The following is a 136,080-nucleotide window of genomic DNA, read 5'->3' as shown; positions in this document are numbered from 1 at the left end:
GGCCGGGCAGGGCGCTGTCCCCGCGGCTCTGGGGCCGCCTGCCCGCCAGCCCCGTGTGTTCTGTCTCATCCCCAGGTCCGCCGTGGCGAAAGGAAGAGCCAAGCCCGGGGCAGGAGCGGGCGGGAAACGCACCCCTGCTCCGCTCCGCTCCCTGCGGACCCTCAGCCTCCTTGGTGCAGTGGTTCTTAACAGTTCAACAGTTCTCTATCATAATTGTGAAATGTTTAGGACCACTTGACCAGCGAGGCCCGGGCATCGGGCCGGCAGCGCCGGACCAGCGCGCCCCGGGCGCCGCCGGAGAACCTGCAGCGCCGGCGGCGGAGAGACCCGGAGCGGGCAGCGCCGGGCCGGCCCCGGGGAGGAGGAGCCTGAGCCAGAGCCAAAGGCATAGGCAAAGGCAAAGGCAGAAGCTCGGGGAGCTGCCCGGCCCGGCCCCGGAGCACCTGGACCGGGCGGCGAGACGAGGGAGGCGGAGGGACGGGCCGAGGGACCCGCTCCGGGCATGGCGGGACGAGGAAAGTCAGTGCAAGTGCTTAAAAAAAGAAAAAAAAAAAAAAAGGAAAAAAAAAGTTACTGCATGTCCCGTGGGAACCGAGGATTTTTAAACACTTAAAAGGAACAGGTAGGATAAATCCTGCTGCAGCTGCTGTCAGCTGGCTGTGCTAGAGGCAGGCTGATACTGCATACATAACCATCTGTTCTCTCCTTTATCTCCGCCATACACTGAGATGCACAGATTAAAAAAAAAACAAAAAAAACCACAAAAAAAACCAGATTGGCTCTCCATGCTGCATTCTTCAGAAGTTTCCCACCTTTTCACTGGTAATAATATGCAAGATGTATCCAGTGATAGCACTTTTTTAATTTGAGTGCCTTTTTACTTAGGGCACCGTAGTCTTTGTGTTTTGTTGGTTTATACTGTATTTTCCATGTGTACACTTACTGTAGGCAGCTAAAGGATTGTATGTACTTTCTGTCCTACCTTCACTGAATTACTTCTGAGGATGTCTGCTTTTAGGACTGTTGCATCAATGGCTTGGCTTGAAGGTCCATGGACTTATTTGGAGGGATATTATCTAAAATTCTGGATCTTTTAAAATACAGCTGAAGAATTTTGAGTTTTTTAAAAAGGAGGGCGGGGGGAAAAGTCTGGACAGTGCAATCATGCCAACAATTTATTTTTCTTATAAAAGTGTAGCTTTGTAAATGAGAAGTTCCTCTTACTTTGTGCTCATTCTTTTCACCCTTATCCCAAGTTATCAAATTGAACTAGAAATGTAATAGGTTTCTTTTTTCCTTTTTAACTTGCATCTAAATAAAATAGGCAGCAAACTAATTCATAAAATCAAATTTTACTGTTTTAAATTTGACCAAGAAAACTTAGTGAGCTACGTGTATGCTTTAAACCTTTAAATTCAACAGGTTGTATATATGTATTCTCACCATCGCTCTGTGGAATTCTGTCTGCTCCAAAAACGTGCCATCTGGTATGAATAGGAGGTGCACAAGTATATTTGCAGGGGATTCTACCCTCACTGAAGTCAAGAAGAGTTCTGGTGTTGTCTGCGGTCGAGCTATGATCTTCAGAAGAGCTTGCTGGAGAAGCTGGAAATATTTGAAGAGTAGACAAGCCTGATACGTAAAAATTCTTCTCAAGGACAGCCTAGGAAAAGCATGATTTTTACCTACTGCTGTAACTCAGAACAAGTTAGGCAAGGTTAATTACAGCATAATAGGGTTTAATTTAGCTGGGAATGAGGGTATGGTGGCTGCTTAGCAGTGTTTCTCAAACTGCGAGGCTGGCCTCCTTAGGCAAGCTTACACAAGCCCAAGGCAAATGGAAAAACACACTTTGTCTGGGACTTGGCAAAGGTAGAACCCCCACATCTATTAATGATGATTCCTCATTTGCCAAGGCAAAAATTGAAATACTCTCCCAAGGAAAAGATTAACGACCTGTCCCACTTAAGGGTCTGATGATTCAATAGCGTTCCGTCTGGGCTCTAATGTATGGCGCTCATTATCACAGTCTCTGAGCACCTCCCAGATATTTAAAAAGAAGTAACACTAGCATTTTTCACACACAGTTCTCATTAATTTCAGTGGGTGTTGTGGATGTTTAAACAGAGCAGAGCCCTGAAGAGTTGAAAATAGACTTGCAAAACACACCAAGAGTTAGATCCACAGCTGGCTCGAATTGGCAGAGCCCTGTTAACTTCAGTGGAATTACACTGATTTACGCTAGCTGGGATTTGACCCAGTGCTTTTTCCTCTCCTGCCCTATCTCCAGTTGATAAATCTGATCCTCTTAGATGACTGTATCCAAGCTGTCCACTGGCTTCAGCAGGAATACTAACTGTATGAAACCCTGTTTTGAGGGAATCTTTGCACTTCTTTGTACAGCTCAAGATGATTTTTTTCTCCATGTTTGAGTGCAGTGTGCCCTGAAAAAGTTTGAAAGAAACCTGTTTGATAGGGGTAAGAGAAGAATCTTGTTTTTTTTAAGGATAGTGTTAATCGTTCTGGAAGAGCAAACCTCTGGGGGAGGTTCTGCTTACACAAAGACAAGACCTTGATGTTTTTGTACTGGGTTGTCCATGTCAAGACAGACTTCTGCTGATTACTTACAAAAGCTGATGTTTCACTGTAGTCCATGGCTGAAACTGGGGAGCGCCACAACAGTACCGAAATGTCTTTTTTCCGTGTGTTTTATTCTGTGACATTTTAAAGGTATGGAATCAGGTTGACTTCTAACCATTGCTTTTCCTCTCTCAGACTGTGTGAACTCCTGGTGACAGGCTTGTAGTTTCCATAAGCTGGCAGTAAGCCATGTGGATGAACAAACAAACAAACAAAAATCCCCAACAAATACGCAATGAAAACCTCTGGGCAAACAGCCCTTCCTTGTGATATTGTCTAAGCTAAGCAAAAGCCTGAGGGGATGAAGGAGGAGACTCGTCAGCCAAACTTAGTAAAATGTTGCCCCACAGTTGCAGAGCATGTCTTTAGCTCTTACTATTAACATCCCAGACAATATTTCAGCTGCTTATCACTGGAATCTTGGCCTTTGAATAATAACATTTAATTTTTTTTTACTCCCTTTTGAAATGAATACCAAAATGGTATTATGACCAGACTGAAAGGATAGGTGGATTAAACCTTCTGGTTCTGGACTAACCCCTGGACTAAGGAGGTTAGTCTCATTGTCTGCTCTGCCCAAGAACAGGAAGTAGAAGCACATTCCTCCCTCCCCACCCTTTTCTGTGGGCTGCTTAATGCTTTGGCAGCATCTCAGAGTTTCAGTACACACACGAATATGTTGGGTGGGATGCTGATTGGTCAGAGATTCAGGTAGGAACACCGAGTACAGTGTGCATTCAAATCAAATCCACCTTTGAATTAAGAAAGGTGTGTTTTGAGTTGTTCTGTCAGTTTAATCTACTGAACAAGGCCCTCTGCATAGGAGCAATCTAGATACTGTTGCTTCAAAGCTCTTGAGTAATACTATAATCAGGGCATCCTAGGCCCCATACTTAGGCATGATGCTTAGATTCTTGAACAAGAATAGCTGCATCTCCGAACAAGACAGCTGCCTCTCTAAAATGCCTTAAAAATAACAGCAGAAGTTGTTTTATGACAAATTAATACAAAATAAAAAGTATAGATGCCAGTAGCCAATATTCACAGGGGGTTTGTTCTTAGCTTCTGGGATTGTACTTTAAATGTTCTTCACACAATAATTTCTATGCTGAGAGGACACACATCCACCACTTCGAGTATCAGAAATTTTGGGGCCTGATCAGCCGTTTGATTTGTTGACCTGGGAGACACAGAAGGCTCACAGGTGGAAGTTTCCAATCCTACAGACATGAATTAAGGGCAGTTCTTTCAGACCAAGTAAATTGGCATTTGGTCTTCCATTTCTGTGTAGCTACACCAGCTTACCCCAACTCAGGTGCAGGTTTTGAAATTATTTCTCCCTGCAAGTGATTTTCTGCTCAAAACAGATGATGGAGAATGCAGGTAATTTTTGAAAAATGCATTTTCGAAATACAGTTAATTGCCCATAGCAGCAGTAACAGCATCCCCATAAGATAAATGGGGTGACAGAGTCTGTGCTTGGTAACAGTGAAGGCATGATTTCTTTGCTAAATGGTTTGGTTTTGGTTCCTTTCTTTGAAAAAAAAAACCCCAACATTATCTGACAACCTGTGATCTAGAATTTGCATGATGCTCATTTTAGAGGTGTTCATGGTATCCAGCAATTTCTGAGAATAAAATTACTCAGTTGCTACAGTGTTTTTGGGAGTCCAGGGTGAGAGAGGTGGTGTTGGGTTAATGGTTGGACTTGACGACCCCAAAGTCTTTTCCAAGCTAAACATCTCCCTTTAGCTTACATGGCTTCATGACATCTTTTTTTATGTTCTTAGACAGATCTAGCTCACAGATTTTTTCGGTTTTTTTAATGGTATTTGGGAATAGCAGTAAAGGAAATGGCATTTGAAAACACTAATTTCTGCAAGCCTATTGTCAAGGTGTAATGTCTACTGTTTTTGTTTCTTTCCCTCCTTTTTTTTTGTCACATATTTGAGTCCCACAGGGTGGAGGTGTAGCAGTATTTGTAGCTGGAGTAGCGTTGTGCCAATTTACCTTTTATTGGACACTTGGATAATATTCACTTGAAAAAAAAGATAAAATTTCCAGTTGCCTGAGCTAACTTTATGGTTAGTGCAGACAAATGGCCATTCTCAGTTGTTATTCAATGCATCATCTTCAACTGGGTGGCTGAAACGAATCTCATTCTACCTTAAAAGTACCTGTTTTTCTTAGTTTGGTAGAAGATGGGGCAGCATCACAACTTGCACATTGTGGACCATGGTGACTTGAATCCTGTTGTGAGTCCCCCCTCAGTCTCAGTCCAATACAAACCCTGTAGCCGCTCTGCTCCATCAGTTATGTCCATGTAGTTCCTCAGCTGCTAGGTTTATGTGAATCACCTTTTTTCTTGCTTCCGGGAGTGCAGCGGGAAGCAATTTTTAGAACAACGGGCACTAAAATTAGAAATAATTCAGTGACACTTTTATAGTAGCCTCATGCAGGAGTACTTGTTCTGTAGTAGTTTCACCTTCACAGTATCATAAAACAGCTGTAGAGCTGGTTTTGGTGTTAAGGTGAAATAAATTTATAGTAATGTTTAGTTATCACACTTTGTGAGTCCTACACAGAGCTTTTTTTGCTAGTAGCTTTTCTGCTGACTCCATTACAAATCAGGACTAGGGGGACGGGTCTCAAAACAAAGCCCTGGCTGCTTTTTGGGGGCGGTTTTTTGTTTGGATACTTTTTTTCCCCAGAAACATTTTGCATAGCTGATCTGGGTTAATAACCAAATTGGCCTCTTTTTCATTTCAGGCATTTTAAATCTGTTCTGGCAAATGTCATCATTTTTGGGTCTGGCAGCACAGTCAACCTTATGAACCTGTTCAGTGTTGATGGTTCATTAATTGCTTTGTTATTTTCATCCAGAGTACCTTTTTAGCTTTTTTTGTTACATCTCTTTTTCCCCAAACTTCAGGACTCATGTGATTTAAAAATAACCGAGTATCTTTATTTAAGACAGGTCCTAGCTCCCATTGTGGCAGAAGGGTTTGAAATAGTAATCTGACGACATAGAAATGCTCAGAAACTGGTAAACAAATGGAATCAAAGCCATTTTTACTCTCGTGATTTCTGTTGAAGGGTGGGGATGAATGACTCATTATGTCCTCTTTTTTTTTCCCCTTAATTTTCCTAACAGTTCGAATTGGCAATATTGCATTGTAATAAGACTCTAAAGATGTTCTCTATTAATATTATGACATCTAAACAGAAAGCCAAGTCTTTTCTCTTTCACATGGGCTTAAAACCAGGAAAACACCAGTTATTTGTGTACGCTGATGGAACAGAATAAACAAACAGAAGATGCTAAAACTGGTACAATGATCTGTGCATTTGTCATTTCAGGTAAAACCAGTGATTCCCAATCCCAAATTCCATCTGGCCCAGTCTATGTTTTGCTGATCTATTACTAGGTCAGAAGACTTGTGAAGCTTGATTGGCTCATGAAAAAGTTACTTTTGGTGGGCTCTGGAGAAGGGCAGTTTAAATTCTGGCAGCAAGAGATATGGAAAGACATTCCCTATTGCCTGGGGACAGAATCCATAACCTCTTGACTCCAGGCAAGGGAGGATCTGTAGAAGGAAGAAGTGGCTCTGTGCACTGGAGCCTTTCTCTCTCCAGTGTCTTGAGCTTCCCTTCTGAATTTTTCTTCTCACAAGATCATCTTCCTGAGGAGTATGATGACTTTTGTGGATCATATTCCTGGGCACCTTAATCTCCCTGATAGATGGATGAGGTCTAAAAGGTGACTTAGTATTAGGAGGAGGTCTGACAGAGTTTTTATTCCAGTTTGATTCTTCTGCTCTCACTACAGCCTGGATGTAAACTTGCCTCTTCAGACCATGCTCTTCCCAGCCATATTCCCACAGCTTGATGTGGACTCAGCAGAGTTGTGCAGGTTTCTTTGGGGATCACTGTTGGCTTCCTACCTCAGCAGCACATTTCCAAGTACTAAAGGTCAAAGTGGTGGCATCCCAAGCTCACTCCAACCAGATTCAGATGTACAATTGTAAAAGGCAGTTTTGTGCTCATGTCAAATTAAAGAATAGTGTTTTATTGTTTTCACAGACTCGGAGTTTATAAGGCCAGAAGAGGATATTCACATGACACTAATTTTAGATGGCATGTGTGAGAAGCTTATCTTCCCAGACTTCTCCAAAGGGACGATGGAGGACTGTAACAAGGCTCCTGGACAGAATCCCCTTTGCTGGAGAGGGAGTTTAGAAGACTCGCTTACATCAAATGTGTGTTAGGAAACAGCGTGAATACCTTCCACTGGGACAATCTAGTTCCCCCTCTTGCATAACATTGCTAATAGAATGTCCCTGGAATATTTATGGTTTGGAGTAGAACACATCTTTAACAAGGATATGTGGTCCAATTGAAAAAAAATAAGGCGATTTCCAGACTTCCTAAAATAAGCAGGAGATTCAGCACATATAATAATGTTGTTCATGTCTTCCCTCTCTATTTTTCTTTCCCTAGTAAATACAAACATATTTTTCCTGGCTTTTCTTATGCATTCCATTTGGTAATGAGGGTTTAAAAAAAACCCCAGAGTGACCACATGACTTTAAAAACAAGCACTGGATTTTTATATTTGTGCAGACAGTGTGTTAAGCATCTAATATTCCAGGAGAGGCCAGCCTCCTGCAAAGTCATGCCTTTCCAGACCCAAAGCCTAAATTTAGCTCCAAAATCCATACTTAGACTTAATTTTAAGTGGTCTAGAAAGTCAACATGTAAGATACTGCATCTTTCAGCCTGTCAGCATCCAGGAACAAGGGCGTTGCCAGTATTCATGGACTGTCCAATACTCATCACATCTGGGCTGGTGTCAATTGGAACCCATACAGCTGTGACTTCAGATACTATTTAGTGATGCTACAATGATGAGTGAACAGTGGTTCTATGGCAGGTGGTTCAGCCTGTGGAAATGGCTCCATGAAACTATGAATTATTATTGCTAATTGCTGATCAATAAAAACAAATACAGAATGCTTTTGCATAAACCTGTAATTTTTTTGACAGAAAGAGAGAGAACTAACCTGGCTTCAAGTACCTTCCTACCAAGAGCAAGTATCAATAGTCTTCCATGTACCACAAGTTCCAGAAAAAGCATGAAGATTATAGTCAGCCTATTATACAATGCCTCTTGAAAAATTTTTGGAATATAATGGTAATAATAATAAGTTGCTGTCCATCTTTCTTTAAGAGCTGACTTTTCAGCATGGCTAAGCATTCTGCAAGAGATACTCTTTACTGATGGAAGCAGCTGCTCTGTCCTGGCACAGAAGTTTCATTCAGAGACAAGAGGAGACACCTCTGGACTTGTGTGCCTGTAGCAGTTTTGCCACATTTAGCTATACCAGCATTGATATAACTGAGGCAGTCGAGGAAAAAAAAAAATAGACTAATTGTAACAGCAAACCACCCACTCCTGTGCCCCTCCTTCTCATGTGTGTGTTGTTAGTTGTTAATTAAAAAGAAAAAAAAAAAGCAAAGGGCCATTTGTTTGGTGGTAGCATGTGCCATGTCACCCTACATATCTGAGGAGAAGCTGGAGAGAGGACAGAACTGTAGAAGCTCTGGTGCCATGGGCTCTAATCCAGATGGCTTTGGTCTTTCATTCAGGTGCTTTTGGGTCACTGGTGTTGATAAAATGGAAACTGTAATCTTTGCCAAGGTAAGTCAGCAGTATAACTGAAGACTTTGCTGCTATCACTATCCCTATAGATGCGAATTTGGCTTCTGAGTGGCTGGAAATCTGCAGTGAGTACGTGCAACCTTGTATAAACTGGGGTTATTCCTGACGGTGTACTGCAAACTGAGCAAGATCTACTAAGGAGCTGAAAATAATGGGTTACTGTGGGGCCAGGGGAGTTGCTGTGTTGCCAGAGGAGCTGGAAGCTCTTGCTGTTCAGTGAAGTAGATAAATGGTGGCTTGGCATTGGTGATGGGTATCTTGCTGCAGGATTGGCATGGGGAGGCACTGGCCTGGGAAAGCAGCCAGCCAAGGTGTTTATTGTGCTGTACTAAGCTCATGCTTCTGTGTGCATTTGATAAAAGAGGTGAAAGGAAAGCAAGAAGGGGATGAGTGCTCTGGTGCAGGATGTTGGATGAATGTGTTAGGAAAGCCGTAGAAAAGAGTGTGTCTTAGGTATTCCTTTATTTTGAGATCTTTTTTGGTGAAGGTTTGATTCCTTATCTTTCTCTCACTGAGGTGTCTTCCTCTGTGCAGGAATGCTACTTTTTCTGCCCTTTGCCTTCACTTGCTCTCTTTGTTTCCCTCCTTTCTCTTGTCTCCTTTAATCTTCACACGTCTTCTTCCTGACTGCATTTCCAAAATCCTGTTTCACTCTGTCTTCTTCCTCCAGTGCCACCTGCCAGAAGGATTATCAGAGGAGAAAATAACCTTTGTTGCTCAAAGCTGTTGCTAGTTTTTCCAGGTTAGACCCAGTTATGGTTTAGTTTGCAGAGTCAGTGAACCAGGGAGATTGCCTCTCCCAGTTATTGTTTCAGTCTTCTGAAGATGAAGTGTCTGAATTCTGTTCTCCCCCACTGGAAACAAAATTTTCCTTTGTTTGAATGATCAATTTGCATCTGTTGTTATGTGATGGACTGTTTTGTCTTGATGTGTTTAGCAGAGCTGGCTGAAGGCTTCTCAGCTATGCAGGCAGAGGACTCAAAATTTGACATATTGTTCTATAAATAAAGGCATTGGTTAGGTGTCTTCTGCAATTGGAAAGAAAAATACCGGGGGAGAGATTCTGGCTTGGTGTCCCTACTGTTGTGGGGGAGACGTGCCTGTATGAGACCCAAAGGGATCTTCCCTTTTTCCACAGAAGGGTCCATAACTTCTGGCTTGGCTTTTTAGATCTTTGGCAAAGGGAATAGAGACACTGGAGCTCAAGGTCATTTGGCCATGTTGGCCATGTTTAGTGCAACAGGTTGCCTTTTGGACTAAACAACTGCTTATTTTGCCAGTAACTGGAGCTGGTCCTGCTTTTCATTTCCTCCATGTATGTTGACTACTGGTTCATGATGGCCCAGAGACACAGTGGTAAGCCCATAGGAATCTCATGTACAAGTAAAGTATTTGTGGCTTGAAAATGTTTGAGTCTGAGTGGGTACAGAGGGAGTGCTTTTTCAGTTTAGGGAACCATTTGTAGTTTGAACTGTCATATTTTGCAAGAACCTGTCATCGCTTTTTGTGTCATAGGCTCTCCAGCAATGTTTTCCATGTGCACGACTGATGCTCTCACACCCCCTTTCTGCCTTGTTTCACAGAAAACTGCATTAATTCTCCTTTTCCTTCTCAAGCTGTCAGCTTGAGACAGTGGTTCAGGTCTTTACCCTTTCTATTCTAGGACAGAGAATAAAAATTTTACAGCCAAACTTCAGTGCAAAAGTTGAATAACTAGAAAAAGAAGGTTTTTCTGAGGAAGATCACTCAATGAATTGGCTGGTCTAGCCACTTGATTTTAAAACTTCCTTTGAAAAGAATCGTCATACAGGATGGGATGGGGTGACGTGGGGAGAGAAAGAATGAACTATTGGTGGTCTGCTGTTTGATTTGTTTATTGTGACATTGTGAAGTGAGAACTGGCTGAATGGCAGGTCTCAGGAGGTTCTGATCAGTGGCACAGAGTGTGGTACTGAGTCCAGTTCTGGGCCTTTCAGTACCAGAGGGACACAGAGCTCCTAGTCCAGCGGAGAGCTACACTGATGATGAGGGGACGGGAGCATCTCTCTTATGAGGAAAGGCTTAGGGGAGCTGGGCCTGTTCAGCCTTGAGAAGGGACGACTGAGAGGGGACCTCATCAATGTGTATAAGTATCTGAAGGGAGGGTGTTAAGCCAGGCTGTTCTTGGTGGTGCCAAGCAGTAAGATGAGATGCAATAGACGAAAACTGAAACGCGGGAGGTGCCACCTGAACATGAGGAAGAACTTCTTTACTGTGCGGGTGACTGATCACTGAAACAGAAAGGCTGTGGAATCTCTTGCTGTCTGGACACAGTCCCAAAAAACCTGCACCCCAGGATCCTGCCTGAGCAGGGAGGTTGGGCCAGGTGGCCCTTCCAACCCAAATCACTCTGTGATTCTGCAAAATGTGTTTCTCTATCGGCACCTTTTCCGATGTGCAGAAGGCACGGCCACATCCCAGCAGTTGCCAGGAGGGTATTCCCTCCGGTCCCTCGTGTGCCGGTGCCGCTCAGTCCCGCTCCCGGCCCGGGACGGTTCCTGGCGGAGCAGCACCACCTGCCGGGAACGCCGAGCACCGACCGTCCCTGATGGATGATGGATGAATACTCGGTGGTGTGTGTCTTTCCCGGGGTCTGTGATTCCAGCGCCTCTGGTGCATTTGTCGGAATCACCAGTGCTTTTCAATCAAAAAGTTCTTGCCCGTTGCCGCGAGTGATACGTGCTCTGATGATCCACTCGGCTGATCAAATGTGATCCGCCTGCCCTGCTCTGTGTCTCTTGCTGGCAAACCAGCCCCTTTTCCATTGAGATACGCCATTTTCTGTTTTCAAACAAATACATTTCAAAATTGAATTTAGAAAATTGAGTCTCTCTGCTTGGTTAAAGAATTAAGAAGGTGATAAGAAGGGCTGGGACCATAACAAAAATGCACTCAAGGTCTGACGCAGTGAAGGAAATAAAAGAGCAACTTCTCCAGTTAGAAAAGGTGAGCTGAGAAGAGATATGATATGATGCCACATCAAGCTCCCTATAGCACATATCCTGACTTTGTTCTTTACAATGTAGTCTTCATTCTGTAGGAGGGGATGAGGGAGGGGAGGCTGCACTTCCAGGGCCATGCTTGATATGTTCTCAAGTCACAAAAGCTGTAAATGCTTCTGCTGTGCATGGCCAGCAAAGCTGATTCTTTCTGCGGCAGCTCCTTGGGTATTCTCATGTTTGTTATGATGCCATTTTATCTGTGATGAAAATACGGCTGTGTAAAAGTTGATGCTTGCTTTTTAAACGAGTCTTTTGTCACAAAGCAGGCTGTCCCTGAGAATGCTTCCATGTGCGCCGTGCTGGGGAGGTGGGGAACTATTTGCTGAAGGCTAGAAGCCAGTGCTGGTTTGTTCTCTTTCTCTTTGTCCTCCCCCATGCATAAAGTCTCTCCTAGGCCCTGCTTGCTGCCCAGGGCTCTTGGAGCCCCCCGAGAGGGTTTCCCGGCCATCCGGAGTCACTCCGCTGTTGAGAGGAGGAGGAAGAGGAGGGTACTTGGTTAATGCCAGTTCATGCCTCTGCAATGGAATGAAGTCTGCCGGTGGCACCCCAGGCTTGGAGCAGCGTGAGGCTGCTGCCTTGTTTAAGTAATAGGTGATTTCCCTTGCTTCTCACGCTGTTTATATGGGCTCGTTAATACCAAGCTGTCACAGGAGAGAGCAGAATAGTCCCCTGAGCTCCTGCTCCTGCAGGAGCGTCCATCACCACCCATCCCTTGCAACCCGCGGGATGCTCTCCACGAGGAGACTAAACCACAGCACCCAGCTGCTGCCAGAAGCTCCTTTTTTTTGATCTCTGCCCTTCATGTCCACTGAAGCGGAGTCGTGCGGGCGTCTTCTCCCGAGCCCAGTTCCCCCGCAGAGGGAGCGGCCGCTGGCGGAGGGAGGCGGCGGCGGCCCCGCCGGGCACAGGAACGCTCTCCAGGGTGCTGAATCGCCGCCCTGCGCCCCATCCAGCCCGGGGCGGGGCCGCGGGGTCCCCCTCCCTCCCCCGGCAGCACAGAAAGAGTCCACCTTTGTGCCCACCCCCCCGTCCCGCAAATCCTTGCCGGCGACTCTCCAGATGCGAGTTCCACACTGAGGGAAAAGGTGGTTTAACCAGACGGGCAGAGCACTGAAAAAGTAAACCTCTCTCCCCTACTCTCCTCTCTAAAAACCACCCAACCAAACATTGAAAAGGAGGCAGTTGTGAGCTTTGGTATGTCTTTGATTTGTTTGTTTGTTTGTTTGTTTTCCGCTCTTCCTACGGACTGTTGCTGCTCAAATGCATCTGGGTAGAAGTCATTAGACCGGTATTAGAAGCTCAGATCTTCAGTGGCAGCAGAGCACTAATGTGACTGGGCAGGCTGTTTCACAGAGGAGATGGTAGCTAGGACTGAGCATAAGAAGCACCTAGGCAAGCAAGTGAGGGTTAAACTGGCATGATTAGGGTGACAAGAAATTAAACGGGAGACCATGGACTGCATACTGTCTCTCTTTATGACTTGCAAATTAGAATGGAAATTAAAAAGCTTGAACACAGAGATCCCCCACACCTCCCAGACACGGACAACTGAGCAAAAGATTGTCTGTAACTGTCTTTCATTAAGTGGCGTCAGACTTTCCTTCCCCTGACCTTCACCAGTTGTGTACAGGAGGGTTTTTGATCTCCCCTTGGAGAACAGGGTTAGGAAGAGGCAAGAGACTGAGACAGAGCAGACCCGAGATCTGCTCTGAGCTGCCAAGCCCAGGCAGTGACAGGAGAACCCTTGCACCGAGCTGTCTTACCCAGCCCTCCCCTACAACGCAGGTCACGATCTGGGGCTTTCTTAAGCCCCTGCTTTGCTCTAGATTTAAGAGATCCTCATTGAAGCCTGAATTGCCCCAAATGCAGGCAGGACATGGTCGTGGCATGGCTGGGAGCCCCATTACTGTGGTGGAAACTGAAAAGGAGTCCTGCAGGCTGGGCTTGACCCCCCAGGACAACAGGTGTGGCAAGGAAGCACCGTTGAAATGAGCAGAGGGCAGAGCCTCAGGGTTGTGGGGAAGAATTACCCAAGTGCAGAGCTGGAAGGAGAACTACCAGAGTCAGCCTGGGTTGGAGCCCAGGCTCTGGGTTGGAACCCAGAGTCAGCCCAGGAGTTGGCCAGCCTGGTTCACCTGCGGAACAGAGAGGAAATCTGCCTCGGGGGCTGAATTTAACCACCCTCCTCTGTGTGTCCTCTCCATCCCTTCTGGTGCAGGCGCATCCCGCCCTCAGAGCCACTGCAGTGTCACCGCGGACCCGGCATCGTCCCTCTCGCAGCCCTCAGACTGTAATTGGCGACGGCAAGAGGGCCGGAAGCTTCTCTGAACATCCCCCCGGGCCCCAGGGATGTCCCATGCGGTCGGTCCAGCCCTACAGCTTCACCCGGGCATCCCCGGGTGTCTGGGGTGGCCGCATCCCCACCTGTGTGTGAACACGCGCGGGGGAAGGAGCGGGGGGGAGGTGGCTGTGTTTGAGTTTCACGCCGGTTTCAGCCGATACGATCGTTATTTTCTTCACAGCCTGCAAGGGCTGAAGTTTCCCTTGATGGTCTCAACTGCCCGCCTCGCAGATCAATTAAACCCAGTGTCGGCCTGATCGACATAAAGGGGAGGCCACACAGCAAACAAACAAACCAACCCAAAACAAACTGGCGCCCCCGCGGCTCCCAGAGCACCCTCCCCGCGCCCCCCGGGCGTTTCGCGGCGGAGAGCGACCGGGAACGCCTCGAAACCTGCAGCGCCCCGCGGGAAAACCAGCTCCCCCTTATCCCGCCGCAGGGAGCGGGTCCGGACACCGCCGGACGCCCCCTCCTCCGGCTCCTCCCGCCCCTCGGGCTGTCCTGGGGCTCCCCGACGGGGATGAGGCCAGGGAAAGCCGCCTCCGGGGCGGCGGGGAGGGGGCTACCCGAGGGATCCTGCTTTCCCCACTCCGAGGTCCGGGCCCCGCTTGTGTCGCCTCGGGGATGGCTTTGAATCGGGCCTTGCCCGCCTCCCCTGGCCGCCCTCCCAGCCCGCTCCGCCATCGCCCTCTTTAAAGAACCACTCATTTATCGTGTTTTTCTAATTATGTTTTATTTAGCTATTCATGAGCTATTTGGTGTTCCACTGACTAGGGTTATTTCTGCTCTGCTTTCCTTTCCCTCCCTCCCCCTCTTCCCTAGCTTTGATGTCCTTTTGCATATTATACAAACAAGATCAAAAGCTACTTTTACCACCTCCGCCCACCTCACACAATATTTGTTACGGGAGAAAGTGTGTTTCGGGTCAAAACGCTGCCTTGCTAGAGAGAGCTACTACCTAGCTGAAACCGGGGCGGGTGGAGGGGGGTTAACGGGGAGGGGGGGGGGAGGGGGGCACAACACTAAGTACATGAACTTTAAAGTGAGCCCTATTGCCACGTTATTTAAAGGTCTGATCGTGTCAGGTATAATACTGAAGAAAAATGTTATGTCAGACAAAATGCTTATATTTTCCTGCGCTATTAATGAGAAGCTTGCCCTGGGCTATTTCCCCATCTCAGAGGGCAGCAGATGCAGAAAGTCCTTGGGGAGTAGATCTTTGAAATTTCATCAGCATTCATGGGTGACCTAGCCTTTTCAAGCACAATGATAGACATGATAAATCATCTTTGCAACGAATTCTAATTATCCTTTATAGGGCCAGGTTGCCTCTCGAAAAGCAGAAATCTAACACTTTTCCATATTGCTTCCAGATTTCAATGAGGGTGTTAAAAGTCTTGTGCCGACCTTCTTCCCTGCTGCCGACTGTGTTGTGTGACATTAGTCCTAAACCCCCGAGTGTGCCAGAGTCAAACTACTCTATTAAGTTACATGCTTGCCTGTATTGAACTAAATTTAATTCCTTTCGTCTCTTACCCAATGAAATTATGTGGCACAGTGTAAGATAGGATTAGAAGTATATCATTATAGCAATTAATACTATAATGCCTCCATGATTAGTGTGCTACATTGAATTTCATGGATTTTTGCTCACTGTTGCCTAGATTTCCCTTGGGTCCTCTAGTCCAAACCATTGTATTCTTAGTAAATTAAATGTGAAATCACAGCAATATACTTAATAAATCTACTATCACCTGTATGGTGTATTAATAAAGGAATCCAGTGCAACCTGTACAGCACCACCTTGCAGCCTGGGATGTGCACACTGGGAAGGCCATTTCCCTCGAGGAGATGGCAGCTGCCTGCCGTGTCCCTGCTCTCCTGGCCAACTTTCTCTCTGCTTGCAGAGCGGGCCCAGGGGAGCAGAACTGTGGGAGCCCAGCACTGCTCACCCCAAAGCAGGGCACAAGGGGGATGGATTTATACTTGTGGTTTGCAGAGGGAATGCCTTGCTCCATGGTTACTTGTGGATGAGAATGCATTGCAGTGCAGTAACCTCATACCTTGCTTGGGGACTTGGATGAAATCCCCCACCCTGGGAGGTTCAAGCCTTCTCCCACCTCCTCTCGGGGAGGAGGGGGGTGGTCTTTAAAGAGAAGCCTGTTTGAAGTGGCCCTGATGGAAATGGGGTTATTTCAGAGGTACAGTAATGGCTGTCTGGTTATCTGCAGCCAGGGCTCTGTGGCAGGGAGATAAGATATTTATTAAGAGACCCGTTTTAATGCTCGGGGATCGCTTTCAGAGGGCCCAAGAAAAATGGACTTTATCTAGTCTATTATTATGTACAGTCACCCTGTTGATGTTTTACTTTAGTTTAGACACCGTGAATAAAAGGTAATAACTTTCCCTTCAGCTTGTTTATCGGTAAGACACCTGAGGGCAGTGGGGTGAGGAGATATTTCCTTTAATAGGGGTGATTAAAGGGAGACTTTGGAATTAGGGGTGAGGTTAGGGTTGCACAGAGACCCTCAGTGCATGATTTTCAGTGCCTCTTTTAGACCCAGACCTTCCCAGGGTCTTTGCCAAGAGTCAGGGAAGAGGGAAAAACTGGGGTGTGGAAGAGAGACCTGGTGGGCCAGAGGTGGCCTGAGGACAGTGAAGACCTGGGCTCTCCTTGAGGCCAGAACAGTATGGTGTGAGTGCTTAAACTTGGTTGGCCTGAAGATGTGGGAGATGGGGGCAGATGCCTCAGGCCTACTCCAAAGCAGGCAACAGGCCTCCCTGGCCTGGACGAGTTTGTCTCTACCCTTGGATGTTTCCAAGCCAAGGTGGGAAAGACCCCAATGCATGGGAAGTGACATTTCATGCTTCTGGTTCTGGTGATGGGCACTGTTCTACCTCATGCTGAACACCTGAGCTGAATGCCTAGGTAGGGACACTTAACCTGGACTGTTGATGTCCATACCACCATTTTGCTTGAATAGCTTTTCCTTCTGCCCTCCCGTTCACCCATTTCTTCACAATGCCTTGATAATGTGACACCTTCCAAGCCCAGGGATGTTCTGGGGCAGGGGAATGTCACACTTGTGCAGCAGAGGGTGATGGAAGACTTTGAATGCATAGTGGTTCACAGCAAGACAGGAGGCTGGGACAGGGTTGTTGGGAGTGAGAGGATGAGTCTGTGCAAGGTGTCACAGGGACTGAGTCCCTGCAGACACCATTCCTGGGTGGGTTCAGGAACCAGGTAACACAATGGCATATCTCTGGTCTGATGTCTACATCGGGAAGGGATGCAATGAGAAGCCAAACAAATCCTTGCACCTTTGCTATAAGCCATCTCACCATTCTCAACCCTCTCTGCTCCCCTCCACCACTGCTTCTGTGCCTGCCTGTGACATCTGTGTACCTCCATCCTACAGAGACACTCATTAACCCACTTCCTTCATCTAACACAGGATCATCATTAGCTGGAATCCCAGAACAGGCAACCCAGTAAATTCAGAGTAAAGATAAGCTACGATATCCTTTCATGGCCATAGAGACTTAAAACCTCTCTCTTCCCTCTCTTCTTTCTTCTCTCTTCCTCTACTTACTTTTCCATTGTCCCTCCCTCTCTTCTCTTCCCTTCCTCCATTCCCATTCCCTTTCCTCATCCCTATCCTTCCTTTTCTCCTTCCCTCCCCCCCTCCCCTAAGCACTCACCGTCTCGCAGTTCACTCCCGGATCTCAGCCCTGCCCAGGACGCAGTTGCGGATGGGAGGAGCGGGACCTCCGCCCCGCAGCACCCGGTGTGCGGGCGGGGCTGCCCCGCGAAGCCGGGCTAAACAGATTATTCAAGTCCCTTTCACTGCAGGCGATATGAAGCTGGATAATGCTTTTGTCAGAGAGGGATTATTTGTCTAGCGGGAAAGAACTCGGGAAGGGATTAGCGCTTTGCCCGGAGCCTCCTCCCCGCTTCTTCGGGGAGCCCCATCCATCCCGCCAGCCCCGACGGGACGGGCCACGCCTTGCGGAGACTCCCGATCCAAGGGCTCTGCCCCGGCCCCCAGGCTGGGACACGCGGCCGAGGGGGCGGCCAGAGAGGCAGCTTGCAGTGAGGGCTGCCCGCTCCGGGGGTAGCCATCGGCTACCCTTGTACCGACCTATCGGTGAGGAGGACCTCGCTTCGTCCTGCCGTCCGCACCCACTACACATAAAATTAAGCACAAGGGAGAAAAGAGGGGGAAGTTTCTTAGAGGAGTGAAAGAGTGAAAGGCCGGATCCCTCCCGGAAAGTGCTTTACCTCTGCTGCTCCCTCAGGCTTTCCTTTTTTTACCTTCTCGCCCCCCACACCTTTTTTTTTTTTTTCGTGTCGTTCTTCCCTCCTAAACTGACTTCACTGATAGCTTTTTCCTCCTTGCGCTCACCCCGGAGGAGGAGGAGGAGGAAGAGAAGGAGGAGGGAAAAAACAACCCACCAACCCAGGCACTAAACCCACCCAGCAGTGGATGGGGGGAGGCAGGAGGCTCGCAGTGCGGGCTCCTGGCCAGCGGGCGGTGGGAGCCCCCTCGCTCGGCGAGCTGATGGCCGGCGGCGGGGGATCAGGGCGCTGCCGGCCCCGCGCACCCAGCGCAGCGGCGGCCGCGGCCCCGGCGCCGGTGGGGCGCTGAGGGGTCCGCGCCCGCGCTCGCTCGTCAGGCAAGGTGCGCTGAGGGGGGATAAAACGGGAGGAGAGCGGTGGAGAGCGGCAGAGAGAGGCAGGGAGGCTGGCGGATCTGCCCAGCTGCTGGCTACCTCACCCCGGCGGCGCATCCTGGCAGATGACGGAGTAACTCATCCGCGCTTGGTTTTTTTTTCCTTTTTTTCCCCTTCTTTTTTTTTTTTTTTAAGGGGTGGGAGGTGTTTACTATTTTATCCTTTTTTTTTTTTTTTTCCTCTCCCTCCCTCTGTGTGCTTGTGTGTATACAAATACATCGCCTCCGCTCAGGGAGCCGGATATTTCCAATCCCAAACTATGGCTTTTCAAAAATCGCCCGATGCCTCCAATGCCACGAGGAAAAACCCCAGTCTCTTGGAAATAGGAGCCTTGTGCTTGGATTCGGAGATCATCTTCGGCTTCACCAGCCACCTCCTGCGGAGGAAAGCCAAGGTAAGGGGACCTTGGCGCGGTCCCGGGGAGCTGGGGGCCGGGAGAGGGTCGTGGGGTCCGGTTGCCTGCCCTGTCCTGGGCCAGCTCACGGGAAGGGGGTGGCAAACTTGGCGGTGCGAAGTTGCGGGCGGAGGTGCCGGGCAGGTTTCAGCACCACGAACAGTCCTGGCGGCTCCGCGGAGCGGCGCGGGGGGACAGCGCTGCCGGCCCGCTCCCGGGGCTCCCCGAGGGCATTGCGGCGCCTTATGTGACCCCGGTTTCAAATGGGAAGTGGGGGCACTGCGTCCCGCTATTTCCAGGAGTGTTTTTTTACTAAGAAAAGGAGGTGGCTCAGCCCCGCAGCGCGGCTCAGCCCAGGGCCGGTCGTGGAGCCCACCCCTTTACCCCCCGCCCCGTCCAACCCGAGACTCGGAGCCGCGGGAAGGTTTTGCAGCCCTTGTTCGGGCGCAGGAAATTTCGGAGCAAGTTCCCGTAGACCAGCACTGCCCCGAGCAGGCGGTAGAAGGGGGTCGGGGCGCACCTCCCGGGTGCGAGTGTCTGTGCCAGTCCCACTCCCCCGCCCGCCCCAAGAGCAGCTCACGGCACCCCCCGGGTAACAGCCCGCGCCCCCCGTCTTCAGCTCCCCATCCAAACTTTTTTAGGGCGGTCCAGGCGGGTGGGGGTCAGCAGCCGTAGTGGATGGGGGGCTCTACCCGCCGTGCCAGGGCACGCACCCTTGGGCATAGCGGGGAGGGGAGTGGGGGGGGCGCTTCACACACGTGCTCGGGAGAGCCAGAAAAGTTTAAGTGGCGGTGGAGGGCGCCTCTTAGGGAGGATTATTCCCCCCCTCCCCCATACATATATATATTCATTTCCCCACTCTTTGTGCTTGGCGCTGCTCACTCCGCCGTAGACCCTACCCCGCGGTTCAGTGCCACCAGCACCCACCCGCGGGTGGGGAAAGGGCCGAGGAGCTGCGTTGGCATCGCCGGAGGAAGCCGCCGCCGTCACCCGGCGCGGCTTCGCGGGGCCCCATCTCCGTCTCTGTTCCTGTCCCGGGCGGGACCGGCGGCTCCGCTGTGCGGCCTCGCCGTGCCGGCAGGTGGCACTCTGGTCACAGGGACGGCGCTGAGCCCCGCGGGTCCGGGCACGGCCCGGCCCGGCCATTGGGACTGGCACCGGGCGGGGGTCGTGACAGACAGCGGCTGTCCCCCCTCTCTGGGGAAAAAAAAAAAAAAAACCAAACTAAAAAAAAGGAAAAAATTGCTAAATATATGAGCCGGAGCGGCAGCCAAGTAGTCAACTAGCTGGGCGAACGTTAGTTTCTCCATCTGTCAGGTCAATTTTCGCGTGTAGGAGCATCCCGTAGCGCCCGCCGAGCGGCTGGGGAGCCGGCTCCGCAGGGGCTGTGCCCCGCGGTACCGCGCATCAGCCCGCGGAGGGAGAGTACCGCACCCCAACCCACGCAGGAGAGCACCAGCCGCGGGGCGGAGCGGAACGGGGGGAGCGCGCCCCGGCCAGACCCTCGGGCCCCGCTGGCAGCTGGTCCGCACCCACAGCGCCGCTTTCGTGTCCCCGCGCTCCGCAGCGGGACCCGCACACCCTGCCCGGCCCTTTTTTGAACACTCCCGAGCAACTTGGGTGTTGGAGTGTGAAGGGGGCAACGACTTATGCCACACCGGTTTTGGGACTATTCCGTGGGGTCACTATGAAATGGTATCTTTCTCCCCTCCCGCCGCTATCCCAAACCTAAACCCAAACCCCAGCCCGCCTCGCTTACCCCACCCCACCCGCCCCCGCCCAGCCCAGCCCCTCCTCCCCTGCCCTCCGAGCACTTTTCCAGCTTTTTTTGCCGACGTGCTCCCGTGCTCTGGGTCCTTCCCCGTGCCGCCGTGGGGAGCTCACTCCGCCTCCCTCTCCCATCCCAAACTTCACTCCCGTCTCAACATGGGAGGCAACATCACCTAGAGCGGCAGCGCGGGCGGCGGGGAACCGGCGCGATCACTGTTGGTACCCCGGACCTCCGCCCGGCCATGGGCGCCCTGGGCCGGCCGCGCCGCCGGGCACCGCGCCCGCACTAGCGCTGCGGGGCAGGGGCGCATCCCCCGCCACCATGATCGCGGCCGCCGGCAGGAAGGGTCTGGGACCTGAGCCCCGGGCGCCGGGGGTAAGTTGTGACAACACTGCTCCCCGCAGCTGAGCGCTTTTTTTTTTTTTAATTTATTTTTCCTTGTTTTTCCTTTACCTCCCCCCCCTCCCCCTTCCTCCCGCGAGGTGGGTGGGGGGAGCCGCACTGCCTCCGCGTCCCGCGTTGCTGAGCTGTGTTGTCTCCGCAGGTGGCGGAGGGGAGCGCGGCGCGGGAGCTCTCCCCGAGGAAGAGGCCGGGGGCCGAGGAGGAGCGCTGCGCCAGCCGCCCGCCGCCCGAGGGCGCGGGGGCCGCCGCGGGGGCCGAGCCGCGGCCGCTGGAGCGGGCGGCGGCCGGGGGCTGGTGTCGGAGCTGCCAGGCGCAGCTGGCCGAGCTGAGGAGACAGGCGGCCCGGCTCGCCGCCGGGGGCTGCCCGCCCAACGCCCCGCCGGTAAGTCCGCCGGGGGTCGCGGGGGGTGCGGAACCCGCGGGAGCCTGGCCCGGGCCGGGGTCAGAGGTACATCCCTATGGATTTGGGAGGGTAGTGTGACTGCAGAGCGAGTGATTTCCAACCCAGGACGGTTCTTCAGAAGTTCAAGGATTTCCCGTCCCGGACTTTGTGAAAAAGCGAAACTGTGCGGCTGGACTCTCACTGGCTGCCAGAAGCAGTTAAAAATAAAATAGGGAGTTTGGGAAGTGGAGGGAGAGAGCCGAGGAGCGGCTGTGCGGGAACCGTCCCGGACGCGCCCTCGGAGCCGCTTCAGAGCCCGTGGGAGCTCTGTGGGACCCTGTGCCGCCCAGCCCTGCTGACACCGCCCCGGGGATGCCGGCTCGGTGCTGCGACTGGGCTTTGCCTTCATCCTTCCTAAGAGGAGCTGTCGATGGCAGCGGTTCAGCTCCTCCTTCCGAGGAGCCCATAAAGTGCTGCTGAGAATCACGCAATCGTGGTTGTGGCTCTGGAGGAAACTTTGAGTGGAATGATTTTGCTGTGCTTTCTCCCTCTGGGTGCTTGAATATGCCTGCCTGGCTGATGGGCTCACTCCTGTCCTAATGTCACTCGGGCAAGCACTGGCTGTGTCATTTCCCTCCAGTTTGTGCTTCACGATGTTATTTCATATCTGGTAGGGAACGGAGAAAGTACATGAAGGTGCCAGAGGTTCCCTCTAACACAGGTGCAGCTTCATTTGCATGTATTGTAATTGTCTGCACAGTTTTTCCTTTCCGTGTTTGTTTTCTGTATATCGAAGGCCTTTATTATCCTTGTCCCTTTTCCTTCAGTCAGAGCAGGTGAAGCAAAGCTTTTGAAAGGTGGTACAGGTGATAAAATACAGAGTCTTGTCTAGATGTCTGAAGAGATCCCATGGATTAGCTCATGGGGCAAAATGCAACAGAAGACCCTGAGATTCTGTTTCGGGACACACAAAACGTGTGTTGGGGTTTTGATAACATTTGGAAGTAACGTATTGTTTTCTAAACAATGCTTATCTGGATGTTTGCAAGAATGGGGGGGAGGGTCTGAAGAGGAAGCCAAACCCTACTGACCTTCGTTTTCATTCAAAGAGTTCCTGTATGATCTACAGAATTCCCATTGAATCTAAATATAGTTTTGTTTGGAAGTGCATTGTGGAGCAGTGTCCGAATGCACAGTGAGGTTTGCATTTTCTGGCAGGATCCAAAGCCCTTTGAAATCACCAGGAGTCTACCTATTGACTTGCTGGGTTTGGAGTGGGCTCTTATTTCTGTGGTGTAAAAGGTTATGTATCTTATCTCATTGGATTTAGGATTGCTCGACCTTTTGTTTTCTGGATTGCTGCAAGTGGTGGAAAGAAGTTTAATTTCCCTTGTGAAGTGCCTGCATTAGACTGCTTCAGTTTGCACAGAAACCCCTGTTCCCATTGTTGGGGTGGGACTCTGCCATGAAGAATTGTGTCCTATCTAGGAGTGCATCTCTGCCATGGGAAAAAAAAAAAAAAGTTGCCAGTGCAGGAGAGTCTGGAGCTCTCGGCCAGGTGTTCAGGTGAGGGGACCTGTGAGCAAAGGCCTGTTTGTGTGGTCTCCTTCCTGCGAGTCTCAGGGGACTTCCCTGATAAGCACTTGATGATGGGTAAATTGATCCCCCCTTTTCTGCAGGGTTTCAAAGCATGCCTAGGAACGTAATAAAATAGTAGTCATCACAGTGTCAGAACCTCGACAGACCTGAGCACAGAGTAACAGATACCTGGAGTTTACTCGTTCTGTAGAGTACAGTAGTGTTTGATCTTTGAATTTTTTTAAAAACTACATTCTCTGACGCTTTTGTGACCTGCAGCCTAATTGCAAGCTCAGACCCCCCCCTAATCCTGGTCTAGTGAGCAGCTCCTCAGGAAGGAAGATGCAATAAACAGTCGTACTTACTGCCTTCTGAGCGTGAAGTAGGTTAGCGGGAGATAACAGTCAGGGGTTTGGCTACTCAGCTGCTGTGAATTGGCCTTGCAGTGGGAATCTGATGCAATATGCTGGCAGGGCGAGCACTGTGTAATGTTTGTGCCAGAAAGGCAGCTTGCTCGATTTCCACCCCCCTCCCTTTCTTGTTTAATTATATAACAAGACATCTGAAAAAGCAGCTTCTCTTTTACAGAGTTTCATGCCCATACAATGCAAGTCCAAAGTTTCTTATAAGCCCTTCTGATGCACTGTCAAACTAAGCAACTACTGGATGAGTAAACACCAGAAGGCTACTGCTTGGAGCATGCTGCTCTCAAAGGATTTACCTCCTTTGCCATAATAATTAAGAGATCTTTCAGCACAGATTCAGAAAGATTTCCACACCTGGTTGAAAACCCTTTGGAAAGGTGGGTGGGTGCCTCAGAGATGAAAGAAGGGCTAGTTTCCTGCTGTTGATATCTTTCCTGATGAAAGAGAGGAGGTGTATTCTCATGCGTGGGGCAGCTGACAAGGGATTGAATTCACATTAGAATAAAAAGCCAACGTACTGTTTGCAGTCTGCAGGGATAACAAATCTAATTGCTTGAGAGGGCTATGATTCATACAGTTTATGTGTTGCTGTCCTTTCAATTAGACGTATTTAAAATATATAAATAATTTAAAGTTTCGGTGCTCAGATGATGTGCATTGATTACAGAATACTGTTAGTTGTTTGTGTCTCTTCAAAGTCCTCCAAACCTCTGTGGACAGCTGATAAAAAGATACACCTCTTTGCTTATATTAAAACTCTGTTAACAGTCTCCCAAGCACAAGATTTACTGCACCCTACACTCTCAATTCCCTTCATTTTACTGCTGCTGCCTTTACAGTTTGCTACCACAGTGAGGCCTGTGTGTGAGTCAAAATATGATTTTCATCAAGCGTGAATGGAAATGAGCAAAGTTTAATTTGAAATTATTCCAGATTAGCATTTTGGTATTGCAGTATCGGCATCAGTTGTCAGGTCATGTACTGAACTAATGGAGGGAAAAACACGATGCCTTGGTTGATCCCTAATTAAAAGTTTTGCAGGCTGTGTCCCTGGGGAGTTGGTAATGGGATACAGGATCTGCTAGTGCCAGAGTTCTGGCTGGAGTGGAGAGCAGGTTGCTGTGCCTGGAAGTTGTTGCTGTTGGCAGCTGTGGGACAATCCACGGGAAATGAGTTGGTGGTCTGTGTCTCACTCCCAGTTGGCAAATAGCCTTGTCACAAAACCACCACAACAATTACCGCTAATTGGCATCACTGTTGGCAGTTTCACAGGAGAGGCTAAGGACTGAATGGGATGTAGATTAAATTAGTAATAATAATACTTAGCACCTAAAATCTTCACAGTGCTTCACAAATGCTAATTAGTCAATTTGTGTGATGCCCCTGTTAGGTAAAACCCAAACATGCTGTTTCTAAAGAGGTGTATGTCAGAGCGAGGTGGGTGTCTCCAAAAGGAAAGGGACAGGCAGGGACTGTTCAGCATGAGGGATGTACTCCTGTAGCTGCACTGCTGGAAGTGAATTCTGTGCTGCCTCTGGTGAAGGCAATAGCCTTGAGGATATACAGCTGCTGTAAAGTGATTTAATCTAAACCCTTTTGAGCAGAGGAAGAAAGCTCTCGTGGTGTGAGGAACGCACACACGGATGCAACTACACCCACAGAAGGGTTTAATACTGGTGTAAAAATGCTGGTTCTAGAAAAGTAATAATTGTACCCAGGTATAGGGAATAAGAAAATTTTTTTGTCAGTATTGAAAGGAGGCCCAGACGAATGGAAATTCACTTTGGAAGTGATTAGCTTTGACTGTGTTTCTCCCAACCCAGGGATTCAGACACCCTTGTCCCCATCCACCCTGCCAATCTGAGCAGTTTATATTGTACCTACTGCCAGTGCAGGTGGGTGTCAGAGGCAATATAAAGTGGGGCAGAAACATTTATATTGTATTGTTGCTTGAGTGCAGGAAGTTTTTGCTGTCTTAGTTTTTAAGAGCTTCTCTTCTTCCCAGTTTTGTTGTTTTGCTTTTTCTTTTTGTCCCCCTTGCATTCTCTGCTCTACGTGAGACACATCACTGGACAGCTTCCAAGGGCCTGAAGGACAAAGAAGCAAGTGTGGCTTTTTGTTGCTGGTGGGGTCTGCAATGTTTTTTCTCCAATACTTGAATCCCCCTGTATTCCCAGTTGCTCATGTAAACTGTGGCTGGACACAAAGGAGCATGCTGCCACCCCTGGTCTGCAGGGAGTCTCGGTGACCAGGACAGGTCATGCCTGGGTTGCTAACGAACCATGAATCATTTGAGAGAGCTCAGCAAGTCTTAGCCTGCTGTATCCTTGTCAAGGCTCAGTGTTAAACCAGCCAGAGTTGGAGGAATCCCAGCTTCTCTGGGGAAAAAAAAGGGAGAACAGCAGTGGCTTTAGACATTCTGTTTATATGGATGTGTTTTGCTGTGCAAATGCTGGATTGAAGTCCCATCACTCCTGATCAAAGTGATGGTCTCTTGGTGGCACACCTGTATGTGCTGCTGATTGCATCACCTGAAGGGGAGATGAAGAACAAAGTTTTAGGAGGGGCATGCTCTTTCCTGTGGGTTTCTCCTGTGTGCTAAATAACCCCCACGTTTCCATGAGCAGCAGAAGGAGGGTTTGGTAGGATGGATGTTCACTGCATTTGTTTTCCCCATCCCTCTGCATTAATACCAGCTATGCCCTCCTTGTCCTAGAAGACTCCATCTTTGCAGCTGCACACCCACAGTCTGATAGACAGTAAGATAGTGCTTTGACATCAGGCTTCTGCCAAACAACTGATAACACGTGAGTCCTGCCCAGTTTCTCTCAATGCCGGTTTGTGGAAGTTGTAGGAACTTGCTCTGAGCCTTCTGCGTCCATTTCAGATCATCTGGCAGGTTCGAAAGCTGCTAAGAAGGAGGCAGCAAGAGGATGGAAAGAAGGGCAATGAAGCCGTTCTTACTACTTTGGAAAACCAGGTCAAGGGGACAGGCATGGGATTCAGGACTGCAGTCTTAATGTGTGAGGGTCAGGTATGCTTTGTTATTCCCCCTGTGGCCACTCTGATGGCATGGTATCAGCAGGAGTAGTGCCAAGGAGAGCTTGTGTGATCCCTGGCTGCCAGTACCTGTCTCCTCACTGTGGTGTACACTGTTGGATGCTTCAGAAACCTGTGCTGCATGTGGGCCTGGGAGAGGGATCTATTGCAGGCTCCTGCTTCCCCAAAAGAGCAAGGATTCAGAGCATATGGGGACTTCTTGCAGCATTTGAGGTTCATGTGAACTAGGTCTAACTTTTGGAAGCAGTCTCTGCCTTTACTGATGTTTTCCTTCCTGTACACAGTTTTCTGTTAATGTGTCAGTCCTTACTATTGGGTGGCATGGTCACCTGGAATTTGGAAGTCATGATGGTGAGACTGATGGGTCTTGGATAAGTTTGGGGTCCTTTTACTTAGGGGCTCTTTTTATTTTCATGGGATATCTTTCTGCAATTGGGTTGATACAGATAAGGGGAATTGATTGGGAAAGCTGTCTTTTACAGATTGCTCTCTAGAGTAATGCAATTTTCACGGCTCTTCACAAGCCCTAAATGCAGCTTAAAATGTTCTATTTTTAACATTTCAAAAATGTGCAAGTGTAAAAGTAATGTCTTAGTTAATAAATATGAAACTACGGGGCATTTTTTTAAGATGCACACTTAATACTTAATTTTGTGAGAGAGACTCTTGCACAGACTTGGCTGTGGAGTGCTTCAGGCAATGATCTCAGATGTGGATTTCAGGTACGTGTGCAGTCTAATAACAGGGTTAGTGACAGCACAGTATCAAATGTGTTGACATGAGCAGTTCCCTTGTTTCAGTCAGTGCAGTAGTCCCCATGTGATACGATAGGCTGTGGAAACTAATTGTAATTAGTTTGCTTTAGACATTTAGGATTTTCAAGCATGCCCTTTTAAAATACAGGTGAGTGGGATTATCTTGCAGTTCAGAAGCTGGAGGCAAGAGACCTTCTCACTGGGGGAGTAGGGGATTGCACAATTAGCTGAAGGTACTGTGGTCTCCTGGGTAGCTGAGGGTAATTAGTAGTGCTTTGGCTCTTTCCCTAGCTAATTCCTTCAGCACCCTGCCCTATTAGGGAAAAGGGAGGAAACATATACCATTTCAAAATCCCAGGGGGTGGAAAAGAGCATCTGCTCCTAACATCTGAGGTTACTTTGAACCTGTTGAAATATGTAGTAGCTGCTTTATTGTTTTTGCCAAGGGTTTCCACCTACGGTGATCCCAACCTCTGACTTGTTAACAGTGAGGTTGTTGGAGGCAGTAGTCATCCTGCTCTTCCCTGGCTCACAGCAGCTGATAGTGGCTGCTGCTCTGGACCTGGCACCACAGGGTATAAGAGTGGGAATGGCTGAAACCAGTTTTTTCCCTCAAGATGAGGATCACCTGCCACGTTCACAGTTGCTGTTTCTCCTGATGCCCAGGTACCCCACTATGGCTGCCCTCTGTGGGCCTGAGTTGTACTTCTCACAGTGACAGTGCTGATGTAGAGAAAAGCCAGTTAGTTCCTGGGCTTTCAGCTGGCAGATGAACATTTTTTTTTTTTTTTTTTTGTGAAAAGTGATCAGAGATCTTGCTTCACCCTGGTTAGGTGAGGAGACTCTACCTGTAAGCCTGTGCATGTGTTATGGAAGATTTTTCCATGCCAGTGCTGTTGCCTTTCTCAAGATTGGATTACTTTCAGGAACTTAGATCTATTTGGATGTTGCTCATACTGAGTATGGCCAGGCAGCTGTCCAGTTGGAAGTATGCTTTTTATTATTTACTGGAAACCAATGGAATTTAATTTGTCTGGATTTGTCTCCTTGTCCTCTGACTTCAGACCTGCAGCACTGGAATAACTATTTTGTATTTATGTGTCCTATATATCCGCAAATGGAAGACATCATTAGGAAGGTAGGAGTCTTATCTGTTGCTGGCTGTGCTTGTGATCAGGAGCTGACTTCTTAAATGAGTGTATACTAATTTTATATAGACGAGTGGTTTATGGGAGAAAACTTCAGTCTTATTTCCAGCAGATTCATGCCCCCTGCTCCCTCTCTTAACAGGAGGAATTATGTCCCATTGCAGGGGTGCAAGACCTGAGTTAATCTCTAGATCTGTCACTGAGTTGGTGAATTTGGGCAAGCTGCTTAATATCCTTGCGCTTAATTTCTCCTTTGCTCAGCAAAGAGAAAATGCTTCCATCTTTTGTCCATTTCCAGTTAAAACTTTTTTTTTTTTTTTTTAATGGTGGAAACTCTCTTCCTTGTATAGGATTGAATCCCATTGACTGCTGTTCTTAGTAGAGCTGACTGCTCCTATAATATGCATAATAAGGAAGAATATATAACACAGGGACACAGAAAACAGCAGGTTCTGTGACTTGTAACTGAACTTTAAGGTTGGGTGTCAGGGAGGGGGTTCTGAGACTGGGGTCACTGCAACAGCAGAAACAGAAGACAAAGCCAGGGACTTCAGATAAACCATGAAGACAGTAACAGGTAGTCCTGAAAATCTGCCACTTCACCAGGAGGGGAGTGGTGAGGCTGTGGGAGGGCTCTGAAGATGCCGTGGTGTGTGTCCAGTCGAAGTGGAGCTTTTTTTGTTAAGTAGCAGGTATTAGATCAGCTCGGGGAGCAAGGATTAGAACTATGCTGATGGTATCTAAAAAGGGTGTATCTGCATACTGTGCTGTGCCTCCCTGTGATGAAACTGGAAAGCTGCCTTGTGGAAATATGGTGTGGCCTTGTAAACTGAAAACTCTTCAGTGGCTACAGTCCCTAATATTGCTGTTGAAGTTTATGCCAAAGTGTATTACTTACTAGTTTTTCATTAAAAATGTTTTATTTTTAAGTGAAAAGAAAGGTAAATTTTATAGGGAAACCTAAGAACAAAGCTTCAGATTGTTATTTCAATAATTTAGAATATGGTGGGAATATGTCACTTTGCAGGAGTAATGTATTCTTCTCTAGGATAAATTAAAGTGAGTGTAAACCTTTGGCGTATAGTTCTTTGGACTAAATTCTTTGCTTTGAAGTTGTGTGAACTTTTAAGATCTAGCTGGCAGATGTTCATTTTCATGCTGGAGAAAGAATGTTTAGTGTAAATATATCCACCTATTTTAGGCAGCATAATGCCATTGTTGCATGTTTGTTTTATCTCTAAGAATCTGACTGCTGTATACATCACCCTAAAGTACAGTGAATCAGTGAAATCTCAGCACTTGCTCACAAAAAGAGGCTTAGGTGAGTACAGCTATCCTTCTTTGAGTCAAGTCTTAAATTCTTCTTTGATCGGCGTTCCTGAAGTTGGGCAAGCTGCTCCAGGTTTCAGCTGGGGCTGGGCTGGTGTTACTGTGTGTCAATACCTGTGCAGGATTGGTTGGAACACCGGACAGCTGTAGGGAAGCAATCAGTTTTCATTTAGCTCTTAGTAGATCTTCCCCTGATGTTGCTGAGGGATTTTTACGCTGCTGGGTGAGCAGGATGGGAAGACCTCTGTACAAAACTGAAATGTGGTATTTCTGGCTAAGTTGGGCATTGGGTGGCTTTCAGTGTGAACAGCGAAAGCAAGGTATTAGTCCTGGTTCTCACAGCATTCAAACGGTTATGTTTAAATGTGTTTCCTGTTTTACTGCAACATACCATTTGTTACAGTGTGACTTGTGTCACTTTCTGTGTGTATATATTGATCAGTGCTGTTTATACTTTAAATGGGCAGCATTTGGCTTTGTGGTTTGAGTAATTTGGGAAGTTAGATGTACTCAGTTTGTATTGTACTCTCTTTTTATTGTGTTGTTCTCACTGTATTGTATGTTGTAGCATGTATTTACTCCTTTTGCAATTGCTGCTTTTCTCCTGGGTCTGAGTACAGCAGTTTCCTGCAGTTTGTATGTAGCTTTATCAAGTAAAAATTTGTTTTCAGTGGTTTCCTGCTGCATTTGCACCTGATGTGGCTCCTGAGTAGTTCAGGTGTGGTGGCTATGCCCAGGTTACATCATGGGGCCTTCAGCAGAGTGATACTTCTGAGTGTGTTGGAGGAGATGAGACTGCTGAAGTGACTGAGATCAATTGCACTATGCTGGATTGGTGGCTCATGTCCAATTCCCACCCCAAAATAAGGCAGCAGTTGCCATCCCCAGACCATGAGCTGTCTCTGGGGACTCCGTGGAATGTGACAGTCTTTACAACTGTCAGAAACTTGAAGACAAACAAGTGACTTGTACAGTCAGGAAATCTAGCCGTCCTTGTTTCAATTGCTTTACTACTTTTGGTCATCTGTTGATGGTTTCTGTACTGCTTGTTCTGGAATGGTGAAAGCATTCTGCTTTTTTTTTTTTTTTCTTGGTACATGTTGGGTCCTCTTTGAGTGTCCCTGGACAAGACGTGCTGGTGTCGCCACAAACCCTCTCTTTAACACCAAATTGTCTAGTGTGGAGTGTAAGAGCAACTGCTTGTACGTAGTGCCCAACTGCAGCCAGTCTATAGGACTAATGGCACAGTTCCTAGGAGGGTTTAGTGGCTGAGAGGAAAACCCTATCAATGTGCTCTGTCATTTGTGGAGTGCTTGGTAGACATTGGAGTGGAAGTGGCTCCAGGAGCCAGGGCCACTGCCAGACTTGGGTGGCCAGTCACCAGCCCAGACTGGGAACATCCCATGTGGCCTGTTTTCATGCAAATACGTGATTTTCCACTGCAAATAGCAAAAGCTGGGGAGATCTGGCTTCTGTTCAGCAGGTGAAGCTTGACTAATGATGCCAGAGCACCTGACATCCAAGTGATCGAAGGAAGGGTGGGGAGGTAGTTGAGTGAGCTAATCCATGGCATCCAGGACAAAGAGGATTTTGCATCTCATGTGGTGACTGTGCTTAGGACAAGTTTAAAGAGTATGCCATTGTCTGCCAGTGTTGGATTGTGTGTTGCGTTGAGAAAGCAGCAGAGTTGTGTTAGAGTTTTGGCCTAGACTTAGTAAGTGATCACTGAGCATTAGGAAAAGAGATATTTTGCTGATCTGGGTATTATTTGAGAAGTGTTAGCCATGTTGTAATAATGAAACACTTTTGTGCTGAACACATGTACATGTGTTTGTACAGAGACCTGGCTGCCCCACTGTGAGAACGAGTGCACCAGCAACAGAGAGGAAACTGAGTTGAATCTCTGATGTGAACCTCACATAATCCCCACACATGTACCATAACTCTGCCTGTGTCATTAGGAAGAGTGGTGTTCCCATGCTGCTGCCTGGCCCTGGGCCATCTGGTCCCAAGAAAGCACTCATTAATGATGAGAAACAAATTTGCTCTACAAAATTTGGCCTTTGTAGGGCGGAGGCGAGCGTCTTTGCCACTTTGTCATTTCTGGGTGATACTGGTGTTACTTTTCCAGTCAGTGAACAGAAGGTGCTGATTTGTCCCAAATACCCTTTTCAGAAGAAATGCCTTAGCCTTAATATGACCTACAGGTGCTGCAGAGCTTTTGTAAGCTATCTTGAAAACTATGCTGTGGGTGAAACACGGGCCTGTAACTATTTTGCCTGTAGCTTGAAATACAAAGTTAAACCCCAGAATCTGCAGTTAAGATGTTCAGGTGTTAGTGTAACTTCTGTAACTGTAAACTGGGAACTATTTTTGTGTCTTTCTCTGAAGATTTTGCTGCAAAGGCAGACAAATACATTTGACATTCTTCCAACAAGCTCTCACAAGGGTAATTTTGTGTGGATGATTGAGTGGCATGGAAACACTGTAAGATATTGTCCTTTTGTGGGTTTTATGAAGAGGAGATACAGTTGAAGTAGTTTATAATATGCACAGAATCTCAGCAGTCTGCTGAGAGAGCTTTTTTCAGCAATTACCTATAAAAATAAATTAAAAAGCATTTATTATTGATATTCACATTCTGCATACAAAGAAATATTTCTTCTGATATTGTTAGTTTTTTATTTGTAGGCTGCAAAGGAGTGTAGAGTAAGACAAATGCATTTGAGGAAGAAAAATATATGAGTTAATATGTTAAGTTTACATATTTTTCATTTGATGGATTTATGGTTTTTAATTACACCTTCATGTCTTGGGATCCCTGGGGGCCCTTTCTGAATGTCATACTTGTACTCTTATACATAAGAGATGCTTTAACCTGCCACCTCGTGCAGTCTTACTGCTGCTTGACTGACCTCTGGTGAAGTTACTTGTTATTCAACTTTAAAATCTGAGACCTCCACAAAGAACCAAATGATTAGAAAAATATTTGTGTGATTGAGAGAGTTTCTCATCCTGACATGTTGTGAAACACAGGCTGTGAATGGCTTTCTCTGATTTTTATGTGTAAGGGTGGACTTTGTGCTCAGTGTTTGCTCAGTTGATCATGAGTAGCAACACCCTGGCCTCAGCCTTACTGGCTCCCTGAGGGCAGTTTGGCAGTGGAAAGTAGTCATGTCCTTGGTAACAACCCTTTGGGGAGCAATGACTGGGTTCAAGGAAGAGTATTTTCAGCAATATTTCATCCTGAATCTGGCTGTTCATCTGTCTACTTCTGTCTTCAGTTACATATGACACTGGATTTTCATTTCAGAACAGTTTGTGTTGTGGTTCTTTTATTGACAGTGGAATCAAAAATGTGTTAACAGGTGGGAAATGAAGCCTGTTGGCTCTCTGTAGTTTCAGTTGATTTACAAGGGTGAAATGAAGAGGAAGCCAGACTGCAGAACTGGGTCAATGTCTGTATTCCAAATCCATCTCTCTGTGTAGGTATCATTACCTCCATCTGCTTTTTTTCCAGCACATCCTCTTCATTTTTCTGTTCAGTGAGAACATAATTACCTGTTTATGTGTATGTGTGTGGAAATAGTGCCAGGATCTATTTGTTATAACTAAGACATAGCTTATTGAAGAGGCAAACAACCCAAGCTGATAATATTCAGGCTGTTCAAAAGAAACTTGCTTTGGGACTGAGTAAGTGTGAATATTCGGGCACAACTTGAGCTCCCTTTCTCAGATTTGTGCTGTGTGTCCTTTTATTATTCTGGTCATGGCTACTCATAAGCACACACATATCAAGAGCAAAATAGCTCTGGTTTGTGCTGTTAGAATTTAGTTGGGTTTCAACTTCTTATTGCCAAGACTTTTGATGGCATGAAAGATGTGTTATACACAGGACTGACTTTTCTGACTCACCCTGAGTTTTTCACTGAGCGTTTTATTCTTGTGAGAGGGCTTGGCTCTTGTAGGAGTGGGTGCAATCAGAAGTATGGAGTAGGTAGTTAAAGAATTGCAATGCAGAAAAAAGACTTGACCCTGGGAAGTGAACACAAAGGCATTGTCCTGTGAGGTGGTACATTGGAAGATCATTGCTTTTCTGTTTTCTTTTTGTAGTTTCTATTTGAATTTCACTCAATAGAATCACATACTATCCTGAGTTGGAAGGTACTCGTGAGGATCATCAAAGTCCAAGTCCTGGCCCTGCACAGAACCACCTCAGGAATCACACCACACTTGTCAAGGCTTATTCTGATTTTTCTTTTTTCTTGCCACTGGAGAACAGTCCTGTTTGCTAATCCTGGAAAATATTCCATGGCATTCCCTACTTTCTAGAGGCTGTGCTTGTGCTTTCTTTGGGAAAGCTTCACTAATAATACTGGTACAGAAATGGTTCACTTGCCACTAAAGGAGGGAGCTGAAAAATGTCTGTTATGATTCAATAAGAAAAAATGTAAATCCACTGTGTGAAGAACGTACTTCTTTCTGTACCTGAACAGGATTCCTGAAGTCTGTGCAAGAGCAAAGACTTAAGGTAATCCTGATTTTACAGAGGAGTTTGTTAACCCAGGAGTTCTGTAGCTCAGCTGAATACAATACAGGAGTGACATCAGTGAGAGATTAGAATAAGCTTTCTTATCTTCAAAGACTGTTTACTTAATGGTTGGAGAATCACTGTGTTTGTAGGTAGAGGTAGGAAATGTCCTGGGGCAGGTAGGATCTGATAACATTACACAGAGCAATAGTGTTTCTCCTCAAGCATCCCTACATTGCTCTGTGCTTCTCCCAACCTGCTGGCTGCCACTGCTTTTGTGTACACCATCCCTACCGAGGTCTTTAAGAGACTGCCAAGGTAATTTTGGATGCTAACCACTGAACCCAAGCTGTATCCTTAGCTTTTGGGTTATTTTTCCCATGTCCTACCGACTCTGCCCCTACATGGGGTAATTATACGGACAGTCTGTAGCCTCTGGCTTGTTTTTTCATTGTTTGCCTATAATTTTTTCCAAATAATTTTCAGGGGAGATGTGCTTACGGGTTAGCTTTTGGAGGCCTACCCTGAGTTATTATGTCTGTCTGTGGGGCAGTGGGGAGGGAAGGAAGAAGGGAATGGAACAGAGTGTGCTGTGTCTCAGTGCTGGGCTATCAGCAGCCTGTCCTGCTGCACGATGTGAGGGGTACAGGGCCCAAGTCGTCCTGCAGCCTCTGCTGGGAGACCACACCCTGTCAGGAGGGGGAGTCCTTCTGATAAATATCCCTACCTGACACTCAAAACAGTGTAACAACCCGAGGAATCAACTTCAACCAATCCTGGAACAGTATATATACATCTTTAGGTTTTCCTTAAAATATTGCTTAGAGGTGTTTTAAAAAATCTCAGAATTGAGTTCTAAGGATAGTTACCTATCCTTGAATATTTCAGCTATTGCTTGTTATCACATGCAAGACAGTTTGGGTTTGGATTTTTGGAGGATTCCTGTGCAGCTCTTGGGTCTTTTCTGCAGAGTTCCTTTTGACAGCAATGAAGGTACTTCTGATCTCCAGTAAAAGGACAACTTGATTTGCAGATTTATATATAAAAGCTGCTATAAACCTAATTTAGAGACCACTGAGATACATGCCCCATATGAAAATATTTAGCCGTTCCTCTTTTTTCTCATGAAAACATTTCTTTAAAAGTAGTCTTGAAAGCAAACTTTTGCCTCATTGGCGTTTTTTTTTTTAAAGACAAAACACAGATGCAGTGTTCCAGGCAGATATATTTTTGTTCCCAGCTATTTTGAATGCTCATTTGATCTTAAGTCTTTGTTCAATCCAGACCTATGTCATTAATGACTCTGGAGTAAGTAGGTATGCAGAGCTGGAGGAAATCCTGTTTTATATGCTCCTATTCTAGGAGAGCCTCAGAAAGACTAACAATAATGCCTCTTGGTGAGGTAATGGGTAAACATAGTAAGAAATAAAATGTGCTTATTCCTTACTGAAGCAGAAAAATAGCTTATGAAGCATAATGTTGTCTTTGATAAGTGTAGATAATCTGACCTGCCTCAGTCTGTGGATTAAGACATTAACTGGGGAAGGTGAAACGGCTTCTCGTAAAGAACCAGTCCCTCTGGTTGTAAAAGAGGTGTCAGCAAATGTTAATGAGAATTAAAAAGAAGCAGGAGACCAGTCATAACCCAGCGGAGTCACTTGAAAGGCTTGCCGTGCCTTCAGCGGTCAGTTAATTCCCCCCTGAGCTGGAGGGTTGCGTTGCTCCCTTCAGCGTTACGTGACTCCGATGTGGGCGCTGGTTCCAGCCAAGGAGCTGGGTGATGCACAGCAAAGCTCTGGTGGAGCCTCGGGTTTGTATGTGCCTTCTTCGTGGTCCTTCCAAGATGCCGTGGGAAAAGAAAATAGGAGCGTCCACCAGCTTTTCTTTCCATCTGCTGAATGAGTGAAGTTTAGTAGAAGCGTTTGTTTTCAAGAGGAACCAGGTTTCTTGTAGGAATTTCTTCATCAGATTCTTGAGGAAGTTAAGGCTGGATTTAAAGCTTTTGATCTCGGTCAGTAGGTGGATGGCAGACAGAAAAACAGGATGGAATTTTGTTGACTTTTCTTTTTTGAGAAGAAAATGTGAAATGGTGTAGTTTTCTGTCAGCCAGCTTCCATAGCAGCATGTGTGAATACAGTGAAACATCTGAACTCCAGCCCACTCACACTGTCTGTGCTGCAGGCTTCCCTTGGGACCCAGGGCAATTCAGCTAGCATTACATTTTTAGATAAGCTTACCCCATTTAGCACATGCATTTTGATCAGCATGTGATTACAGACTAGTGAGTTGCATACATATACACCAGAGCCCTCCTGTTGGTGTTTCTTTATATTTGCACTGGTTTTATGTGCGTGTTTACTTCAACCATATTTCTAATCCCTCTCTACCTTCATCTTTTTGACTGTGAAACAGCAGTGATCCTTTTTCTTTGAGTGAGTAGTCAGAACCATACTTGTGACATACTTTAAGACCACTTAGAAAATATAAACTTATTTAAGTGCTGGTGATTTATCTTGTTTTGCTTTATTTGATTTCTTAAATGTCAACCACTCTGAACAGTTGCAGGATTTTCCTCCTTTATTTGGGAAGTGTCAGTTGATGAGAAGGCAGCTGGTGTGCTGAAAGCATCATTCCCTTAAGAATTTAGTGTGTGTTTAGCTGGGAAAAAAGCCCCGTAACAGTTACCCTTTTGTTTTTGTTTTCTTTTTCCCTGAAAAGTTGCCGTCTTGCCCTGCTGGTTTAATGGTGAAAGAATGCTTGCAGTGTTGTTTAGCTGTGCAATGCCTTTCAGGTAGTGAGAAGTATCTGAGGAATGAGAGAGATCCCGTGGGAATAACTGGCTGGCACTTGGTTGACCTAAGCTGGCGGGTCTATACATAGTCCTGATTGCTGCCAGCCAAAAGAGCATCTGATGCAGACAGCTGCTGGGTGTGTGACCCCTTTTGGTACGTGGGGCGTGCGTGGGCATGTGCCTCCCTACCTGTTTGGTTTTGCTTCCTGTGCTTCCTGGTCTGCCGTGCTCCCGGAGAAGACTCCTGACTTCAGGAGACTTTGTCCTAGGTGGAGGGAGCTGTTGGACCCCTGATGGCAGGAAAGAACTGGGATACCTGTGCTTATCTTCTGTAGATGAGCTGCTGATCGTGTCTCCCTTACGCAAACAGTGCTTCATGGTGGAGTATTTAGGGGAAGGGAGTGAAGGTGTGAATACACATTTGGCATCACAGTCTTATAAATGCGTTGTGGAAAGTGCAAAGGGGAGGTTGCTTGAAGCATCTCCCTCTCCTAGAGCCCAGCAACTGTGTTACCAGCTCCAAGAGGGGCCAGCAGGAAGGATAGAAACCATCCATTAACCACCACTTTCCAGAATCACTTGAGATCAGAGTCTTCTGAGTATGTATCGCCTCCTGTGTATCTTGCTTGTTTCAGGTTATGTTGTGATGGCAGTCCTGATCATTATCTCATATTAATTTTCTAGAGCATGATGTATGTGGATACACCTACTGCGCTCAGAGATTTCACTGCAAGATTACAGACATGTTTAGGAAATTAGTAATGAGAGAAAAACACGTAATTAAAAATGATATCAGTTTGGAAGCTCATCCATCTTCAGCCAGCTTGCTGGAAGAGAAAGGAGTCTTACACAATGCTTAGTGGTGGGAAAATGCATTTGGCTTTCTACATTTTAAACAGGAAGGAACTATTTAAATGACAGGCTTACAATAGTAATTGGGGCATTTACTTGGGAACACTGGATCACATACTGTAGTTGCATAATGTTGCGGTAAGTCTGTATAAAGTTAAAGCAGATCTCATTATATTTGTTTTCTTTTAGTGGTGCCTTCAGGCATTTTTTTAAAACTTATTTGGACCCTTTATAAAGCAACTGGGTCATTGTACAGAAAATAGTATTCGTATTTTCAGGTAGTCAGATATTACCTATGCCAAATATTGTCTGTAACATTATGAGGATACACACTTAAAAATTTGTCTCCTGAGATATGCAACTTTATGTGAAATGTCTTAAATTCAGAATCTGCCGCAGAATTTTAGCTCTTCATCCCCAATGACCATTATAAAATTGCCATATGCCTAAAAATGTGCTTAGCACAACTGCAATTGTTCAGACTATGAATTTCCTCTCATTTTATGATGGGATCCTTATTTTAGAATAATTTTATTCTTCAGCAGTAGGAGAAACACCATTTGGTCATATATGGTTCATTATAAAATGTGATAACTTTTAAGCATTTCAGGCAGTACACATGCTTTATTTGAGTTTTTATGCTATTTGTCATGAACAGTTAACAGCACCTTGTTGTCATTTTTGTCATGATATGTCTATAAACTCAATTACCTTTCTCTTTGGTCCAACTTGCAAACACATAGGAAACCTAAGCAGATGTCAGAGCAATAACCAGGTGCGCACTGTAGTACTTTGCAAACTTTTAATTGCTGCAGGGATGTTTCCTAGTTAATGGCTCTGTTTATTAAGTGCTCCTATCTGTTGTGTCTTGTTCAGGAGCGTGCCTCACATATGGTATTTTCAGGCTGAGCCTGGCTGGTTTTTCTAGTGACAGCCTTGGAATAACCTTACAGAGGGATGTGCTTTTTCAGTTATGATGTCTGTAGCTTAGTCAGCAAAACTGCTGAATTGCTTGGAGTGGAGAGTCCTGTGTAATTTATGATTTTTGATAAAATCATTAGATGATTTAGAGTTATGAGTTTGACACAGGACCCAGCTGGGCCTATGGATGTGACCAGTTTGGATGGAGCTTAAAGCAACCTGGTCTTGTGGAAGGTGTTGCTGCCCATGGCAGGGAAGTTGAAACTGGATGATCTTTTAGGACCTTTGCAATCCAAAGTATTCTGTGATCTCTGGGTGGATGCTGATGATGGTTGTTGACCTGTTGAGAGTTGACAGGTGTTGTTTGAGAGGATGGACAATAGGTGAGAGGGTATGGCCAAAGTGATTCACCAAAGACAGCAGTTATTGATGGTGTTTTGAGCAGGGAGCCATCAGTTGGTGGCCAAGGAACCCCTTGGGTTTGGGAACTGGAAGTCAGGAACTGTGATGGAGAGTGTGGCATTCCCTATGATGCTTACCCATGGAGAACTGGCCTTCCTTGAGAGGTGTGAGGGGAAGCACAGTCTTGACAGCCATCTTGGGGTCTGTGCTGTTGTGCATGAATGGGGAGATATGGATATGGTCTGAGAATGTCTCTGCATGCTGGCATCTCCCCTTCCCTTTGAAAGCAAGTTGTTAAATAGAAGCATCCTCAGTTACAAAGGAGTTCCTGGGAACTGCCAATGTAGCCTGTTTCCCAGATCATTATATCCAAAAGATATTCCCTCGTGCATCTCATGAGATATGAAGTACAACACAAATTTAAGAAAAGGAATTGTATTCAACAGACAGTGTTGCCAATTGCTCTGTGCTCACTGCCCAGAGGCCGTGGCACGGTGGGAAAAGGAGACCCTGGGTTCATGCTGCTGTGCAGACCTGCAGATTTGTACCCAGACCAGGCCAGGGAGCCAGGACTGGGTCTTTTATGAGAGATAATATATATTGATGGATCAATGAGAGAGAATATCTTTTCCCAGAAATTAAATAATTGTTTCCTTGATGAAAAGGCCCAACATCTGGCTCTTGTGTTTCATGTGTTTTGTCATGTAGATGTAACTGTTTGCTTTGTTCCTGCAGTAATGTTAACTTACTAATATATGAAGCTCTTTCCAGGTCAGTGAAAAACTGCATATAAATCTTTATTACATGTACTTGATTGTCTTTAACTCTTTATAAGATATAATTAGTGTCCAGTAATCATATTGTGGTGCTGTTTCTGTGATTACACTGGTAGTTAGTGTGCAGTGCAATTCTGGTTTTATAGACTGGAGCTAATGTTAGCTTGATTAAAATGAAGGTTTAACATCGGCCTGTGTTGTTGGCCCGTTAATTTTCTCACCTTTCTGCTGCCCCGTTTCACTGCCTCCTGCAGTTCTGAGGTGTGACTGCCAGCCACCAAGTGGCTTCTGATGAGAAAGGCATGATCTTTAGTATGTGGTACTTCATGTTGAAGTGGGGCCACTTTCAGTAATGGTGTCTGTGATGGGAGGGAAGAAGTGGATTGTGGCAGGTCTTAAGGACAGTGACTTGGCGAAGTACTAATGCCTAGAAATGTTTTGATCCTATTGTAATGAATAGCTGCTAGTTCCTGTTGTTGTTTCTGTTTTGATTGAGTGCCCAGCTGGTGTGTGGTGCAGATAGGATGCTGGGGCAGGGAAAGGAAGTAACTGTCGAAAGTGCATCTCCCTTAGGAAAGCAGGAATGTGGAGGCATGGTAGAATTGGGGTTTAAATAGCACGTATTTTTCCTTGGTTTTCATAGTGCACTGACCATGTGCATTTTTCCACATGCTGGGTAATGGAAAGTTGGCCCCAGAGGAGGTCACTTTGCAAGTCAAGTTTGGGGTTATAAAATCAATCACTCTTGGGTCACTAATTGGTGTGGAAGATAGGAATTTCCTATACAGTATGATAAGTTCACTGGTTTTCTGGCAGTGTGTGTGCAGTGCACTGTTTAGCCAACGATATTCTTTCCTGATTCTGTTGTTAACTCAGGAAAAGCATCAGGTCATTTATAGCTACACCCAAATTACTGGTTTGTTTCTGAGTAGTAAGGGGAGGGTGGAGGGAGTTTAATGTCATGTAGAATCTACATGTGTTTCATGAAGTTTGTTTTCATCTCTCTGTGGCACAACAGCAAAGCTCGGCAGCCACGTGGGAATGGTGAAGATGGATTGCACTTGGTGTTAAGCATCTCACATCTCTGAGTTTATATCAACACAAGCCTTCTTCCAGCAGCAGCATCTGGCTCATTGGCAAGATCTGTGGACAGTTGTTCTGATCGTTTTGGAGATGCCTCTGGCAGTCATGTGGCTGCTGCCTTGGCCGTGCTGCATTGTTATTCTAGCTGGTCCTGTTTTCATTTATTTATTTTTTGGCTTACCTCTGATTCCGATGAGTTTCTGCCGAGATTATAGTCTTGAATAAATCTTGCCTAACTTTTTCATACAGGGACTTCCACGAATTGCTGGTGTTAAGTTATTTCAGTGGCTCTTTGCTGGTGGAGCTTGGAGCAGTAACATCTCAGCCTGTGCCTTGTGTGCAGGTTTTCCCTGCGAATCACAGCATCAGTCATGTGAAGAAAAAACACACATCTTTGAGGATATCCTGCATAATAGGTTTCTCTGAGACTAGAGCTGCAAGTGTACATCAAATATTAACAGTACACAGTCAGTGTCTGGGATGGTGCTGAGTCTTGGAATCAGCCACTTGGATTTTTCAAGTCAGCCATTGGGAGCAGAGTCTCTGGCCCAGCTGATATAAACTGGCATAGGAGCAAAGAATAATGTGTGTTGGCTCTGGGTTTACATTAGCTCAAGTATCGTCCCTTCCCGTTTGATTGTATGGTTGTTTTTTTTTTTATTCATATAACTTGTACTTTAAAAATGTGATTTTTTTTTTTTTTCATGAGTACTGTGGCTTTGGAAGTCATGTAGGCTTAAATAAAAGTGAGTGTTTCTTAAAATACTAAAACATCTACTTTCATTAAAGAAGCCAATTGGGATCTCTACTTCTGCTGGTTGAAATTAACAGAGCTGTGATGTGCAGGAGGCTGGACAAGATGGTTATCTTCCCTGGCCTTTAATGATCTGTACAACTGCTTTAGTGCTGTCCACAATGGGAGCTGTTTGACAAGCTGTCAGATTTTATAAAGATATTAGCAAGGCACGATTACACACACTTTACTGGTTATACATGTGTGTTTACATCTGTAATAATAATACTAAGACAACTTGGGTGGCCTTTTTTTAAAAAGATTTACTGCAAATTTTAAACACAAGTTACTTCTACAAAACTTCACTTTGAAAAGGAGAAATCTGCACACTAAAATGTAACTTAATTCATCATCTAATAATTACAAACATGCCTTTTGTGGGCATTTTCTGAAGTGGAGAGGCAAGTTTGTGAAAGAGTTCACTGCTAATTTGAAATTAGGAACAGGGATGCTTCAAATTTAGAGGGGATATAATGACTTGGCTTTCAGTATGAATGTTGCCATGGATTTCTTTGGAGCCCAGGTCTCACTCTGGGGCTGTAATTTCTGTTCTTAAAAGAACCCTTTCTTCCTCTGTACTTGGCCTTTTCCAGCAGGTGATGAGGCAGCTTTTTTTCTAAGGTCTCAGAACACAAATTAAAATAAAAACATCCTTTTATGTAGTACCTTCAATTGAACGGAAGCATTAATGTACCCTATGATGTTAGGCATTGTCTACATTTGTGGAATTTCTATAGAAGCAACATTAGATACAGTAAATGTTTAAGGGCCCTGTTAAGTGTGACTGGTAGGACAAGCTAGAGCCTTTCATCTCTTAGTTGCTGTTTTTAATAGGATCTGGCTTGAAGGGTTTTGAAAGTTGTTGCCAGGTATTTGATTGCTTCTGTGACTCAGGAGATAAGGCTTGTTTTGTGTGCGTGCGTTTGTGAGGAGCCTGAAAGAGTTTACGGAGATATTTTTGCCAGTCATCTGTGGGTATGTCTACATGTGTGTGTTACAGGCAGATACAAGCTGACTTTGCTCATGGGTTTAATATGTTTATAATCCTGTGCACTAGCAGAGTTTACAAACCTTATTAACATGGCTTTTGAGATGCTTTGAGCATGAGTAGAGCGGGTTTTTGTCTGCCTGTGGGCATAGCCCCATTGATTTATGTTTGTAGAAGGAAAACCTTAGGCAAGGGGAGTTGCTCCTCTTGGATTATGCTATCCTTTGGATGGCGAGAGGTTGCACAGCTTGCTGTTTTCATAGGACCACTGCAGGGCTTCTTAGCGTAAGGGTTACAGGTGGGTGTTGATCACCCGACTCTTGTTGTTCCGTCCACACAAACATGATTTGCTGGGCTGATAAAGGCGATTCCTACTTGTTATTTAGGTTGCACAGAAAATACACAATGCCTTTTGGTGCCCAGTCAGGCATTTCAAGGATTCAGGGATGCATATATGCTTTGTTGTCAGTAATGCAGTCCAGCCACTGAAAGGCTTGTTACAAGACTGTCTGATCAAAGGATAGCAGCCAACTTACAAGAAGTGGTATTAGGGAAAACCAAAGTAACTCTCATGCAAAGCGATTGATTGATCTAACATAGGACAGCTAGAAAACAGTAGTGTTGTAGGTAGGATTATCTAATACTGTTCAGGTAATGGCTACTGAAGACCAACAGTCTCAACAAACACAGCAGGAGTATCTGCTCCTAATGCAACTTGTTCTTGCTACGTGGCCAACATGACTTGGCAATGTGTGCATGCAGCCCAGAAAGCCAGTTGTCCAGTTCTGGAGTCCCCAGTGTAAGAAGGGTGTGGACTTGGAGTGAGTTCAGAGCAGGCCATGAAGATGATCAGAGGAACACCTTTCCTCTGAAGGCAGACTGATAGAATTGGGGCTATTCAGCCTGCAGGTACTGGAAGGCTGCAGTGAGGTCATCACAAAGCCTTTTCTTCTCCAGGCTGACCAATCCCAATTCTCCTAGCCCTTCCTCTTAGGAGAGGTGCACCATCCTTCTCATCATCTTGGTGGCCTCCTCTGGACTTACTCCAACACGTCCATGTCCTTCCTATGCCTTGGACCCCAGAGCTGGATCCAGTATTCCAGATGGTGTCTCATGAGAGCAGAGCAGAGGGAGACAATCCCCTCCCTCAAGCTGCTGGCCATGTTGCTTTTGGTGCAGCCCAGGATACAACTGGCTTTCTTGGCTGCCAGTGCACATTGCCGGCTCGTGTCCAGCCTCTCATCCATCAGCACCCCCAAGTCCCTCTCAGCAGGGCTTCTCTCAATTTGTACAGTCCCCAGCCTGTGTTGATACTGGGCATTGCCCTGACCCAGGTGCACCACTTTGCACTTGGTTTTGTTAAACGTCTTGAGATTCCCAGGGGCCCACTTCCTGATCTTGTCCAGGTCCCTCTGGTGGCATCCCATCCCTCAGGTTTATCAACAGCACCAATTGGCTTGGTACCACCTGCAAATTTGCCAAGGCTACACTTGATCCCTTTATCTGTGTCATTAATGAAGATATTAAGTAACACTGGTCCCAGTACGGACCCCTGAAGGACACCACTTGTCACTGATGTCCATCAAGACGGAGAGGTAGAAGTGGCTGGACTTGCACCATCTAATTTAGGCATCTCATCTGTATTCCAAAGCTATCCCCTGAACTTGTGGGGAGTGAAATGTAACAATTCCATACTTTGTAAGGGAAGATAGATTGAAATGGACTATATATTTTGCATAGTTAATTATAAAGAAAATTTGGGGTATGGTGGTAATGATGGGCTGTGAGAATTTGACAAAAGCAGAATTATTCAAGGTGTATAGAGGGTCACAACTAAGACAAGAAGCATGGAATTTAATATAGGAATGATGAAGGTTGGAAAACTTGCTCTAAGCAAGATAATTTAGGTTCCTGAATAGTCATCTAAGGAGAGCAGTATTTTAAAGTCCATATTCTTTGTCTGTGATGCTTGGACCCAAGCAACAAGTCTGTATACAGATGTGTTACCCATCTTTCCAAAACTAGGATCATAAGAACATAGGGCTGGGAAAAGATCTGCAGATCTTTAAAAAGCTTCCTCCCTTGAAATGGGTCATCCTGTCTGTAGATCACCTCCCACTGATGTTTTTTGCCTGCTCTTCAGAAACTGTCTCAAAGGAACAAGATTTCTCAACATCATTCTGTGGCAATTGCCAATATTCACTGGCCTTTGAAAGTTTTTTCTTGAGTCATCTTTGCTGAAAAGTAGCGTGATTTTTATTTTCCCTTCCCAAGTGGATATGAAAAGTAATTTGTCACCAGTCTCTTGTGTACTGAAGAACCCTGATCAGTTTTCTCTCTTCTAAACTAAATAAACCATGCTTCTTCCAACTTCCTACAACATTCTTGTTTTCTAAACTGCATTTTGTCCAATAGACACTCCTCAAATGTTCTGTCTCCATCTGCATTTTATATGGCTGGGATAATACTTCACCTAATGAGATTCCATAGGAGAATCATTTGCTTCTTTGGGCAATATCCTCCACCTGCATAAATCACTTAGGATCTGCATACTTTTCTTTCTAATGCAATCTGGGGCCAGCAGAATGGGCTCAATTACTTCTATGCAGCAGCTGTGGGATGAACAGATTGGAGAGGGAGGTGGTGTCTCACACGTGTGCCACCTAGTAGGCAAAGGAACTGGAGCAGACTCTTCAGGCGGAGTGTGGCCTGCTTGTGGTTGAGGAGTTAGAGATTCTCTTCATTAATCCTTTTCTATTAATACTTTTTTAGAAGGTTGTTTTGTGTGTGTTTTTTTTTTTTCTTTTGAGTAAGTTCAAGCAAGGAGGAAAAGGAAAAACTCTAACCCACTGCAGTACTGAATAAATTCAGAGGTAAACCCAAAATTTTTCAGCCAAAAAGTATTTTTGTTTGGTTTTTTGTTTGTTTGATTTTTTTTTTTTTTGGTTGTTTGTTTTTTGTTTTTAAGTAAATCAGTTAAACTTAGGCAGTGGAACTTAATTAAGATGAAGAATAAGTGAAATCCAGTTTTTTAGGTAATAAAAACTATGTGGTGTGCAAACTGTGCACTGTATGCAGCAATTCGTAGCTTGCAAGAGGAGTGCACCATGGGCGGCCTTTTGGTTGTGAAAGCTAAATCGTTCCTGTATTCAGTCCTCAAGTATTCATTTACCAAATAATTGATAAAATGAGCGAGGGATAGAGACACTAAGAGAGTGTGATCCAATGCCAAGCACGGGTTTTTTGTAGTTGATTTTAAATCTACATTATGCTAATGATGTTCATTTGGAAAATGTGTCCACTCCCTAACTTCTGCCGCTGAGCGTTCTCTTAATTGGATTCAGATGGTTGGACTGAAACAGTTACAGGGTTCGTATACAGAGGAGTGTTCCAAGCACTTTTTTTTTCTTACCCAGTCTTTCTTAGCCAGAGTTCCTTTCACTGTGGCTGGTGTCCAGACATTCTCAAACTCCCTCATTAAAGGTCTATCTGATACAAATGGGCACGGTTCTACTGGGACAAATGCAGTTATGATCACTTCAATGTACTCCTCTCCCAATCCATTGGGCTAGCTGGGCTGGGTTGCTGGTCTCTGGCCAGAGTTCACCAGTGAAGGAGTCCATCTCACCAGGCTTATGTTGCAATTTGTCATTCTGAAAACACAGGCTGTTGACTAAATAATTCTAATAGTGGGAACAACCTTTTGTTTCCGTTAAAATGATATGAAGAGTTGATGTTTCTGAGGCATTTTGACAAGGCAGCATGTTTCTGTGTAGAGGTGCTGTGCTATGATTTTCATCTCTATGCTGAAATTCAGACCTACTTTATTATCTGAGCACCTTGACTGAACTCAGACTGTGTGTATCATTCAATGTGGTGAAGATATGAGACAGCATCATTTTCCCAAGTAGCTGTTCTAACACATAAGCACTTGGTTTGCTTTGAAGAGGAAAGAGAAGTTGTGACTTTCTATGCAGTTATGACTCTAATAGGCACAGTTCTTATAGTCTGATTTACTATGCTCACAGGCTAACCAAAATTTACTCTCTAGTTTCAAAGAGAAATAATTATAGATGGGAAATTCTTTAAATAAAAGGGTCTAATTTCTATCAGAGGTTTTTGTTTGAATTTCTGAAAGGCAACTTCATTTAAGTAGCTGTTTCTGAAAGTAGGGTCAAACAAAGACTTTCAGACACCAAGTGTTGTGTAGGGATAGATGTGCAAGTATTCCCCCAAACACTTGCTGCTGTTCAAGGAGATAATACTTTGCTGAAGGTTTATAAGAAATATAAGAGGAAAATTGAAAAAGATACAATGGCTGTTGGAAGATGGTGTTTTTTTATGAACAAAATCACTACTGAATTTACATTGTGAAATTACAGTAAGCCACAGACCCAAGAGGGAAAATTAAAAGAATACTTAAAACCAACAATAAACATGCAAATTAAAAGTCATCAATTTTAAATGAAGTCATACACTATTAAAAATAAGCACAAAATTACATACTAGTTTGGATGTGTAGTTTATAGAATACACCAAATGTTAAAATTGAATGAAATTAAGAAAAACATTTTCGAAAGGCAAGTAAAATATCTGTTTAATTAGATTGTAAAGAAAGAAGATTAAAAGTAATATTTTGTGAAACAGTAATTACTGTTTTTCAGAAGTAGTGAGGTTCCTATGTGTTGATCTAAATTTAATGGTGATAGCACATCTCTTTGGGGTCTTTTGTTTTGTTTGTGTCTTCTAATTATTTTAAATGGCAACCACCACCTTTATTTTGTTTTCTTTGCCCTGATCACACTGCGTGGCTGTTTGCTCCAACACTCTGCCAGCTCATGAAAGTAAATCTGGGAGATCAGCTCATACCCTCTGGTTCTTCGAGGTTAAAAGCCAAATCATTGCAGGGGACTATACAGCAAGATAACAGGAAAGGCAGCTGAAACCATTGGGAGGTGGGTTGAGGTGCTGATGGGAGCCTGAGATGTAAATAAACCAGATTGCTCTCATTTCCTCTTTCCACTGTATTATGCATTCCAATAGCACTATTCATCTTTATGACAGACACCTATTGCTTTAACTTTACTGCGGGCCACTGAAGTACATTAAAGTGGGCAGGAAATGGAAATAAATAGAGTTCAGTGGAGGCTGCTGGATAACTAAACACACCACAGTCATTTTTAGTATGGGGTCATGCGTTTTTTAGCAGATTTATCGTATTGCTTAACTTTTGTTAGGAAGATGGGTGCTGTTTAAGAGAGATACAGTATATTTATTTATATTTTTTTGAGTAGGAAAATGTGCTTGGATACTATCCTTTCAAACTCTTTGGGATGCCAGAGATGAAAAGAAATTGGGTTGAGTCTCAGCTGGGTAGGGTCAGTGGGATATGTCTGTGTGCACTACCTCAGGTTGTGGTTAGAAACAGAATAATGTGGTTGAAAATTTGAAGAAATCCTGCTAGCAAATAGAATGGGAGGAGGACCACAGTCCACTGGCTTAAATTAATCTTCCACCTAGAGGTAGTGAGGCATTCCTGTAGGGAGGCTGAATGGAATTTGGCCTTAAAAATGCATTTACTCGTTTTTTAATGCCTGCACGTTTTGCTCACTCTTGGAAATGTGGATTGCTCTTCTGCTTATTCAGAGAGATGTTTTCAAGGATAGCAAAGTTACACTGCAAGTTCCAGATACCCTTAACCAGCAGGAGATAGGACTTCAGGTGAATTCTGTTTTTGTGAAGACTTCATATGTTTGTTTTTCCTTGGTTGTTTATATTCTGATAAGATTAAGTCAGTAACTGAATGAATGCACAACACGGGTTACTTGAAGACTTAAAGCTCATATTTTCACTCCCTTGAGATAGCCAGATAGTTGGAAACTTTTCTTAAAAAAAAAAAATTAGCAGTGTTTTTTTTCCTTGATTATACTGAGCAGCCTCTGGGTTTGCTGAGCATAGTGCTTTTGTATTTTGGGGATTTTTGACAATGACTGCTTTATAGTTGAAAGCAAGCCTCAGCCTTCAAAGTATTTGTCAATATAGAAGATAATAGTGGATATTTCACAATGTCAAGTAAGATAAAAACTAATTTGTAAGCAGTGCGGCAGAAATCTGGAAAGACAATTAAGACAAAAAATCATTAACATTGATTCTGTTGCATTGGGATGGTACATTCCTGTCTCCAAAAGCATCTTTTTAAAATGTTGTTCACCTAGATCTGTATTTAATTATGTATTACGATGTGACATTCAATGTTTCTTTTTTCTTTTTAATTATATTTATATCAAGAATTTAATTTCATTCGGAATACTGCTCCAGATACGCTCGCATTGCAGAAACTAGTGCCAGGCAGAATTGCAGGTAATTACTGAGGCTGGTTGCTGGCAATTTGACTTTTCATCATTTGTTCGTCATCGTTTGTTCGCACTCTGTGGATAGTTCCTCACTGAAAGGATTAGGTTACAGATGGGTGGGTATTACTTCAGGGACTTCTTAAGTGAGAATCCAGATGCTTTTCTGCCGCCTTTCCTCTTGCTTGGTTCGGGAGTTAGAAGTCAGTAGCTGCAGGTAAGTTTCAAAGCTTGTATCTTTGTTTCTCTTACGCAGTGGAAAAAGCCTCTATGTTGCTCCTTGTAACTGAACAGAAAATCTGACTGCAAACTGTAAGTTAACTTTAATTTAAGAAAATTACAGGTAGAGCTAAAATTTCAAAAGAATGTAATTGACGTGCAGTATCCCTGACAGACTGTTTGCAGAAGAGTTTAGCTACAAGAAGGTAATTTGTTATTTCATGCTTTGAAAACCTGTCTATGACTTAGGTATCTAAGCTGTAGCAAGGTTTTCAGAGATATTGGCCTTTGGCCACATCTCAGATGCTTTGAGTAGGTGTGTAGTTTCAAGGGCAGTGGTCTCGGGCTGTGGTGTTTTACAGTTGTGAGATGTGAGTTTTGTTTGTGTGCCCCACATGCAGCATGTGGTGTTACCCAAATAGCTGAAACCCTGCTTGATCCTCACCTGCTTTCATGTGGAGGCAGCAGAGGTGAAGTGTACGTCAGAGAGGGAAGCATGAATTACAGTGACTGTTTCTTTCTCTCTGTTATGTGTTGCTCGATGTGTTTTCAAACCTGTGCTCGTTTTCCCTACTCATGGTTTCAGAGGTAAAGCCTGAAGGCAGGCTTCAGGCTAAATGTGCTGATGTTGGAGGAAATTTTTTTTTTTGTGCCGTGTGTTCTAACAGGAGAACAGTCCTGGTTTTCTGAGCTTACTGTCCTGCCCAGTTGAGTTTGGAAGGACTTGTGAGCTCTTCTGACGTGGGCAGTTTGCATGTGTGTGTTTAATCTCCCAGCAGCAGCTGGCAAGCTGGCTTGTGTCTGTAAGGACTGCTTGCTGAAAAGCAGTGGTGAATTCAAGCATTTCAGAAAATCTCTCCTCATATAACAACATGTAATTATCTCATACCTTTACCTTACTGGGGGCTGCTGTTCTCCCCAGTACAGTTGCTCTTAGTGGGACCATTTATTTTACAATTCTAACAGTCTGTGATATTTGGATACCTAAAATCTGTATGCAAAAGTTAACAAGTTGAGTCTGAAATTAGGGTTTTAGTTTCTGCAGTAGGAGGGGAAGCTGTGAACATTACAGCATCACAGTATTTTGCTTACCCTGCTTGTTCAGGAGGTAAGAACAGCATTTGGAAAGTAGGTGTGACAAAGACAGCATAGTTTATTTATGCTGTGGAGGAACAAAAGAGTCATGTTCTTTGTAGCACAGCAGATTGAAGTGGTGTTGGAGCACTGTTTGGAATAGAGGCTTGTATGTTGTACGTTTAGTTTTTGTGCCATTCCCCCCAGCAATTTGCACACCCCCTTTTGTCTGGGCTGCCTCTCTGCTGGTGGAGCTGCAAGAGGGATGGCTTTAGCTGCTTCACCCCTCCCGCCTGTGTGTCTAACACATATGGTCACTCAAGTTTTATTTCTTCCCTCTGTAAAACATGAGAGCGTAACTTCCACCCCAGCCTTGTTAGGGCACGAGCTGCCAGAGCAGGGGCTCCCCGGCACCAGGCATTGTCACCGGATAGTAAAACCTCTTTAATGGGGCTGGCTGAACTTTTAAGTTATGGTTAATGTTTTTAACAGTAACTTGTGTTTCCTCTGGCCTTCACGCCCAACCATTAGCCAGGTGTTTTTGTTGCACAGAGTGGAAAAATAAAAGTAATCTAACTGTCCAGCTGGGCCTTCACTGCGGTGCTGGAGGAGGTTGACCACAGATGCAAAATGGGGATCACAGAGGCTGGTTGAGTGGGTTAAGAGGCTCCTTGTAATGCCTGGAAAAATATAAGCATTGGAAATGAGATGCCTTTTTTCTTTTTTTTTAAACCATAAATAAATTACAAGGTTTAAATTTGGCATACTATGTGCCTATATGCTTTTACTCTGTGTAATTTTCTAAATATATTATTTTTTAAAATTTATTTTTGTTCCCCCCCTTTAATATGGCATCCACTTGATTTCTTTGTAACTGCAAGACAGGCCTGACTCTGATCTGCCTTATGCTGTAAACTGTGTTTATGGAGCTAGAATTGGGGTCATTAATTTTCTTTACATCAAAAGAAGTAATTTCTTTTAAATGAGAAGCCTGTTTCACCTAGTAATTCGCTTTAATTGCTTATTTGAAACTTTTGACATTTGATAGCAATTTAAACATTACCAGATGAGGCTCATGCAGTTTGGGACCTGCAGGTGCTTCCTTGTGTGCCCAACTTGGATCACAGGAGTGAGCCCAGGGATGTGCCTGGCTGCAGACAGGGCACCCAGTGCTGGAAGGGGCTGTGTTCTGGGACTGTTTGAATAGATGCTGTGTGTCAGCCTCAGCAAGAATTTGCTCAGAGGGCTCTCTCTCTTGGAGAGCTTTCTGTGGAGCACAGAGCATGGTGTTGTTTGTTTTTCTTGGGAGATGGACTGCGTGGCCTTTGTTTTGCCTGAGGCTAAATAGTGCTTGCAGCACTGAGTCTCTATGTTTAAGTCTAATCAATAGCACTTTCTGCTGAAGGGTTAGAAAAAAGTTTCTAAAATATTAATTACTCCCTTTTTTCCTGACTAATATCTGTTCATTTAGTATTATCATCTTTTGGAAGGTTTGGAGGGAACGAATTTTCCTCCTCTTGAGGGTAAGCAAATAGTGCAACTTCAGAGGCATTTTTATTGGGATCTAAACCTCAGTGAGGAGAAGAGATAAAAATGGAACATGGAATGCACTTTATTGTTCAGTCAGCAGCAGGAGTAGGTTTTCTTATCCTGAGAAGTATTTTTTTAAGTAAATAAACAATAATTTAGATTATTGTAGCAAGAGCAACTTTTGTTAATGGCTTTTGGCCGTGGAATGCTAGATATACTCACAATAGCTTCTATCAACACTCTGTGTGTCTTTTGAGAGATTAAAACTATTCCAGGATTAGTCCAACAGCTGAATATGAGATGAATTCTGTGCTGCTGCTGCAGAAATTAGGCAGTGTTTTAGGACTTTCTGAATTCAGAGCAAAGCAAAAGTACCAGTGCCAAGACTTCTTTAAAGAGTTTTTTTGATGTGCGTTGTAATTAAAACCAGAATTAGTTTTCTAATAGGACATTAATTTCCTAGAGAGCAATTGCAGCTTGGCATAAAGTAATACACTTTTAAAAACAAGTACTGGTCTGGGGATATCCCCAGCATATGTTGGATGGCTGACTTACTAGCTATGTGTGCCCTCCTTATTAACAAGCAAATTAAACATTTTCACTTAAAATAATTATATAAATAAACCTTTGGCTGTGCTGAGATTTCATTAAAACCTTATTTGTTTAGAGAGCTCAATGACAGTGTGTTAGGTTGGGTCAGTTTTACTGCATGGCATTAGTCTCGATAGCAGATTTACAACAGGGCTGGATTTAATCTCTTGACTAATCTTTACAGTAGCAGGCTTGGGATGGGAAGGCGTTTGTGTGTTCCAGGAGATAGGTAACTCTATCTCTGAAGTGGAAACACGGTGCTGGGTTTTAAAATGTCTGAGCAGCCTTAAAATGAACTGGCAAAGGGGTGGTGGAGAATTGCTTTGTGAAAACAAAATAGGTGTTGCTTTTAAATCAGCTTCTTAGCATGTACATTGTCACACCTTCACACATGGCTGTAGGCTCAAATCTATTTCTCATCAAAGCAGTTGTAGCATAAGGGAATATTGCAACCATCTGGGTTGCAAAGATCAGAAATAACGGTCCTTGCTAGCGGAAGAACCAGCTGTGGGCAGCACCACGTAAACTGGCTTTTATGCCACTTGATTAATCATTTCTGAGGGTGAAGACAGCAAAACGTTTACCAGGTCATGCATTAATTTTTTAAAATGCTTTAAAGTCTAATTTTCCTGGGCTTCTGGTGGTGGTGGTATGCCTTTGAATCAAGTTATGATATTTGTAGGTTCAGCATCTCAACTAACATTGTTCCTGAGCACAGGAAACACAGGCCCTTTAGATGTTTCCAAAGGAGAGTTAATTAGAAGAATGAGCAATTATCAGGTACGCCACAGCTCCACTGTTTCATTCTGGTGATAATTTTCATGCTGGGTCCGATACAAACGAATGCACTTAAGGTTTATTAATCCGCTGCAACTTGTGAGCCTATTGAGGTATTCAGGGTACAAAAGACTGAGAGTTACCAAAACAGATTTAAAGTACTTCTGTGAGTGGAGAGCAAATCAGATAACTTTTTTTTTCCCTTCTTTCTGTCTTTCTGTGTTCACTCAGTATGTTTTTTTTCTTGCCTTTTTCCGCTTCTTTAGGACCCACGATTATCAGCTTTAATTTTTGACAAGCTTCAAGTGCCTGACTATTTACAGAAAAACAGGAATGAAGGAGAGAGCAGATGCGAAACTTGTGCCACTCACTTGAATCAGCTGAAGCAGGAAGCCATTCAGATGATGCACACCCTCAGTCAAACCAGCTACCCAGAAATGCCCGACCTCCCACCCGGTGCCGGGGCCGTGACCAGCATGGTACCCAGGATGGTCACTGTCTCCTCCCAGAGAGACCTGCCACTCATCGCTGGGCAGGTGGGCAGGCAGCCTGGAAAGTCGCCAAATCTCTTTTCTGCAGCAGAGAGGAAGAAGGGACTTGGATGGTCTCAAGGCGTGGGCGGTTTTCCCAACTCCAGCGTTCAAGTGACGGTGGCCCCCAGCGGTCTCAGCGGCGCTCTGAGCTCGGTCACCATCCAAGCTCAGCAGTACCTCGAGGGCATGTGGAGTATCTCCAGGGTGAACAGCTTCCTGCCTCAGGCTTGTCTAGTAAGTAGCAATAGTTCAGCTGCTTGAGTTTTGTTTACATGTGTGTGGACATACAGAGAGATGAAGATAAAACTTGAGATGCATACATATTTATGTTAGCGGGGATCAGCTAATGGTATTCTAAGCCATGTTTCAAGGGCTGAAAAAGAACTTTGAACGATGTTCTATCAGATGCCACAAGGAGTTTACTTTCTTATCTCAGATGGTGAGATCCTTTCCTCAGATGTTTTTGCACCTACTTTGGCTTCACATATGCAGGTCATGTTATTTGTCTGTCACCTGCCTGGTAACCCCTTTAGAAAAACATAAAAGGCCAAGTTTGTCACATATGAAACTCTGGGAGCTTCCTGGGATTATATCAAAGATGAACTTGACCCTCAAGTCTAGCACTGAGCTTCTAACGCTGTGTACAGTTCAGCAGTTGCTGTTGATGGATTGTGATGAGCATTAATCTTCAGGTTAGATGTGTTGCAAAACAGTTTGCTGCTGAGGAGGGTACTCAGAATGTTGCTTCAGAGCTACATGCCTGTAAATGTCATTGCACTTGGATTTTAAGCATTGCTGTTGATTCCCTGTATTCTGCATGCATTTTAAGAAGCCATGTGGGAAATAAAAAAGCTTTATAGAAGTGCATGTTACCTTTAAAATCAAGTTTATTATGTATTTGTGACTATCTACGGAACTGTGCTAAGAAGAAGGATATAGTGACTGATTTTGATTAAGATCTGTTCCTAAATATTTTTCACATGGTAGTGAACAGGGGAGTGTGTGTAATGATGAAATATGTACCATTTGAAGTAATAGTGTCCCCTTAAAAGATGTAACAGATCCTGCAAGACCAGGTATGTTGGTGCTACACAGTTTTAAATCCAACATAATGCCTTATGTGCTGTTGTATGTAAACACTGCCTAATATTGCTTTGTAGCTTCATCTGCTTGAGCTCCAAGATCATCAGTGATAAATATTTAACAGTGCTGCTGTGTAACATTACTTTTGCAGCCTGACAGTTGTGTTTTCTTCCAGAAAAAGCTTGGAGACATGATTCCTCCCTCCCATGCTTCTCTCTCATACGGAAATTTGTGAATTCACATACATCCCACCTCTGAGGGGTTCCCATTTAAATCTAGTGAATATCCACTGGCATCAGATCACTCATTGAGAAAAGGAAAAAACCTAGCCCATTCAGCTCTTCATAGTTTATAAGGAACTGCTGCTATTAGAACTTTTCTCTAAGATGTTGCTCCATGCCCTAGGGATAAATTTGGCTGGCGTTAAGTGTATGATGTTGTCTTTAAATTACCCTTTAAATTCTGTATATATCTCAGAATTGTGGAAGGAAAAATGAGAAAGCTACTGGGTTAAGAAGCCTGTACTCTGAAAGCATAAGTATTTCCATTTGCCTGCTCATTCCTTGTCTGCCCTTATTCCTATCCTAAATAATTCACCAACAGCAAGCTCCAGATTTCTTCCTGCTTAACCATGCTGACTGATAGATGTGGTTTTCCCTAACCACTGTGCTATTCTAACATAAAACTGTTGCCTCATTTAACCCCCATGAAGGAAAAATGTGTCTAATGCAACAGAGCTTAAGTGTGATCAAGAAATGTGCAAAGAAACTCAGTAGCCTGGAAAACAGTGACCTTTAATGAACGGACAAACACTGAGAGTGTCGGAGACAGCTTGGATACGATCCAGGCACCTGCAAGGACAGTTTAGATTTATAAGCAGTTTTTAGAAAGGAGCTGCAGTTGTTTTATCTATTTTAAATTTTTTTTTTTAACTCATTTACACCCAAATGTTACTGAAAATTGTGTGCGCATCTCTTTCCAAATTGTGCTTCTTGAGTCTGTGTGAATTCTTCTACTGCCTTTTGTATTATTAAGAGCCTTGTGTCTGATGAAGCTGTTTGGGTGGGTGAGGTGGAAAGTGCTTCCCCTACGCTCTTCCCCTGAGGAATCACAGGTGTTGAAGGAAATAGGGTTGGAGAGATTTCAGGAAAAATCTAGTATAGCTCTTGTCTAGGATAGCATTCACTGCAGAACATTCTTGTCCAATGCTTATCTTCTGACCTCCTCTCACAATTTTTCAAAGACTGGGATTTCCCGGTTTCTCTTGATTCTCAGGTCTGAACTTCCTTTCCTATTAGAAAAGTTTACTTGATTTATTTCCTTTTTTTATTTTTTTTTTAAATTTTTTTTTTTTAAATCCTAGTTGGAGAGAGAATTTTGGCTTCTCTTTCCTGAAGCTGGAGACAGAGTTTAGGTTTCAGATTAACCCAGAAGAGAGATGTGGATGTACATACTTTTAGTGATGTCTTTAGTAACATTTCCTGTATTCTTGTAGAGCAAAGCTGGTCTGGCTAGAGGAATTCTGGAACAAGAACTACTGCAGTAGAAAGGACATCACTGCATGTACTGTATGTGTGACTGCACTGTGGAGTCTTCGGCCCCGGTTTAGGCAAGATATTGCACAAATGGAGAAGAAAAAGATGGATCTTTTCCCAAGGAGTTCACACTCTTGGTTGTGATACCAGTTATTTTGACCACTCTGTAAATACCCATTTCACTGGGAATCTGTACTTTTACCTTTTTTCCTTACCAAAGGGTACTTCAAACAAGTGCTGTAATCCCTGGTGGGAAACTGTTACCCAATTCCTAACCTCTCAGTGATTTAACTGCATATGAAGTGAGTGTGATTAATCTTCTATAAATGGAAAGGCAGACACTGGTGAAGGCTGGGGTTCATCTCAAGTATTTTTAGCTGCCCAAAAGACAGTTGTTTGTTCTGAGGTAATTACTGAGGCTTCTCTTGTAGCTGTGGAAGAGCAACAGGCACCTCCAAGAGGTGCCTTGTCCTTCTCACCTTGGGTGTCTGCCTTGTCCACGGAAGGTGCCTGTGGCTTTCAGCTGATGCTGGCAGAGCCCAGGTGGATGATGTGGAGTAAATCCTTGCATCGGTGTCTGATGCAGGCTGCTGCGTGCCCAGTGTCTTCTGAGTGTGAAAATACCCCCCAGTGTACATCTGCCAGTCCTCAGGAGACCATGTACCTACACATGTTTCTCCAGGGTCTGTATTTTTTATTCATGGTCAGTTTTAATAGAAGCCGTAGTGGAATTGTCTGTGGGGAGGAAAAAAAATTATTTGATTCTTTTGCTCCTCTCGTCTCCCTCCCCAAACTTGCATGTATTACCTTGTAATGTCACTTATGGTTGTGAAAACACTTCTGGGCTGAAGGTTGAGGGTCACAAGTGCAGGACATCGTAAATTTTTAATACATGTTTGGAGTTCAAGTGTGAAAAATCCATTATATAGATTATAAATTTTTTGAACAGGAACGTGTGTTTGAAGCATGGTGAGGGTGCTGCTCAAACCAAAATAATAACTGGGCTTTGGGAGCCGTGAAGAGGAACAGTAATTAAGGATCTGGAGGAAGGTTCAGGGAGGGGAAGACTGGGATTGCAACCAAGGTGCAAAAGGTGAAGATGTAATCAGTTGCTTTACCCAAGTGGCCTGTTGTGAAAAATTACAAATAATAATCACCAGTAGCAGTGATAAGTGGTCTGACCAGACAACAAGCACTGTGGAGGGAGCTGGTATAACTCTGGGTAAGACAGCTGATTTGTAGTGGACACCTGACAACTTTAATTAATAAATAGTTTTATATTGATGTTTTTAGTTCTAGACCTGACAAGTGAATATAAGGTTACTACTCAGATGAAAAAACATTAGCACTGCTCAGCACTGCCACTCAGTTTAATGCAAAAGCAGAGGACTGAGGGGAATTTAGGCTTGCCAGATGTGTTGGAATCTGGCTGAGAGGTAGAATATTAAAACCACTGAAAGTACCTTGTAAACCTATTAGAAGTATCTGCATTTATTTTGTATTGTGAGGAAGAAAGAGGTCATACTGTGTGCTTTAAATTGACTGTGTTATTATTATGCAGTGTTATGTACTGCATAAAAGTGCTAAAGTAGCCATGCCATGTGCTATGAAGACATCACAGTGAAATAGAGCTTATTTGCAAGTTGCTTTTTCTTTTATCTCTGTGCAAAATGAAGTCCTTGTCACACTATTTCTTATCTGAATGTGTACAATTGGACTACATATAAGGCAAAATATTCTGGCTCCTTGAACCTTTACCAGTTTGTAAGTTGTTTTAAAAATATATTAAAAATGCACCACTAGGAAATTGAAGAAGTTGAAGCTCTGTAAAATTCAAAGCGACTTTAGGTAAAACTTTTAAAGCATATATATGTAAAATTGTAAAATTATCAAAAGCTCAGTGTACATCCCTGAGAGTATTCACAAATTTAAAGTTAGGTATAAGTTTATGGCCTGGGTCTGTGAGATTCAAAGAGGGGGGGGTTTGCCCACAACACATGTAAATGGGTGCATAGATTATAAAGTTAATTATGTTTGCTTGTCTTATGTGAAAAATCTCTGAGTTATTTTAGTCGCTATTCAGACTTTGCTGTAGTTTCTGTAAGTCTTTTCCTTACCCTAATCTAAACCAGATGGATTCATCAGAGGGTAGTTCAGCCTCTGACTTTCCTTAAAGCCTCTTTGTTTGTTTATAGAAAGGGTGACTTACATTTTGTTTAAAAGATGCAATAAAAAGCTGACTGCAGAAAACAGAAGAATGGCAAGATTTACTTTCCAGCATTTACTTTTTTACTTTGATAAATGTCATACCAGATGGATTTTTAAATTAATTTTTAAAATCCTTCTTGATAGCTTTCTCAGTGACCTTTTATTAATACAACGTGGGAAATATATTTTGTAATGAAACAATTAAAATACAGTGCATTGACCATAAATCTTGTCTGTGAGACATATGGATGTCTTTGAGCTTTGGAATATTTCTGACTCCACGTGTAACATCTTGAATCTCAAGAAGTCAGTGTCAGACAGCTGGTGGGGTCAGGACTGCATAGAGGCTTTTTTGTCTTCCTTTTAGCTTCAGTGGTGTTGGTGACATTGATCTTGTAGAGGAAGTACGTGACAGAAAGGGGGTGGCAAAATACACTACTCTTCAAAGTTACTGTGGGTCACTTTGCATGACAAGTCTCAACAGCAGAAGGGAAGCCTTTTGCTCCGAGTTACTAAATGCTTTATCATACTAACCTGATTTAAACCCCCCCATGGAAAAGACCTTTCCTGTGACTGCTGCATCTCGGCTGGGCAGTCATGCCTTGCTTTGTACATTGCTGCCTTAGCAAATGCAGAGGGGAGTGTATGATACAGGAGGCCAATGCTGCCACCGTCATCAAGCCCCTGTCCCAGCAGCCAGGTGGCAGACTGGCTTGGAAAGTGTGAGTTGCAAATTCAGCCTTAAGCATGCAGATGGAAGCCAGAGCCCTCTGTTTTGTGTCGTTGCTAAGATCTTTGTGATCTCTTATTCTAACTTGTTCCCAGTGTAGGATGTTGAAGGTGAAAATGAAGTTACTTTTAATGTATTTCCATGTATCAGAGTGATGTAGGAAAAATGTCAAGAGTTAACAGGAAGATTATTGGCTACAAGATGGAAATCAGCATGTTCTTAGATGAGGGTGTGGATTGCATTTCTTTATATTGTGTGTTTGACACTTCCACCATAATACTGGTTTTACAGTTGTGGGACAGGGTAACTATTTGTAGGACTTGGACCCTCTTGTGGCTCAAATTACAACCTGAAAGCAGTTCTTTTGATCTTTCATCCCTGCAGGGTAAGCAGTTGTTATTACAGGTCTCAAGGGGAAACAAGTCCATACTCGCCTTTGTTGACAATTGAAGTCAACAGGCAATAATAAGGAATGTTGGCCCAGACTTCACCTGTAACTCATCAGGAGTAGATTTAAGACAAGCAGACTTGAGAGATTATGTGCAAATGATAATCCACTGGATTTACCTTTGGCCCACAGATCATTCTCTCATCTGGCAAATGTATCTATCATAAGGTACACTAAATACCCCAAATATTTAAGTATTCTACTCTTGCCTTTCAACTAGTTTCTTTGGGATAGCCTTTTCTGTTCACTTCGTTCTCTTCAGCTTCTTTTGCTTCATGCTGGTTCATTTATACTGTGAATTTGGTCTGCTATGAATCCTGCAGTGTACCCTGAAGGTACATGACATCCCATGCCACCCAAACATTTCAAATCACCGTACGAGTAAGGTTCATACTTTTTGGCTGGAGCTCAGAATTGTCATCCAGCATTTGAGAAAGGTGCTGTATATCTCATGTAGAACAGCTTTTATGAGGCTACTGTTGCTCTGCACTGGCTACGTGGGTTAAGGGTGGGCTGCAGCTGAATAATGCCCTTTGGTTTCAAAAGTTAATACAGCAGTGAAATTGAATAATTTCAGGCTGAGTTTAGACCTTAGTTGTGTGCAGGCTGGTGGAGAGAAGGTCTTTTGCAGTGATCTCTGTATACCACATGGAAGGAACTGATTTGCACAGCTGGATGCAGGTGTGGATTGCCCAGTTGTCCTGCTTGTGTAAAAATAGGATTTGAACTCTTTTTTTTTTGGAAAAGTGCTTTGAATGTAACATTTGCTCCACAGATTGTTTACTGGAACTATGGCATGTTGAGGCTGTGGGACTCCAGGCACTCGAGCTGTGCACAGTGTGAGCATTGCTGAAAGCATCTCCTGTTGTTCTGTGGCATGAGTGGCAGAGCATGGGGCAAAAATTGATGCTCTTTGTTACTTGCAACTAGAATCACTGAGGTGCCCTGGGGTGGTAGCTTCTGAGAGGAAGTTTAAAAAGCATCAATAGAAAATGTATCTACTTTTGTGTTTCAGCACTTAGGAGAGAATTTATGATGTATAGATAGAGTTCATAGATACTTAAAGCATTTCATATGTGTGTGTTTAATGGAATGGATTGCCACTTTACTGAATATAGCATCAAATCAGCTCTGTTAATTGAAAAAGATTTTTCACATTATTGCTAATGATGTGACACAGTTTTGTTAGAGATGGCGCATAAAATAGTGCTACTTGAAGTGACATTAATGTATGCATTTAAATGCCTTTTTTCCCATTTACGTGCATTATTGATTTTATTTCATTGTTGAGCTGCTAATGGATTTATAATTTGAATACAGTCACTGTAATCAATGATGAGATTATTAGTCTTAAAATAGAACTTTAAAACTACGATGAGGTAATTTACCAGTGACATGATAGTGAGTGGGCTGCCCAACCAGGAAAACTGAGTCCTCCATAGACAGATAGGAGCAACCTCATGTTCAGGAGCTCTGGTCCTTCAACCACCCTGATATCTGTTGGAGGGACAAAACAGCAGGGCATAAAAAATCCAAGAGGTTCCTGGAATGTGTTGATGATAACTCTTCTCCAAATGATAGAAGAGGCAACAAGGAGAGGTGTTATGCTGGACCTTGGCGATGATCAGTAGCACAGAGTCCAGTTGGAGCCCTATAGCCAGTGGTGTTCCCCAGGGGTCAGTACGGTGTCCAGTCTCATTCATCTTATTCATCACTGCTCTGGATGAAGAGACAGAGTGCAGCCTCAAGAAGTTTGCGGAGGATGAACAGCTGGGAGGAGTGGTCGATACCCCAGAGTGCTGTGCTGCCATTCAGCAAGACATGGACAGTCTGAAGAAATGGGAGGAGATGAACCTAATGAAATTCAGCAAAGGCAAGTGCAGTGTCCTGCACCTGGGGAGCATTAATCCCATGTACCAGTACAGATTTGGGGCTGACCTACTGGAAAGCAGCTCTCAGGATCCTGATAGACAGCCAGCAGTGTGCCCTTTTGGCCAAGAAGACCAGCAGGTCTAGGGAGGTGATCCTTCCCCTCTACTCAGCACTAGTGAGGCTGCATCTGTAGCACTGTTTGCATAACTGCCACTATCTCAAAACTGGATGAGTTTGTTCTTTTCTGGTATTTTATTTGAAGGAAGTGTTTGCAAGGTGCTGTAGGGAAGAGTCCTTTGCTGTGTTTTTGGTGTTGTTTGGCAAAGATAATGGATCTGCCATTCAGAACTGTCCCTGTTTCTCAACAATGATGGTGATGAAGTTGTGAAAGGCAGTTGGCTGTTTTAGGGGAAGATGGCCGTGGAAGGATGAAGAAGGGGTGAGTGGCCCTTGTGATACCTGGCTTGGCAAAGGTCTGGGTTTAGGTTGTCCTTGCAAGGTAACTGTATGGACATCCCCTTGAGTCTCATCATCCTCTCCTGATCACTCTGAAGTACTTATGGGGGCCTGCGGGAATAGCACAACCTTCTGCTACTCGTTAAGCTAAGATTGTAGTGAAAAGATTATATGGGAATGATAAGAACATTAATAATATCCTGCTGGGTCTCAGCTGCAGCCTGTCTAGCCCAGGGCTGTCTCCAGCAGTGAAGCTGGAAATGGTGTTTAGGGAGAGCTGCTCTCTGCAGTCTGCTCATACTTCCCCAGTGCACACAGTTGGAAAATTCACAGGGATGCATACCTGTCTCTTCCCTTTAGTATCTGTTTATGGACCTGCTCTCCAGGAATTGCTCTAATTCCTCTCTGACCCTGCAAACACTCTCTACCTCCACAGCCTCCTATGTCAGCAGGTTCCACAAGTTCACTGTCCCAGTGCACTTCCATAACTTTGTAAACCTCAGTCAGGCTGTCCTCAATCTTCCCCGCTCCAAGTTAGAGTCCCAGCCTCTTTCATCTCTCCTCCTGGGTCAGTTGATTCATCTTCTTGACTATTTACTTTCATATCTCTGTCATTTCCCTTCCTCCCTTACCCTGTCTTGAGAGATGAGAGATGCAGGACTAGGAGTCATAGAGGAGGGGCAGGCATTGGTCTCTTCTGTGGTGACCAGGGACAGAATCCGAGGGAATGGCCTGAAGTTGTGTTGGGGGGGGTGTGGGTTGGATATTAGAAAAAGGTTTTTCACCCAGAGGGTGATTGGGTACTGGAACAGGTTCCCCAGAGAAGTGGTCACAGCACCAAGCCTGACAGAGTTCAGTATTTGGATGATACCCTCAGGCACTCTTGGGAATGGTCCTGTGCAAGTTTAATAGTTGGACTCAATGATTCTTGTGGGTCCCTTCCAACTCCGCAGATTCTGTGATTCTGTGGTTCTCAGTATGTGAGCACCCTCCTTGTTCTTTGTGCCCTGCATTGTCATGTCCAGAATTTTTTTCCTGTTTTTTTCTTGGCTGCTGCTACATTTTGATTCAGAGGAACTGTCAATAACCCTTGAATCTTCCGAGCTGTAGCTGCAAGTTTTGAGCTCAGCACTGTGAAGGAGTTATTCAGTTATTTTCCCCCATATACATCTTTTTGTCTATGTCAAATCTCACCTGACACTTTGCTCACTCGCATTTGGGAAGTTCTTCTGGAATTCCTTACTACTGGCATTTGGCTACTTGAAAGAGCTTTGGGACATCTGCAGGCTTGCAGATTTCACTCTACTCATGGTGGATCACAGCTGTCTGTGTGTCTCAGTTACACGGTTCCCACACTGAGAGCAAACAGCACATGGCAAGGAACAGCCAGAAGACAAGAGCTGTATCTGCACAGCACCATCCCTCATTTGGGACATGAGTGTGCTTCAGCAATCATCCCAATGATCACAACTGTGCTAACTTAATGCTGCTTCATGAGCTTACCTGTAATTAAATCTCGGTCTCTGGATTTGGGTGTATTAAAGACCCAGTTTTCCCTTCAGATAATGAGGGCTTGTACCTCTTCAAATGAGATACTAGTCAATGGGTGCCTTGCATGTGGTAGCTGTCAGGCAAATTGATCCTAAGGGATGTTCTTTTTAAGACAGTTACATCCAATATACAAGCAGTTCAAGCATGATTGAAATAGAAATTAGGTATGACAGTCTCCGTCCACCTTTGCCTTTATTTGATGACATTGTATGTCAATCATTATAACAATATAGTGATTATAATAAAATTAGGAACATGGTGATTACTTAATAGAGAGTAGTCAAGGTACAGTGCGATTTGGTTGAGTTGCCTAAATCATTGAGAAATTCTGTTGTGGAGTCAGGAAGGTGACACAAGTTCTCCCATCTCAAAGCTCTGTGTGTGTCCTGTGTTAAGTGGCTGTTTGAAACACATCTGGCCTAGGGAAGTCAGTCCTAATGGAAAACCATTTGTCTTCGTGTTGGAAACCCAATCCTAAACTGACAGAAATTTGCATTATTATGAGCTTGTTAATGAATTCCTTTGCTTGCTCATATAAACCTCTGACAAAAAGCAGAGGTTCAACTGTATATTTGCCCACTTGAATAAATACCCTGAGCAGTACACAGCTATGTTTTTTGGCACTGGAGGTTGTAACTATTGTAATATGTGTCAGCAGGGAAGGCTCTGGGCAATACTTACTGATGCTTGCCTGGCAGCATTGGAAGAAACAGTTCCTCTAGCCTGACTGTTTTAAAGCCACTGCACATGAAAAGTCCTTACTTGAGATACTAATTTGCAACAGGACCTATGTCCTTCTTGATAGCTCATTTCACGACTTCCTGATTTTCCGGGTGGTGGGTTTGAGCAAATAAGAGGGTGAGGTTCATGTGACTGGTGGTCAGATAGCTGTGAAGAAAGAAAGAAAAAGAGAAGTGCTTGCTGTCTCTTTTGGTTTTGGTGGCCTGAGTGGCTGAAATGTGGAGCAATTTGTCTGTCACTGCCTGGTGACATCTTTGCACCACCAGAGCCCCGGCTTCAGAGTCTGAGAACATGGGCAATCTGAAGGAATGAATGACATTTCATTTTGTAGATGGAGGCCTGCCCAAAACCTTAATAAATTTTTCAGGGACCGAGGATCATGGTTTAGGAGAGATCTGGCTCAGACTGAGATCAAGAAGCCCCTGCTCAGAGGGAAGAAGCTGCTAATTCTCCATCCTTGTACTGTCAGGGATGCCAGTGCTGGATGTAGCTGGGTGCATGTGCCCTGCACTTGAAGGATGAGGTCTTTTCTGTGCATGAGGCACAGACTGCTAGTAATTTTTGGTGGTTAAGATCCAAACCTCCAACCTGTTTTAGTAATTCAGATATAATTTCAAAAGGCAAGAGCTCTGAGGTTGTCTTTGGACCGCCTGTATTACTTTCCAGTCTGTGAGAGCAGATGGGCCTCTCTATTTCTGTTTAATTCTATTTCTCTGTAATTTTTCTCCTTCTGCCTCGTTTTCAGAGATCAGTGATAAGCCAGGCATTAGCAACTTTTGTAGCTGAAAACCTTTTTTTTGAGAGAAGGGATATTATGCTCTGCGTTTGATTTTTCACTGAACACGAGATGCATATAAAAGTTTGGAACTACAGGTTTAAGCATTCTGGTTACCACATCACAGCTGCGGGTTATAAAACGACTACAGTAGTGTATTGTAGTTATAAAATGCCCCAGTTATTTTATAATGAGCCCTGGCAGAAACAACGTCAAATGGCAGTAAAAAAGTTTATCCCAGAACATGTTTCACTTCAGCCTGGCATATGCTGCCCTGTTAACTTTATGTAATGCTCGTCATTCAGGAGGAGGCATTTCACACAGAAGACGTGTGCAGGACTTATCCATGCTTACTTGAAAGAGGGGTTTATATTATGAGCATTATCCAGCTAGAGATTTACGTCACATTTGTTCCAGTTAGTGGTAATAGGTCATGAGAGTCTTTGAATGAATCATTTGGGCAGAAAATTATTGTTTTATCATATACAAACAGTAGCTTTAATATATTGCAAAATCATTAGATCAAGCAGTTTTTACAATTTAATTGACTGTGACATTATAGTCAGAAAGGGGAAAATGGTAAGTTAAAGCAAATACTCAGAATTCTGTATGTCTGACTGCTAGTCAGAAAGGGGTAAAAACAAGAAGAAGAAGGGGAAAAAAATCACCAGTACAGACTCAGGCTGTGCTAGAGCAGCTAGAGCCTTACCTGCAATACACTGTTGAAACCCTGTGGAGTGCTTTCATTATGGGACTAATTTTTTGAAACAAAGTAAATTGTATTAAGTTCTGACTCTGATTACACAGATGTGTGTCAGACTTGTTAGCTCCTATAATTTTCTCCATCCTATCTTCTGTGATTCTGTTCTTGATAGTCTTTTGCAGCTCTATCCAACCCTCTGGTTTTCTTTTGCCACGACTGTACTGTCCTGGGGCTAATCCTGGGACTAGTTTTTCTCTCTATTTTTGTAGTCCCGTGTTTTTCTTGCCTGTCACCAGAGACATGTTTTGCATGTGTTACAGAGACCAAGTGGCATGAACTTAGCTTGGCTTTTTTGGATCCCTGGACAAAGGTCAATGTCCAGATAATGAAAGTATCCAGGAAACTGAAAACATTATGGCTTGGTTTTTGGCTTTGCATTTCAAACTTGTAAAGAGCTTGTTAGGATTGTAATTGTCCTTTGGATGGTAATGGCCTGACAGAGTACCGTGTACCTGGAAGTTTCATTTATGGCCAACTTCTTTGTAGTGTGATTTTGGACTAATCTGACGTTTTTAAACCTGGGCAGATGTTTCCTGCCATCTAGTCATGTCAGAGAACCTGTGTAATGGGAATGCTCCTGCTCTGCCCAGCACACCTCCGTAGCTTGAGGATGGCTGGTCACCTCCATCTCTTCCTGCCCTCTCCCCCAGCCTTTGGCTGTCTTAAGTGGGAACAACTCATACTGTAATTACTTGTTGTGGTACTGCCAACTTCAGCTGTGTGTGTGGATGCTGCCAGCTGGGAACATAGCATGTCTAGCTCTACTCCCATGTCCTCAGGGTGGGCACTGGGACCTGATACCAAAAGCTTCCTGTGTGTGATGCAGGCACTGGTATGAAACACCAAAACATTGGTCATTCCTGCACGTGCAGAATGCTTCGTGTGGCATTCTCAAATGTTGTCCTTGCTGTGTTCGTACTGGTGCCAGTTTTCATGTGACTTTGAGGAGAGTAGAAAGAAAGGGTCCTATAGAGCAATTTTGGAAATCCTTCCTTTGAAGTTTAGATCGTTTCCAGAGGGTTAATGGTTTTTATCCAGTGAATCTTCTCTTAGAAAATTAAAACAAACATTACTTTCTGAATGTGAAGGCTTATGACACGTTAAGTGTTCGGTGCAGTCCGTAACACTTTATAGTGACAAGATCGTGATTTCAGCATTTGATCATGAGTGATTTATGAAAATTCAGTGAATGTTGAAGCACAGTTCCCTCTCAGCTGCAGTCTGGAGTCTTCTCTCTGTGCAGACTTGCATGCTTGAAAAAGTTACACGAAGTTGCTTACAGTCCCCTAGAGAATTATATTTTCCATACACACATGTGAGAAAAATATGTTGAGATGAGGAAAGAACATGAAGTAATTCCTGCATTTTTTTTTGTGGTGTGACAGGCTGAAGTGCCCAGGTCCATTACTTGTCTTTAGTGTTCTTGCCTCAGGGCATATCACTTGGACCTGGCAAATTTCCTCATACCTGAGTCCTCCTCCTCATCACCTGAGAGATGTAGCTGTCTCAGGGAGACCTGAACGTGACTGTGCTGGAAAATCCTGTCACTTTGGATGGTGCAAGCAGTCCTTGAAATGAGTCCTAAACTTGGAAGAAGTTTTGGGGTTTTTCAGCCTCTGATCATGCAGCAAAACTGATGTTACCTCTGTGTTTAGGAATACTAATTGGGTAGTTGAAGGCAAATAAAATTATATGGGTTGTCTTCTGCAGTAGTTTTTATCTTGCATGTCTTCACTTTTTCTCTCTTTACATGAAACAGTGCCTTCTCTTGGCTTCCTTTCATCCTCCTTTCGTGCACACACAAAATTGAGAAAAAAAAACTTCCAGATTTATCCAGAAATTACAGTTTAAATTTTCATATGTGTCTAAAGTGGGAATGGCAATTTTCAGACATTCAACTTAGATATGTTGTTCTGGAAAGTATATTAACCATCTGCTATCTGAAATACCAGATTTGATTTGGATATTTCAAGTTACATGGTTAATATGTCCAAAATCATTAGTCTCTTAGAAATACAGGTTTCTAAGTTCTCATAGAAATAAGAAAGTGGTGTAAAAGGAATATATGTTACACATTGTTCATAATTTGTTAAGTGTGAATAGCTTTTACAGGAATTGATCTGTTAAGAGATTCCAGTCAGTTGTTACAAGTCTCTTACACTTTACTGTAAAATTCAGTGACATTTCATGCTAACTCTACAGATTTCATATTTAGCTTTACATCATGCTATCACTGAGATTATATGCTAGTTAAAGTGTGATTGGTTAGAAACACATTGCTGCTTCTGCCTTTTTTTCCCTAAAATTTTGCTGAAATGTAATTTTCTTTGTTTCAAGGTCTGTTGTGTAATATAGCCCCTGTTGAAAGTGAATGGTAAAATGTGTTGGGAATTAATCTTGAGCCTGTAATTTTTAATCTGAGACAGCATTCTATGTGTCGGAGGGTTATGGTTATGGTTGTCCTCCTGACAGAATGTGGGGGAGTATTCAGACACTAATGTGGCAGTGTCTGCCACCATGGGTGCTGGTTGGGTGTCATTCTCTTGCTGGCCATCAGGCCATCGCCGCTGAGAATGGCAGTCCCTGATGGGCTAGTTTGTAGGTTCTGGGTGATGGCTACAGAGTTTAGATCTTTTAGTCTGAAAATGGTTAAATCCATAAGTAAGCTCCACTTATTTGTCAGTGCTTTGTGTCAGTTCACGTAACTCCAGAGTTCAGATACCACAGTGGATTTTACCCATCTGTGTTCTTCCCCGTGCCATGTACTTTCTGTGACTGGTATAGGTCAAGACCACACATTTGTTGCTTCAGTGCATTAATGATCAAATACCTGCTTTATCGACCCCCTCAAGGTTCATTACTCCATCACTTAGTTATAAGCAATTAACCACATGAGTGGATCTGATCCTTTTCCAAGCATCTCTGTTCCTGGCTGTCATTGCCAGTAGATCATGGATGGGATAGACAAACTCCCTTTTTAAAGCATGTTTTCTTGCCATACTATTTCTGTGTGCCAGTCTTGATCTCAAGCAGTGCTTGGTCTGTCTTTCTGCCTGCATCACTAAGAAATCTGATCTCAGGAGACTTCTGCATTACAAAGTGAAGGGTTTTGTAGAGGCTTATTCAAAGTTTCCAGTTTGGCTTCTAGCATGAGTAGCTTTGCTAGGATTAAGTTAATCTGCATGAATGTTCTTCTGTGTCTCAACCTCAGATCTCTTAGGTGAGCTCTATAAAGGTACATTTTTGTATAGCACTCTATGGTAAAGCATTAGTCAGCCACTCCATAATACTGATAATACTACTAATCTTTAAAGAGCAGACGTTCAAAAGAGCTGGTTGTTGACTTTGCTGGGAACTGGGAATTCAGCACTCAGTCTGTATAGAAATGAGTCCAGAGGAAACTCCAGACATCTTTTCATGCACCTGTTGAACACTGCTTGGTTGACAGTTTTCTTTTACTTAGTACCTAATAACAGGGTTGCCTCAATTCTCATGAGAAAATCTGTTTGTGTTGTTGGTGTATGAGAAAATTGAGGGTGTGTATGTAACTGGGAAGGCCCTATTCCCATGTCTGCATATCTGTAGTTGTAAAACATGATCTACAGCAGCTCAAAATTTAAAATTTGGTGGCATCCCAGGAAGTGCCTTAATTGCGTTTGTGCTTCATTACAAGGCTGTCTGCTTTCCTGGAATTTATTTTAGCTAATTAGTTGGAAATGTCAAAGTAGTATTTCAGATGACAGAAACATCATATATTATCATACATGAAGCAATTAACTCTTTTGACAAATATTTATTGTAGTGTCATCTTTAATTAAATCTTCAGAACTCGTAGACATAGAGCAGGTTCTTCCGAAAAGGAAGCATCCCAGCACTGTCAGTAGCATTTGACTGATGGGGCTTAATTGAACTTGGTACTTGAAAGAGTTGGTGGCCTAAACACAAAGATATAGACATGACACAGTTTCACAATACAGATGTCTGATATTTTGGCAAAAATTGCAAAACAATCACCACCTTCCAAACTGTCTCAGACGCTGCAGATGCATTATGCTGGAGAAGATGCATCTCCAGTCGCTCCTGTTCTTCCACTAGAATGGTTTGCAGGAAAAAAAAGTGTCATACACTTGTGCTGCTAAGATAAATAATGCTGAAAAGCGAGGCAGTATATATGTTTTTAAAAAAATCAATTTTTTCTTTTATTTAGTTCTTGGAGTTATTCATGTGGAAACATGTTACGAATGTGACTGTTTGGTTAGTTCCTCTTAAACAGATAGGTTCTGTAGATGATGTACCACTGAGAAATAATTCCTGACAGTTATAACTGAACCAGATAAACAGTTCTGCCAGCTCCCAAATAACACTGTAAAACAAAAGGGTTCTGCTTATCGTTTTCTGTTTCTTCATGCCTGTCAAACTATTTAACTGTGCATTACCCATCACAAAGGTTCTCTCTGTTTTTCTGCTCCTCTGCTGTGGTCATGGTTTTTACATTCTCTGTTGCTGGACCTGCTGTGGTACACTTGTCCAGCTCTATCACTCCTCAGCTGCTGCTGATCTTCACCTTCAAAGGTACTCTTTGGAAGTGCTGCACGAGATTTTCTCTGTTGTGGCCGTGTATTAACTAGTACTAACCTGTACATATGGTTTTATTTTTTTTTTCAGGCAGAAACAGCACCAGAAAGTGGCCGAGATGTTCCCAGTGTTCAGATCAGCTCAGGGCAGCACAGCTCTGACCTCTCGGGAGCCGGTGGCATGGCAGCCTCCCAGAGCGTGGTTGCTCCGGCCGGGGTCTCAGCGGGTACTTCAGCTGCAGCTTCCTTCTTCATAAGGTAGTTTTTCACCTTTCTAGTTTCCATAACTGCTCATGGGTCTTCAGGCAGTTGTGAAATGCCGTTGAATCTGTGTCACGGGTAGAAGGTGTGATTGTGTGGTGCTGGCTGGCGAGAAGGGGAGTTGGTCACCTGCTCATGACTGTGGCTTTGTGCTGCCGCTGGGGTGCAGGGGTGTGATGGTGACGCCCTGCTTCTCTCTCTGGAGACCTCAGCAGGAACTTAAGCAAAATCCTAGAAATTGTGTGTTGGACATTTTCTAGTCCTTAATGGCCATTTCTACCGTAAGCCTTTTATTCTGTAGGTTACCTTGGTGCTAAAGCTGAAGTACCAAGTTTAAAAAAAAAAAGAAAGTTACATTTTTATTCAGTAGCATGGCCTGTGTGTCCAAATGAAAGTTTTTACATGGTTGGTAGTAACAGTTAAAACAGTTTAAGAAATTCTTTTTTTAGCAGTAGCCCAGAGGAATCTTTTTCTTTCATTCCTTGGTCTTGTAACAAAAATTATGTTAGTTTTGTTTGGATGTTTGTTGTAATTAGCAATGTTGATTAAATGCAATACGCTGTCAAGCAGATGGTATTTAAAACAACAAAATTCAGGGCTTTGTACTTGCATTCCAACTCCTTTTTAATTCAGAACTGAACATATTTTCAGACAATATTGAGAAACGTATGTCTGTGAATGGCTGTAAAGTCAAATTTATGCTCGGAGTGAGAATACTTCTTATCATTTAAACACGATGGTAATTGTGATGCTTCCTTTTAATTGATCTTTAACATGTTTTGTACCATTAAATAAATGATGTTTAATGTAAGTTACAACCTGACCTCAAAAGGAGCTCAACTTCCCAAGTTTTGTTTTTTTCAGAAGAAAATAGTACAATGAATCTTAAGTGTTAAATGCCTACATATCACAGTCTGTCTGTACACAAGAAGTTAGGAAATGACTGCCATAAGAGTTCTTTATGTAAGTTAGTGGTTTGTACTGTGGATTTGAAGTCAACACAGAGAAATGGTTGCCTACAGAGGATGATTGGTTTAATTTAAAGACAGGTGTCTGAAATTAGTGAGAATGGAGAGGAAGAATAAGGGGAAAATCTCAGGCATCTCTCTTCTTGTTTAGTTACCTAAGTAAGGACAGATGAATATTCTCCAAAGTATCTAGAATGGACAGCAGCACAGCTTTTGTTACTGTGTTTCCTATTATGGGTATAAACAGTGTAATTTTAGCTTAATCTATTTTGGATTTATTTCAGTGTTAATCTGCATGTCACAAACAAATGTAGAGACTTGTCCCTTTCACAGGGTAAGGCAGAAAATAAAATACCTTCATTGGAACTGAAAGAAATCGTTGCCTAGTAGTCTGAAATAAGACCCAAAATTTTTTCTCCCGTTGATGCTTTTGTCGTTGGTCAGCAAAACTCATTTCTGTCTTTATTGTGAAGCAATTGTCATTGGCTTGAGTCAAAAATTCTTGAAGTCAGCAGCGAGACTGCAAATGACATCACTGTACTTTGGATCAGGCCCTAATTGCTTCTCATGAATCTGTCTTTGCCTCAAGTGAATCAGTTTTATAGCTTTAGCAGCTATGTGCTAGCTAAAAAATTTTAAAAATCAATTAGTACATTGCTTATTCCCTACTTATGTTTCCTCTGTTCAAAATTGTTTCTCTTCAGTTTTTTAACCAGGGAACAGGGCTGGTTGAAATTTTTGTGCACAAAGCACTTCTGTTTGTTTTTGTGTTGCTGTTGACACACGTAAAATCTCAGAAGGGCTGAGGTCCGTCATTGATCCCTGGCAGTCATAAATGTGTTGAGCAGGTCCTCAGGTGGGTACCGTTGCATAGTCCTGGCTGGGCTGCTCCCCCAACATTGGCATTCACCTCAGGAGAGGCTCCCTCTGCTACTGCTCCTTCTCTTCTGACTCCTCCTGCCATGGGGACCTTTATGGATCAAGGTTTCCATGCTGAGTCTTCCTCCCACCCTTGAGCTGTGCAGTTCTCAGCAGGAGGGGGGAAGAAGAGGGGAAAATCTTCAAGGATGAGTGAGTGATGATAGATGCTGGGAGGATGTCTTATCCAGGGACTACAGATATTAGAATATCAATAGTCTAGGGGCTTTTGTCCAGCACTGGTGGGCTGTCAGGCTTCTTTGCTTCAGCCTTTCCAGTCCTATCCGTTTCCCTTTGTGCCATCTGGCCGTGAACTTGTTGAGGAAGAAGGTCAGCCCAGCCTTGAATCCTTTGCAGCAGCATCCACTTCTCTCTCCTTCATCTCTCTGTTCAACTAATCCTCTCTCAGGAAGCACCTGGAGATGAAAGAGAAGTCATGGCAGCAGTGTTAGGTTGTAGTCCCTGTTCGTTACATTTGCTGATTTTTTTCCATTCTGAGTTTCACTCCTCAGCCACTTAAATTCTGAACTTTATAGCAAGGCCAGTATGTTAGTCATGTTATGCAGAGCCTGGCAGTTTGTTCTTGTGGAATAAATGCAGTTAATATATTGATATTCCTGTAGAGACACACACACACACACACACACACACACATATATATATATTTGCAAATCACTGGCCTCTCTTTGACCAAGTCTCCTAAGGACCTTCATCTTTTTACATGAGCCTTTTGTAAAAGGAGCTTTGGTTGGAACTTTTGCCTTAGAAATAAAGTAGCAAGGTAAAAATTTACATGCATATTAATGTTCAGTATATTTGGGTGTAGGTTTAGTTACTTTGGAAGACAAAGCCTTCATAGGATGCTTGTGGAAACTTGTGATTTCCTGAGCTGCAGTGACACTAGATACAGACTTTTTTTCACATGAATAAAGGATTCAGACTTACTCTTCATGAAACAGCATTAACTGTGCTTGTACAGCACAATTAGCTTTTGGGTTGTGATATGGTTTCCTGGCAGTATATAAATGTCTTTTTCACATTAGAACTAGAGTGTCTATTTGGTGAAATGACATACACTCTTGCTTGTGGCCTGCATTTTTTTGGGGGTCGGTTTCTTTTTTTTTTTATACCAGTTTGCTCCCTGATGGGATTCAGAGTTTTCTGTTTGTAAGGTCACAAACTCAAAAAATGGTACAGAGAGTTCATTTCCTCACCTGGAAAATAACAACTAAGAGCTCAGTAAAACTTTTACCTGGTGATAAGAGGTACCCGTGGTTAAAATGAGAATCTTTAAGATATTCTTTGCAGTGAATGCATTGATTTTGTTAAGCATATGTGCAGCCCAAATCTACATATTCATCCAAAGCTCCTTCTCATTTGAATGTCATATTTAATTTCTTCAAGCTTAATTATCTTCTGCTTAAAAAAAAAAGTATTTTATTCATTACCAAGAAATGCAGAGAAGTGCTAAGTATTCAAAATCAAAGCCAAATATTAAAGACAGCAGACAGAAGCGTATTAAGAAATTAAATCAGTTTTAAGCTTTTTTCCTCGCTGTGATCTGTCACAGAAGGAGGAAAGCTTTGATTAACATCTGACTGTGTCACGCAAGCAAATTGCCAGACATTAGTCAGTGGTTGTGTTACCGAAGGACCAGAGGATTTAGCAGGAAATGGAGCTTCTCAGTAGGTCACTGACAGAATAAGAAAGCTCGGGCAAAAAGCACAGCTCATGTTCATGGATGGCTGTGAAGAGACTCCCAGTTCACCCTTATGATTCAAGAGGAGAAGTTTATTCTTGCATTTTTCAGATTTAAGAAGAATGCAGCTAGGCTTTGTCCCTTGGTGTAACATGAACACACTTTATACCTCTTTCCAGGTGTTTTCTGTATAAGGAACCTGAACAAACTTAATAATATAAAGTGAAAATATGTGAGATAATTGTAGGACCCTTCTGTGAGTTATACTTGCAACTAAGTAAATATTGGCATATTTTGTTATAAAACTGTAATAAGCTCTTAGGCTTTTCTGTCACCTGGACACCTGGGAAGGAGAGGAAACAGAGTTTCCAAGAACAGGCAGGAGAAGGGCAGCGATGAGGAGAACAGGCATGCACTTGGAAGAGGTTAATGGGCTATCTGACAAAAAGAAAATACCATTCTCTTGGGAGGAGAATCAGATCCCCAATAAATCGAAGCTGCCACCATTAACATGCCCTTTCTGCCAGTTGGTGGCTGGGGACAGTGGTGGCAGCAGCGCCTGTGCTGCTGTTTGGGTGAGACCATGGGGACCTGCCCCCAGTGACAAGCTGGAAGGAAGGTTTGAGCATTGACAGGGCAACTAGGATGAAACAAAAGCTGTTTAGAGGAAAAGGGATATCAAAGCAAGCAGTGTTGAGCAGAAGACAAACTGTATTAAGTCCCTCTTCTAAAATTGCCATCTCCTTTGATGTTGAGTTGTTGATCTTTTCAAACTGGCGTGGTCACAGCATTGCACTTGCTGCTGTGGGGCTGCTGCCTTTGAAGCAGGGGAATATCTGTATGGTTGCAGCTCCTTTCCCTTGTATCTGCCTGCTTTTGTTTAACAAATACCCTTCCAAACATATAACACTCCCTTTGCACTCACTGGTTTTCAGTTTTCTAAATTATTTGCTAGATTAAAAACATTAAAGTTAATAAATCTGGAGAATTACAGTGGTGAACACACCCTTTATCTTTCCACTCTCACCATCTTCCAGCGCATGTTTGGGAAAGCTGTGTCAATTTAGACATGATACAAAACATTGCACATGATATGCTTTTTGCAAGCAGCTTTTCTTAACAGAATATACAATCTCTGAGTAATGTAATTGAACATCTGAAGAGTTAAAATAAGCGTAGTTGTCTTCTTCTAGAGTCAGGATATTCCATCATATTTTAATGCCTGTGAGTTTGGATTAAAGAATCTAATTATTCACTAATGAGCAGTAATGGTACATATAAACTAAGGGTCACTATCCTATTACAGGCACCTGATGGTTCACTGATAAGCATTTGGTCATTAGATTGACCATAAAATATAGTCAATAATTGAGGTTACTCATAGAGCAGACACCTTATCAGCTTTAGGCATGGTGGGACAGCTTGTCAGTACTCTGTGTCCTGATTGTGCTGTGACTGAGCATATGATTAGGGTATTGAAGCAGTCTGTATCTAATGAAACTGCAGGAAAGGCATAGCAATATTAGCACAACCACTAAATGACTAATGTGTTTTTGTTCCAAGCCTTAGACACTTCAATTAGTTCCAATAAACTCTGATCTAGTGTAGCGGTAGGCAGAGAATTCAGATATTTTGTGTACAAGCTTTCATTACACTAGTCAAAATTTGTAACGTTTAGGGGACAGATGAAATCTGTGTGGCTCTGAATGAAAAATGGTGGAAGTAATAAAGGCTGTCATTACCGTTTTTACTTTTTTTTTTTCAGGGATTTTTTTGCATTTTTAAAATTTAGAATACTGAGACAATGCCTAATGCCTGATTTAAAAGATGAAGCCGATAGCAGCAAAGTAGATGTCTACATTTTACTTTAAGGTCCGTTCATGCAGTTCATGTAGGCTTTGCATATAATCTAAACTTAGAATGTGTTCCTTAGCATTTTCTGCCATATGGAACATTAGTCAAATAGTCTTGTCTTGAAAGCTTTTGTGGAGATATTGATTTTGCTGTGTTTCAAACTGTTGCTGAGAAAATAACCTCAGAACCTATTCTTTTATGATTTTTTTTCCATGAGGATGCCTTAACTTTCATAAATTATTTAATATGATGAAGGCTGCAAAATGCTTTTTGTCTTTCTGAACTGCTGTTGAGGCTTCTGTGATACAACCTTGGAAAGTAACCATAGAAACATGTTAAAAGCATCAACTGAAAATCAGTAGTTCAGTTTGACAGTGATGCAAATTCTGTGAAAGAAGATTATGATGTATTAGGAACACTTGAGGCATATATTACTGCTAACCTGTTAAACCTGATTATTCCATGACTACCAGTACTTTCAGAATTTAATGCAGATGAAAGAAAGGGAAGAAAAAAAAGAAGACATACTTTTTTTAAAGTTACCATGTTTAAGATGTTTCTTGGTAAATCACTTCAGCCTCTCATTCTCTGTCCTGTTAAAAGCAAGAATTACATTTCTGCTAAGCTCATAATGTAGTTCCCTGTATTTAATAGCTGTAAACTTTTGCCCACTACCCTGCTGGGATGCACTGGTATCCTGCCTTTGTGTGGAGCTGGCACAAATTAAATCTCTTTGACAGATAAAGTGGATAACTGGGTTACGAATAAGCAGTAGTTCACCAAAAGGTGAAGAAAATTTGTGATTCATTGTATCCTGGGCTAGAGATTTTTGTGCTGACCTGTGGTAGTTAAGCTAGTCTGTGAGGTTGAAACAGAAGTGCTTACAATAGTTGCAGGTAACCATAGTAAATTCTTGATAAATCAGGGGTGAAGAGAAGCAGCGGAGTCACTCATTAAAGCTTCCTCAGTAAGCATAATCCACGCCCAAGGAATCCTGTGCTGAGGTGATGTGCGAAAATTTTCTTTGAAATGGTTACCTAGGAAAGTGGTGTACCAGCACTTCCCAGTTAAGGCTACTTTGCTGGCAGATTTATCCAAAATCCATGCATGGTTTGTCCCTAATTTGCAGTGTCATAGCAGTATCATAGGCGTTGCAGGGCTCCTCGGGGACATCATAGCTTGCTGACATTAATGCAGCCCAACAGCCCTTCAGTGCACCATCCCTCCTTTGTCAAATGCCTGGAATGCCCCAATTTCTCTTGCTACCATTTGGTCACTGGTCAGGAAAGGTGGCTGAGAAATTTGCGGCTTGGGGGAGAACTATGGATGTGCAAATGAAGTGGAGCATCCATCCGTTTCGAGGGTCAGCCGGGTACATAATTAGATACATAATTATTCTTTTCCCCTTAATGACTCCCTACTCTGGACTTAGAAGGCTGGAGCAGCCTGATCCCTGCAGTGTCCTCCTGACTGCATGGAGCTCGAGAAGGGGATGCCCTCCTGCCCCCTTTCCCCTCTCTGCATGGAGCTGGGGAGAGCAAGAAAGCTCTCATGCCCATGTGCAAATGGAGAGGGAGCGGGTGTCACCAGAGGGCTTGCCTTGTCTTGCCGGTGCCATGCCGTGGCTGCTGGAATGTGGTTGCTAGAGAGCAAACATGACCTGCACGTAGCACAGCAGTACGTGGGGACAGGAGACGGGGCAGGGTGTGTGGCATTGAGCAGTATCTTGTATCATCTCAGGGCAGCTTAAGCTTTCCTAGTTGCTGTGGCAGCATAATACTGCCTGTAATTAAGGACAAACAAAGAGTGTATGCTTTGGGTATATCCCGTTTCACGTTAGCCTGTGAGGAGGATAAATTAGGAGATAAGCCTGAATTTAGTAGGCTTTGTTCTTGGGAACACAAATGACTCTCAGGGCGGCGTGTTTAGCAGCGGAACATCATTACTGCTAATACAGCATCGTACATTTACACAGTGCGTTATCAGCGCATGGTGAGCCAGGCCCCCTGCTATGGAGAGCTCATCTAGGATGGCTGAGAGATTGACTGGGCAAACAGAGATGAGACACAGAGCTGTAGTTCAGCAAAAGGAGGAGGTAAAGAAATTGGAGTAGCTGAGAGGGAATGTAGAGTTCGGATGTCAGCACTGCTGAGTTAGAACACTCCTGAAAGTGTGAAGAATATCCCAAAGGCCAACAGATTTGCAATCGGGGTATACCTGTTGATTTAGAGGGGTCAGGCACTGAGTGATCAGGCAAGGTGGAGAGCACATGGTGAGGATTTGAGAGAGCCTCAGAAGGAATGGGGTAGTGACCAGATGAAGCGGCACTGGGCATCTGTGTGTCATTGCCTTGGAAGACGAAGCTCCCAGTATAGAGTGTTAAGGATCATGGAATGAACCAAGGAGAGATGATGCAAGCAATCAGTGTCAGGGACATGTTTGGAAGGAGAAGCCTCACTTGGATAGCACAGGCTGTAGGACTTGTGTGGGAACAGGTTGGGCAGGAGGTGGCAGAATGAAGAAAGGAGGGAACCTGGTGCCGAACAGATTGGCAGGAAATATGAGAAGGAGGAAACAGTGAAAGATGGAAAAAATGGATCTAGTGATGTGGGAACTTCATGATGAGATCAGGATTTTGGAGAGGATGTTCTAGGTCTTTATTCTAGGTTCATAGCAAAAGCAGAATTGGGGCACAGCAAAGCACTTGCAGGGTTTCCTGCTGACTAAATACCTTAGAGATCTTTAGCATGTGAGGCCATCCTGACGAGGACTGACTTTTTTCAGCTATAATGCGCCTTGATGGATAATACAAAAGGTTCTGTTCCTCCAGGAGATGTGATGACTTTTTGAGCTACTGTAGGTGGTTCAGTACAGACACCTGTTGCAGTGGTTGGGTCTTGAATTACCTCTATGTTCTGAGATATCCTGATTAGGAGGAGCAAAAAAGAATAATTTAAAACAGAGTATAACACAAGTATGCCAGAGTGGGGACTTCGGAGCTACCCAAGTCTGCATTTATTTGTGGGGGTAAATGGTGGTCAGTGGATTTTAAACTAGGGAAAAGTCTGAAGTACTTAATTGGAGTCATGAGGCTATTTCTTCTTACTTTGTCCTCTCTTGGATCTTCTGCTTGCCTGGACCTAATATTTTCTCTCTTAATTTTAGGATTTTTTTTTTATATGATCCTTTCTATATTTTCTCCTTCCTCCCTAGCTGAACACACTTGATCCTTCTGTTTTCCTGACTGTATGGAATCTCGCTGTTGTCTGGCTACCAGAGTCTCTCTTTCCGTCTGGCTTTTTCCCTTCTTTCTACCCTTCCTAGCTTGTCAAGAGGAGTTCTTCTCCTGCCTCCTCCTCACCCCAGCCCTCCCAGTCTGCCTGCTTTTTTGGTTCCTGGACTCCTGAACACCAGCGCTTGCTCTGACTCCGTTATTTGGGGCTCCTCAGCTTGGCAGCAGTGGCAGCTGCACTGGTGGTTTTGCTGCAGTGGGAATGGAGCATTCCATAGGTAAAATGATAATGGTTACTTTCCTGTGGGGATGTAATTTGACAGTTTGCACCTGTTTTATAACTTTGTTAGTGACTTTCAGACTCTAACAATACCATATTTAACTATTTTAATATGTTGTTAAGACGGACTTAGCAGGTGAAATAGTTAAATCAGACTGATAGTTGAGTATTTAGTTCTCATGGCTAACTTGCAGTCAATCTTACGCTAAGTTTATGATGTGCAGGATGTGGTTTGCAGGGCAGATGGACTTTGAAGTGACGCTTTCTCTATTCTGAGCAACATTGCTTTGCTTGCTTGTGCTTGTGGCAGAATAAGGCATCCCACATTATCATTTATAACAAAAATGAAATGTCAAGCCAAAATAATGCAGTAGCACTGTAGCTGCAGTGCTTGATCAACTGCAGGATTACTCTGAGGATACTTTTAAATTCTCTGTGAAATATGATTGAATTTTGGCTTTCTAAAACTTCCTTGATCTTTCCTGCTGGAGGATGGAAGATGTTTCTTTTGGCAGGACATTTCGAAGAGCTTAGCCAGTACCTCACTCAACATCAGTTAGTGCTGCTCTTGGGGTTGCTTTCTGCTTTGCTGGGCTTTTTGTGTCCGCAGTGGTGGAACTCACTTATTAAGAAGCACTGGCCTATAGAGTTTTTACTGTGAGGAAATGACTCAGGGGAAGTTAATCAGCATAAAATGAATCTAATCTAAATGTTATTAGTGAAGCTTGTTGGAGTTCAGGGCAAGCTTCAGAATATCCTTTGATACTGTGTCTCAACAGGTCTTCAGGAGTCGCTAATTTCTACTGAAATTTGAAGTTATCTTTGGGTCAGAAATAGTCAAATCCCTCCATCCGCAGTGATGGAAGAACATGTGTCTTAAATTTTCCTGTTAAGTGCTATTTTAAATGGTGCTGTAATTTCAGCCCATTATACCTCTGAGAAATATTGCTTCAGAACTGATGTCAGTTAAATAAATCATAGAAACTCTGGGTTTAGAAGCCCGTGTGTCCCTCCTCTGTTTAAAAATAGTCATTGTGTGGGCACATGACTCCTGTACTTGGGTGATTTCCCCTGCATCGTTTAGTGCTGTCAGTGACCATTTAACTCACTAACAGTGGGAATAAGTAAATGCCCCCCTGAGAAGTTATTTGCTTGGCAGTATAGGTGTCAAGACTTTGACTAAGCATCTGAAATAAAACCCAGCTGAAGTGGGAATGGATCCTCTGTGGATTTTCTGGATGTGCAATAAAATATGGAACTGAGGGAGCTGAAAATGATGAGAAAGATATGCCTGTGGGCATGGTGTGCTGGGGCAAAGGAAGGTAACCTGAAAATGTAACCCACCCCACAGCTTTTACGGTAAAGGAGGCATTACAGTCACAGATGCTCACTTGTATTCAGACTGGTATATGCAATCAGGAATGTGAAAATAGTGAATTTTCCCCCCTTTTACTTCTCCTCTTTCCTATCAGATGCTTGTCTGAATCTAGTGCTTCAGATGAACCCTTGTTAGCAGTGTCATGTATTTTTCTCTCGTCTTTTCAACTTGCAAGTGCATCTCTTTCTTCCCTGGAGCAGCCTGAATGAGCAGAATGCTATTGCGTTTCATAGCAGATTGTTTTTGATGAATAGCATGGAGTGTAATATCTTTTGTAACAAAAAAAAATTAGTCGTCTTCTGTGCACCAGGAGCTGATACTACAGAGCAAAATTTTAAGCGATCTATTTAAGTGATTACTTTAATAATGAAGGGCTAGTTAACACTATTGCTTAAATTTCGTTACTTTGTAGCTTTAAAAATGCCTTTATTACTTTTTCTTGACAGAATACAAATGAGGCTAGAATTCTGTTTTGCTCAACCTGACTGTTTGATGAGTTTATGTCTCGCTGGCAAATAAGTCCAATGTTTTTTTGCCTAAGGAGTGTGCTTAGATTGATGTGGTTCTGCCTGCTTTAGCTCAGTTAGGTCATGAAACAGAGCTGGGAAATACTGCTGGAGTTCAGGTAGCTGTATTTTCACTCCATAGCTATGCAGTGTGTAGCCTGGGAACTGACATATTTCTATATTAGGTGTTGACAGTCTTGCTTACTTAAAGATTAACCTACACAGGTTTTCAGCAGTTTGTCATATGGTACAATTGTAAACAGTGAGTGTGGAAGTGCAGCAATATGTTCGTCTGCTCTTTGCTTTGTTTAACATCATTAGTGAGCAGAGCTGGAAATGGTATGTGGCAGGCTGCGGTGACTAGCTGTTATTCTGGTGAGTGTATGTGTGTACATATATATATATATATATATATATATGAAAGTCAGTTCCTGAACGCTGGTCCTGGCTGCTGAAGCAATGTTCTTTGGCCAGAAAAGTGTCTTAAATCTGCAATCTGAAGAGAACACGGAGCTGACGTTACCCATGACAATTTTGTAGCAGCAACCTCAGAAGCTGCTGGTTTGGGAGAGCAGAAGAAATGGCTGGAGTGTAACTCCAGCTTGTGAGGATCTGCCCTTTGGTGTTTCTCAAACCTGGGGAAAAATTACGAAGAAGCATAGTGAAAATTCCTCCTTGGATTCCTGTATGCAAATTACTTGACTGCTTGAAAATGGGCTTGATTGGTTCCTTCTGCTAAATTAATAATGTATAGCTGAGAGGAAGGATCAGCTCTTCATTCTGTACAGCATGAAGAAGCTCTTCTGATGTCAGGGTACCTAGCAGGTTTGTTTTAACTTATCTTCTAGTGGTCTTTGAGATTATCCCAAAGTGACTTTGCCTGGCCTTTCTGTATGGTGCCTTAATTCAGGTGATGCTTGATTATTTCTCACTGATGCATGAAGCCCTGATTCCATACTTCATGAAGTTGTGAATAGAGTAGAGGGAGAACAACAAGGATAGTCAGAAATTAAGGAAACCTGACCTGTGAGGAAAGGTTGGAAGGATTAGAACTTTTCAATTTGTAAAAGAAAAGTCTGGGGTGTGGTAGTGGTTTTCATACAGATAGCAGCTTCTACAGGAGAAGGAAATAAGCTCCTCTGCATGTCTGCTGGTGAGGTGGGGGGAAGATAAAGAATGAGAGACATGAGACATTAGTTTTCTAAGAATAAGACTAGTTAAAAACTGGAATTGATTGCCTTGGGAGGCTGTAGACTTGCTTTTACTGGAGATTTCTAGGAATAAGTTGGAGAAATATATATTGGATTCTATTGGGTAAGGTTCATCCTACCCTCTAGCATTGGGAAAGTGTAGATAACTTCTTAGAATCTCTTCTGGACTCTTCTTCTTCCAGCTGTGATGCTTTTCCTAATAAATAGCTGATCCTTATTTCTGCCTTACTGGTTTTAATAAGAGACAGTAAGAGAAAAGTAAGGGGTCAAAGGGAAGTTCAAGCCCAAATTGCACGCTTATGCTGTGTGCAAGAGGCAAGGCGTGCACACAGTCTGTACTGGAGATACTTTCTTTTATAATATTGGCGTGGTAACATCCCCACAATATTAATGGTTTGACATTTTGGAATGTTTCAGAATAATGGGTTTCTATTGAAACTTTATTACCATCACCCATTATAAAAGTGCCATTGTTTGAGGCTGTGCATTGTGATCCAGATGAACTGATTATTTATTGAGGAAGTTGAACCACGGAAATAAGGAACATTAATTGTTTGTTCTTCCTGGCAGTGCTTTTCAGCAGCATTGCTGGGACAGCTAACTAAACAAAGGTTTGGTGCTGTACTTGTGTAGTGGTACTATGTGGGGAAAGCCTTTATATCCTCCTGGAGCTGTATATGCATCCCAGGAACCTCTAAGCTTGTTTTAGGGGGAAGAAGAGACTGTAACCTCAAAGTTTTATATATACTTTAAAGTGGTTTCTTGGACAAAATTTACTGTAGAAATACAGATGGTGCCTATCCTTTCCAAACCTACATGACAGATTTAGACATTCCCAGTTTTCTCTTTAAAAATGTCTTTTTCTAAATCACATTTTATTTTCCACATGGCATGCTGTTAGTGGAAACTGATACCTTATTCATTTTTAATTTTGCTTGGCGTTTTGGGTAGCAGCTGCACTTTTTCATTGTGCTACCTTTTCTAATTTTAGAACCACAAATCAAACAGTAATAGTGATAAGAAAAATAATAATGCCAACCAAGTTTATTCTGTGAATTGCGGAAGGCTTGGGACAGAGTGCTGGAGGGTGTATTGTAGGACATCCGTCTATTTATTATCTGTATTGATGAGTAATTAAGGAAACAATAACTGGAACTGCAGATATGATGATAGGCTGTGACTTTCCCACTGCTTCCTTTAGGGGCTGGTTTGCAGTGGGAAAAGCTTGGAATACTGGTTATGGGAGGCAACTGATGCCTTGTTGGATCTGGGAAAGTTCAGGAAAGCTTTGCTTTAGAATAGACTGACTCTCAGTGTAAACCCGCATCTATAACCTTTCAAACTTTGCAGAGGGTTCAGGATCAGGATAAAAGTCACTTCCATGATGTCTGTCAAGGTCAAACCAAAAGTCCTGACTAAGCGCGCTCTTGAATAAACTCTGAATTTCAGGATATTTAAGGCCTGGACTGTACACCTCCTTGGCCTTGACCCTTTAAGAGAAGCCCTTAAGCATTCTCACAATATGAACAGTGATTGTGATCTCTGAAAGATAAGGCTGGCTAATAACGCTAAAACTGTTAATATGTAATGAGTCATGCTGAAATGAACAGGCAGAAGTTTTCTTTTATTATTTTTGTCAGTGGATGTTAATAATGGGAAGCAGGACTCGCAGTTCTCTTTCTGACTTGTGGCAGTTTGTCCATAAACCCACTCACGGTGTCAATTAAGTCTTCTGCATTTATCTCAGTTGACCCATTTCTAGTATGCATCCCAGAGCATATTTCACATCCCCTTCTGAAGCTTAATAAATTCCACAAAGTGTTAAGCAAAACTTTTGTAATTTTGCATATTTATAAAAGTCTGAATTTTTTTTTTTTTCAGAGAAATTATACGCAGAAGGATTGCTTTAGGGATTTAAATTGTGCTGTTTACTTTCACAGCTATAATGTGCAGAATGTGTGCAGTGAGTGTAAGCTAGAAGCAGCTTGCTGTGCATCAGACTATCTGAAATGTCATGCTAACTACATAGGCAGAATTTAAAATAAAAAATAGTGTAGTTCTTTCAATGAGCAGGCTTTGTAGAGGCTGTTGTTGCAGTCTTGTTCCCTAGATGCTGAGCATTATGTAATTGATCTGGCCATGGTTTTCCTCACTGGTCTCATCCATGCATGGCAGAAAACCTAGTAATCTGTAAATTGTGTGGGGTAAGGAGCAGGTTAGAGACTGTCCCTTGTCATTTGATATTTGAGTGCCCCTGCATGGGCCATATATTAGTTTTATTTTCTACTGTGACACCTAGCTATGAGGAAAGAACTCTCCAGAGCATCTTAAAAGACATCTTCTATTAAAGAGGGAAAGAGTTAAGCAAAATGCAGACAGTAGATCTCACAGCTGGAGGTAAAAGTAATATACATGTCTCTCATGCTTTAATTGGAAGAGCAGCTTAGGAGTATGGAGCTTAGCTTCCCTTGCAAGAATGTTTTGTAGAAGAGTGCTTGTGAAGGCTGAATGGGGAAAGCAAAGGTAGGTGGAAAGTGCGTAACTGTGACAAAGCTGTGACAAAATGCTTGGCAAATGCCTGGAGAGACAAATGATTGTAATGCTTAAGTTTTGCATAGTATTCCCTAGGGGTCATAATTTTTCCTGCGAGGAAACAGAAGTTTAATGTTGAGGAAGGTCAGACAGCCCACTGTGGTACTGAAGATGTACGTGAGGGCCTCCTGTGCAAGATTAAATTTGAGAAAAAGAAGCAAATCAGGCAATAGGTGTGGCACCCAATTAGGCTCCAACAGAAAGTGATCTGGTATGAGCCCGAATTCTGTCTTTCTGGTGCTAGGCAAAAAGGACCCAGTTTAGGAATTCCTTCCCTGTTCTGTCTCCATGAAATGAATTCCCCTGAGAAAAGGAATGCTGGAGAAAAGATACAGCTTGAAACTTAGGTATAGATTCAGTAATGGGTTGTTGGATAAGGACTGCAGAAAATCCAGCACTCCAAAGTATTTCAGGATTGGCTCCATGTAAATACATCCTCTCATGAATTTTACTGAAGTGAGGAGGTTTGTGAAGTTGGATTTTTGTTTTAATTTATTTGGACCCATGTCCAGACCAGCTTGGCCTATATTTTGGCCTAATGAGTACTTGGCTGGGATGCCACCAAGTGTATTCCTGGTTCTGTGAGAAGTTCATAAGGATTGATGAGTCCTTATGTTGTGTTCTTTGCCTGGACAAGTCCAGGAGCCCAAGCAAAGCATATGAAGGCTACTGCCCAAAATGGCTTTTTGTTAAAGAACTGACTCCGCTTTTTATAGCAGCTGAGGATGACAATTACTTGAATTCATATTCAGAGTGCATGGCTTGATAGTGATGTTTGTTTTACCTAAATCACCCTATTCTTTCCATTAGATCCTTAACCTTTCCCTTTTAGAAAAAACCCAAACCAACAAACAAAACCAAACCCAGCAAGCTGTTTGATACTGCTATAAGATGTCAGTGATGTTCCGGCTCCAGAAACAACTTTGTTTTAATGTCAGGCAAAGTCATTCTTGCATTCAAACAAAAAGAGGTTGTAATTAAGCTGTGTGCACTGTTACCTGACAAGAGATGCTTTTTAAGTGTGAACCACATACATCATTATTAGTGCTGTTGGCCTGTTGCCCATCAAAACGCTGATTATTTTCTAAAACAGCTACTCCAGTTCCTCTCCTTTCAGTTTCCTGTTATCTCACATGGACATCAGCAGTCCCTTTGCCAAATTTCTTAGTAAAACAGTGGCACTCCAGACTCATAGGAAGAGGATTTATCAGCACTACAGCAGTTAATTGCTTTAGCTAGTGTATGACATTGTCCTTTGAACAGTGGAGATGCAGAAGGGTGGCGAATATTGTCAAAAGTGAACCACTTTGAAAGTTGTTCTGTCTTGATGTGGAAGTTAAGACAACTAGGACTGGATTGAGTATCTGAGGTCTGCTTATCAAAATGATCCAGAAATGTGCCACTAAGGTATTTTGAGAGATTCTGTTCTTCCAAAAAGTGGAATTTCTCTTGATTTATTTGTATGCTTTGCTTAGCTAGGCCTGTTTGGGTGCAGTTACTCACTGAGTGTTAGTGCTTAGTTAGCTGCTTGAATACACAATTCCTGAGTAAATTTGTCCTTTGTATCTCATTCTCTTTCATGTATGTTTCCCAGAGGAGCTCCTTCAGCCAGTTCTGTTGCAGGAGTAATTATTTCATCAGGATTTAATGTATATCTTGATTGCGCTTTGAAGACGTTCTCTTGAGGAGTTTTTATAATTTCAACAAGGGATCATAGCATGTAAACAAGAAAATAAACATTATCTTTTATATTAATCAACAAGATGATTAAATAATAACCACAGTTGTTAATTGGTACTTGGAGATAGAGGCTAATGACTGTCTTGAGTTCCACAATGGCAGTAGCAACAGGTAGAGACTCTTTCCTGCACAGTAAAGCTGTATATAATTTAGGAGGCAATAGAGTTTTAATGTGCAGCTGCAACCACTGTGAATTTGTGCAACTGTGTGCCTGGTGTCCTATTTCAGGCATATGTTTTCATACTGAATGAAGTATTAGCAAGGGGATTTGAGATTTAGGCAGTTAAATCAGTTTTCATTGCCACCAACCCGCCGAGGTTCTGTAAAAACCCATGCTTGTGGTATTTTCCTTCACTGTGGGATCCAGTTCCTGCTGGTTTCAGGATGAGTCGGAGTCAAAAGCTGCTTCTTTCCTCAGAGGTAAAAGTCCAGCTTCCTCCTCAAAGGACAGTGGCTTCAGGCTCCCTCTGAGTTTGGAACTAGAACCTAATTTTTTCATCATACAAATCTTTGTCTTTTCCTAAATATTGCAGTGTTTAGAGAGGGAGAAAGGAGCACGTAGGAGGTCTGCAACTTTGGAAGTTGAAGTAAAAAGTTCAGGAGTTTAACACAACAAGTTTGGAAATACAGAACATAGGACTGAGAATTTTGGAGATCTGTATTGATCTGCCCTTAACACGGACTACCTTTTCAGTGTTGACTCAAATGTGGCATTTTGTTCCTCAGACACAACCAGTTCTTTCTATTATTGCTCATTTGAAGCCAATAGCGCTGCTGGATGAAACTGTGCAGCCCTCCTGCTCTTGGTTTTTGGTTTTGCTTCTAATCTCCCATAAATATAAGAAAAGGAAGAGTTTTTATCTCTGATCAGCTTACTAAGCTGACTTAGCATGAAGCTGCCTGATGACAAGATTTGTTGCAAGGTTAGGGTTCTAGATTTACCCTTAATTTGGTATGACAGCAAAGTACTGACTTAGTTTCTCCATGTCTGTTGCTTATAATACTTCAGAGATGCTAGTGCCAGTTTCATGTCACTGAAAAGTACTTTGAGATCTTGGGCTGAAGGACATGATGAAAATATAAAGTAGTCATTGTATAAAGATACTTTTGGTCATCACATATTTATAAACTCATGTGTTCAAAGTGGCAAGCCTTTTTATGGCAAGCATGGACCAGAATAGTGATTTGCCCCCAGAAGACCTGTTGGCATCAGCAGCATGGTCTCGAGTTGTTCACAGATGCTGGCAGTGGAACACTTTGCATTTTGCAAATTTTGAGCATTTTACAGTTGTTCAAAGAAATATTTAAAAAATAACATGTTGGATGCTTTTACGATACTTATTTGTGGGTGGACTACTATCTACTGACAGCCTCGGGGTCAGATCCCACGTGTGTTATTTGTGTGGTAAAGCTCTCCTTGACTTTGAGAGAGCTGAGATTTCACCCTCACTGCCACCCCCAGATGCCCAGCATGTGCTTGCTAACACATATTTTTGTTCTGCTTAAACCTGCAGGGTGATTTTTTTTTTTTTTTTTATCACATGGGTTTTGATGTAGTGTCGAGTTTCTGTTGTTGTTTCTTGCTATATTGTTCAGTGTTGCTGATGAGGAATAGCAGAAAAAAATGATTATATTCCTATTTTTATTCACAGGGAAGAATGCTACAATTTTAATTGTATGTTCTAATTTTTTTCTCCATCTTTTATGTTTTGAAATTCTACATTTCAAAAGCAGCATCATTATCATTCAGCACATTAAAGCATGTCTTTTTAATAGCTTTCCATTTTAATGTGAAAGAATGGAACTGGGGAGGAAAAGCCAATCTGTCTTTAAGGAAATTTTCTGTTATCTAAGGATTTTCCGTGCAACCAACAGGAGAGGATCTTGAGCTTAGCTGACTTGGAGTGTTACCCTTTGCCTTGAGTAACTTGCAGAGTACAAACCACTTTCATAATGTTATCACCAACAAAGTCCATCTGGTTCTGCCAGTGACAAGGGGATTATTTCAGCTTTTTATTATGTCAGTGAGATGTTAGCTTTCTAGGATTCAGATGTCAGCTGTTTGGGGAAAGAAGGGAAAGTTAGATAATAAGTTAAACTGTGTTGGTGGAGAAGTTAACTGAATATTTTGTCAGTAATTTTCCTACCCATATTTCTTTCTGTTGGCATCCTGATGGTTTATCCTTATGAAATCAGATTAGAACATAATGACTTGATTTGTTAAGCAGGCAGTGATGACAATGAGCATCTGTTTGTCTGGTCCAGATTCCCATTAACACATAGTAACTTTGTCCTTTCTTGCTATTACTTTTATACAGAGCAGCACAGAAGCTTAACCTGTCTTCGAAGAGAAAGAAATACCATCCACCCCTGCCACACACACACGACTTCTCTATTTATGCTACTAATTTTAGTGGCATCCTGCAGCTCTGTCCTCCCCCAGCACCACCATGCCTTCTGAGAGCTGTGTCCAAAATCAAGGACAACCCTGGCATTGGAAAGGTAACTTTGGATTTCAATTTTTTAAAGCAGTTTTCTTGGCAAATTTTAATGGGCCTGGAAGCTTTCAGCCTAGAACAGAGCTGGGCTCAAGGAAAGGATCTTGGGATAGAGAGAGAGCCACATCCTTTTGAGTGTTCCTGTTACCTCCTGTTGACTTTGCGAAGAGTTGGCAGGCTCAGGGCAGATTCAGTGCTGGAGTGCAGTCTTCCTTGAAGCCAGTTAACATCACTGACAACAGTATTGGCAAAGGTTGTTTTGCCCTTCCTTCTGTTACAGTAAGAGACAAAATTTCCTTTGACATCACTGGTCCTAAACCAATGCACATACAGGCTTTGCCTGTGGAAGAGATAGTCTCTGCATTGCCAGCAAGGCTCAGCCACTGGTGCTGGTACTGTCTGTCTGCTGAGGTTGAGGAGGTACATTGAGGGGGCTTTGCTTCCTTCTGCTTCACATGTTATTGTAAAGCAAGAGTTGGAAAATGGAGGAGCAGGAGAGAAGTATGTCTCACCAGATTAGGAAATGCAACACCTTTTGAAATTGAAAAATTTTTGCTAATTTTATTTAAAATTAATTAAAATACAAGCCAATTACTTAAAGCTTTATTCATATTTATAACTGTTTAATCACCCACACAGCAGAGTCTGAACATTTACATAGGCTACAAGAGATTAGTGTTTGAAGATAGAATTGAAGTATGTAATGCACACAGGAGAGCTAAAATATGCACCTAGAGTAACTATACAAATCAGCAATTACAGAAAGAGATTGTCAGCCTAAATACCTAGAACTGACACTTGCTCACAGAGAATACTTTATATTTCCTAACTCAGTGAGTCTGTGCTAAATGGAAAACAAAGGAATAGTTTTGGCTATTTTAAGGAGGTGGAAACTCACAGATGAAAATGTTATTTCTTTTCCTGTTCTTCCAGTGTTTTAGAAAAGAGAATGAAGTATTAAATGGTGAAATACAGAAAACCTGACACATTAATTTAGAGATTCCCAGGTGGATGAGGTTTTGCTAAGGAATACCCTTTCTGTTTGTGAGTTTTTAATGGAGCCCATTTTTTGTGCCTGCCTTTTTTCTGTGAGACTTAGTACTTGCCCATCGCAAAATAACAGGGAGTGTGGTGTTTCTGAGGCACTTTGCCTTAGAAGACCTTTAAAGTGTGATTGTATATCCTTATACCTACAGCTCAATAAAACTGTCTTTGCACCTCATTTCACTTGTGTGCCTCCAGCTCTGTCTAGCCAACAAACTTCAGCCTTTTTACTATGCTTTGAGGGTGGCTGGTGGAGCTTCCCAGCGTGACTTGTACTTTATGGAAGGCTCTGGTTTATCTGGTGTCTTAAACAAGATTCACAAAGCCTAATGTGGATCAAGTGCATTATCCCAGATAGCAGGAGATTATATGCCTTGGGTTATGTGCTCTGCCTATTTTCTTCATTAGTGACTAGAGCAGAGAGCTTTCCAAGGGAAGAGCTCCACCAAAATGCTAAGGAGTATGGTAGGACCTTGATCACGTCAGCTGTGGAAGCTTCTCTTTCTGCACAGGATACATATCTGTAGCACACTGGAAATGTGGGTGGCATTCCTCACCTGCTTGGCACGCTACAACAAGAATTTCCAGAGTTTATGGGTCATTTAGTTACTGTTGACTCTCAAAATGTTTGTTGTTTAGCTCTCAGCTGTAAACATGAAAAACATAGAATCATGGAATATCCTGTGTTGGACAAGACCTACAAGGATCATCAAGTATTGAAGATACTGTTTGTTTGGGCCCAGGATTTCAGCTGAGTCCTTTTCGCCATGTTCTTGTTAACCACAATTTGGAAGAATCCTGTGCTATGCTGTAGAGGATAGAAGCATTTTGCTCATTGGATCAGCTCTTTAGTTCTTACAGTTAAAATCTAGACCATCCAAATGGTGATGTGGAGTGCTAGTTACTAGTTTTAATGCTCCTCAAAACACAAAGTAACTAGGCATCTTCTCTGATCCAGTTTGATATGCAATACCTATTAAATGTCTCTCTTAACCCACTCCTCTTTTGCAACATCATAAATATCAGTGTTGGCCCATATAAAAAGCCCTCCAGCAATATAGCTTTTTGTAAAAATTATGAGTCAGCAGAAGTGAAATCTCATGTGTCCAAATTCTTAGAACCTGTGGTCAAAGGAACAGTGTCACTTCCTCTATAAGTGTACTTTAGTACTAAAACTTAATAGTTTCACCTTTTTCTGAGCAATGCCAAATAGCTTTTAATAGCATTTAGCCTAGTGTGCATTAGCACTCTCCATTATTTCCTATTCAACTGCTTCTGCTGATCAAGATTTACTCAGTTGGTGTCTCATGATGAGGGTGATGGGAATAAAGTAATCACTTTTATTCCTCACTGCTTTAAGTATTTTAGCAATTGAGAGAACAATCAGTAAACACTGGCAGTTGTGCTGTGATCCTCTGTTAACTTCAGTCTCTCTTCTAACAGCTTTTTACTTTACACTGCTCCCGATTATCATTTTCTTCAGTTTTTTCTTGCAGCCTGTCCAGTGACATAGGGGACAGAATCGATGATGAATTCTGGAGTCGCTTTTTTCAACCACAGCATCTGTGGCTGGTGCTGTCCTTGGTTTATGTGATCGTTTCCATGTCAACAGTGTCCCTCACCCAACTATTACTGTGTGGTTACAGTGGGTTAAGCAGCTGGTGGGGCAGCCCTTTCCTCCCTCACCTCCAAGGAGAGGAAGTTGTACAAGAATGACAAATAGAAGTAACAAACTGGAAACCCATGAAGTGTCCAAGATGCTTCAATGAGAGCAGTGTAGCAAACTGAAGAGATGAATGATATGCAAACTGTAACAAAATACCATTTATTACAATAAATGGTATTTTGGTACAGTTGGCACATCAAGTGATTAAGGCCTGAATACTACAACAACTAATTATTATCTGTACTGACACATCCTTTGTAGTCCCATTTCTTTTGTAAATCTGCTGGAAACTCAGAGTAAAGTGCACATTGAAACAATTACAATGGCAAATATGAATGGCTTTCTGTATTGTCCCTGCAGTGGTAATTCTTAATATTTTTTCACCCCACTGATACTCTGGGTTGTGTTTTAGCTGGTATTCTATATGTTATAAGAGATACGGGAACAGAATGTGGAAAACATGAGGGCCAAAAGTAGAACAAGGTCTCCAGAGGGAATCTAGAAGTATAGTGTCATAAGGCTGATTTTGAGACCAGGTATCCAGACAAAGTGTTTGAAACAATAATAAAGATAGAAATTAGCCGGCAGGGATTAATGTGATATAGGAGGGATCAGTTGATGAAGCTTTTACAGATGGAGCACATACATTAGCATTTTACAGAAGAGTCAGTGAGCATTAGAATAGGGTTGGTCTGGTGTATAGTGTATTTGGATTATGTAAATGCTTTTTGACAAGTGCCTTGACCTAGGTCTCTTAAAAGTCTCTAATTTGTCCTGTATTCTCTAGTGGCTTAATAACTGGTGGGAAATGAGGGTGGATTTCACACTGAAGCAAAGTTATCAGTGTTGTCATTTGGACATCCATCCTGTTTGGTGTGGTCTCTATTAAATGGTTTGGGTGAGGTGCTGAAGCTGTATATTCACAGCAGCCAAAACTAAAATTGACTGTGAAAATTTTGAAAAAGATGTCACGACACTGAAGTTACTGGGTGAGTAAGGAGGCAGATGAACTTTCATGTTGATTAACACACGGTAGTGTATGCAAGAAAAGCAGCTCTAACTATGCATGCATAGACAGTAAGCTGTAAGGAAATCAGACATGGCCAGAACCCATTTTAACAGCCAGTGTGGAAGTTATAGCATTGGGTTTGTTATCAACCTGAGCTTCTAAAGAAATGCTTTATTGACTGTTCAGATGGCAAAAAGATTAAGCATTGTTAGTTTTAGGGGGTCTCTAACAGTATGTGATATAAATAAATGTTCTTCCTCAGACTCATAATGTTTAAATAACAGATACTCATTGATGGTTTTTTTTCTGTACTCACCTTTTTCCTTGGGGTGATATCTTTAAAGAAACTTGAGAGGATGGTAACAGGAAATAAAAAGATGTCACCTCCTCTATCCTGTGTTTATCTCCAAATTACCTTCTTAGAGGAGAGGCACTGCTCTGACTGAGTGAAGGAAGGGCTGGGTCATAAAACCCCAGCATGCAGAAGCAGCGATGGAGTATATTTCCTGCTGGCATAGACCTGGACTCCAGTAAACGTAAACCTTTGTAAAAAAGACCTCACCAAACAAATTAACATCTGTGCCTAGAATTTTATCTTCCTTATCCTTACTTGATATGGTAGGACAGCTCTGAAAAAGTGTATGACTATTGGCTTATCCTGCCAAAAACTCCTCACTGAGTCAGTAGTGAGCTGATGACATTAAGCCCTTTCCACTGGTTTCAAAGTTAAACACAGAAATAAGAGTTACTCTGAACTGGGCGATAGGACAGTTGAGTCGAAGGAACTGATTGAAGGCAGCACCTGGACTGTCTTGTGTTCTTCTGTAGTGTCTATAATTGGACAGGTCCTGCCACTGTTTGTGGGACCTTATCTTGAACTTTTGAGCCCAACAGGCATTTGGGGAAAGGAAGAAGCTTGAATTCTGGCTTTTCATAAGCTGCATGACTACAGTGAAGGCAGTTACTGTGCACTGGGAGAACTGCTGGACGAGACAGGATCTGGGGAGATCGCGATGGCCAGTTCCTGCACTCAAAGTCAGTTATTGATTATTTGAGCCCAACATCTAAATTTATTCTTAATTTCACATCATCATCTCCATGTGTATCATGCAGTTCTGCTGCAGTGAAATTGCTATATGGCTTTTATGGTTGAATGCGTTTGTTATTAGAGACCTACTTCAGCAGAGAGCCTGTGTGTATCTTTTACAGTTCGAATTTATAATTTCTCACTGTTTCAAGTACTCTTCTGGAAGGTGGAAAATAAATGTCTTATTAATTTGTTTTACATTTCAGAAATACTAATTTTTCCCATTATAATAATTTCAGCAGCAGTGTGTGGACTTATCCTGTGATACAAATCTTTAATTAAGCCTTCTGCTTAATTTTCTATACTAATGTTGCAGGATGTTATACACTCTCACAGGTGCTTGTAGGGATTGTCAATATTCAACAATACCAAGCAGAGAGAAGTTGAAAAAAAAATAATATAGAATGGTAGGTCTGTCTGGGACCCATGTTTCATATAATCAACAATAATCAAACTCATGCACAAAGGAAAATCCCACTACCAAAGCAAACTGTATACTGAAAGGAATTTTGCTCACTACTGATAGATGTTCCATAGTAAAATTCATACCTTTCTCTTGAATGTGCCAAAAGCATCAGAGTCCAAATCATTTAGCTGAATCCTACTTAAAAGGCAATGATCCAGTGCAGTATGATTCTTGTAACTGAATCATTTTTGTGGTCTCTCTGGGTGTTATTAAATTTAATGTCAGAATAGTAGGAAAGACGTCTGAAAGCCATTTAATATTGTCACTGGAAAGAAGTTAGATTATGCTCAATTTCTGACATTAATGTGCTACTTAAGATAATTTATCATATTGTGGTATTAAAAAAGACATCCTTTTTACAGTGGCTGCTGTGTAGCATTCTAATGTGCTATTTTTCTTTAGCATGGTTGGAAGCCTTTTTCATGCAAAATGTTTTTCTTTTTCTGGGTTCTATTCAGCTCATTCTTTATAATACTGCATCACTTACAACAGCACCTTTAAGTGCTTGTCTCTTTCAAGGATTCTGTCAATTTTTTTTTGTGTTATAATGACAGAATCCTCCTATGTAAGACAATTGAAGTGGAGCATTTAAAGAGGACCTGAATTGTCAGACGTATTTCTTGTACAGGTATATCCACACTGGTCTCCACTTACGAGTTTTAGACATTTACTTTCATTTACGCTTTACCAAGCCATAGCTAAGGTACTGCTAAGATGATTTACTGATCATGCAGGATTTTCTTAAGTGTTCTGTGTGTCCCATTCACTGGTTCTCACGATGGTTTGATGACAGATAACAAATAGATACTTAATTTTGTCATCTTTATTGCTCCTTGTTTCCTAATGACTAAAGCGTTATTTCTAATATAAGTCATGTATCATACTAAGTACTTGTCTATCGGTGTGTGTAGCACTGCATCATCCAAAGTATGTGTATCCCTGCCAAACCACCTTGAACTGCTTAAACAAAAATGTGGAAAAGTTAGATAAAAATACATAAATTCTTCTTTCACCATCTACTGTTTTCACCTTGAAAAAATGAAATAGTTTTCTTCACGTTTTCTGGGAATAGCGAATCAATTTTTCTTTAATAGAGCACAATATAGAAGTGATTTTTTTTTCTTTTTTTAGGTTCTCCCAGGGGAGCTAGATGGTCTATGCTAGCATGGCAGTTTTGCATATAAATTTGCCATCCATTGGTAGTGGCAGTTTATGAAAGGCTTGTATGAACTACCCACAGTAAACCAATTTAGCAAGGGTTATATATCTGTCAGTTACAATTAAATCCATGAAAAATATTGGCTCTGAACTAGGACTTTTGTAATTTGATTTACACTGTAGTTGAAAAATAAGTGATTTCATTGGAAAATGGTCTTTATTCAGCTGAATGTGAATTTTTTGTAATTTCTTGGTGAGAAATCTTAATTCAGAATGGTGGGTGTCTAAACAGTTATTTAATTAACCTGCTGCTATACGCCATTTTGTGAACATTGGGCAAAATTACCTTCCTGGCTGCATGATGCCTGTCAAGGATGTGTGTTTCCAGGGAATATTTAGTGTCTGTTCAAATTTGATATAATGACATTTATTGCTAAAGATCAAATTGCTTGTTCATTTAGGGATTATGATACTGCTGTTATGCAGAATATGACCAGCATTTCTAAAATGGATTCCAGTATAGTGCCATCACCTTTCCAAAATACAGACAGATTAAGTCAGAGTTTATTTTAGTAAAAAAGGCTTGAGCCCGTGTATTTTAAGATTTTACATGCTTTTTAATCCATTCCTTTTACTTTTTCCTTCGCATTATGTCTAATTTGCAACTTGACAACTACATAAGCATCAAATGCTAACAAAACACCACTACAAAAACATAAACACTTCACATCCATTGATTTCAAAGGAGGTACCATATGTTACAGTTATACCTGTGCTAACATACTTGGCTGGGTCAGGATCTTAATTTCCTCAGCATTCAAAATGCCATTGAGTCTAGTCATTACCTAGTGAATTAGTGGAGTCTTTTCCATCTACATGTCTGCTCCTAATTAAACTGTGTAGAGTATTTGGCACCCTCCACTGAGAGATGAATGAACAACTTTGAGATATATACATATATATATATATAATATTTTTTAAATTGTCTAAAACATGTAGTAGAGGTCTATTATAGGAACAGAATTCAAATCATATGGTTCTTTAAGTGTGAGATGTTTCTTCCCCTTTTCTATGGTCTCAGAGTTAATAACCCTTCCATCTCTCAGTTACAGGGTAGTAATCTGTGAGAACCTGACTGACAGTCTCCTGGCTGTTTCTGTCTAAAATTGTGTAGGATTGTGTAGATCATTCTCTCTGTTATCACTGGCTCTTTTCTCTACAAATTCAACCTTGGATGTGATTTCTTCTGGGACAACACATGCCTCACTGGTCTTGAGGGAGTTTTGTGTTCATTGACAGACATGTGGCTTTGTGATAGCTCCATTCAATTCAGCATATCCAAAATATATGGGCTTTATTAGATAAAATTGCTAGCTTGCCTCTGACCATCAGTCTCACATTCGTGTCTTGCTGTCAGAGAGTTTCTTTGAATTTTGGGTTTCACAGTTTTTTGGTCTGTCTCTTACTTTTTCCAGACCTACCTTCTGGCAGGGATGTAGGCTTGATGTTCTGCATTGTCTTGATGAGTCTGGAAGTCAGCCCATTATTTTGTTTGCTGCGACTCCCTCGTCCTGTTCTCCTCAACTCCACCTTGTTCAGTATGTTGGGGGGAGGATCTGGAAATCACGAGTCCCCACAAAAGGGGCACGTGGGTCTGGCAACACTGGAGAAGGTCACAGCATGGGGACACTGACTGCCACGGTGTGGGGCACGAGGTCTCTCCTTGTGACCCTTAGGTGTGAAATGGGGTAGCCAGTAGCAGTGGAGGAGGAGAGCTGCAAGAGGAGGAAGGGCTGGTACCAGCCAGCAGTGCATCCCTCAGTTTCTGATATATTTCAGTGTTTTGGTGAAAATTGTTGAATATGCATTTATATTTCACTTTATTAAGGGCCAAAGAGCTTAAGGTCTAGAGTTTTGGCTCAGGACTCCAACAGTTTACTGAAATTTGAGTAGATCTGTTGTTTTCTAGTGATCTTATCAAATTTTTCTAAAATTTTGGGGGGTTTAGCCCCAGAATCATCCATATCGCCCTTGTCCTCCACACCTGGGACTTTTCTTTTTCTCCCTCATTATTTTCAGAAATGTGCCCTTTTTGCCAGTTTGTCTCCCTTAAAATTTTGCAGAAGTTTGTGTAAAACTGTGGTACGATTTTTGTTTTTATGCTTCAGCATCCATCCATTAAGCTTGCCCTTACATAGCTGGAACAAATTAATTCTAGCTTCCAGATGTTTTCTTTTGTTGCCTTTCTTTGCCCTGACTTCCACTGCAGGCTGACAGACAGATAAACTTTAAAAAAAATAATAATTCCTTGATTGCTCTGAATGTCTCTCTCACTCTTGCTAGAGAAGGTTAAAATTACATCCATTGTTGTGCTGGGTGAGGGGTCTCTGACCTTGTGCCACCAATTTCTAAAGCTTTTCCAAATTAGGTCCTTGTTTATTTATTTTAAAAAATTCTTCATCTTGTAATGACATATTCAAGATGTATTTGCCATCTTCTTTTCCCAAACACTTCTGATTTTAATAGGATTTCCTTCAGCAATTCTGCTGACCTGCTGGTTTCTGCAGAAACATGAATTTGGAAAAGTTCAGCAATGGAGTGTGAACCCCCCAGTGTACAAAACCCACCAGATTAGAGTCAGTTAATTAATGAGATACTTCAGTGGTTTGCGTGATTTAGGCTGTCTTCAGGCACTGAGAAAAATGTTACTAATCTGCAAGTATTGTGATGTTTGTGTTTATTTTATTTGCAGAAATGGAACTAAAATATAAAGCTAGCCTCCTTTTCTATCAACATCCTCATTAAAATGGAGCCTCTATCCAGTATTCTATCTCTGTAAAAATGTCTATGTACAAAGTCTTGTATCCTTCACGATTATAAACTTCCACTTGCATTTCTTTTTCTTACCCTGCATCGTTCTCTGCATTGAATAAGAAATACACACAAAGGGGAAAAAGACTTAGTAATAATACCCAGTTCTATCAATAAGGGGCATTTCCATCACAGGATGTATGGGCTGTCTTAGACCTCCTTAAAGGAGGTCAGGGCAGGATGCCCACAGCCTGGGATGACTTTTCTGAAATCACCAAATTTATATTGCCTATCCTTTTTTTTGTTCTTTCTCTCTCCCCCCCCCCCCCCCCCCCATTTCTTTTAGCTCTCTTTCCACCCCCCACCAGACCTGTTTTTATTTCTTTTGACTTGTCTTATTCTTACATTATTTTGTTCATCCTCTTCTAAATTCCTTGTGTTTCCTTGCTTTTTACAAATGTTCCCAGTAGCTGGTACCACTGCAGCTGGAGTTGACCACAGAAAGCTGGACATGTTGTTAAATAATTGCCTCTGATGGGTGTGATCCTGAATGGGCCTGAAATTGTTATTGCACTTAATTATAATAATTCATTTTCATATGGGAATAAAAGCATTGGAGTGCAGTTATTGCTGATTCGCTCTCTAGTTATGGGCCAAAGTTACTTTCAGATTTATGGGTTCACATGTTATCTTTGATCCTCCCCTCCCTGCAAGCCCTTGTATCTGGATGATTTCTTGCTCTGCACATTGCTGTCCCTGCAGGTGAGCATGCCTTTTGTATGAGAACTAGATAAAGAGACCCAGGAGAAGCTGCAGTTAAATTGCTCCTTAAGGCAAGAGCCATGTAGCCCTTTAGTATGCTGCTTTTCCAGCAGTATTCATTCCAGAAGAATTCTGGGATGAACTTCAGAGCTGAGAATATAAACCTTTCACTTAATACTGGTCCTCAAACACAGGCATGCAAGGAGTGTAAGAATAAATAGTATGACACAAAACCTTTCCTTTACGTATTTAGAAGTGTGTGCATGCACCTGGGATCTGCCTGCTCTTAGTTTTTGCTGTTGTGAAGGGATATATTTGGGTAATCTTCGTGCTTGTTGGTACTTTCATGAACACTTCTGCTTTATTTCTGAGTGAAATCAGTCTGGCTCAGCATCATGAGTGAGTGTGACACATTATAACCTAGAATCTCTGGTAGATACTACCTACAGATATATTTAGTGGGCAGGGAAACTAAATGTGGAATCAGTGTTTTTCTACTGCCAAATCTGCTTTTAAACATTAAAAGAAGAACTCCCTTAAGCTGCTTTTCTCTTCCTCCTCTCATTTGTCTTGAAAGCTCACTTCCATTGTAAAAATGATGACCCTCGAGACCTGTTAAGTTTGGGATCTGGTCCAGTATGGGAAGCTATTTTATTATCTTTCTGTTTCATAGAGGTGGTCTTAAAAAGCTAATTTGATACATAGGGTTTTTCTGTGGGTGAAGCCATCATTTTGGTTAGGGGGAGCAACACCCTGATGGAGGTAACTTGATGTTTAGGTCAGGAACAAACCAATTTTCCTCTTATCCGAGCTCTGGCTGCTATAATCTAATAGGTGGAAGAGAGAACAGGAAAGGACTGTTTAGATAAGTGCTCTGAAAACAGCATATATTTTAAAATTCATTTTAATCAAGTGACCCTGGAGTGGGCATTTGTACTTATATATATTTATATATATTTAGGTTTTGTTTCAGGTTTTTTTGCCCCGAGGGAGGTTGTTTCTATGAGCACCTTGGTAGCGTGTCAAGGCTGAGCTAGCAGGCTAATACACAAAGCTGGCTTCATGCAGCTTTTATGGGGAAACAGCCTTGAGTGTGTCACCTCTGATGCACTTTGCTTTTGAGGCAGCTGTTTCATTTATTCTAAGGTTTGCTTGTTTTCTGGGACTGTGTTTCCATATTCATTTTACTATGAGAGGAGAAAGAAAGTGTTGAATAAGGGTACTGCTTGAGTCAATAGGTGGAAGAATATGCTGCTACCTTTGGTGGAGCCTCCTGCAGTGTTTACAGGGAAGGGTTGGTTGTTTCTTAACCTTTTTGTTTGGAAAGAATGTTGGGGAAAAGCTTTTACGGTTGCTTTGTGGAAAATATTTTCTGTGAGGATGCTTGAATAACTGTGTAGGGATGCCTGTCTGCAGCTTAGCTGCCATACAGAGGAGGACGTGGAAAATTGGAACAGTTGAGAACTTAAATAAAATGTTCAAATTACCTGCCCTTCCCAGTTGATAAAGGCAGGGACAGTTCAGTGTTGTGCTTCCTGCTGTTCCCACCTGCCTGCTGTATATCATCCTGGCTTGGGCACTGCATTTCACTGCACACACTGGGTGCAGGTTTTTATGCTGTCATCTTTTCATCTTCTCTGATATGAAGGGCAGTCCCAGAGGGTGGCTCAGCCTGCTCTGCTCTGTTTGCTGCTTGCATTTACCATTTTTTGCTTTGCTGAAGTAGGTTTTCAGCTTTGGTTCTTGCTTTGCCGGTATTTCTCTGGATTCAGGAGTGACAGGGAAGTGCTGACTGCAAAGTGCCTTCTTTTTGTAAAGACACAAAGAATGTGTCAGTCTAATAAGTGCACAGCACTTTAATGACATAATGGTCTCGAAATGTAGTAAGTAGGAGTCAAACTGTTCTGGCAGATATAAGGTTAAATTTAGCAAAAAATATGGAGAATCATTCTTTATCAGACATGTGAGCTTTTGAACCTGGCTTCCGTGTGCAATATCCAGCTCAAGGCTGAAAAGCGAGCGTGACTCACAGAACCACAGAATTGTTTAGGTTGGAAAAGATCTTTAAGATCAAGTCCAACTGTTAACCCGGCACTGCTAAGCCCATCATTAAACCATGTCCCCAAGTGTCACAGCCACATATCCTTTAAATACCTCCAGGGATGGTGTCTCTACCACTTCCCTTGGCAGCCTGTTCCAGGGCTTGACAGCCCTTTATGTGAAGAATATTTTCCTAATGTTCAGCCTAAAGCTCTCCTGGTGCAACTTGAGGCCATTTCCTCTTGCCCTACCACTTGTTACCTGTGAGGAGAGATCAACCCCCACCTCGCTACAGCCTTTCAGCCTATTGCTCTCTGTAGAGAGCGATAAGGTCCCCCTTGAGCCTCCTCTTTCCCCAGGTGAACAACCCCAGCTCCCTTAAGGTGCTCCTCCTCATCAGACTTGTGCTGCAGACCCTTCACCAGCTCAGTTGCCCTTCTCTGGAGATGCTCGAGCACCAAAATGTCTTTCTTGAAGTGAGAGGCCCAAAATTGAGTACAGGATTTGAGGTGTGGCCTCACCAACAGCTGATTCACCAGTAGGTGACTGTGTGCTCTGTGTCTGGAGGGTTCACCTGGTAGATTTGCAATGAAGGGGTTCCTCTGTGTCACTCCCCTTCCAAATCAGGTGCAAGTGCTCTAACATACGTGGGTGTTTAGTGGGTCAGCAGCTGTGTTGCAGAAGATGAAGCTCCTGGTGGGTGCTGTGGAGAGTGCAAGTGTAAATTGTTCCAGCTGTGGTGTATCACAGCCATGGAGGCTCTTCATCCAGTGAAACTACCTGGTTAACGCTGGTACTGAGAGAGTTGTCTGGTAGTTGGATAAAGGGATAATACTGTTGTTTGGCTTCTGGGGGGTACCAAGGAAACATTTTAGACTGACCATGGAAACAGTAATTCTGGCCAAGCATTGCTTTTCTCTGAAGTTTGATCCGCTGGGCAGTTCAGAATTGTAGTTACACCTCTAATGGTAATTTACTTCAATGCAAGGTGTGTAAAACATGCTGTTACTGACCTTGGGATAATTTCATAAGGATAAAGGGTCATAAGTGGGTGGGAGGCAGTATTTCACAGTTTTTTCAAGTAAGAATATGATTTCCAGGAAACTTAAAAGAAGCAGGCGTGCAGCTGTTGCTGTACTTTCCTCAGACCCAGTCATTTGGCTCCCATGAACTTCTTTGGAAATCAGATAACATGTCTGAGCTTTCTAAAAATATTGCTTTAAAAATCTTTGTGTAGGATATTATAATTTGTAGTGTTGCAATAGAAAAGTACTCTGTGAGTGGTTTTGTTTCAAGCTTTTTGACCTTTTAATGGTTTGTGGGGGATCTTTCCTTCCTTTTTTTCCCCCATTAAATCTGCAACTAAGCACTAAAGAGCCTAGCAATGACAGCATAAAGGCATCTGCCTGGGAAAGTTATGAGAAAAACACCTTTTTATTAGAATAATGTGAACAAAGAGTTGAAAGTTGCTAGATTTAGTTCAAATGCACTAACAGCCCTGTGTTATTCAGACTGATTTTCAAAGTGACATGTCCTTTCGGTCACATTGAGTACTTGAAAGGTAGGAGACTAGAATTTTCTTTTCTTTGGCATGGTGTTACACCTACAGTGGATCATCCCTGCAGGTCAGACATTTATAAATTGAAATGGTAAAACTGGAACAGAGTCAACTGAAAAGACAAAATGCACCTTTAAAAGCTATTTAGTTCAGTGAAGACCCCAGGCTGGAAAATCTGGCTCTGTGTTTGTCCCACGGCTGTTCTGACACACCTAACCATTACAAACAAACCCATCAGAGGAAGAAGAATGCTTTGCATGTGTTTATCTGTAGCTGGGAACTCAAGTTGTTGCTTTCTTCTGAATTCTTGCAGGTGAAAGTGATGGTAAGGATTTGTTCCTCTCAAGGAGCACACGAAACATCTGAATCCATGTCCTTCCTAAAGGTAGACCCACGAAAAAAGCAAATCACCTTTTATGATCCAGCAGCAAGTGGGCCTTCGAATGCAGGTCACAGAAGAGGTGTTGTTGCTGTCCCAAAGATGTTTGCCTTTGATGCAGTTTTCCCCCAGGATGCTTCACAGGTACTGCAGTCACTCGTATAAACCTCCTGAGTCTTCTCATGGCCACTGCATTTGATTGCCTGAAGAGTTCCTTCTCTTTCTGGGGAACTTTATTTAAATGATTTGCCTCAGTGCCTGGAAAAAAACATGGTAATTAATAGACAAGTATGTAAATTCTTATATTTTTCAGCTTGCTTGAGATGTAAAATTGAGGAGTAATAGCTGGGGAGATGGATTTGCTGACTAAATTACCTTCCTGCATTTTCTCTTGTTAGAGTAAGACACACAGCCAATTTGAAATTCAGTTTCCATCCATTTGATGGCCCTGAAATAAAGTCCTTCCCCACGGCTTTCAATGAGAAATGAACATGTGCCTAATGTTAAACTAAATGCTGTTGTTAGGAGCAAAGATAAAGCTAACCCCTTGGGATTCCTGTCCTGAAACAGTCAGGGAGCTTTAATATTCTCTTCACCATTTCCAGATTGTTTATACTGTGGTTTTGACTGATTATTTTATCTTGATGATTGTGCTGATGGTGGTGTAAGCCTTTCTTTTGGCCTGCAAAAGGGTATATTTGTACAGTAGTAGCCCTAGATCTGAAATCCCCTATACAGGCAGGACAGCTGGTCTTTGAGAGGATTGTGATGGGTGGGGTACTCAGTGAGGTTGTACTCATGTACACCTGAAGTTTCCCTCTGGGGTAAAATCTTTGGTTCAGAAAAAAAATTCTAGAACAACTTTAAAAAGAACAAATTCAACAGCGTATGAAGAACTACTGGAAAGAAAATTGGGGTGAAAAATACCACAAAGCATCCAGGTTGAAAATAAGCTATTAATGTTGAAAAAATACGACAAGATCTAGTTCATAATCCCAGATCCTCAGATCCTCTCCTAATGTTGTTAATTTTTTGGATCCCAGAGTATAGCTATGAAAATATCTATTAAGTCTAAGTTCTAGCCAAGCACTAAAAATGGAGAATAACCTCCCACGCACAGCAGTGCCCAGAGCAATGGTAACCACATCTGGAGGCTGTTTTTAAGATCCTGCATATGTTCTAACAGAGTCTTTGTGAAGAAGTACAAAACAGTGATTTCAACATTAGTCCAGAACTGCAAGTGAGTTTTTTCTCACTTGTGCTGCCAGCCCTGCTGCAAGGTGGCTGGTCACAGCCTGCCTCTCTGCTGTTTTTGGCACCAGTCCTTCAGGCTGTTGACCCCTGGTTTGGGCTGGCTTTTCAGTCCCTTGTGGTGGGCCAGTTGGGTGACCTGTTGTGGTGTTTCTGGGTGACGTTGGGCAGTGCAGCCACTTCTGTGCAGGCGTCATTGCTGGAGGCAAACTTGCTGCCATGCACCTGCAAACAGAGCCTTATCATTTCACTGTAGTTACATATTTACACCAGCCCTCTCCCCTGCCCCCAGTTATTGTACTTAATAGATCATCGTATTGTGTATTTGAAACCTTCACTGACGTGGATAAACTGGTTTTAACACGCTCAAATATTTTAGCAAATTGTCTTTATTGATGATGATGTTTCCCTTGGAAAAGGAAAATGTAATGCTATGAAATCTTATTCAGGGATCTTAATGCATTTTTTTCAGTATGGATGTCTTTTTAATTCCTGTGAGCACTCTTCAGTAGCTTAATTTCAGTGGAGTTGCTACTATTACTGAATAGCTTTGGCTAAGCTATTATACCAGCAGGAAGCCTGGTTGGATAGCATTCAGTCTGCTACATTAGTCATAGAATCAATATTCCAAGAGAATAGGTTTAATAGAATTGAAAACTATTTTAGGCTGTAGTAGCGTATTTTATTATTTTTTTTAAGATAGCATAGTTACTAAAATAATAGGACTGATGCCATAAAAATGGGGAGAATATTGCACCTCAAAAATATTGAGTCATTAATTTCATTACAGAAGAATAGTAAAAACCACAGCAGTGTATGTCTTTTACTTATTTGTCTCCAATCTTTCTTTCAGGCTGAGGTATGCTCTGGAACAGTAGCAGAAGTAATCCAGTCTGTTGTGAATGGTGCAGATGGTTGCATATTTTGCTTTGGTCATGTCAAGCTTGGTGAGCTCCCAAATTCGTTACAGTTAATTACTATGTCAGTCTGGTAATTACATGCTGTCAGCTCCTGGAACAATAAACCTGGAGTATATGAATAGATTAGAATTTCTTTTTAATTAGCTTTGCAAACTTATCATGGTTTATTTCTACACTGTGACTGTGAGTTTTAATTTGAAAAGGTAAAATGTGGCATCAGGTTAGCTTATTCAAGAGCAGGTTTATGTGGGTGCATTGTGATGAAAATCAAAAGATCAGAGATGTTTTTAACATTAATTTGCTGTGGGTCTGACTTACAAAAATTGCAAACCTAATTGAATAAATAGTAATAGATTAATAATTACATACTTTGAATTTTTGCATCTGTTCTTCATCTGGCATTACCTGCAATGTACAGTGGTGATATGAAGACACACTGTCTTGTACAAGAAAGGTAAATTATGCTCATGTTTGTCTTTTCATTCTAGGAAAATCTTTTACCATGATTGGGAAAGATAACTCCACACAAAGCCTTGGTATCATCCCCTGTGCAATTTCTTGGCTCTTCAAATTAATCAATGAACGTAAAGAAAAAACTGGAACTCGTTTCTCTATTAGAGTATCTGCTGTGGAGATCAGTGGCAAAGATGAAAACCTTAAGGATTTGTTAGCTGAAGTAGCCACTGGCAGCCTTCAGGATGGCCAGTCTCCCGGGGTTTATCTGAGAGAAGATCCAATATGTGGAACCCAGGTATAATGAATATCACAGCATAGATTTTTTTGAACCTGACTTTCTTCTACTTTTTATCTCCTGTTATCTGACAACAATTATGACAACTTTTAAGACAGTAAAAAAAATTTATTGCTTTTAATTTATAAACCCTTCTCCCATGGTGTGCATATTTGTTTCTTTTAGTGCCCTGGAGATTTAGCCAGTTCAGTAAAAAAAAATAATAAAAAATTGCCCCTGTGCTAATTAGTCATTTTCTTGTTTATATTCAAGCTTCAAAACCAAAGTGAGCTAAGGGCCCCGACAGCAGAAAAAGCTGCCTTTTTCCTTGATGCTGCAATTGCTGCCAGAAGCACCAGCAAACCTGAATGCGAGGAAGAGGATAGGAGGAATTCACATATGCTCTTTACTCTTCATATATACCAGTATCGCATGGAGAAGAGTGGCAAAGGAGGAAGTATGAATCTTCTTACCATATTGTTTATTTTCAAATTATGTTATCTTGGGTTAGTTTTAGTAATAATTTGCAAAGAACTTGAAAAAAATGAAGTGAACTCCCAAGCCAGTTGAGTCACCTTTAACTTTCGTAGTTGTGGCCAATATCTGGTTTCCTCACAATTAATATTTAATTTGGTCATTATCACATGCTGTATTCATTATTTTCCTCATTTGAATACATCTTGAATACCAAGTTTGGCTTGAGCCCATGAAAGAACGTGATGCACAACTGTTTTTCCCCTTTTTGTTTTAGTGTCTGGAGGACGCAGTCGTTTGCATCTCATTGATCTGGGGAGCTGTGAAAAAGTGCTGAGCAAGAGCCGAGATGGAGGAGGCTCTCTGTGTCTGTCTCTCTCTGCCCTGGGCAATGTAATTTTGGCCTTAATTAATGGTGCTAAGCATGTGCCATATAAGTAAGTGAATTCTTGTCTGCATTAGCTTGAATTTGTGGCTGGTGTTACCTGAGAAATGAATTGCATCAACAGCTTACTTTTTAGCTAAAATCAAGTTAAAAGAAATTCTGTCAGGGAGAGGTCTGTCCTCTTTTAAGGCCCCTTCTGTATTACAAATACATGTATCTATTCATCTACCTGTCCGTGTAGACATACACACAGGTTTCTAAATGTTACAAAGTTACATAAAACCCTTAGTTACATAACCAAAAAATATATTCATGTGGGTATATACTTAAGTTGTGTGAAATGTTTGGGACAGTTTGGTTGTTGAAAAAAGTGAAGGGAAAATGGCCAAGGTGTTTTCTTTCTATCTCTTCTTTGATTCCTGGATTTGGAATTTTGACTGATCTCAGCCAGCTAGACATTAGAGAAAAATTTAACCAAAATTTCATAGGATTTTCTCTTCTTTTTCCAAAATAAAACTTGTATTGAAATTTCAGAAAATACTTGAGAGTTTATCAAGTATGGTCATCAAAGGCTGTTATTCCTGTGTGTCTTTTTGAATGATACATCTTTTCAGTTAAAAAAAAAAGAAGACCACCATGTTGCACATTTGTTTAGCAGAAGGGGACACTTAGGTGTGTTCCTTTGTGGAGTGTACTTGATGACAATTTTGTGTCAAACACACCTGTGGGGAGCCCATCTTAAAGACAGTAGCCACACTGGTGATACCCTTACCAGAACTTGGCCTTCAGTCCTTAAATTTAATTGCTGCTTGTCTTCATGCATTATAACTTTGTGCTGTTGTTATCAATCATGTCATTTCACATATTTATCTAGTGATGCATCTCAAACAGGTGTTGTTAGTTTCTGTATTAGGCAGAAAGATATTTTCCTCGGGCTAGTTGCTAGGTTTGTGTATGGAATGGAAGATGGATGGGTTAGAGTGGGGAAGGGCAGATCCTCAGCTTTGTCGCCTACCATAGTTTAATGAGCAGACATGACAGTAGTTCCCTTATGGTCGACCAACCTAGGGGGGCAGTAGGAACCAGTCTCCAAGGAGCTCTGAGGAGAGATGTTTTGGAGACCAGTGGAGAACAAAAATGTCACCTCTCTTGCCAGCTTTACTGTCCACAGTGGAGGATTTGCATCACCAGGGCAGCCTTCTGCTTCTCCTTGCTATGTTAGAGCAGGCCACTGGTGGTAGAATGGAAAGCAGATTAGTTGGGGTGACACAGTATATTTCTGGTATCTAACATTGCTGTATTTGTTTAGAGATTTCTTACCGTTTCTGTTGACTTATTTTTTTTCTTATTATCAAAATCATTTGCATAGAGCTTGCAGAGTGCAACTATTCAGGTACTAAATCTGCTCAGCTGAAAATACAACAACTCATGAGCTGTTTTGGGCAATATGAGCTAAACCTCATAAAACAGTTATCAGTAAATTGTTTTACAATTTTTTAAGTGTCAAAGAAAACGACTTATCATACTGCAAATTCACAGGCAGGTAAATTAATATATTGGTATCTTTGTATGTATACATTTAGACACGTTTTAAGTGTGGTCAATAACAGCATATTTCTAATCTACATGTAGCATACGTGCATATATCCTGTGAAAGTGAAAGCATGATTTGTGGTGCAAAATTTTGTAGAACAAGATTGTGATTTCTTTAGGTCATTCTAGTGTTCTTATTTGTTGCATAGGGACAACAAGTTGACAATGTTGTTGAGGGAATCCCTTGGGAACATCAACTGCAGAACTACTATGATTGCACATATTTCTGACTCCCCAGCTAATTATGCAGAAACTCTCACCACTGTTCAGCTTGCATCGCGAATCCACAGAATGAGAAAGAAGAAGTCCAAGGTTGGTTCACAAACAAGCAGAAATTAATTCATTTGAAAATGAGTTTTCCTAACCTCTCGGTAGGGGAACATGGGATTTCTCGATGGTAAGAAGTAATACAAAATGCATAAAAGCTCAGGAGATGAACTGACAAATGACTTGGCACTGAGCCATCATCCTCCCCCTAATCCTTAATCCTGAATTTCCCTTCTTTTTGTTTCAAACACGTATTCTTTCTTTGCCTACATATGGAACTATCTCAAAAGCTTCTATTTGTATTAATTGAAAATCAATAAGGAGGGAACAGAAAATTGTTGGGCAGAAAGGCAGTGCATAATATTTAATGGAAATTATCTGAAAAGGTGTGATTGTTATATTACTACTAATACAGTAAAATCTATGTAGCATGACCTTGTTGTTTTAATTCACCCTCCACTCTAATTTTATTTTCCCACTAGATATAGTGGTGATAGTATAAACGAAGCATGGAATATATAGCAAACTTGACCTTTTAATTAATTACATGTACATATATATACACTTATTGGTCAATTAATATTAATAACTTTTCCTGTATTGATCGTTTGCAGTATGCATCCAGCTCCTCTGGAGGAGAGAGTTCATGTGAAGAAGGACATGTCCGGAGACCGCCCCATTTGCGACCATTCCACCCACGAACTGTTGCCCTTGACCCTGACCTTCCTGTCCTGAATATATCCAGTGATCCTGATTATTCCTCCAGCAGTGAACAGTCTTGTGATACTGTCATATATGTTGGTCCCAATGGGGCAGCTTTGTCCGACAGAGAATTGACAGATAATGAAGGTCCTCCAGAGTTTGTTCCCATAATCCCGTCCCTAAATAAGAAAAGAAATAAAGACAATTCTGCTATTGGTAGGAGTTCTGACAAGGACCATTTTAAATGCAACACTTTTGCTGAACTGCAAGAAAGGTTAGAGTGCATTGATGGAAGTGAGGAGCCCATGAAATTTGCTTGTGGAGAAATCTCTGGGTCCAGTTGTAGTCCTGTTCCTGGAGGTACAGAAAGCGCACAGTCTAAGCTGATAAAGGAAAAGATATCCTCTCCTTCTGGAGGATTTAAGAAACCAATTCCACAAGAAGCTGCATCTCCCAGAAAAGGACATAATCTTCCTTTCCAGGCTGTTGTACCAAGGGGTGGCAATGGCAACTGTCAAGAAAATAGCACACCTCACTTGAAAGCAGAGGTTTCCAAGCTGCAGAGCAGAGCTGACAACAAAATAATAGACTCGATACTGGAGGGAGAGAGAGAGACAATCACTGAATCCCTGCAGTCCCCAAGGTGTAGCCCTTCAAGGAATCCAGAGCAGAATAGGGCCCCAGCTGAATGTGTAATTAAGGAAAAGCCCTCGTACATGAAGAGACCCTTGCCAAGCCCAGCACCTCCCCCTCCTCAGCAGAGAGAGCACTCACTGGGCTCCAAAGCTGAGAATCTGGAGCTGGACAATAGCAATGCAGTTCGGACTCCTCCTGTGGGAATGAGCAAACAGATGGGAAACAACCCTGAGCAAAACCCTGTAGGAAGCACATTCCTGGTTGGTAGCAACACCCAGAATCAGTCAGGTGCGATAGAGGTACACAGCTTCAGGTCAGCGTTCAGAGGGAAGTGTTTTGATCGGGATATACTGACCACCACAGTGACTTTGCAGCAGCCTGTTGAGCTGAATGGAGAGGACGAGCTTGTTTTCACAGTGGTGGAAGAGCTGTCTATTAGTGGAATTATGGATAATGGAAGACCTTCCAGTATCATTAGCTTTAACAGTGACTGCTCCCTTCAAGCCCTTGCATCGGGTTCGAGGCCGGTCAGTATTATCAGCAGCATAAATGATGAGTTTGATGCTTATACCTCACAGGAGACTTCTACTGGTGTAAATATTGATATTGTTGTGCCCTTTCCTAAGGATCCCTTTACCAGCAGCAGACGTTCCTCCATCAGTTCATGGCTTAGTGAAGTCAGCATCTGTACAGTTGAAAGTGATGGAGCTCAGTCTAGTGACAGTTTTGTGGCACAGTCATCTTACAGCTGTAATAAGTCCGAGGAACCCTTCAACTTGGATTCATCCCATTTATGTGTCCCCCTGAAAAGCGCTCTGAATGACAGTGGATTTTGCTTCTCTGAACTGGAGAGTGAGAGCTTGAGTTCCAGCAAGCTGTCCTCAGGCATCAGCAAAAGCCCTCAAACCTCTGAAACTACCAAAGCATCTCAGATAAAAAGTGCTTTTTGTGTCACTGATCAGCCCGTAAAAATTAAGTTTAATAATTCTCGTGATACACCCGTCATAGAAACCATACATTCTAGTCTTCCTAGGAAAACAAAAACTACCTCTTCTCCAATCCACAATAATACTGTCCTCAGCTATAAAGAGCTGCAGAATCCACATGGCATATTTGAAGACCCTTGGCTGTTACGCACCGACTATCAGTTGGAAGCAAAACCTGCGGACTCGCTGCTGTCTCCAAAATCTCACACGTTCGGTACTGAGAAGCAGCCAGAAAAAGCTGCCCAGTATTTTGGCACAGCATCCAGGCCAACAAAGTCGCAGACTATGCTTGCCTGTTCGCAGAGGGTTGTGGATGGTTGCGAAATGGCCTGCAAATCCTCCAGCGGAGCTGCAAAGAAGTCAGAAGTTGTGATGAAGATACCACAGCTGAAGAGAGGAGCCACCACACTTGGAGTGATGCCGGTGTCGCATGCTAACAGTACTTTGCCAGAGTCTGTGACCCGAGGGAATTCGGATGCTCCCTTAGCCACAGGCAGCTTGAAATCGTCACTGGGAAAGAAGAACGCACCACAGAAATCAACCATGTTGCCCAGACCAGGTGGGCCAACACCTCCAACGCCTCCTGTACGCAAGTCAAGCCTGGAGCAGAAACCTGTTGGTCTGGGTAATGGTGGGGGGAAAGCCTCTGGCCTGGACTTTGCCAGAGCTCCCACTCCGAAGGCTGAAGATGAGGCAGATTTACGATTCAAAGCTGGGTCTTACTTTAGCGAAAGTGCCAGCAGCAAAATGAACCTGAAGGGTGACCACTCTTTGCCCAAGATGACATCCAGCTTAAAGGTGAAGACATCAAAGAGTGAAACTGTCCACCGATACGGGAGCCACATGTCTCTGGAGAGGTGTGACAGCCTGACATCGGTTGGATCCAAAGCAAGTGTGGTGAGGGAGAGCGGGAGCACCGGCAACAGCCGGGCAGGGCGCTCTGTCCCCAGGCTGGGGGTCCCCCCTGCTGCTTCCAGTGTGGGTTTACCACTGCCCTTCACTGCCCCAGCGCCGGGTAAAAACAGCCAGACAAAACCTGTAGCTAACCAGAAGGTGCAAGCCAATGGGAATAAAAACCGGGGCCTCTCTGCTAGTGGGTCAAAATCTCTCAGCTCCTCTGTGAAGTCCCTGGCACAGCCTGCAGGGAAGAGCTCTGGCATGGCCCCTGGTGGGAAGGCGGCCCCCCGTTCTGTGCAGCCTGTCAGCAGCAAACCTGGCCGAGGGACCATCATGGGGACCAAGCAGGCCATGAGGGCAGCAAACAGCCGCGTGAACGAGCTGGTGTCAGGTGGCTCTGCCAAGGCAGGCCACTTCCGAGGCTCCACCGACTCCGACAGTGGCAATGACAGTGGCATTAACCTCAGCGATGAGAAGTCACAAATCCCAGTGCTGCCGTCCCCGTACAGCAAGATCACAGCACCACGGCGGCCGCAGCGCTACAGCAGTGGGCACGGCAGTGACAACAGCAGTGTCCTGAGTGGGGAGCTGCCCCCAGCCATGGGGAGGACAGCTCTGTTCTACCACAGTGGGGGCAGCAGCGGCTACGAGAGCATGATTCGGGACAGCGAGGCCACTGGCAGCGCCTCCTCAGCACACGACTCCATGAGCGAGAGCGGGATGTCGTCTCCGGGTCGGATGAGGAGCCTTAAATCCCCCAAGAAACGATCAACAGGTAAGAAATAAAGGGGCAGGTGTCCAGGCGTGTCTGCTGGTGCTCTGCTGCATCACTGGGGATGGAGGTGTTTCGTGGGATCTCTGACAGAGGAGGTTTGGAGGGATCTCAGAGCAGGGAGGTGGACTGACTGCATGTGCCTGTGTGTGCATGTGTATTGCTGTGACAGCAGCTCCCTGTCATTTATTTCACTTCAAAGCTGCAGGTGTGATACAGGTGCTGTGGTGGAGAGGGAAGGAGAGGTGCAGGGTGCCCCTGGGGCAGATGAGGGACATTCCTTCCTCCCTCAGCAGGGTCAGCAGTGAGCTCAGCACCAGGGTGGCCCAAAACAGGAGGGCTTTATGGGTGTGCCGGTAAAAGTGAGGGTGCTGGGTGAGTGCTGATGAGGTTTTGTGAGGAGCAAGTAAGTGATCCTGGAAGAATGGTAAGAGAAGGAGGAGCTCTGCTGCTAAGCATCTGTGAGGGAATGTCAGTGAGAGGGCTGGGACTATAGTTTGGAAACAAAGGAAAGGCCTGGAGGCGAGAAGAGTGGTTGTGAATTAATGAGGATTGCTGAATGTGCATTAGATTACCCAAAGATAAGGCTTAGGGGCAGAGCAGTAGGGTGTGTGCTTAAGATGCAGTGACTCCTAGGTTAATGCTACCAGCTAATTGTGAAATTGTACTGCACGATAATACTATTTATATAAAGAAATTTTAGTGTGTATGTGTGGACAGTATAAGCTGTAGGAAACTGAGCAGTAGGAAACTACTGACATTTTAGTAGCTTAGAAGAGGCTACTCTGGCTCACTTTCTGTGTCTGACTACAGCTTGCAAAGGTGGGCGTTTGAGAGCCAGGTCCCCTTTCCTTCTCTCTGATGCCTCTCCTTACTGCTTTTGCAGGTAGTGCTCATGTAAGTGCTGTTGTAGTTGAATGTATTTGCAGCCATCTTCAAAATCAGGCTCATATAATTGCTGTTACAGTGTTCATTTTTACTGATCTGGGTTGAGGACCTAAGGTATTGTAAAGAGTCTGTGGCAGTCAGTGCCACACAGCTGATGACCAACAGCCTCTTTCAGCAACCTGAGCATACTGACTATTGGAAATATAGTAGAACTAATATCAGCAATGCACTGAATCTGAACTTTGCGTTGCAAAGTGGTAATTACTGCAATCCCTGTAGGTACCCATGATGCTCAGTTCTGGCAGTAAAACCAAATGAGTGAAGCTGATGTAGATCTCATGGTGCTTTCTGGTAAAGGCTACTGAGTTGTTTCATCAGGTGATAAATCATTGTGGAAACCTAGTGCAACATTTGCCACAGTTCTCTTTCCACAGCATATCAACCTCTTAAACCTTTCCTACAAATCAATATTAACAGCTGTATGAGTTGCATACATTGAGAAGGCATTACCCACTGATGGATTTGTATTTGTTTTTGCCCCAGGAAATGCTTATAAGATCTTTAAAAATGACAAACTATTTCTTTTTCTAACTGTAATCGCTCTATATCAGTAAATTATGTATTACTTTTTTTGGAGTGCTGTAGACTTCAAGAAAATAGTGAGTTTTATACATGAAATGAGGTTTGCTAGGAAGTGCATCAAATATTTCTTATGAGAAATGTTTGGTTCAGACCCTTTATTATCCTAAAATAATTATAATCTTTGCACACTATTAGAGATTCTTGGAGTAGCTTCTGTTGCTCCAAACTGTGTTGGAGTCCTGCAGTCTCTGGATTTAAAAACAGATCCTACTCCCATATATGTCACTGAAAATCTTGTTCCCTTATCCTTTGCCATCATCCTTGGAGAAATGACATTGACCCTGGCTTGTACAGGGGAAGGATATGAAGTTTTCTGGCTTACTGCATGTGTTTGGTTGTATCTGTTTGGTGTCCTCTTCAGAGGGATCCTGCTGTCACCAAAGTGGTTCCAGGATCAGAGTTAAAGTGTGTAGTTTCATCTAACAGGATGATAGTGGTGTTTCAGGCTAAATGGATAGGGGTGTGAGAATGGTGAAGAGGTGTTGTAGAATTAGAATCAAGTCTTCCCCTTTTGAAAACGTTCCTGTTTTGTTCTTGTTACTTAGAAATTAGCAAGGATGAAATTAAGAATGAGGGATGTTTTTTTTTTTAAGCGTGTAAAGTAGGTAGCTCTTCAGATATCAGTGGTCATGTGTTGCTTTGGGATTTTGTCTTCTTTTCATGTTGAAGTTCATGACAGGGCTTATCTGGCAGCCTTTTAACTTTACAATTACTCTCCTGCAGATGTCTCAGTCCAGAAGTTATTTTGGCAGCACTGTACTCTGAGCAGCGCTGTCTCTTCTGTTGATGTGCTCCCTTTTGCAAGAGCAGAAGAAATAAGACACCTTACCCCTGAGTTAATTTTTTAATTAAGCGGAGGAGCTTATTGTCACCAGTCACCCAAAAACTGCTTATACTTAGTGCTACTGTGTTGTTTCAGAATGTTTCTGATGGCCTTCAGCCCTCCCTTAACCAGGGATTGGTCTGCAACCTTGTTAATGTGGCCTGACCAGCTCTGTGCATGTTCTCATTCTTGGCACATGTACTGTAAAAGTCAACCTTTTACAGAATGAAAAGAGATTTGCTAATCACCAAAAAATGCTGGACACCAAAGTGCTAACTCTTTCAATCAAAAGTATCAGCATTTTTGAAGGACATAACTCAGTCTCTGCTTCATGACACTTGAGCCCTAGCAGACACATCAGTGGTGGCAGTTTGATGTTTCTTGGTAAATCTGGGAGCACCTCTGTTGAGGACCAGAAGGGGTGAGTGCTGCTGGAAAGGGGTAATGCATCTCAATGTTGGAGGTGGCTGAAGTTGCAGATTGGTTGGTTGATGCCTTCTGAATGCCTCTCAATCCCACGAAGTCACTGAAAACTGATGGTATTTAGCACTCTAAAATACCGGTAGTGGTTCTGGAGGGAACTGTTTGGTCTTTGTGAAGAGGTAGTACAATGAGAGGGGTCTTAGCCTTGCTTGGCTTTAACTGGAGGAGCAGGAGATTTCCAGATACATCTGCCAATATCAGTATTGGATTACTCACTCTCTCATTGCCTTTGCAAGGGAACGAATACCATTGTAGTTCACCAAAGAAAAATCAATCCAGGCAAAATATTTTTGTGAGGGGAGAATAAAGAACTGGTGTTCAGACATCTGCTTTGGGAGAGGAACTGCTGTTACTCCCATCTGTGAACCAAGTGAGACATACTTTGTCAAGGCAGTAACTCAATTAGCAGCCTGAGGGTATTTTACTAAAAGGAAAAGATCAAGAAAAGTGTTTCTTCCTGAGTATCCCGAGAACCTCAATCTTTCTTTAATTGACTGCAGTACATTCTGCAGTGTGTTAAATCTCTTAGAGTCTGAGGAATGCTTGCTTTTCTGTATTTTAGGTCTCCAGCGTCGTAGACTGATTCCTGCTCCGTTGCCAGATGCTGCCTCCCTAGGAAGAAAACCCAGTGTCACTGGCCAATGGGTTGATCTGCCACCTTTGCCAGGCACTTTAAAAGAGCCATTTGAAATTAAAGTTTATGAAATTGATGATGTGGAACGATTACAGCGGCACAGACAAGAGGAAACTGAGGTCAGCACTTATTTTACATATTTTACAACAACTGTAGACAACTTAAATTACAATATACAGACAGAGTCCTTGCTTGAATGCCGGAATGGTGTTCAGGAAATTGATTGCAATTAAAGTACTATAATTATTAATTTTACAATTCATATGTTGGGGTACTCTTAACACAGAAAATGAAAATTATTACTGTCTAAAATTAATTGTGTCTAACATGACTGATGGTGTAAATGGAAGTTACCAATGAATACATTATGAGAAGACTTCATAATCTTAGCCTGACTGATGGAACCTTACAGACTCCCTCAATGATAGGGTCATTAACTCTTTATGTAGATGACAGAATTCTATTAGATCAGGGATACACTGAGTTTAATTTACTTGTAATTGGAAAACACTTCAGGTAATTCTGTTTTGTAGTCAAGAATTCTATGTTCTACTGATGCCTTTTTCCCATTTCTTTCATAATAGCCTTTCCAGGATGTTGAGAAGGTAGGAATGCTTTTAAGAAAATAAGAATTCATCTGTTTTAGTATTAACTGTAACTCTAACATTATCATTAGGCTGTGTTTACAATTTTCACTGCTGGAAAAAATATTTATCTACAACCAATAGTAATTTCAGAATGTATTAAAAGATGTTTGCCAATTCAGAGAAGTGAACAAATGCTCAAGTGATGTAGCCTGCTGATCTTCTACATTAGAATCCATTAGTGTAAACTTCAAATAAAAAAAACCCCTCAAAAAGATAAAACTCGCACCAACCCCACAACCAAACAAAACAACCCACATGGTAACTCCTACAAGTAATGAGCTTGTTGTCAGACTGTTGAAAGTCAGCAGAAAAAATTATGGAATGGTCTTTTCTGTGTCTTAAAAGGGTCTGATGTATTTCCATACCAAGCTGAAGATATTAGAAAGGCGCCAGCAGCGAATCAGAGAAATAAAGGCAAAGCATGAATTTTTGAAGGAAGAGTTGGAAGAGACAAAGTGCAGGTTGATGATGGATCCAAATAAGTGGAAAGAAGACTGTAAGTATTTTGCAAAAGTGGGTATGATCAGGATCTAACAGATTTTCAGCATGTCAGTAGTCCGACTGAAAAACCTGAGCACCTGCTAAGATATTTTGCTGGATCAAACCCTAAAATAATCTGTGACTCAATCTGTGTTTCTTTAATACGGGGTTTGAAAAAAACCCATCCTCCAAACCAACCAGAAGAGAGCATCAAAGTGGTGCAGAGACACATTGTGATGCTTTTTAATAGTAAATATTTATAAAATCTTTTATCCTTCTTTCTGAAGAAGGAAAAAGTTGTTCCCATGGCCACATTATAGCTGGGAAAATAAGACATGAGATTTGTTCACAGACTGAGTGATGTGCTTAACTGAAGTCTCAAGGTAGAGTTCTGCATCTGCTGAACAATGTGGGGGGAAAAAAAAATCCGAGTTCAAGAAAAATTAAATTTTACTTTGCATTATTGTCTCCCTTGTCATAGAGTAATGTTTTACGATGAGCTGTTTCTCTTACTCAGTAATTTTTTTGTCTGGCAGTTGAAGTGGATCCTGATCTTGACAAGGAGTCACAGGAGTACCTGGAGGCACTGGAACAAGTGACAGAAGAACTGGAGCAGTGTGTTAATCTGTGCAAGTCACATATCATGATAGTGACGTGTTTTGATATTGGAATAACAGATGTGCAAGATGGAGTGAGGGAAGTGGAGGTTTGAAGAGAGGTTTTTCAAGGGACTGAAGGAAGTGAAGCTGGGTCGTCCGACATGAAGAAGTAAAGAGATAAAGTAGCTGGGAAGTGAAGGAGGAAACGTGAAGACTAAAAAGCAACAATGAATGTTGTAAGAGAAAGAAACAGCTGAGGGATGGGAATGTTCATAAATCATTTGGTGCCTCAACGTGACCTGAGCTGTACAAAGATAAAAGTAGGATCAAGTATTGCTTCTACCAGATGGAAGTGAAAAAATTTAGTACAAACCGTGATGTTAATTAACAAACAAACACCATACAATGGAAGTGCCTTTAAAGTTCATTTGATTTTCATTTTTGTATTTGGTGCTACAATTAAAGCCAGCAAACCTAAGCAGACCACAAAATGTATTCCTACAAAATATTTTATACTGTATAGTGTATTTATGACTATATGTAAAAAACAAACAACATTGTAGCAAAAGCAATAAGTAAATTATGTTTTCATACCTGAACTTGCCTTCTTGTTTCATAGAAAAGCTGTTTTATGTAGCAGAATTAAAATTGTATTATAATTGTTTTCTTGGTTAGGGTTCAAGATATTTTTATGAACATTTATCTATTGAAAAGGAGTATTATGGCATTTTGAGATGATTGTTTTACCTTCAGGTTTTGTATTATTACTTTTTCAGATCAAAAGAAATGTTTGTTTTCCATTTTATATATACATATATAGATATATATTAACTGCTTACCTACTTCCTTGGTTACTAACCTCACTTTTCACAGACCTGGTCTTTTTTGGAGTTGTAAACGTAATGTGAGGAAGGCTACAAAGGGCACTGTGGTTTGTTTTGGTTTTCTTTTTTCCTCTCTGACTGCAGGAATTGAGAATTATGTTTATTACCAAAACCATAAAACAAACAAAAAAAAAGGAGCAAAAAGTTTTTGTAAATGTTAAGTTAGGTCCATATTTTTATATAGTTTTGACTATAAATATAGCATTTGCATTTTGAACTTTTAAGACAAATAGTATATCTTTTTACAGTTTTTCTAAGGAAGGCAAACCCTCAGGATCAAGTTTATACATGCTGCATGAGATTTGTGCTTTTTTGAAGGAGGCCACTTAAGTGTGGAAACTATTGATAAATTGTTGCCAAACAAATACTTTTGAAAAGGTTTAATAGTGTATGTAATACCACATTTCATAACGAATCATATTTTCTAATCATCTTCCTTTTTATCGTTTTTTCAAATCCTTTGTATAAATATGTATTATAACAGCTTGCTTCAGTTTTTATCTGTGAATAAAAGATACATCTATTGTTATGAGTCCTTTTTGCTGTGTGTGATTTTCATGTTCATAAGGGAGAGGATGGCCTGTGGTACACTGTATTAAATGTCATATTACATTGTCTCTTTGCCCAAGAGATATATAAGTGGGAACAGACTTCTGACATTAGTCATCATAAACCAATCAGGAAAGAGACACAGAACACCAAAGGGTAAAATAAATAGTGATGATAATACTTAGATTCTCTTAGCACTTTATACTTTACAGAACAAAGACCTGCAACTCATGTGCTTGTTTTCCCTGATCAGAAAAAGCAATTAAAAATGGGTCTAAAACCATAGGAAAACTAGGAACTGGAATGAACCCCTGGGCCCCAGAGGTCCATCATGGCAAAACAGCTACATTGATTTTTCTCTGACGCTGCTGTGTTAGACAGTAGCTGTGCCTGATCCTCAACTCACTGATGCTGTCTGGAGTCACTCCAGGCAGGGTTAATGTAAAGCTAATGCTTCTAATGACATCACCTCCAGTGATTTTTTTTGCAGCCATTTGGCCGAATGCCCCATAATGTGTGAAATTTCCCCCTCCCTCTTTTTCTCCCCTTATGTAGCCCTAACAGCATGGCATCGATGCACTGAGTTTTCTTACTGTCACAAGAGGCTTGGGAGGGAGTTAAATTCCCTCTCCTCATTCTGCAGCTGGAGAAGTGAGAGAGGCAGAGCAAGAGTTTGATGCTTAAATATCTTTGTGACTTTGTATGGGTTACAAAGGGTATCCAGAGATTTATCCTGGAAAAGGGTGCACCATGTTTGCTTACTAACATTTGGCACTGTGTCAGGTTGTACGCAAAGGAATACGGCATCTGGAATTTCTGGAGGATCCCCCTGCTGATACCCTTTAATACCAGATATATTTATTAATGTGTAAATCCCAGCTATATTTACTTTGTGCGCAGAAAGCCACAGTTCTTCCAAAGATAGAATGAAACCCATGTAGCGATTCAGTTGTGGATTTTTTTCAGAGCAAGGATCAGATAAATAAATGCAATCAAAATAAAAAAAGGAGCAGCATGGTGAGGAGCAAGTATTTATTAGCAAAAGGGAAAACCTCCACAAACATAAGGGCAAAAGGAGAATGTATTCATGAGGAACTCTGCACTTGGTGTTACGTTCTGCACTGGTGCTGTTACACCGTTTTCTGGAGATGCACGTTTTAATGGTGCTGCAGCAGGATGAGTTGACCTGTGGTGCCCCTGAGCCCTGGGCACAGCAGCACTGGGCACACAGTCTTTTTCAAGCTAACCTGTAATGCCCTTCTGAATGGACACAAGAGGTTTTGTTTCTTTTATTGATTTACCAGGTATTTTATCCTCTCCTAGGAGGTCTTCATTGTTTCTCCTCCACTCTGGCAATATTATCATCCTCTGAAATATAAATCAAGCTACTAATCATCCATCCCAATTTTCATAAACCTGATGATTTGTTTTAGTGTTCCCCTATATAGTGTTTTCTGATAAGACTTGCATCCTTTGATACTTTCTCCTTAATTTCTGTCTATGGTTATGTTTGCCACAAAGAAGCAAATGAGACACTTCAGGGCTGCTTCGTTCCAAGTCAACGAGGCTATAGCTTGCATATTAAATGCATTTAGCCTCTGGCTTGGGGACAAAATACAAGCCTGAGATGCAAAATAAGGTGAGGCACTGATAGATGAAATACAGAGTTTTCCCTATGCAAATGCTGTTCTTTTTGGTAGTTGTGGATAGTAAATTATCTTTCCTACCTTAAGGCTTCAGGAAATATTCCTTTCTTTTAGGTTATTTTTGCAGTTTTGTCTGGTTAGAACTTATTCAAATATATACTTAGCTTATTATTCAAGTCTATTTTGCAAAAGGCTTAATTATATCAGGTTATAACGATAATTGCAAAATTAGGCTTGATGCTTTATATCATTCCTTGTCTATTGAAATTTAATGATTTAAAATAGCCATTAAATTGTATGCTGAAAGACCTGATCATGTTGAGCTTGTTATGGTATGATATAAAACTTTAGAAACCCACTGGCTTTGGAGATTTGCCTGAATAACTTTTGGCAGGGATAGTTCACACTAGAATTCTTTCTCCCTTGCTTGCAGTTCTTCCCATGAAATCCCTCACCTTCTCCTTGCTGGTGCAACCCTAAGTCCCTTTTTGTCCCAGTTTACCAAGCAGCTCACTTATTTCCCAAAAAGAGGAAAGACATGTATTGACAGCTACAGGGTTTTTTTAACCAATGCAATGGTGACTCAAAGCTTAAAGATAGATTTCAGGGACACAAATTCCCTTTTCCTCAAACCCCAACTCTTACCAGGTTTCACAAACCAGGAGGCCAGAGGTGAGCTTGCTTGCATGTGAGGAAAACAGAAGTCCCCACATGGTCAAGCATGTTTCAGGAGGAGATAAGTATAGACTGGAACAGAAATCAAGTGAAAAAGGAGGACTCTTATGTGGTGACCATCTCGAGAAAGTGAGGAGAAACTTCTGGACACAACCTCCATGCTTACTTTTGCCTTTTCCCAGCCAATGGTCATGGTTCAATACATAAAACTACTCCTGGGGATTTTGACTCCCTTGTCAGGATTTGCAAGTTGGGTGGATGTGTTGGAGGAGTCAGTAGCCAGTTCTGTAAGCTCTGCTAACCGCATGCTAAGCCACGTACATCGGTAGGGACATTGCTACACTGCCAAAACTATTTGGAATTGCAGTTACTACAAACATAGATTCCCTATAGAGAAATCAAATGCTCTTTAGACAAAAATTTATTTAATATATGTGTCAACCCTTTTTCCATACAGTACTTCTGATCTAACCAGTTCCAGCTAAGGCAGTTCTAGGACACTGTAACTGTAGTATTGAAGCATCAGTACTACAAGAGAGAATGCAATAGAAATATGAGATTATTTGTTCTTTTCTCAGCATACAGAAAGCGTTTCATTTATTTCTATTTCAAGGTACCCATGTATTCTGTTTCTAGTTATAAACACGTTTTCCAATCACTTGCATTTTATTTTTAAAGTTATGTGTGGAACATAACTCCAGATGCAGCTGTTCTATAGTGTGGCTATAGGCAGGGTTTAAGGCAAAAATGTTAGCTATAAGATGACCTCTGTATCAGATGTCCAAGCTGGTAAAAGTGGACACAAATAAAAAATGTTGCCATATTTGGGCCCCAATTCACTAGAGCACTTAGGCACCTGTTAAAGCAAGCAAGTAAATCTGTTTTGTATCCAGCAAAACACTCCAATTTTGGCTTATATCCCATTGACTTGGATTTTTTTTGCTCCAGGGCTTCAGATGGTGTAAATTGCTTTAGCAGTGGTTCAGCAGAGCTACGTTGACATTCACTAGATGAAAATTCTGCTAAAAATATTTTACTTATCAGTGGTATTTAGGAGAAAGGAAAGAATAGTTCTGTTGATGTGCAATGATTTCACAAGGGCAAATTAGAAAGCAGAAACTGCCTCCCAGGCTGCTCCTGTATGTAGCATCCCATGGCTTCGTGCAGAATTTGACTTGCAGAAATATGCTTGTGAAATACATAGAATGAGACATGAGCCCTGACAGCGTAGGTGTTTGGGGAGATTTATTATCAGACCTGAGGGGAGCTGCCTGGTGAGGGGGTGTGTTTGGCATGTCATTAACCTTACAGCAGCTTACAGAGGAGCTTCACTCATTATTTCCCTTCCCAAAAGCCTCCCCACAAGAGAGGGTGGGTGGGACAGCTGAAGAAGGGTGGCAGGAGAGGGATGTTTCAGAGCAACCCATGCAGGGACTCTAGGTGATGCACACTTCCTCTGTGACCTGTTTTCACCTTTTTTGTACATCTTTTGCTTCTGACTGTTGCTTTCAGCTTGAGATAGGTCATTCCTGGGTGTGGCTATATATTCCTGCGACCCCCATGTGTGAGAGAAGGGCAGGTGTCCCTTGACTACGTCTCAGTGGGGGATGGACAGTAAAGAGATGCCCTTACAGCAAATGCAAATAGCATTTCTGCCATCTCTCTGCTGCATCAACACTCAGTAGCAAAATTCACTTGCTGCATTTCTGTATGGATATATTCTATTGAGAATAGGACCTTTCAAATCTTGGTGGTAAGAAGGTCTCTCTGAGACAGTTTCTGTTTGTTTGATTTGTCTTCCAAGTGGACAGCCCAGGCCCTGGAATGAGCAAGTACAACTTTATTCTGCTAAGGTTTTGCTTCATCTATTTCTTTAGTGTAAACATTTCCGTAGAAGCTTCCTATGAGGTGGGGTAAAGGATGGTAGTAGTGCACACTCTGCTGCTGTGCTCCCTGGGATGGCTGAAAGAGTTTGTTTCAACTTTTGAAAGACTTGGTTTTGGAGCTGTACTGTTGACTTCAACAGGAGAAGAGAGGTCACTATTTAATTCCTGGCACTGCTGGTATTAAAGCAATATTAGGTGACCAGAAGGAGCAAAGCCTTCAGTTCCAAAGTAGGGGAAAAAGCAGGTTCATGCCTTCTTGTTATCTTGCTCTTCTACCCGAGGTCAGAGGATTGCCTTAGATTCTGCCCTTCAGAGTGTCAGGGACCTAATCAGGCTGTGGAGCTCCTGCCACAGCTCACGTGACTGCGTTTAAAGCACATTTTAATTGATCTGACCTTGTATAGGAAATACCTTTGGAGTCCTCATATGCTGCTCTCTGGGAGGCAGACACAGTGCTTCAGGGCGCAGGCGGTAGAGAAACAAGCAAACGTTTTAGAGTTTGGCCTTTGACTGGAAAAACTGACTTTTAAATATTGGCTCACCAGGACCTTTGTCTACTCCTGTAACCCGACCCTCCATTTGTCAGCACCTGGCACAGATTCACTTACAAATGCTGCTTGTTTTGAAGGATGCCACTCATTTTGTTGTACATTACCATTTAAATGAGTTACATTTGTACCTAAAGGCTTCAGTCTCATGGGGCTAAGTGCTGTATAAACACAATTTTTTAGCCTAAATAGACGGGGTATGAGGAGAAAGGACAAAGTGCACTACTATGTTTCCCTTCAAATCGAGCACGTAACGATTCTTAAAAATATATCTCTCACAATGTCCTTCTCTGAGTACAGAGCAAAACCTGCAGCTGAAAACCTTTAGCTGAAACCCTGCAGACCCAATGGGATGCCATTTTCAAACTGCTCAGTTTTCAAAGTGAAGGTGATGTTACTTACGCAACAGGAAATGAGGGAAAGCTTTGCTTCAGCTTTTGGGGAGAGAAACAGAAGGAGGAAAACATAATAATATACACAAATACATCCACAATGGAAGTACATGCCAATACATGGACTGTGCACTTTGCAAAAGCCATGCATTCTGGGCAAGCACAAAGGAGTGGAGAAGACTGGGGGCAGCCATGTGCTGTTCCCCTCTTTGTATCCTTGGTCACATTTATGCTCAGCCTCATACCAACCAAATCATTTGCAAAACCCCTATGTATAACTTTGATGCAGCAATTTTCTAAAACACTTTTGCAAACACACAGTTTCTCTGTTTTCTCCTTTTCCCATTTAACTGCTCATTTTTGTATCATACTTTTCATCACACTGTTGGGTATAGACATTAAGCTGTGATAATTACTAAATCCAAATTCAAAAGCTAGAACTTCACACTGATAGGATTTTTTTTTTTTTTGGCAACTGTTGAAATAATACATATACACCACATATCCATGCCCCAAAGAACTCCAGCAAGACAGATTCCAATTGCATGGGATTCTGTATATAATGTCCAGTAGGCAGCTGAGGGAAGTGTTGAATGTGGAAACTAAGTATTTTTCTTAGTTTCAGAGCTTATTATATTGCCCTATTTACTCTTTGGAAAAAAACAAAATGCAACCTAAGGTCTGGTATATATATTCTTGGGGTGCCCTGGAGCTCTCTTCAAAGGTCCTGTGACTGGAAAAATTCTCTTCTCTGGTCTGGATGTTGAAGTTACTTGATGGGGCTATCCTTGATAGACAGCTGACCCAACACTTTCAAGTAGCACCAAAGCATTACACTTTGATGGCAAATCTCATTTATTTTTCCTTTAAAATCGAACTAGGGAAGCTATTCTGATTAACTCTGTAAGAAAAGACTTCCAGATATACTGACAACACACTGACTGGTCTGCCATTGCAACTAAGCTCCCTTTTCAGGCATGTCATTTAAATACAGGATTGAAAGTTTTTGTAAAATTTACCCTTCCATGGTGCTTATTTGATGTGCTATTTTAATCACTCATGTTACAACATCAGTTAACCTAATAGATAGGTCAGTATCAGCTGGGGATATGGCTAGGAATCTTGACTCTGTGTGCACCAGGTGTGCAGCTGTGCACTCCTTGTCCTCCAAGGCCTTTCCCCATTAGCAGTGTTAATAATCAGGCTGGAAATGAGCACAGCAATCTGAGAGCACCATATGCAAACTAACTGGGAACCTTTGGAAATGCTAGTGCCCTGCCTTTCCTTCCCAGGCAAGAGCCTCTCTCTGCTCCTTGCATGTGTACAGCTGGTTAATAGTTTTCCAGCTGAGGGTAAGTGAGGTGTAGGGCTGCTCGTGGCACTCGAGGACCCATGCAAGTTGTTGCATGCATTTGAAGTGGCTTCCCTTGTGTTGCTATTTACACAGAGCTCCTGATACTTTGCAAGGGGTGATTTAACTGTGGCCTCCCACAGCAACACGCTGCACAGGCAGTAGTTCTGCTGTTTGTACGTAAAGTTTAAAGTGTGGCAATACTTCAGCAAAGCCAGTGGGGCTCTGTGTTTACAAAGGTGTTGCATCAGCCTTGCCTTTGTTGTGCTCTCATCTTATCAGAATGTATGACTGATGAGTTTTGCCAGCCTGCAGGGCGTTGGCATGTACTCTTCTAAGGAACCTGTTGCTGCTTCTTTTAATTTCTGAAGTGCACCCGCGTAGGCTGGGGAGAGGGTAAGTGCATGACTGAGCAGCTCCTCTGGTTGACACAAAGTATCTGTGGCAACCAGACTATAATTCCAATTCTCCTACTAGTTCCCAGTCTCTGAGAAGGCCCAGGTCTAGTTTAGCAATGTCACCCATGTCAGTGCCAGCATGACAGGTCCCTATGGGCCACCTGAAACCTTCCAGGTTTTGTCATATTGCACTGCTGTTGCTGTTTCTTGTACCTTACGTTTTAAACCATTTAATATCAAGATGGGGGCTTTGTTAGCATTTACATGCATCAGATGAGGATCACTCCCATGCCCAGAGGGATGGGAGACTGATGAAGAAATAACAGATTTCGCTGTGCATTTGGAACAAGGAGTGAAAAGGCTGTAGTCTATTTGCACGCAGAGAGGGGAGCGGTCACCATGTGGAAGGACTCAGCCTTGTACTGCAGCCAGCTAAAGTGATGACTTGACAGCCCTGGCAATATGCTGGTGACTCACCACACCTATCAATCCAACAAGAGCTGGAGATTTGCTCTGTGCAAAAAGAAATTGCTCTTTTTATTTGCTTTATGCTGATTTTTGCCTTCTCTAAGAAGCGTTATGAACCAAAGATAGTGGCAAGATGTTTCATACCTAAGCAAACAGGTTTTTTTTCCCCACATTTTGTCCAAACCTGAACTTGTCCATGGGCCTTTGAATAGAAATGCAGTTTGTTTTTTATATTGGGTGTTTCAGACATGTTCTGACTACATCATAAAATAACAAAAGGAAAACTGCAGAACATTACAACAGAAGAGAACCTGCGGCTATTAGTAACTCCGAGTTAGTTGTTCTCCATTAGATCAGTGCCATTCCCAAACACACCAGTAATAGACTCTATATCAAAACTAAAGCAAGAGAGCTTTGCCTCATGGTTCGCTCTTCAGGCTGTGCCGGATACCTGGCAGAAGAAGCAGAGAAGCACAGTATCTTAGGGACTTACAAACACATTCTCTCCATCCCCTCCTACTAAAGCTGAGCTCCAGACACGTTCCCAGTGGCAGTCCCAGCAGACAAAAGGTAGCGTGTGCTGTGGCTAGTGCAGAGCAAATTGAGTGCTGGCTGCTTGGCCAATTGCTGCTGTGGGGACTGCGAGATGCCTGACTTGTGTCTGCCCTTCCCTTGGTGGAGGAGTTAATTTCCTCCTCTATCTCACTGCCAGTTTTCATGAAACCCTGTGAGAATGTAATTGTCACTGAGATTTCTGTCCTTGGTCAGATGTTTGTTGTTGGCCAATCATCCTCCCAGTTACTGGAGAGAAGGGGAAGGGCGGTGAGAAGTGTAGTGCTATTGAATAAAATGGCTCAGCAGTTAGATGCATTCCTATGTACAGTATGTATCTAAATAATTTGCTTTCACAGCTAAGTGTGATATTAGAACAGAAAAATATACAATGAAGCTACACAGTCCTGAGTGATTCAGTGGCTTGTCTTAAACCTGAGGTCACCTGCTATAATGAGATACATCTGAAATAGGATTTTGCTTCTCTCAGTAAATAACACCTTTCTCTGCTTAATTCCCAGGAATGAATTGTAAGTAGCTGAGAAGAGAGGATATTGGTGCAGGTGGTTGATCTGTCCTCAGTGGTGTTAGAAAAGCTAAAAGTAACTCTGTACTGGAATTTGCTTACAAGGATTTCTTACAGCTCCAGATTCTGATAACAGATTACACTGGCACAGCTTTACCTGAGAGTACACACAGGTAAATGTACTTGCATCGGTACTGATGAAGAGAGGATTTAGTCCTCAGGCCTTCATTCAGGAAAGCACCCATGTTTTAGAAAGGATGCTCACACACTGGCTTAGCTCACTGCCATGCTTCAGAAAGCACTCCTCTAATTTACAGGCTTTGTGTGCATTATTGAAGGGTGGCGAATTAACTGGAGGTGAAAACAATTCTAGCACATTTCTTCAGCTGCTGGCAATACATGTAACTCCATTGTCTTTAATAACAAGTGCTAATTTTACACCTGTTAAGGACTTGATAAAGAGCAGCTTGGCAGTGCTGTGCCTTCTGGGGTAGATAATGAGCCATTTTGTGTCTCAGAAACCTGGCTTTCTCACTTACTTGTGCTGGCTGAAGCATTACAAGGGTGAGATGTGGATTTTATTTGCTGCCAAGGCTCTCATATTATTATTCTGCCCCTTCCCTTGCTGCTAGTAGCCATATGGGTCACTCTTTCAGGAAGAGGCAAGCACTGTATTTTGTCTTAAGCCTCTGTGTAAATGGTTTGAATGGCTTTCTTGATCTGTGTGATCAGTCTTAATATGAGAAGAACATTTGAAAATAGTCTTGACTTGTACATATCTTTGCCTCTAGAAGTGAAGGCAGTCCTGCCTCAGTTTGGAAGAGCTGGAGTGAGAATATTTGAAGTCACTAATTGTACAGGCCATCTGCTGTGGAGGGGGAGAGCTGAAAAATGGTAGGTATTGTCTTAAGTGTGCATAATCCAATTTTTTTTGTGAATGCAGCCTTTAATCACCAGTCTTGCAAAGTGAGGCATCTGCTTCTGAATTTAAGTAGCTGAGACTAATCAGACTAATTCAAGTCTTTCTGCAATAGTCCTAATTGATCAACCTAATATCTTTGCAAAAAAAAAAAAAAAAAAGGAGAGAATGGCTGTTTATTTTTGTTACTCTTTACAGTAAGGAAGATGAGTCTTTTAATCACTTCAATCATGAAAGTTGATGTAGAATTTTGTTTACAAAATACACCTGTTCTCATTTGTTGCTACTTCAAAGCCTGCACTGTGCTTAAAGGAAAAGAAGGTGCTGACGTGTGTATTTCCTACCCGAGTTCTCTTATTCTCATCATAGTGCAAAAAGTTAAGTTAGCTTGAAACACAACTTAGCCTGAAGTGGATGTGAATTATTCTGATGTAAATTGTTAGTTTGAACTGAAGTATTTAGTCTGAGGAGAAGTTTTCATTTAAGGCTTTTCTCATGTTTGCATGCCATGCCAAAATACTTTTCAAAGCTGAGAACCCTGCTATGAAATCATTAGTATTTAGGTGAATAGTACATGCATGCAGCAAGCATTAAAGCAAGCTGTTCTTAGAAGAGTGCCATTGAGGGTAAACTGAGGAAGAGCAAAGGCACACAAATTAGTGAGGCAAGTAGGTTGTAGTCTTGGCTCCTTGTTCCTTACTCTGGCTGTTGGAAGATTCCCTACATCCAAGAGCTATCAATCCAATATTGTCTGGACCTGCTCAAAAGTTTTGAATCAAATGCGGGAACATTATTTACAGGACAAAAATGTGCTTCTGAGGAAAGGGTACTCATCACTGTAAACTAACAAATCTGAATTCTGCTAAACTTGCCTCAGGTAGGAATCCAATGATATTTTTACAATTGGATATTGTCACGTTCCTGGAGAAAGTTTATGTGGATAAAATGATTAATTTTATTACGCACATAGACACACATTCAGGCAGAAAACTGTGGTAGCAACAAAATTGCATTGCTTTGCTTTGTGATCTTGTTAAAATCAGGTGGTTTATTTGCTGGTGTTGAAAGCTAGAACAGGCCTTCCTTACAGCTTCAGATAAATCCTGACATTTCACACAGGCCTCAACCCTGGGCAGATTATTAACCCTTGAGTGAAGTCTAATGTATAGTGAAAGTTATTCATATACCTGAGTCTTTATCTTAATTGTCTTTTGCCTACTGTATTAGAGAACGGTTTACTGTGCCAAGGGCAGAAAGCCCTCTCCAATCAGCAGGTGCCCAGGCCTCTTTCTTAAAAAGCATGGAGAATGGCTCTCCTACTGTTCTTATGATGGTAACATAAGAAGAGAGGAAACCACAGTACTGAACAAAGCAATGAGGTAATGCCTGTTGGTTTGTAAAGCTATAGAGGAAGATAATCAAGGGAAATGGCAAGAGTAATCCAATGAGAGTTAATGTAGAAAAAACTGGCATTACACGAAGTCAGAAACACATGACAACTTCCAACTCGCTTCATTTCACTTAGTTAATATTTTGCAGAGTGTTTGCATGTGTAATGCTGATCAAAACTAAGATCTGGTCCATGTAAGCCTTTTACCAGGTAAATAAATCAACATCTTCCAAAGAATACTTAAGCATAGATAATAATCTTGGCATAATATGTCATGAGCATTTATTAAAAATGTTTTCATCCTTTCCACTTCTATCTTTAACAAAGACAGCACAATAGCATTTGTAGGATGTGTCTGGAATGATTCTTAACTCTCAGAAGTTGTAGCATAAATAATCTTACTAAATGATGTTGCTTCAACACTTCCTTTGACTTGCTCTTTTCTATCATGTCACCAGGATAGCACTTTGCCATCACTGCAGTGGTAGAATGAAATATCTTGGTAGTGCAGGTGTTGCTACAGCCCAACATATATTTCATCACTTTGAAAACTAAGTACTGGGACAGTCTTGGTCATAGTCAAGGTGCTTTCATGTGGTTTGCTGTTCTGTTGGTGGTGTTGTTGGAAGTCTGTTACATTATAATCCTTGAAGGAATTGTTAATATCAAGTTTCTGATCTTTAGGTAAGTAGTGATCCAATTCTGTTTAATATCTTTATCGGCGAAGGGATTGAGGGCACCCTCAGTCAGTCTGCAGATGACATCAAGCTGGTCAGGACTGTTTGTCTACTGGAGGGTAGCAAGGCCCTGCAGAGGGATCTGGACAGGCTGGATAGATGGGTTGCAGTCACTTGTATGAGCTTCAATAAGTGAAGTGCTGAGTCCTGCACCTGGGTCACAGCACCCCCCTGTAGCACTACAGGCTTAGGGGAGAGTGGCTGGAAAGCTGCCCAGTGGAAAAGGATCTGAGGGTTCTGTTTGACAGCTGACTGAACATGAGCCAGCAGCGTGCCTAGGTGGCCAAGAAGGCCAATGACATCCTGGCTTGTATCAGGCACAGCGTGGCCTGTAGGATCAGGACAATGATCCTCCCCCTGAGCTCAGCACTGGTAAGGCCACACCTTAAGTGCTGTGTTCAGTTCTGGGCTCCTCACTGCAAGAAAGACACTGAGGTGCTTGGTTGTGTGCAGAGAAGGGCAAGGGAGCTGGTGGAAGAGTCTGGAGTACAACTGTTATGAGGAGTGACTGAAGATGCTGTGGTTGTTTTAGTCTGGAGAAAAGGAGGTTGGGGGGGATCTCATCACTATCTACAACTACCTGAAAGGAGGTTGTAGTGAGATGAGGGTTGGTCTCATCTCCCTGGTAACAAGCAAGAGGATGAGAGGAAATGGCCTCGAGTTATGCCAAAGTTTAGATCGGGTGTTACGAAAAATTGCTTCATGGAAAGGGTTGTCAAGCATTGGAACAGACTGCTCAGGCAAGTGGTGGAGTAACCAACCCTAGTGGTATTTAAAAGATGTGGTGCTTAAGGAGATGGCTTGGCAGTGCTATGTTAACATTGGACTTGATGATCTTTAAGGTCTCTTCCAACCTAAATTATTCTATGATCTAGTGAAATTTGCTAAATCGAATGTCTGTAGCATTGTTACCAGAGGCTACTTGGGCACTGGGCTGTTTGGTAAATTTAAGCAGGGGGCTCCTTATGAACTGAGAGGCTCAGAGGGGCTTTTCTGAAAAACACTGGGCCTGGGCAACCAGTTGTTGACTTTCTTTTGCATGTGCAGTGGCTGAAAGGCAAGTAAGCTGTTGTGAAGATGGAGGAAACAGAAGGAGCATTTGGGGAAATAAAGTGAGAAAGGTGGACTAGGCAGGACTGTACCAAAGGTGTTACTGTCAAGTAGTGGGCTAGCACTGATAGCAGCTAATGGGAGTGCTATCTGTCTTGTTATTTGGTTGCAGTCTCTACTACTATAATTTTTTTTTTTTTTAACTAGTGTGGGTACCAACAAGATTCTTTAATATGTGGGAAGTGCCTTTCCACCCTCAGTTGGATGTTACCATCCATTCTCAACAGATCATTGTATTCTCCTCACCTCAGCAGTCTGCAAGAGCACAAGGTAAGAAGCTTTTTTTCACTCTGAATAAATGATGATGTGTTTTGGAAGTCAGCTCTGACAAAATTTGACATTTCCTATCTTCTGATGTGCAACCACTTGCTGCAAACGAAGTGTTTGTGACACAGGAGGCCTGAGACTGCCTAGCAAGAGCATATAATTATAGTCCTCACTCTACTTTAATACTTGTTTAATAATCTCTTAAGGCCCAGTTCTGATCTTTGATCTAGAGCTACCAAGATTGAAATCATGTTTGAGAATAGAAGCAGCTTTATATTTGGAATTCTTCTCCTGTTGAAATTTTTGCAGTCTGTGTGTCTAGAAAAGTTGAGTTTAAATTTATAACAAAGTTAAGTTTCTATTTTGGTAAAATAAATAGGTCTGGTTGATTCAGCCTTGTTCATCTGCTAACACCCAAAGTGACATAATTTACACAGGAAAGGTGTTGTATTCATCCTATGTCCTGTCTTGTGGAGGGATGTGATTAACTGAAGGGTCTTCCTCTCCCTGCTCCCCACTCCAAGTTCAGGTCTACCTGAATTAAGCATAATAGATCTGAAAGTAGCAGTTCAAACCTTGCTCTACTAAATTCCTATTTGAGGAAGCTCTAATCTGAGTATTGCTTCATAAATGCAGTACTATCTGTAAGAGCTAAGGTTCATGAGGTTCTTCTTGCTTATACTTTTGTACACGTGTCATAAATTTAAATCCTGGCACTTAGTTAGGGTGTTGCAAACAAAACGTGCATGGTGGTTTAAAAGGTGCTTCATAATCCCTTCACTTTTGTCTGCGTCTTACTATTTGCCTTGCTGGTTAAATCCATCCTCTGTGCTACAAGTTTAAGCCCACAGAAGTTGGAGTAGTGCATCTATACTTTAAGTCAAGATTGTGTCTTTCACACTCTATCCAGGTTAATCCATTTCAGCCAATTTTTTTAGCGGAAGACAGTTTTAGGCTTTCCTTATGCTGGAATAGTTCTGCTATTGAAAAGCTTTGAGAGCGTTAGACCAAATGGGGATGAACTGGGATGTGAGGACAGATGATTATGATTTGTTTGGGGTGTTTTGAACACAGACACTTGCTTAGATTTCCCTCTATGGGAGAAGTGTAGATACTTAGGCTGTATCCTCATTGAAGGTAAAGCAGCATGGTTTTACCATGGTTTAAGTCAGATTGATACTACCTCCATAGGATCTGGTTTTAAGTCTTTTTCATCAGTTTCCAGAGCAAAACAGGTATGCTTTCCTCTAAAGGATGTTGTGTTCTCTGTGGAGCTTCACTGATGAACAAAAAGAAATCTTTCCATTTAAATAACTGTATTTTATATTGATGCCAATATGCTGAATTCTATAACCCCTTCCATCTCTCAGAAGGATCTTAATAAATCCATGAGTTTTGGGACACTGTTTCATCTGGATGTGGTAGATGGATGTAGATGTCATGGGGTCTTTAATTTTCACTCTTTAGATTCATTCCCCTTCTTTCTGATTAATTTCTCTATGGGGTGTCTGCCTTTTACATCATGGCAAATGGAGTGCCGGGGGGAGGGAGATGTAATGTTTTATTAGCAGCCTCTGTTTAATGTAACTGTGCTAGTCCTGTGAACTAAATATGCTATCAAATGTAATTCCCCTGAGATGAGCAGACTCAGTGATACTGGGAGAGCTGTAGAACGTATACAAAGCTTGTAAAGCCAAATCTTTTCTGTATCTTTTTTCTAAGCCTGACCCAGGGGTCTTTTCTGTTAATCTTAAATTTTTCTTTCTTGTAGAGAAGGAAAGATATTTCAGTGTATAGTGTATATTTGACAGCTGATTGAACGAACATAGCAAAGAGAGGCTGAAATCAACACAGTGTATTAGGAGCCCACATGTACGAGGTGTGTTCTCTTATTAAACAAGTTTTTTAATAAGTCTATTGATGCGCAGAACCAAAGGAATTGTGGAGTCAAAGCCAGCATCACTCCATTATGTCTCTGCTTTCACATCTTTAATTCCATAAGACTAGGTAAGGTCCATATTGCTGCTTCTGTAGATTGCAGACCACTGTTTTCCCCCCCTCAGTGTGAGGTGGTGTGGTAGCACTGGTACTGAAGCTCACAGGAATGAACATATATCCTATAGCTTCTCTCCCCTCTGCTAGGAGAGGTTAGTTGAGCCCCCATTGTGTTTCCCCACAAAACCTTCTGCATATTTACTTGTGTACCCCAATTCCTCTGCCATGAGCAGAAACTGCACAATCCGAGAGGACTGTAGGGCAATCCATATGGCACTGACAGGCATGAGCAGTAAGTCGTGATGTGAAGTTACAGCACACTAGCACAAACTTGCCCACATTCTTGGGGTTACTTGATGTGAAGTCACTTTATACTTTGAAAGGATAGGTGGAATAAGCTGCTTTGTGTATCTGCACTGGAGGTGATGTGTAATCTCCTCGGATTAACCTGTGCTTCAGCTCCTATTGTCTAAGTCTAAGCAGCTGGCAATTAAGGGAGGAATGATTTTCCCTTATTACATGTGAAAAAACCCATTACTGCACAAGCAGTACTTTCTTGTGCTGTGTGTGGCTGAGTTACTTTGATGCTTTCTATATTTATCTAACATGTCTTACTGCTGTTTAATTAGTTTTACTCATTGGTACTAAGGATGAACCTAGAGATATTTGGAAGCATGCCAGCTACAAAACAAAAGGTGTATGGGAATGAAGTGACTTCAGATCTCCCAAATATCAGTTTGGTGCTTAGCTATTAAGCTGCCTTCCTTTTCATTACTATAAAGAACACCTTGAATCTGCCACAGACCATTTAAGGGATCTGAGGGCAAGACGCTTGGTTTCTCAATCTCTGTTTACTTCTGCAGTGGTACAGTAATTGCAACTAACTGGAATATTATGAAGCTTATGTGATTAATAAGCCTCCTTGAGAAACCCAGATGCAATATACTGTAAAATGATGTAACAATGGTATCTTTACTGATCAAAAAGCGATTACTTCTCATCTATAATTAGACTCTAAATTTCTGTAGCCAGTACTCAGTGAGTTCATTGCCCAGAGACCTTCTTATGTTGCTTCATAAACCAACAATTTAAGTGCCATATTGACAAGCCAAATTTATATTAGCTAGAAGTATAATCAAGGACTTAATGCATCCTCAGTCATATGTAAAGAAGTGTTTTTAAAAGAAGGTAG

General features: G+C 42.5%; 1 protein-coding gene across 2 annotated transcripts; it reads left to right on the top strand.

The window, feature by feature from the left end:
- Window positions 1–18,737: 18,737 nt before the first annotated feature.
- On the top strand, window positions 18,738–120,008 carry KIF26A (kinesin family member 26A). 2 transcript variants are annotated; one of them, XM_027887532.1, is made up of 16 exons: window positions 20,952–21,018; window positions 21,188–21,427; window positions 53,667–54,167; window positions 70,761–70,927; window positions 89,627–89,810; window positions 103,721–103,930; window positions 105,891–105,984; window positions 106,446–106,708; window positions 106,961–107,144; window positions 107,439–107,598; window positions 109,289–109,451; window positions 110,021–113,402; window positions 116,798–116,988; window positions 117,454–117,474; window positions 117,862–118,012; window positions 118,533–118,708. In XM_027887532.1, exons 1-16 carry the CDS (start codon window positions 20,965–20,967, stop codon window positions 118,706–118,708), a joined length of 6,141 nt encoding a protein of 2,046 aa, XP_027743333.1. In that variant the 5' UTR covers window positions 20,952–20,964. The 2 variants fall into 2 exon arrangements, with proteins under 2 accessions (XP_027743332.1, XP_027743333.1); XM_027887531.1 differs by lacking the exons at window positions 20,952–21,018; window positions 117,454–117,474 and adding an exon at window positions 18,738–18,872 and having other exon boundaries at window positions 118,533–120,008.
- Window positions 120,009–136,080: the final 16,072 nt, after the last annotated feature.

The sequence above is a fragment of the Empidonax traillii genome, unplaced genomic scaffold (assembly GCF_003031625.1).
Source record: "Empidonax traillii isolate 1590-97213 ecotype Southwest subspecies unplaced genomic scaffold, ASM303162v1 scaffold213:size761030, whole genome shotgun sequence".
Classification (NCBI taxonomy): domain Eukaryota; kingdom Metazoa; phylum Chordata; class Aves; order Passeriformes; family Tyrannidae; genus Empidonax; species Empidonax traillii.
The sequence above is the reverse complement of the archived record's forward strand: the minus strand, read 5'-3'. Positions and strand labels throughout refer to the sequence as shown.

What these genes read in the sequence shown, in the direction of transcription:
- KIF26A (XM_027887531.1), top strand. Translation starts at nt 18,738, where the DNA reads ATGGCTTTTCAAAAATCGCCCGATGCCTCCAATGCCACGAGGAAAAAC. An exon ending in TCCTGCGGAGGAAAGCCAAG is followed by an intron (nt 18,873 to 21,187) that starts GTAAGGGGACCT and finishes TTGTCTCCGCAG; the next exon opens with GTGGCGGAGGGGAGCGCGGC. An exon ending in ACAACCCTGGCATTGGAAAG is followed by an intron (nt 89,811 to 103,720) that starts GTAACTTTGGAT and finishes GAATTCTTGCAG; the next exon opens with GTGAAAGTGATGGTAAGGAT.